This window comes from Durio zibethinus, chromosome 3, assembly GCF_047325235.1.
Source record: "Durio zibethinus cultivar Kanyao isolate XHJ-2024 chromosome 3, ASM4732523v1, whole genome shotgun sequence".
Lineage (NCBI taxonomy): Eukaryota > Viridiplantae > Streptophyta > Magnoliopsida > Malvales > Malvaceae > Durio > Durio zibethinus.
The window spans coordinates 11676489-11798384 of record NC_143164.1 but is presented as its reverse complement, the minus strand read 5'-3'; the positions used below and the strand labels follow the sequence as shown (position 1 = coordinate 11798384).

The following is a 121896-nucleotide window of genomic DNA, read 5'->3' as shown; positions in this document are numbered from 1 at the left end:
AGAAACTAAAACACTACATCTAAAACATAATGCAAGTCATGTTATAAAACAATAACAATTTTGTGCTGTGCATAGAATTCTAATTATTCATTTAAAATCAAATACCACGTACATTGACCTTCTAAAAATGTATAGAATACTGATATTAAAAATATTAATTTGAAATCAAATGCTAATTAAAAAAATCAAAGAAAAAAAAAAACTATAACAAATCTTAAATTCTAAATAAATAAAATTAAATAGCGCAATTCTATAAAAGGTAATTCCCACTGTAGCAGCCATTAATAGATTAATGACTCTTAAGGAATGGGGTAATCCATAATAGAAACAACACCATGCTTAACTTACACAACACTTAGACATCTAATCTGCTACAAAGTTTTGCAGCCTGGAAATGTATCACAACTTCATCTCCAATATTTTTTATGGCTACGATAAGATAGAAATAAGGGTGGTTCTTGCTAGATTTGTTTATAAAAAATATATGTAAGTGCATTGTCTAAAATAATTAGTAAAGAAATATAGTGAAGTGATATAAAAAGATAAACAATAAATCTGAATCATGTAAAAATGTGACAACATGTTAACGTTTTTCATTCTATGAGAATTATAATTACTCAAAAAAATTTTAAAAAATACAAATACAAATACAAAAAAAAAAAACTCTAAATGCTAGAAAAACTATAACATATTCTGAAAATTATTGAGGGTTGAGTTATTTATTTATAACAGTGATTAATAAAGGACATAATAATAAGTTTTAAAATATGAATATTTAACGTATTTATCTTAAAAGGAAAAGAAAGATTTATAATATAAATTGTATAATAATTTTTGATTGACAATTAAATGAAATATTTGTATAACCCTATCTATTTGAATTATTGTTAGTTATTATTTTCTATTTGAATTATATTTACTTTTAAAATTTGAATTTATATGGTTCCAATGTAAAAGATAGTTTCAAAAGTAAAAGATAAGTAAAATAAAGTCTTCCCTAATATATTTAGTCTTTCAATGCGAAGTTAAATAATTTATATTAATTTACAGATATATAATTTAAATATAAAAAGATTACCTTAAAACATAGTTTCGAGAGTAATTCTTACTTGTAAAAGTATAATATACACATATACACATAAATATATATATATATATAAGGTAAGTAATTAAATATAATTTATTATATAAAACATTTCAAAATTTATAAAAAATCAAATAAAACAAATTAAATATAAGACATGTGACGATTGTTTAAGATTATTTAAATGTTAAAGGAATAGACCATATATCTTGGATTTTTTCTTTTTTTATCAAAGTTTTTAACTTTTATATATTTATATAAGATTTTAATTAATTAAAATAATAGGTTTACAAAAATAAGTAGTAAAATTTAAAATTTAATTTAATTGATTAATTTAATCATTTTATAAGTGATATATTTATAAATTTAAGTTTCGAATTTTAATGAATGTATTTTTATTTTCAAGCTATAAAAGAAAATAGAAGAAGAAAATAGTGTGAAAAAAATGGAAATTGCCGTTTCTTTTCTCTCTTTTGCCCAAAAAAATAATATTTGTGTCCTTTTTTTAGAATAAAAAAGACAGTGCAGAAAAACAAAGAAGAAAGAAGGGAAAAGGAGTTTCTTTCCCATCATTTTCCAAATGTATCGAGTAAATCCATATCTACAGTACTATTAAAGCACCCAAAAAAATTTAGAAAAAAATGAATTGAAGGGTGTAATAATAATCAAGATTTTGTTTTAAAAAAAAAAAAACTTAAATCAAACCAAAACCTAAAATTTGCCGTTAATTTTACCGCCATGTCAATGCGAAGACGAACATTGCTCAAGGTCATTGTTCTCGGCGATAGTGGGTACGTTCGTCTCAATTTCAATTTCTAGGGCTGTTTCTTTTTACAACTAAATTATGAATTTTTTGGAAAATTTTAATTATTTGCATAATTAATGGGTTATTGTCGATGTCAGGGTGGGCAAGACGTCGTTGATGAATCAGTATCCTTTCAACAGTAATTGAATTTTAATCTTCTTATCATTCTATTTTTGTGTAAAATTTCTGCTCTTTTTTGGGGTATAATTTTTAGATCTTAAATTTTGTATTATGGGTTACGTTGATTTTAGGGTTGTTAATTTTTGTCTGAATAATCTCAAAATTTTTTTGTTTATTTATTTAAAGGTCGATTTTATAAGTTACATTGTTGTCAGAATTAACTGGTTGAATTTAGATATGTTCATAAGAAGTTTAGTCAGCAATATAAGGCTACAATTGGTGCAGATTTTGTCACTAAGGAACTCCTGATTGATGATCGCCTTGTCACTCTGCAAGTAGGGTTTTAATTTTATTTTCAAATTTTTGGGTATTTAGATTTTCTTTTTAGCTTAATTTTGAAGTTGTCATGGAGGGTATGTTTATGCATATTTTCTCTCTGGGCATTGCATTGGATAGATATGGGATACTGCGGGTCAGGAGAGGTTTCAGAGTCTCGGAGTTGCCTTTTATAGGGGTGCAGATTGCTGTGTGCTAGTTTACGACGTTAATGTGATGAAATCATTTGATAGCCTTGATAATTGGCATGAGGAATTTCTTAAACAGGTTTGTTTTTGCTTCAATCTCTATTCTTTCATTTTACTTGTTGGTTTTAGTTCCTCAGCGAATTAGGTTCTGCATGTCGAAATGAATGGCATTTTTACTTTAAGTTGTGTTATGCATCTATAATATCAATGTTGGTTATAAGAGTGTTGAGAAGAATGTGCAGTGTTTTAGGTTTATTGGCTTGTACTGCTTTTATTACCCCTGACATGATAAACCTGGTACTAGGGATATATTTTTTTAGTCAAGGGATGTTGGCTAGCAATGCATTATGTATTTTGGCTTTGTCTACAATTAAAAGTTAACTTTTCCAAACTTGCTGAATGTGGAATACAATTAAAAGTTAACTTTTCCAACCTTGCTGAATGTGGAATTTGTCCTGCATCGCTGCAAGTTATTTATAAGTTATCAAAAACTTTGTTTCTTTATTTGTTAATTTCTTGTAGGGCTTCTCTCCATTTCTCTGTCTCCCTGGCATACACGTGCAACATTCACACCGATGCACACACACATCACTGTCTACTAAATTTTTGTTTATTTGAAACTCTAATAATGTTTGAGTTGATTTTGAGTTTTAATTCATTCATTTTCTTTATGGGCATAACCGCATAACTTCTTTAATTTTATGTGCTAACATTATCTGTAGCCTACTTAATTTATTTACTCTAGACTAGTGGAAGGCTGAAGTCTGAGATAATTGCTGCTGTTTAGTCATATATATCTTGAGAGTCAAGGAAAAATGAGAATCCAAGAAATTTCTCCTTATTTTCACCTATATTTTCTTTACATCTTTAAGCTTGTGCAGAGGCATGGCTTGTTAATACGCTTAAAGGTCGAAGCTGCTCTAGTAAACTTTCCCAATGACATTTTTGCTAACCAATATGTTACAAAGAAGGAAATTTTTTTTGATAAATTGTTTCCGAGAAAAAATAGTGGTTACTTTTTTGAAGCACACCTGACAAGAAGTAAATTTTTTTGCAAGTTGGTGTTTTGTTGATTGACCTTTGATCAAAAGCTTTTTCCTTTCTGTGCCAAATGGAAGAAGAAACACATGGGATGCTTCTTTTTAGGAGTGTGTGCTTTCAAATTCTTGCTTATATTGACTTTGGAATTACTAACTGTTGCATAAGTTCAAATACATTATTCAACCCTGTTTTGTCGGACTTTGGTTTGGGCTCATAAATTTTTTGGATCACTCTCTTTTTTCTATGTTTTGGTCTCACTCATCATGTCATAACTGGTTTTATCTTTTGCCTGGTCGATTCGTCTGCATTACGGTTTATTTCAAGTTTATTAATTTTTACACTTTGTGAACAGAAAAATATAGAATTTCTAAATTTCTTACCCAATCTTTTGTTGGAGAATTGCCTCTGGCCACTGGAGTGAGTGATATAAACTGAAACGTGCATACTGATTTTCTGATTTGATCTTGTTTGTTGCCATTATACTGTTCTTTTGGCCATCAATGCCTATTTTCCCAACATTCCTTTGCTTAGTCAACTAGTCAGCAGGTTTTTAAAAGCAGTATAGGTTTAAATAAACATATCAAAAAGATTATGTAGGTAAACATGTAACAACACCTTCAATGAATGCTGATTCTCATGGGAATATGAAATTTCTCTTTTTGATTCCTAGTTGTATCATGTTAAAGCCCAGCTAGTTAGAAATTGGATAAAACATTTGTTGCTGACCCCACAGTTCAGTGCTTAACTTGACCTACTGACCTTGCAACGTGCATGATCTTTCCTAGCAGCCAATTTAATTTCTGAGGTTGATTACTCTTTTTATGTTTATGTTTTTCATTCATCTAAACTATATATTAATTTATTTGAGAAAGTGATTACCATCTGTTTCAAATGTCGATATGGTTTGCATTTTCTTTCCATGCCAGGCAAATCCCACTGACCCCAGGACGTTTCCGTTTATATTGCTTGGAAACAAGATAGATATAGATGGTGGTAATAGTCGAGTGGTAAGGATATGTTGTTGCTATACGTCCTAATTTTCTTTTATCCTCAGACCTCAGCCTCATAGGTGCTGTCTTGAGCCATGTAGGTCTCCGAGAAGAAAGCAAAAGATTGGTGTGCTTCAAAAGGAAACATACCTTACTTTGAAACATCAGCAAAAGAAGATATCAATGTTGATGCTGCCTTCCTATGTATTGCCAAAACTGCTTTAGCAAAAGAGCGCGAGCAGGACATGTAAGCTTATCTTAAAGCCTATTCCCTGTTTGGAGTGAATTTTGGCAAATATATATTATTATTGTTCCAGCATGGTGTTGTTGGCCCATAAAGGAGCATGGTTTTGTCAAGTACTGCAAATTTAGGTAGTGTTTGGTATTATTTTCAAGATCACTATGGTAATGTAATCACCGAGGTAATCTTATTAGGAAGGTGATCTTATTACTCGTGATTTGGAATCATTTTGTTTGGTTAACAATAATTTATTCATAGGAATTAAATATTATTATATTTGGCATTACTAAAAATTAAATTTTATTTTATTTAAAAGTACGAAAATAACCATACCTATTGTAATAGTTACACAAGTTAATGATTTTAATATTGATAAAAAGAATAATTTGTAAAATATAATAATATTTTGTTTATTTTATAATAAAATATGATTAAATTATTAAATTAATAAGTATATTTATTTATTAGGTAAACAAATTTTTATAATATAAATTATGTAAAAAACATTTGAATTAGAAAATAAAAATAATCTATTAAAGCCATAATTAAAAAAATTATATTAGATATAAAACATTAAAAAAAGTAAAAAAAATATTTTTTAACTTGTTATGAACATTAATTTGAAAATATAAAAATTATAATATAAAATAATTACAATTTAAAAAAGAAACAAGTTTTTAATTAACATATTAAATGGGTAATATTGATTATTGTTAATTTTTTATATCACTTCACTTTGATGATAAAAGTTTTCTATATTTTTGGATGGGAATTAGATCATCTTCCAAGTTAGTGATCTAATCACTCGGTGATCCAAAATCATTGCCACGTAAGATCACTAACTGCTTACCAACTCATCATGTTTAGATCACCATGGTTTTTGGAGTGATCTCCCCATATTAAACACTACCTTAGAGATTATCATTATCTCTTGCATTTTTATTCCGCAGCTGTGATCTTTAGCATATGTTTTTGGGACATTATATAGTTAATAGATGGGAAAACAGAGGTTTTCTCCAACATTCCATTGTGACCTGTTAGAGTATAGTTGGACTACATTAAGGGTGTCTGTCACCTTTAAATTCTCTTTGGAATGCTAATTGATCTGCCCTGTCATATCAAATTCATTGTGTGGAAGTGACAAATTTATATATTTCTTAATGAAAACAATATAAAAGGTATAATATACCTCAGGTAGACCTATATTTACTAACTTTACTGAGTTGCTCATTTGGACATTGGTTCAATAATATATAGTGGAAATATGCTACCATAATCCTAGCTCTTAAGTAGATCAATCATACTTTTGTGCTTAGGAAAGATGTAGTAGACTATGTAATAAATGGTAAGGTCCATCTAGACAGATCAATGGGTGTGCTGACCTGAAACAATTCTAAGTGACCACTGGAAATTACAAGAAATAAAATTTGGAAGCAAATAGTTTCATAAGAATCATGATAAGGTGTACTTTCTTAGTCAAGGTTAAAACTTATGATGTTGGTTCAAAGAATATGTCTTTTATCATATGGCCGATTTCTTTATTACCAAAAAGTTCTCCTTATTCAATTAGAAATGGCTTATTGTTACAGCCGTCTAGATCTTATAATTATGATCATAGTTCTTACTTCTTACTCACAACCTATTTCTTCTGTTATAGTTTTCTTTATTATTTGATTGTGTGTGTGGATGTGCGTATGCTTGCATTCCATGGTGCTCTTCTACCATGCTTAATATGGGCTGCAATGTTTCTTTTCTGAGTTTTAGATGCTGTCATTGCTTTCTTTTGCTTTTGCTTTTTTTTTTTTTCTTTTTTCTACATATTTGATAACTCATTGGTATGTTCTTGTGTAATTGATATAGAAGAAAATTTACTAATTTAGCATTCAGTAGGTAATAGATTTTCATATTTCTGTTGTTGATAGATAATCATTATATTTAAAATTCGATCATGGGATTCTTTTCTGTCACTCTCTCTCAGGGCAATTTTGTTTCACTTGTAATTACATTAAAACTGTTTCTTCTTCCACTTTCGCCTTTAAAAATATTCAGTGTCTGTGTACTTTTTCTGTGCATAGATGTTTTAAATTTTTTAAGATTGTTGACCAGGCTATGCAGTTCATAATTTGTTTTCTTCAACTGATATCCATGCGTATGATTGCAGATATTTCCAGGGCATCCCAGAGTCTGTGACTGAGACTGAGCAAAAAGGTGGTTGTGCATGTTGATTACAAGGCAAACTCTCTTTATTCTTGGTTGCCCTATGCTTCCATTTTTTCTGGTTCCTATCATTGATTTCCATTTTTTGTATACATTGTATTCTAAACTCCCTTGATCTAAGCATTATTTGCTGTTGGTTTTTTTTTTTTTTGGGGGGGGGGGTGGAGTAGAGATGAACTTTAAGAGTCAAAATTTGTAGAATTGCTACTTTGCTTTGAGTTTTAAATGAGGGATGTATGTTGTAATGATAATATTTGGATTAGCTTGCGCCCAAGAGATGATTATTCATGTTTTAATGGATATTTGATTCATGAAGATGGTTCTTATCATACCTTTGCCTTTGCCATGCTTCTTCTGTCTCTCCTTTTTCCTTTTCCTTCATTGGCTGATATATTACTTTGGTTTGAATGGATGTTTTCTACTTTGCTTAGCTTTTTTGATTCATAAAACGAAGGTTCATTTACACCAGAGGTTTGGATTAAAGCAAGGTGTAAGTAATGGATATATATATATATATATATATATATATATATCTATATATATATCTTAGCTTTTTTGATTCATAAAACCAAGGTTCATTTACACTAGAGGTTTGGATTAAAGCAAGGTGTAAGTAATGGATATATATATATATATATATATATATATATATATTTGCTTTTCACCCAAACAAAAGAAGAAGGGTTTCCACATACTAAGTAGCAGTAGTTATAATATTATTGTTATATTTTTGCAATACCAGATATGAGGATTTTTTTCACAATCAGATTTAGGATATCAATTCGTAGTAACCTCTATTATATATAACATGAAATGCATATTAAGAAAAAAGAGTCTATGGATGTATTTGGTACATCAACTTATGATAAGATAAAATGATATTACAAATAGAATTAAATTAAATAATATTATCTTATTTTATGTTCGATCTGTGCAAAGATTATAATAAAATAATTTATTTATTGGTCAAAATTAAATTTTTTCAAATTTTATATAATTTAAATTATTAATATAATTTTTGAAGGCATAATAAAAAATGTAAGTTTATGAATTAAAAATAATTTTTTTTCATTTCAAGAGAATTGAATAATTTTATATTAAGAGAATAATTAATTTTTTTTATAATTTTATCTTTTTCTTGATATATAAATCAAATATAATATAAAATAATTATAATTTTATTTTATTCATTATCTTATGCATTAAATATAATCAATATATCATTATCAGCATTGAAATAACAAGATAAAGGATTTGACAATTTGGAAGACCTAAAAAACTGAACGTACATCAATTGCTTCTATTAATAACTATGATTGAATTTAGAGTTTAAACCATGTAGTTCATGTAATTGAGGAAGTGGCATTCAATTAGTTCAAGATTTAAAATTTATTTTATCTTCCCCAATTGCGGTTTATATATACATAAAACAATGTATCTTTTAATAATTTTGGTTCATTCATATCTACGATTTCCTTTATGCTTTTTATAACTTGTAAATCACAAAACTTGAAAAGATTATTTGTATCCTTACTCTTTTCCAATTTTTTTTTTTTAATTTTACGGAATTTAATTTTAGAAATTTTTTTTTTTATAACGTGAATACAATATTTTATTTTATATTTTTTTTACGAATGTAATGTTTCATAATTTTTGGCAATATATATCTAAATGATATCGTACAACTCAAACACTCAACTATGACCTATCAAATTATAGTAACATAATAATAGGTGATCAGTTAAGCAACTAATACCGATATGGCATGCAATGATGAACAAATAAATAAAAAATATTATTTTATATTTTAAAAGTAGATAAGAAAATTATTAAAAAAATTTGTTTTAATCCTTATGTTATTGGAATTTTTAAGATTTCACAATTTATGTATATAAGTCATATTTATTTTATGTCAAATACACATAAAATTTAAAAATTATCATATCATAATTTATATTGATATGTTAAATATGAACACATTTTTTTATTTTTCTAAATTTACATATATTTTCACTAAAATTTTAAATTATATATGTTTGTGTCTTTTTTGTTCTTTTTTATTTTTTATTATATTTAAAATTATCAAATTTTAAAAAATAAAAAATCAAATTTATCTAAAGTAAAATCTTGAAAAAAAAGTTTATGTTTGATAGATTAATAATATATAAATTCTATATACTATCATTGAATTTTATGTTGTTATATAATCAATAAATAAACTAGCAAGTTAAAAAGGCCTTAAAATAAAATTAATTTTTATTATTTATATCTTAGTACTTTCAGTTTTTCTTTTTAAAATTTATTCATTAATGATAATAACAATATGTAATTTAAATGACAATTTATACATCAAATATAATTCAAAAAATCAGTAAACAAAACTCAAGGTTAAATATAAAATTTACCCATATATTATATATTTTTTATCAATTTAATATTTTAAAAAATATATTTCATAATTAAATATCTAAACTTTCATTCTCTAATACACTTTATGTTTAAGATTAATATCATTAGTTAAATTATTGATGTGACATCAATACTTACTAAAATCTTAATCCTGTGTTAAAAACGTTTAGTAATTGTAGTGTTATCATTGCAATGTTAGTTTAAAAAATTTTTTAAAAATCTAAAGTTTTTTAAAAAAATTAAAAGAAAATTAAAAATTTTAAAAAAATTCAAAACAATTTAAAGAAAAATAAAAAAATTTAAAAATCTCAAAAAATTGAAAAATTAAAATAAAATTTCAAAAGATTTTTAAAAAATCTAAATTTTTTTAAAAAATAAAAAAAAAAAAAAATTTTTTAATGATGATGTGACAATAATGATATAGTAATAGCTTGGTATTTTTGACATGTATAATGATTTTTTGAATATTTATATCATATCAATAACTTGATTAATAATATTAATCTAAGTATAAAAAACAAAATAAAACTTTCGTATCAGATCGTAAATTTCATTTTTTTAACTACTGAACTGCCGGTACATGGCCATTTTTGTATTTAACCCTCAAATAAGTTAGATGGCGGTTTGTTGGCTGGCCCAAAGTCGTTGATGACGTGCTCTCATCCTCGCCATATTTTATCCTCCTATTTTCATTTGATTCCTCTCAACATTACTTGTAAAACAATTTGATGAGAAAGGAAATAGCAATGGTGGGTTCTCTGTTAGTGAATGGCTTACGAGCTCTTTTCTTAGTATTATGCTGTTTGATGGTAGCCACTCTCATTTACACCATCTCCATTGATGGCCTCCCTTTCCGCATGGAACTTCTTACACCGTACTCTCTTTCTTTCTTGGTTGCTTCCTTTTTTTTTTTCTTTTTTTTTTTTGAACTTTGTATTGTTTTTATACACTTGAGGATTTCTGGGTTTTGATTATCACGAAAGATTACTGGGTTCCTTTTTTATGCATTAATGATCTCTAGGTGGATGATTGCAACTTTGGTTGATTTCTACATCAATATTGTGCCTTTGGCGGTATGTTCACTATCTACTTCAACTTTTCAATAACTTAGAACAGTTCTTGAGTGTTGAATTGAAATTTCTTAAATTAAGTAAGCATTTAACATCAACTTTGGGGCGTGTGTGTGTGTGTATATATATATATATATATATATATATATATATATATATATATATATATAAAGACACACACACGCACACATTCCTTGGAAACTTTTTTTTTTCTTTTTAACTGCAAAGAAAATCAATGGTTAATAGTTGGCTTTTGTCTTTTTGGTGTGGGAATGATCAATTGTAAGATACGGGTAGTTAACATTGTGTTCATTGGTGAAACTTTGATAACTTTGAGGGAGAAATTCAAATAGGTACTATTTTTTCATATTATCATCAACCTAGTACCCTATTGTATGTGTCCGAGGATTTTGCAAGTCAAATGTTTTTAAGGGATGATTTCCTATGTATGTAAAAACTTTGTTGCTTCTGCATTTGTATATTTTAACTGTATGGTTTATATTAACAGTAAGTTAGTAAACCGTTTTGTTGGTAGAGAAAGAAAATTGATTATAGTTCTGTTCTTGAAAAAAAAAAAAAAAAGGGAGAAAATTGGTTTTAATTTTCTATTGAAGAGAAAAAAATTTGTTTTTCTTTATGGAGTTTTATAATCCATCAGGTTTGGGTTTCCTACAAAGAATCAAGTTGGATTAGTGCAACACTTTGGGTAATTCTGCTTATATGTTTTGGCAGGTATGTCTCTGTCTTTCTATCTAAATGTTAAACTGCAGTATAGTTCATATGTTGTTTAACAAGGAGCATATTGTTGGGAAAAACAACACCCACGCGCAGCAATCACACATAAAATAAAATAACAAGCTCAAATCAAGAATAAAAACACACAAATATATTTGGTTCGGCCCAACTCAAAATGGCCTACTCCAAACCTAATCCACTATCAAATAAATCTTTACAATTGTGAGACTTTTAGAATGAGAAAAATCTCCTAAAACTACTTACTCAAAACTTAACCCAAAACCCAATTACACCCTTTAATAGCCTACTCACTTAGCTATTCTCTTGGTGTCTGACTCTCTGGGATTACCAAATTAAAACCAAAACATCTTATTTATAAGGGCGAAACCCTTTATACCTTTACTAAACTCCTAATGTGGAATACAAGACAAACTCAAACTCACTTAACTTTCGATGTGGGATTCTGAGATTCAAGGCAAATCCCAACAAATCCTCCCTTGACTTGAATCTCCAAACACTTCAACAGTATCTGCAAAGCTAACACGCTTACCTTTCTTCTTTTCTTTCATCACAGGCATCTAGCAACTGAGCCTCCATCAAACATATACAAATGATTATTGACCCTATTCCCTTGTAGAATCACACTACCATTCTTGTACACTTTTAACCAATCATTACTATCATAATATGTGTACCCCCGAGAAGCTAACTCACCCAAAGCAATCAAATTGTAGTGACAACTTGATACATACCTTACATGACGAAGTATCCTAATAACACCATCGTGAGATCTAAGGCGAACATTCCCCCTACTTTATTAATGGGTTTTGCTGGCAAAGTTTGAGACAGGCTGGTTTGGTGATCATTACATCATTATTCATTTCTGCCCTTGCTTTATTGAGTATTGATCTGCATATTATATTTCTCTACCATTCCCATAATTTATGATTTACAATTCGATTTTTAAACCTTTCTCTTTCCCCAGCATTACGACATCTGGCTACCTTTTTATACAATTTCTCAAGTTGTCTCCTCAAGAATCTTTGCAAGATCCCATTTATCAGGTTTTATTGCGCCATACAAACATGTAAGTATCCAAATCTCTAGGTATAATATTAGAAAATTATCTTTCAAGTCTCCAATAACATGTTAATGTGCCCTTTGCATTTAGTCTAAATTAACCTTTTCAAATTATTGATTGTACTAGGTTAGACAGGATTTTTTTTTTATTTCTGGATGAACATATTTGGCATGGGTGGGCCAATATGAGGTTTTATGCTTTTAAAATTACATAAATGTCGCACCATTCGTCATCTCATTATGTTCACATAATGAGAATCTTCATATAATGGCATCTAGTTTGATGAATAGGAATGGCACACCAGTTCTATTTTCCATTGAATCTCTATCTTAATAATGACACTTTTCAGTTAGCGTATACAGAATTCATGAATTAAAGGAGGGAATATGTGACCACTGCAAATATTTCTGGCTGTTGGCTAAAAATAGAAGTTTAAGTATCTATCTACTTTTCATATATTAATTTATCATTTATAAATTGAAAATTCTCTTCGTCCAGGGATGCTACAAAGCCAAAGAGGAAGCATTCCCCTGTTGTGATTGCAAGAATCCTCTTCAGTGTTTTGGGCTTCTTGATGCTGGGAACTTTGATCTACACTCTCTTAACTGATGGTTCACCTTTCCGAAAAGAGCTCCTAACTCCGTAAGTTTTTTTTTCTTTCTTTTTTTCTGATGAGCAATTTTGCTCCTTGAAGTTTGGAGTAATGTATCAAAAAAAAATTATCATTTTTTGAAGAAAATCCAATCATATACGTTGCACAGACTAGACAGTGAGGTCCTTATGCTTTCTTTGAGTGGATGCTATATTCTTTGTAGCTCTTGCAACCCCATCTTTTAAGATTGATTCCTTGAATGATATGAATATTTGAGACATGTAAGGGCTAATCAGTGCTTTTTTCCTTTGCATTAGCTTCTTTTTTATTTTACTCTGCTTTTCATTTCTATATATGAACATCCTCTCCACAGAGTGAAGGTCTTGTATGTAAAAACCATAGTCATGATGAAACATGGTAGGCCAGGTTGAGCGAGTAGCAATTTCAACACTCTAGCTTACAAATCAATTGGCAATTTATGGAGAAACTCAGTGTGAATATATCGTGTAATACTGGATGCTTCAGATATTTTATCAGTCAACTCCAACCTAGCCTATGGTGTTCCACTGTGATCACCGTGCATCCAATCACTGCAATATTTCCTACCTTGAATGTTAAGGGAAATATTAAACTATGTATCCCACAATGTAGACATAGGCCTCACCTGCAGCTTTTGCTGCCTTCAATTCTCTCCACATATTGCCAATTAGTTTGATGTTGGATGTATTGACACTGAAAACTTAAAAAGGCATTCTACTGAACTCTACCCTTCGCATGCTTGCCCTCCTATCATGGCTTGGAAAACACTGTTTGTGTATTAGCCTGGTGCTGTTTGAAGCATTCAAAGCTAAGTTACATTCTTTGAATTAGGTGTCACTTTTCTCTACATTGCCATAAGTTGAAACCACATTTTTTTAGAGATATAAATGCTGTTCATAGATTTCGAATATTAACCTTAAAAGCTGATCTTTGTAGCGAACATGGACGAGATAGCCAAATTATGTTTCCTCATTCAATGGTTTCAATAGGAAGGCTTCTCTTTTTCAGTTAATGAAATCAAATAAAAGAATTTATTAATCTAGAGGTGATTCTAGTCTTCTTCTTGTCTTTTTTAGGAGACCACTGGGGAGGGGGGCGGGGAGTGGTGGCAGTAGACTAGGCATCCTATTTGTTTAGAATAAATGCTGTTCGATCATTTCTCAGCCATGTTTCTGCAAACAAAGAAATAAATAAATAAATAATGGTTTTAAATTCATGTTATTGGCTAATTAGTACCGTGAAACTGAATGCATACGTAAGATAAATAGTAATTGTAACTATTTGTGACATGATTCCATCGATTATTATATCTCCAAGGTTTGTAAAAATCACTGGAGACTGTAGGGGAACAATATGTAAAAAGGCTTGACAATCCTTATTATTTAAAGTTTTAAACACTTAAACTGGAGAACACATGCATTTTTATTTTCTCACTGTTGCTATATCATGTATCTATCCTGTTTATGGTTTCTTCTTCATCATGGAAGCCTTAATAATTCTTTCCGGTCATTGATGGTGCAATTCTAAACAGATGGAGAAATTCCTTATTGCTGACACTGAAGCACACAATGTGTGTGCAATGTCTGCTTTGTGCAGGATCACTTTGCACATCTGTGCATTGCAGTCGCTTTTCCCTTTACATGGGTTGCTTATCTGTTAGCAAAGTCTAACAAATTACTAAATTATTTGCAGGTGGATGACAGCTACATTGATTGACTTCTATATAAATGTTGTGGCTCTGTCGGTATGTTTTAAATGATAACATATGAAGTTAAGTCTTTGTTGTTGACTAGTTATTGGTGCTAGATTAAATTTTAGAATGCGATCATTTCTAGAATACATAATGAACAAACTTGTTTTTCATGATAGCTTGAGATCATAAAATTTAACTTATGCAAAGTATGTATCTGAAGTGTTAAAAAGACTATATTGTTGTCCACATTTGAGTTTCGCTTTTGCTTTTCTGAGATAGAAAAAGGAATCCAACTGAGGATTTTTATTTATAACTTGTAGTCTTGGACCATGTCTCCACTTCATTTCACACGAAAATTAGGTACTTGAAGTATCACATCATACAACTAAAAAGGTCAAAAAATTATATTTATAGAATTTCCTTTTATGATCCTTTGAGATACTAAATTTTACAATAATTCTGGTTGTCATCACATTCCTTAATAGAAGTTGGGAAATACTGTTTCAGTTAATTATTTTTGTCCTTCATTTTGACTTGTTGATAATATTAATGTTTCCCTTGGTAAATACATTCCAGGTCTGGGTTGCCTACAAAGAATCAAATTGGGTTAGTGCATTCTTTTGGATAGCCCTACTGATATGTTTTGGCAGGTGTGCTTTCCTCTCTTTCCCACCTTTTAGTACAAGCTAAAACTGAATTAAGGCTTTAATGTCCTATAATTGAAGCAATGTTTCACTTTATTTTAAATGGGAAATTTAAAAAGTAAAAAAAAAAGATAAGGAACATATCAAGATTTTTGGCATATAGTATTCAACTGTATTTATTTTTCTTTGATTCTATTTGTGCAATATGTTTTCCTTCTGTTATAAACATATTTCATTTCAATATTTAACTTTTGGTTGAAACTCCTTATCTCATTTTTCAAATACAGTTCCACTTTTCAAGATGATAACTTCTGAGAATGGGTGGAGGGTCATTCTTTCAAGAGTCGCAACTAATTTATGTCAAAACTTTAAAACTAAAATGAGGTTCAATATAATGGAAAGACAAAAATTTAAAGATAAAAAAGGGAAACCAAACACATGCTTTTCCATTGGCAATGACAAATTCCTAGCTGGTTTGTAAATTTTGAAAGACAACAGATGTTTGGTGCTATAGAATCATGCTTAATATCCTTTTCATGAAGATTTGATGGAGTAAGGGATCATTTGTTGTAATGAAAATACAAGAGGGTAGCAATCATATAAGAAAGTAAAGATTATATTACGATCAAGTTTTGAGAGAAAATCTTTATTTCTGTGCATGCTTTCATCTTAACAGCTTAGAGTGCAAGCTAGATATTTTGCACCATCATCTTCCAAATTTGTACTGATATTTCTCTTTTGGTTTTTGGCCAAAGGTATTAATATTTTCTTTCTCCAACTTTTCAGCATTACTACATGTGCCTACATTGTCAAAGAGCTCTTGCAGCTCACTTGGCAAGATCCACTCTACCTCATTTTGGTAACACAACACAACAGGCAAGTATACAAAGCTACTTGTTCAGAGCTTTATTATATCTACCTGTAAGTAATTTCAGGTTTCTGAGAAAGAAATTTCCGTTTTCCTGTTACCTTGTAATGTCTTTGATCGATCTAGTAATTCACTGCATTTAATATGGAGGAAACTAGATCTTCAGTCCTGCTTTATGCTGGTGTGTCTGGTTAAAGTTGGCACAAGATCATTTTTAGCACGTAGCATGATAGATTGCATTTCTTTTCAACTTGTTAGAGGTTGAAATGGTTATTGGATTTTATTTTATTTATGGAGGGCCTTCTTAAGGGTAAAAAAATAAAAGAAAGGAAAGGGAAATTTAGGCCTAAAGGTTTGTTTTGGACTGAAACTGGAATAAGTAGATTGTACTAGCAGCTGAACCTGAACGATTTTAGTGCTCTGTTTTGTCACAATGGTGATCTAGTTTTAAAATCTTTAGATTTCCTCTATTTCCTGATGCACCTTGAATCAATATTTTGGCAGCAACCTCACCCACTAAATAGGCCAATGAAAGCATGTCAGATAACATATTAAATTTCAAACTTTTTGGTACCATGGAACTTCATACCAAGGGGCAAGTAAACTCCAGGAAACCATGTTATCACTAACCGGTACCATATGAGTCTGTTAATTTGAAACTGAAACTAGTCCCATTGGGAACACACCTGACATGATCATCTTTTTGTCTGATCTGTGGGACAATATCTCAAAGACTTAAAATATGCTTAAGAGCGTAGAGTTAAGGCTAAACCCCAGCTTTTTAAAATTCGTGGTCCATTGTGACTGGATAACAATGGATTCAAGTAGTTGAAACAGCCTCTCTGCAAAGGAGGGGTTACATCAGATCATGCAATATGGGAGTCTTGTATGCTGAGTCACCCTTTTATTCATATGACCTAGAATCAAGATGGAATTGTGTAAAAAACCTCAGCAGTATGAGAAGTAACATGTTAAATTGGGTAAGGTGAGATTTTTTTTTCTGCAGTGAAGTCTTTACTGACATCTGAAGATGCAAAAGAGTGGCCCTTCCTGTCTGCAATCTGCTGCTTAAAACTATAAAATGCACAATGAAATAGCCAAATAGGAAAAGAAAACTTGGGAAAGAAAGCAGAAATCCTACTTCAGGACTTCAAATTCTTCTTAGCAGCAGATTTCTTTGTAGGCACTGGCAAGTTCTTTGCTTCAGAAACTTTAATCATGCCTAGAAACGCAGCTTTACATGAATATTCATTTGATAACTATTGATAAATTGTTAGATATAATGGATGGTATGTGTTTGTATGACTGTGCCAACGTACCAGAGGAGTTAACTCGAACATCTTAAACTTGACCTACAATCAAGATGCAGAGGTTGAACAAGTCATCTGTGTAGTTGATTGTAATCTAGTCGATGTACCCTGAAATTAGTTTATTTTTTTCATTATTTATTTACATTTTTGTTAATTTGGTTGTTTGTTTATGCATGAGAACATAAGAATTGTGTTACTATTTTTGATAGGGCAGAAAGCAGGTATGAGAGCACATTGTGGTCAACAGGATAACAAGAAGTTGATATGCGGAAGATTTCTCACTGGTTTAATATGATTTTCTAGCAACAACATGGCACGGTAACTTACTTTTCTTTTAGTTGAATATATGTTGACATCAATCAACCCAAGATTTGATGATATGAACAATTCAAACTCCGCATTGCCAAATCTCCTGTATTTTATTGCAAACAATTTGGATGCTAAACATTGTCTACCAATCATCATAATGTGAAACTTCACTTCTGGAAAAGAGCATGATAGTTATGGGTGGGTAGTTTTTATTTGTTAATATTCATCCTAACTATTTCAGTCATATTTGTGAGCATGACTGAACTTGGTCAGAGCCACTAGTTTCAGAGGAAATTGAAACTGTAAGTCTGGAACAAATAATATTATCCTACTATTGAGAGCGCGGAAAGAGTGGTAAGAACTTAATATTCTATGTTACTTTTAGTAGATTTGATAATTCGTATATCTATATTTTTATTTTGTATTTAATACGTGTAAAATATTAATATTATCGTGTGTACACATCAAACACGAAATATATATAATTTAAACCACCTTTGAAAATCTCTGCCACATCAAGAGATTTGGTTTCTCCCCAGCAATTTACACAGAAAACACCAGTATGAAGTGAGAAAATCTTTAAAGAGAAACACCTAAAAGGAAATTCCAGTGAGAAACAAAAGAAGCAGATGAAATGACGAGACAATCACGTTTCTTTGAAGGAAAAACGACAGATTATTGTTCTTGGTCATGTATTAACCATCTCAACTATCTAAATTTTGTTTGAATTATTGTTTGTATAAGATCATTCATCGTTGCGATAACATAATATTGCAAGAACAGTTTCCAAATTATAGTACTATTATGCCAATGACAAAGACGATTGAAGTGAGAAATGGGAGATGCAGAGTCGATGGTTTCATTGTTTCCTTGAGCATGTGGGGCTTTTGAGGTGCGTGTAATATCCAATGAACATTATGGCAACTTGGTCCACCTTCAATGCGATCTTGTAATAAGAGAACCGGGAAATTTCAAAAAATTTATTTGGCATTCCTGTATTGCAACTAAACGTTGATTCTATAAAGATCAGAAGCAGCAATATATATATATATATATATATATATATGTATATTGGGAGTTAATTACAGTTTTAGTATTCAAACTTTAAGAAAATGCATAAATCAAAATTTGAACAAATAAAATCTACAAATCCTCCTCAAATTTTCAAAATGTATAATCTTTTGATTTAGACATTACGTGAGATCTAACTAATATAATTTTATTTTCATGTAAACCTTATATTAATTAAAAATATAAATGTCATGTGTTAATTGGAAAGTTTGACTTATCGAGGAAATTGTCATTCTTTGAATCTCTCGGGAGCATTTAATTCATGAAATCTAAGATTTTATCTAAGGATCTTAGTTTTTATAAAGTGATTCTTTTGTTTGGTTTGCAAAATGTGATTTCTAAGATTTTCTAAGATTCTGAACAATATCAATAAGGATAAAATATCCTAGAATCAAAAACCCTTTTTTTAGGGTTTTTTGAGACTCTTGGTGGATTGCAACATTTATCCTGCTTTTGCCCTAAATATTTGGTAATTAAGGTCCATTATACTCTTTAGTATTATAAAAATTATATCATAATCCAATACTCAATCTTACAAGTTTAGAGACATTTGAAATCCCAATGTTTGACATCTAGCATCATGCATTAAAAAATATCATTTTATATAAAGTAGAAATTAATTTAGTTAATTTAGTTTATTTTTAATTGAGTTTTTTACAAATAATTTTATTTTATTTAATGTATGTATATTGTTTTAATAATATTGTAATTATTTACAAACTTTGATATAATACTTATTTTCAATTGATAAATTATTTTTAGTTTAGTAAACAACATTTCGTATGTTTAAATGTTGTGTAGTTATAAAATAGATGATGTTTGATAAATGAAACATCATCTAGTATCAAATGAATGACATTTACAATGTATAAACGCAATCTATTATATTAATAGACGACACTTGTTATAATAACCATGATCATATTGTATTCATTAATATATATATATATATATATATTATGTTTTCTTGTTTTAATATAGTATCATAATAGACGACGAACTTTATAACAACCATAATCATATTGTATTCATATATATATATATATGATGTTTTTGTGTTTTAGGATTGTTTCTTTATTCTCTAAGCCAAATTGAGATCTAACCCAAACTTTTTTTGTTTCATCCTAATTCGAGGCATTCAGTCATTGTTTGAAAGTCTAACTATGTTATTCTCTAATTGCAGAATTACTATTTGTAAGAATCATTGATCTTTTTTTATTTTTTGATATGTTGGTTCAGTATTTTAGGTTAAATTTGTGAATAATTACACTTGTGTTGGGTTTTTTAATTGCTTGGTTAGATTTTGATATGCTTTTATGTTTGTTTTGTTTCTTCAATGAAGTGATGTTATTAGACTTATTTGACCATACCAAAATCTTTGTTAAAACAGTAATGGTTCATTTATCAATAAGAAAAAAGATGCAATTGGCAAATATCCTTATTTCGCAATTGAAGTAAATTAAAAGTATGTCCTAAATGCTATTGTTTGTGGTTGTTGCATTAGTTGTTAGGAAACTGAAAGTAGATGTAGAATAACTTATGCTCATGAAACACTTGATAAGCACCATATTAGGTCACTAAACTTAGAGAAAATCGTTTATGAGAGTGATGCATAAGGTGTGGATAATTGTAGAAAGAATAGGAGAGTTTTTCATTAATTATGTCATTTGCTAAAAACTTAATGGGATTGAAAGAATCTAAAATATGTCTTTAAAGAAATGATTGTAAGCATCTTTCATATCATTGCCTACCATAAAAAAAAATAGAGTTTTTAAACATCAAGTAGTTAGGTTTGGTGCGATTGTTAATAGGCAATTTCATACTATGTTGAAATCTATTTTATGAATGCATTTCTTATTGTTTAAAAAAAATCAAAACTGATCCTAGAAAATTTAACAAATAGTATATGAAAATGGTTTAAGGTACTACTTTAAATCTTTACAATGATAATAAAAAATAATTTCAAAATCTGTAACATATATATAGATACTATAGTCATTTAATTTTATCCGAAATAATTCAAATTTGTTCGATTTGAACATTGCAATTTGGGTTTATTTAAGTATTTTAATTGGATTTATTTCCTTGGACTCCTTTCATTTTATTTTAGATTAAATATTTTAAGTCATTTTGCATGGATCAGGTTCAATCCAATTTAATTTAGATTGATTCAAAGTTGGATCATGTGGGCTTAAAGGTCTAAAGTTCAATATGAGTTCAAATTCAATTATAAAGGCTTAAAGTCGTTTTTAATTTTAAAGTTAATAAAGATTAAAAACATGAAAAAAAAAAAAAAAGAGCCTCATTTTCTCATGTCCCAAAGCCATCATTTCTTCTCCTAACTTATCTTTACCATTTTCAATTTTTCATTTTTCCCCTCTTATATTACCTTACTTAACTTAATCCCTTAGTCAACTTAATAAAAGACTCGTAACTCTAAAAAATATCATACTAGCATTTTTCTCTACTTTCACCTTGCATGCCACTTGAGTTCACCATAGAAACACCAATCATCTTTTCAAATCCAATTCACTTTTCTAAATCCTAATGGCAGCATGAAGTAGGGATTTTGTCAACTATGCTCTTAACAAAATCTTAGAAAACACAAACCAATTCAAAGGAGACACATAGCTGTAAAGGGAATTTTTCACAAGCAAACAAATCATTCCTAGCTACCTGAGACCATTTTCACTTAATTTCTAGCTTTTTTATTTCACTTGGAAACAAAGTTCACAAAACCAAAATCTCTTAACTCTCTTGGCTCCATCCAAACCCACCATTACTAACATAACATTTACTACCTCATTCCAGTTGAAACCTAAAATCTTTAGTCCTTTCACCCAAATAAGAATCAACTGTCACTTTTGAACTATGAAAGCAATCACATATCATCCATACTTACCCAAAGCTTATAGCCACCACCAATAAACAAAAAAAAAAACTAACCAAGACCACATCAGCATCAACGGACACAACAACAAACCATCATCACAATTTTGGCCACCATCCATTATAATCATCTCTAACCTAAAATGCAAACCCAAACCCGAACCACTTTCTAATGGCCCTATCAGTTACCCACATCTACATTTTAAAACTGAAGCTCAGAAAACCCACCATACCTAAAAAAAATATAAATCCAAAAAGCCAAAAAATCCTTTTTCTACTTATTTTTTCTTGTTCAAAAAAAAAAAAACCCACAGTCTCATTGTAGTGAGAAACCCAATCAAGTAAAATGTTAAAAAAAAAAAAAAGCAATCCAAATTAAATTTTTGGTTGGTTTAGAAAGGTAGGAAAAATGTTGCATTCTTAAAAAAAAAAAAAAAGAAAAAGAAAGGGGAATGAGCGGTAGAGAGGAGTTTTTTTACCTTTTAACTCAGATCTAGGTTGTTAAAAAAAGTATTAGGGAGAACTAAGGCTAAAAACAAAAAGAGGAAAGAAATAGGAAATGGAACAATTGTTTTAAAAGGTTTTCGATGTTGGTGAACAACAAAGGCGTTAGCCTGATTGGATCTAGAAACAAAGGTGGTTATTGAATTTTCTTTAGAAAGAAAGATTTTAGAGAGAAATTGAATGTTTCTGAAAGAAAAGATGAAAATGAGCCAAACACTTGTTATGTGTAGTGATGGAAAATGCACTATGCAAGAAAAAGAGAAGAGAAGAAAATGATGCAGTTGGGTGACCTGACCTAATTTGTGACCTACAACTCTTAATCCACAACCTAGATCGATCATGCCCAACCTAATTGCCTTGAAACCCATTCCAAGTTGAGCCGTTGATTTCTTGGTTTTAGGTTGGAATTCAAGTAAGGTATATTTTAATTTCATTTATATTTTTGTTTATTAATTTATTTATTATCTATTTGTCTATTTTCACATGCAATTTTAGTCTTGAAAATCAATTTGTTTATGGATGATTGAGGTTGATAAAAAAATTGTATAAATTTTTAAATAAAAATAATTAAAAATAATTTTTGACTTTAAAATGATTCTTAAAAAAGGATTTTAGAAATAAAAAAACATAGGATAATATTTCTAAGTAGAAAATAATTTTGGAGATCCTACTTAGATATTAGCATTATGTCATTTTTATGTCACCATTTATATTACATCGTATGGATAATACTAGTTGGTAATGAATGTTAAGTGGTAAAATATAATTTTAAAAAATAAAAAGCTAATATTCTTTAAAAAAAGATAATTTTTAGGATTTTGCCTAGATATTGGAGGATTTTTCAATAATTATTTTTTATAAAAGAATATTATGCAAGATTTTAAAAGTTATGATGAGAATTCTAAATGGAGAAATATTTTTTGAAAGTTTGCCTAAATATTGGGAAAGTTAGAAAAAATTTTTGAAATTAAAGATTTTCATTTTATACCTAAACAAAATCTTTCAAGAGGATTTTGCAAAAAAAAAAAAATAAGGAAATTAATTTCAATATCAAAATTAAAACCTTTTTCATCAAAGCAAAAGAGTAACACATGATTAATTTGTACTACTTTTAAAATAGATTCTATGAGATGCTAATCTTTCCTCACGTATAACTATACTCTCAAATCTAACCTTGTTTTTTGTGGGCCCAAACATCATATCTTTTTAAATAAGTTTTGATTAATTTTAAAATCTTATTAAAAAGATAAATTTTCTTACGTGATTAATCATACCTAACTAAAAAAGATTAGTAGTGACTGTTTTGTTTTTATTTTAAAATTTTATCTAAGCGATTAGGTTTTTAGATCCTACATTATAACAGATACTTATATTGTTTTTGGATTTAGGGTTTTTTTGATGTCTTAGATGGACCACACATAAGTAAATGTCAACTTTGTTGATAGTCTTAAGTACGAATCTAGAAAAAATGAAATCGCTACAAATGTGCTTGGTGTTTGCTCACCAGACATACAATTTATTTATGTTTTATCTGAATGGAAAAGGTTTTGTAGCATATGATGGAATACTTAAGAATGTCATTATTGGAAGAAATGGTTTAAGGATCCTACAATATATTAATGTTCATATATTAGTTCATATTATGTGTGAGAACTCATAAACAATGTTTATTAATGTGTTATGTTAATTGAAATATGATATTATTATTTGTGTGATGCTAAGTACACAAATGGTGAACTTTTTTGGCACCATTTAAAAGCTAAATATACTATTTGAATGATGGGAGGCTAGGATACCAACTTACAATACCCAAGAATACTTTAACATGAAATATTATCAAGCAAGAAATGGAAATAAAAAATATTTAAGCATAATGAAAGCTAGATGGATAATTTTAATGGAGAAATCGTTTTATCCAATGAAAACACAATGTAAAATCATTTCTACTTGGTATCTTCTTTATAATTTTATTAGGTTTGATATAACAAATGACTTTATTAAAATTGAAGTTGGCGATGTAGATAGTAGCCAAATAGAAATGAGTGATGAACAAGAATTATTTAGGTATGTTAAGCTAAGTGATGTTTGAACTAAATGGAGATACAAGCTGACAGATGAGATATTCACTAGTTGATTGTAATATAATCTTTAAAGACAAGTCATTTTAGGTTAATTGATGTTTGATTTGATTTGTCAATATACTTTTATGAATGAATTTTTTATATATTTGATTTGTTGGGTATATGTTATGAATGGATTTGTTTAGAATATGTGTTATAAATATGTCTTTTTATTACCTTATCTATTTAATGTTTTAGAGTTTAAAAATTTCTTCATTAATATGAATTTAGGGAACCAAAATAAAAAAATGAAAATAAGTACAAAGAGGAGGCTTAGTAGAAGTGGTAATCACACATGGACAAAAATTGAAGATGTTATGCTAGTGCAATGCTTACATATATTGGCAGAAGATCTAAGATGGAAAAGTGACAATGAGACCTTTAGAGTATGGTACTTAATAAATTAGTTGGAGAAGATATTGGAGGCTAAACTTTCAATTTCACAACTTAAGGCCAACCCATATATTTAATCAAGTGTGAGGATATTAAAAAGGCAATATAATGCAATATGTGATATGATAGCCATAGGAAATGGTTTTGGGTGAAATGATTAGGATAAATGTTTAATTGTTTCTAAGGATGCTTTCAATCAATGGGTTCCAGTAAGCGATTTACATTTCAATTAATTTAGTTGCTTATTTTTTTTCTATATATGTTTTAAGTTATTATGAACTAATTTGTGAACATTTGTTTAGATGCACCCATATGCAAAACGATTAAGAAACACACACTTTTCGCTACTTAGATAATTTTATCATTATATTTGGGAAAGATATATTTACTATAGTTGGTACTAAAATTGAAGTTAATGCAATAGAAGTTGATAATGGTGATGATGAATATGAATGTGAAAATGGTAACGATAATAAAATCATAGAGATATGTCTTATTTTGCTCATTTAATTGCATGTAAAGGAGATTGTAATAAAAGTAAAATGAAGTACTAAGTATTGAAAGGACAATAAAATAAATATGAATGAATAAATGAAATTGTTAACTTTAAGTTAATGATGATTTCTGAAATGCCTATTTCATTTAGAGTAGCAAATTGATTAATTTCTTCTTTACCTATAAATCCCATAGTTGAAAAAAAAATTTTCATCTAGTGTCAAAACTATGATGTCTTCAATCAATCATGTCTTATTGGTATATTGTACAAGATAATCCATATGATTCAATTGTGCCACTATTACATTATCATCCATTGATTTGGATGAATAAACCTATTTCGTTGATTAAATTTAATTAATACTTGTTTAACTAATTCAATGACAAGTAAAATGATGTAAAAACAATAGCATGAATACTCAATTTAAGTACATGTGAAAAGTGTATTACTTGAATAGCATAAGTATCATGTAAATGTGCTTTTTTCATATTCTCATTCATTGCTTGAACCACATTATCACTAGTGGGAGTAAGTCTTTTATTAATTGACTGTGCCAACAATTATGTCGCCAATGCTCTGATATGTTCCTTTAACAACATTTATTTCTCCTCTAAATGCCTTCGATGCTTCTTTGATTGCTTTTAAATTTATTCTAATTTTTTCTTCCAAATAGCATCATTAGATGTAGAAGATTGTTGTTGTGCATTAAAGTATCACATAGGAGAAACAAAGTTTCCAATGCCTCTAACACAATTAGGTTTGTTTTTATTACCAAACCCAATGTTATAGCATTAATACCAACTTGAGTGACAATTTCTCTTAATGCCAATTTTATGGCATTTCAACCTTTAACATAAAAAAACTTAATTTATAATTTGAAAAAATATAGATTACCTCCAATTAGCAAAATAGTGTATATAGGAATTTATAATCTTATGAAACATTTTTTTAGTTGTATCATTCTTATAGATTTCACTTTTTTATGCATATGTTATTTTTCACACATTGAATCTTGTTATCTTCTAAAGTGTTTCATTTTTTTTGTTGTAATCATATACAACATTAAATGTAAATGGCAATGTAAATAAAGTTAAAATTATTTGAAGCAAGCTTATACTCTAAAATAACAAAAAATATTTATAAGTTCACGCTTCACATTTGCATAATTCTTTCTTGTTATTCTATGGTTATATATCTTTTATACCTCTCTATTATTTTGTTTTTCACTTAATTCCTACAAGAAAAATGATTAAATACTATATATTAGCAACTTTAAAATGATTTAAGTAACAAATGCTTTTCAATAAATTTTTTCGATAACAAAAGTATCTTTGCATACCTCAAATGCTTATAATAATTGAGACATAATAAATACATCATAATTCTTTTTGAGAAATTATGTTTTCATATAATGATGGGGCCTAAGTCAAAATGTCTGGATTATCGCTATTAGGGCATATATAGTTATTTGTTAATTTTTATTTAAAGTTTTTATATATTTTTGATTAATTGATTACAAAACAACATACTTATGACTTACGTTTACCTTAAAGTGCTCTTATCAAGAAGAAATAGATTACAAAGTTTGTATTACTAATCAATATTATTATGTAAGTAAATATAACTTATTAACATCGATTCCTAAATCTTTTACTTTCGCTCATAAAAAAATTAGACCAATGCTTAATGAAAATAGGTATTGATTATGGACAACACTACTAATTTGGTTTTCAATCTTGGCACCAGTACTTTATAAAAATTAACCTAATTAGTTGAACTCAACTTTCAATTTCTTCTTAGAGGATGTATACAACTCAACCAAATTTGTACGTCTTCTTAATTTCTTTTTTTTCGATGCATTTTAATTTGGTTTATCAACATTCATTCCATCTTCAAACATTGTATATGTATTGTTAACATTATACACATTTAACAACAACAAATTATATATCTTTTATAATATCTTAATAACCCACAAAACTCCCAACAACAAATTAATGGTTCTCTATAATGTTTTATAGCTTTGGATTTTAATATTGCAAATAAATGAAGTTAATTCCTACTTGAAAAAAAAATGATGAAGAAAATGATGGTGAAAGAGATAAACAAAACTCACAAAACACTCGATGGCTAGCAAAGGAGAAAATGTAGAGTAAGACGATCAATTAACGAGCAGAGGAGAAAATGAAAAAAAAAAAAGATAGTGATTTTTCGCGAGGAAGCTAAAGTAAACAAATAACTTTTGAAATACCAAACATTTAATTTTAGGGCTATGATAATATAAGATAACAGTTATTAGAAAACCCATTATCTATTATTAATATAGATGACGATTATAAAAACAACCATCATTTTTTACTAATTAGGTCATGTTTGAAATAAAAAATAGTTGTGTTTTATGCTTTAACACTACATTTGATACTTTCAATTGTCATGTTTTTGGATGTTAAATAAAAGAAATTTAAAATTTACATGAAATAAAAAAAAATATAATAATTACACATTTGAAGTTATATTTATATATAAAAATAATTAACAAGTAAATAAAGTATGTTACACTAAATATATAAGTTAATTTAATTACACTGCTTAATGTTAAATAAATAAGTTATTTATATGATTTTATAAATATCATGTGTTATTTATGTGACATCAAAAGCAATATAGTAAAAGAATTCGTTTCGTATTCTTAGATTTTGCAAACAAAATGCCAAAATCTTACATTTTTTTATGTTGAATCAATTATCAAAATCTATCAAATAAAGTAATTTGAGAGAATCACTTTCCTAAGTAGAATCTTAGATTTTGCAAACCAAACACTCCCTCATAAGTTACATTAGAAGAGTGAAAATAGTAAAAGTAAAATTTTAAGATAAAAAAAGTTCTTTTTATTTATTTCATCATCTTTTATTGCCTTTCCAAGTTTGAAAAACTCAAATATGAAAAAAATAAAAAAGCGAAAAAAATAAGGTGTTAGCTTGGTGGTAAATAAGAGTACCTAAAACCTTGAAGTCCTAGATTCAAATCTAATTGTGTGTGAGTTTGATTTAACTTTTTATTGAATTTGTCTAATCATGTTATAGTTTCTTGATTAGTTTGTTTATTTGATTATTTAGTGATTTTTTTACATATGGATGTAATACTTGATTATGATTGTAACTACTAAAAATTTAAAAAAAAATAAGAAAAATGGGAATATTGGAAGATATCCACCATTAAGGAAAAATTCTATATTCCAATTATGTCACATCTTCATTACTCTTCTTAACATACATATTTCTAAAATAATCTCCCACATTTTATACCACATAAAAGTTGGTATACATGTTACATCAAGATCATCGATTGATTTTTTTTTTTGTTCTGTAAGGATATTAACCTTATTAAATGATGAGTGCTTTTAAAGTAATAGAAAGTTTTAGTCATGGGGAAGAAAAAGAAATGTTGAAAAGCACAAGTATGAAAGATTCGTAAATATTGAATCATGCTTCCCCGAAGATGGTGAAAAGTAAATGCAATTGATTAAGTGATTATAGCTATACTAATAATAAAATTTTTTATTAAATTTAAGGTTACAAGTTAAGTGACACTGATTTAATCAAAAAATTGATACAAAACTTAGTTAAATCATAATGAATATATAGCATGAAAATACCAAATATATATAAAGGACATGAATGATATAATATAAGAATTTAAAAAATTTTAGTTAATTTATTTTTTAAAATTTATTCACATGTTTAATAGTGAATAACTATCTAGAAGTATCTTTAGGCTTTGTTTGGACCTAATCTTTTCCCTAATGATCTTAAGGTTGACTTCCCACATTGATTTTGTACATTTAAGATTTTATTTTCAAAATAGTCTTTGTAAAAATTAAACTTGAATTAAGAAGGAAAGGAAACTCTTTCCTTTACTAACTGAGCTAACTCAACTTCTAAGTTTTATTTTTTTATTTTTCACCCACATTATTTGTAAGTCAAAGTCTAATGAATATAATTGTCTTACATTGTGATGCTAAGAAAACCCTTATCATTGTTTGGGGAAGGCAAGGATAAATTTTCAATTACTTGATGATTTCTTAAAATCGTTTCAAATTATAAATATTTAAAAAATATATAAAAATAGTTGTATAAAATAAAGGAGAGAAAATGTGAAAAATCATAGTACTATAAATTTCATATTTATCGTCACTTTTTTTCTTCTCTTATTTTTCATTCTTTCATTTTCTTATCTTTTTTATACTAAAGAGTGATTGCTCGCTTTACACTATATAAGCCCATAGCCTAGCAATTTGATTAATATTGTCATGTAAAAATTAAGTAAACCATTTAGAGGAGAATAAAAAAGTTAAACTCCAAACTCATTTTTTTTAGCCATGTTAGCTAAAAAATTTACACAGAAATTGGCTTCTTATACACATGTTTAAGAGAACAAATTATTGGTAGTTGCCCTTAAGCCAAATCATATTTAGCTAAGACATTGTCATATTTATAGTATTATGATATTTAATATCCTATAAAGATTTATTTCTTTGTCATTAAGCTTGTATACATATATTTCAATGTTGATACTTATATGATAAAGTCCTTGAAATATAAATAAAGTTTTATAAGAGAGTTACAATGAGATTGTAAGTATGAAAACATCATTGCATGAAGCTATATGTTTCAAAATTATTCCTAGTTGATGCTTTATCTATAAGAGGATATTGTATACTCTTATTTATGAAGCAAGTAACCAATCTCATAAGTTAAAATTTCAGTAAACTTGAACTAAATGTGGGTGCTTATTATAAAAACAAGTTCATTAAACATGATCATATATGAAAATACTATATGGTAGTATAGCTACATTCTCATGTGACGGTTGTATAAGTAATCCTTTGACTTACGATTACTTATAATCTTATATGAGAAATATTGTACTTTGACCTTACTTTATTTATGGTTCTAATCAATAATGTTTCTTCTATAAAAAGAATATCAAGCCCCATTATATGAAGTAAGAGTAAAAAAAAAAAGCATTAAAAGAGATATTCAAGAAAATACAAGAGGTTTTGTTATCCAATTCTTGAAATTCAAAAGGATAAAATCCTATTCTAAGCAAAAATCTTCAAGGCTAAGCAAAAAAATTTGTGTTGCATTTCAAATTCTTCTTGGCTGAATGTACTTATTCTTTATTGTGATGAAAATTGCATGAAGGCTTTGATAAAGTGTTGGTTGAATAGGATAATGTTTTGAAAAGTCCATGATCTTGTAAATTAATTTTTCCCTTTGCATGGCAGAATGGATATAGTTCTTTTTTAGATCAAACTCTTTTGACCGATCATGCTAAGGTCCATACTAGCTTGAAACTTTTCAAATATTACATGTGTAATTGATTCCCTATTGAAAGTGGTCTAGCTAAATGTAGTCCTTATGCAAACATAACTTCTTCATGGCTAAGAAAAGTAATCATGCTTGGATTAAGCTTCTCTTTGGCCAAACATGATGGAATCCAAGTGAGCTTGGATTAACATGCAATATTTCTTAGAATATAGGTGGCCGAATGCATCATGGGTGAGGCTTTGTGCAATTGAAACTCTATTGGATCAAGGTAGTTTGGCTATGAGCTCCAAGATTGGGCCAAAATTAGTCGTTGTATGCTTGTACGGAAATGATATCCATGAGCTTGAAAATTTAAAATCATGAAAACAATATGAAAAGCACAAAAAATCATCTAAAATTTAAAATTTAGTACCATTTTTAACATGTAAAAACATTATATAATTAGGTGCTATCAGTGACATAAATTGCATAAAAGATTTGTTTGAGATTTATTAGATATTACTTGATTGAAAAGAAGACTTGTAAAAGAAGAATTCAGAAAGAAAATAAATTATTGATAGGTAAGTTAGTATGTTTATAAATAGTAAAAATCTCAACAAGATTAGGTATGAGAGAAAGATGTAAAGAAAGTTATAGATTTTTATAGGATAATCACCTTATTGAATTAGAAAATATTGAAAAGGTCCATATGAGTGTGTATATTTGATTTTTGGTGTGTGAATATTCCATAAGACTAGAGGTGAACGTCTATAAGTATTGTTTGTAAGTGGATTATACAAGAATGAGAAGGTTCTCATTGATATGTGTGTGAATGTTTGAATTGGGATCATTAAAGATTGGATTAGGATCGTTAAAGATCATTTTAGGATTGTTAGAGATCAATTTAAGATTGTTATAGATCATATTGGGGACGTTAGAGATCAGTTTAAGAATGAGATTGTATGTTTATAATCTTTAAACCTAATAGACCTTTTTCCTCTTATGTGAAGATAGGCAAGTTGAGTACCGAACCATTTTAAATTGTTGTCTCTTGTGTGAATGATTTATGGTTTGATTTTTCTTTTTGCTTGCATAAATATTCAATTTGTTTGCTTGATTGGTACTTTTGACCAACAATTGGTATCAAAGTGATGTTTGATATGTGAAAAGAAGCAAGCTCGAAGAAACTCAATTCAAGGGAGGAGTTCAAGTTTATATTTTGAAAGATTGATTTACTTAAAACAATGAAGACACATAAAAAAAATGATTGTAAGACTTCCATTATTGTTAGAGCCAAGCATGTCTATTATAAAGACTTATGATTTGATGGAATTTGAGTCAATTTAAATATTGTTAGGAATAGTAACTCAAATTTCATAAAAGATTTATTTGAGATTGGTTATATATTACTTGATAGATAATAAAACTTATAATAAAAAAATTTTAAAGGAAAAAAGATTCTTGATTGGCAAAAGCTAGTATGCTTATAAATAATGAGAGTCTAATAAGGCTAGGTATGAAAGAAAGATATAAAAGGAGTTGTAGTTTTAACAGGAAAAACATAAATTAAAATTAGAGGAGATTAAAAAGGTCTATATGAGTGTATATGTTTGATGTTTGATGCGTGAATACTTTATATGATTGGAGGAGAATATCCATGAGCATTATTTATGAGTGGTCTATAGGAGAATAAGAGAGTCCATATGAGTATTTGTGTGAATGTTTAAATTGGGATTGTTAGATACTAGATTGGGATCATTAGAGATCAATTTGAGATCGTTAAAAATTTGTTTAAGATCATTAGAGATCAGATTAAAATATTTAGAGATTAGTTTGGGATTATTAAAGATCAGTTTGAGATTGACATTATATGTTTGTAATTCTTAGACCTAGCAATTTGTGTTACCGTGTCATGTAAAATATTATATTCGTGTTGTGTTTTACACAAAAATTACATGTCACAATTCGTATTGATATAAAAATATAAAATACAATTTTTTTGTTTTCTTAAACATATCTATGGTTTTTTTAAAAATTTTAAGTCGAGTTATCTCCGTGTCCTTTATTCTTATCATTTTTATATAGTGTCACCATATCATGTTTTAAATTTTCAGGTCTATTACTCTACAACTAATAAATTTTTTCTTTTATCAATAGAAATAAGTAAATCAAGTATCAAATCATATTAAATTGTTATATTTTTATGTGGATGATTTATGATTTTATTTTATTTCCACTTATTTAAATACTTAATTAATTTGCTTGATTGGAGGCTTTTGACCTAATGCTTGATAAGATCCAACTCGACTCAACATTATCTAACTTAATTCATAAAAATCTCTAATTATAGCCTGAGCACTATTATTGAAGACTCAATAATAAAAGTATAACTATATCTCAAAAAGTTATATTCAAATATATTTTTTTCAAAAAAAAAAAAATCAAACCACCTATATATTTCACAAATGTTAGTCCTACATAGTAATACATGGTTTAGTAATGAAATGTAAGAACTAAAAAGGAAAAAAAAAAAGATACACACTTTTTTAATCCATGAAAATTTAAATCATTAATATATTATCAACAAAACCTCATTATCCTTAAAAAGACACCTTTAATGGTTACTTGAAATTTCAATTTAGAAATCTCAAATTGGAATATTTATTATATAGCTTGAATTCATATATACAAAAAAAGCAACAAAAAACTTTTTTATTCACATTTGACTTTAGTATCAACATTTTTTTTAAAAAAATAACAATTTAGTTAATTAGGTTTCAATTGGTCGTTTCTTTTTACCATCTACATTTTACTTGTTAAAAAATAGAGTAAATACTTGAAAAAATAATTAATTTAAATGAACAAATTGCTCAGATATAGTTAAATTGTAATACAATTGTTTAGAATAGATTTAAAATTATACATTTTTTAATGTATATTTTTTATTTTAAAAATATCTTTTATTTTTATATTAAAAATATTCTTTTATTTTCAAAATTGAAAAATAAATGATATAAAATAATAATCAAACACATATAAAATTTTGCACTTTGCTTATGTTTCTTTTCATTTTTATCTCTTATATATACCAAATATGAAAGGAGGAAAATAATCATTTTTATTTCTATTTTTTGTTTCCCAATTTTTGTCCTCTTTTTTTATAAAAAAAAAGATTTATTTTTCACCTGACAAAGAAGAAAATTTCGTATGTTACTAAACATCGCCTTTTTTGCTAAGGTTGAACGATTCCGACTCGCTCACTTCACCTGAGCGAAAAAGACACGGCAAAAAAGCACGTGCCAAAAAGCACCGGTCAAAAACACAGCATTAAAAAGGCGTTTAAAAACACCCAGAAAACAAAGTCAGAAGGGACACGTCTCTTCTTCCTTGATTGCCACGTCAGGAAGACTTCTCTGAAATTCTCGCTCTTTTTTGTTGTTCTTCTCGGAGTACGCTAAAAAGAACAAACAAGCAACAGCAAAACGACATAAAAAAGACAAAACGTGGGCCCCCACATTCTAAAATGCCACGTCATTCCCCACACTTACAAACGCACCGCTTCGCTCACTGTAAAAGGCTGTTCCTCGCGCCCGTCTTTCTTCTTCCTCTCTGCGCTCCCAAGATCCAAAAAAAAAAAAAAAAATCGAAATTAAAAAATAAAAAGAAAAAAAAGGAAAAATGCCATTAATGATAAAAACATTCCATTTATAGATTACGTGAGAGAAAAAAAACCTAGTATTTATATTGATTTATAAACTTTGATTCTGCTGTCCTTTTTGTTTTCAAAATTTAGAGGAATTTTCGACTTTCTCTTTGTTGACAGATAGACAGAAATGGCGACGACGACAACGGCGGCGATGGCTGTTGCTACTTCTGCGGCGCCATCAACGGGGAGTGTAGCGGTGGGAGGTGGCTATGTAAATGTGTCGCTTTACGTGGGGGATCTGGAGGAGAACGTGGTGGAAGGGCAATTGTATGATCTGTTTAACCAAGTTGGAACGGTGGTTTCCATTAAGGTTTGTAGGGATCAGAATAAGCGATCTTCTCTCGGTTACGCTTATGTCAATTACAGCAATCACCAAGAAGGTAAAAAATTTTAGAAAGAAGGAAAATTTGAACCGTTATCTCTCTCTCTGTTTTTTCTGGATGATGATCGGAGTGATTATCATGAGTTTTATATTGTTCTCAATGGGGTAGTGGAAACTTTCAAGTATTTTCTTGGTTTTTTTTTTTTTTTAATGTGTTTGGTTTCTGTTGTTGTTATTGTTATTTTTTGGTGTTGATCAGTGTAATCTTTTTTTTTTTTTTTGGGATAACTGGACTTTGAATTTTTGTGTTGCTTTTTCTTGTTAATGTGATCGTTGATAATTTATGAATAAAAAGGGAAATTCTAGTTATTAAAAAAAAAGAGAGAGATCCGAAAATATTTTTGATGATAACTCTCTGAAAGAGAGTCTATCCTGTTTAATTTTTCATGTTTTGCTGGATGTTTCATTAGAACTGTTGGTGTGTTTATGTTTAGATAATTAGATGTTGAAGGCCCTTTTCACTTTAAAGCTTTAATTCATTTCGGAACGTAATCTATGATCATAGAGATGGACGCCTTGAAGTGGGGAAGAAGTACTCTTTGTCTTTCAAAGTTATAGAGACTGCTGCCTTAGCCATTGTTCTCTGAGTGGTTTCTTTAACTAGGAATTATCAAACTTCTTATTTTAGTCTTGAGTCTTAACCACATTCACCGTATTTAAACCGCAGCTGCTCATGCCAAGGAGGTTTTGAACTTCACTCCTATCAATGGGAAACCTATCAGGATTATGTTTTCTCAACGCGATCCTAGCATTCGTAAGACTGGATATGCTAATGTTTTTATCAAGAACCTGGACCCAGCTATTGATAACAAAGCATTGTACGACACTTTTGCTGCCTTTGGGCCTGTACTTTCTTGCAAGGTGGCTACTGATAGAAATGGACAATCGAAAGGGTTTGGGTATGTGCAGTTTGAAAATGAGGAAGCTGCACAGAATGCAATCAAAAGGTTAAATGGTATGCTGATAAATGATAAACAAGTTTATGTAGGACAACATGTTCGACGCCGAGATCGGGTGCCAGCCAATGTGTCACCAAAGTTCACTAATGTCTATGTCAAAAATTTGTCTGAAACAACAAGTGATGAGGACCTTAAGAAAGCTTTTGAAAGTTATGGTACCATCACCAGTGCTGTTGTCATGATGGACCAGAATGGTAAGTCCAGATGTTTCGGTTTTGTGAACTTCCAGAGCCCAGATTCAGCTGCTGTCGCTGTTGAGAAGTTAAATGGGACCAAAACTGATAGCAAGTTGTGGTATGTGGGAAGGGCACAAAGAAAGGCAGAAAGGGAGGCAGAGTTGAAAGCCAAATTTGAACAGGAAAGAATTAGTAGATATGAAAAACTACAAGCTGCAAATTTGTATCTGAAAAATCTTGATGACAGCATGGATAGTGAAAATTTGAAGGAGTTATTTTCTGAGTTTGGAACTATTACCTCATGCAAGGTAGGGCTTTGTGATTTGGTAGTCTTTTACTTCCTTCTTAGTCATTTCATTAAGCTTTAGTTTCATATCTCTTTCTTTTTCTTCAATGTTGATTATAATATTTTTTGAATTTTTAAACTATTGTTTAAGATTATGCTTGATCCACAAGGAGTGAGCAAGGGCTCTGGTTTTGTTGCTTTTTCTACTCCTGAAGAAGCTTCAAAAGCAGTATGTTTCAGTTGTTCAATTCATAATTTATACAGATCTGCTTGTTGTTGTTGTAAGCCTCCTGCATTCATTAATTGTTGTTTTTTTTTTTCTCTTTGTCCAGTTGAATGGAATGAATGGAATGATGATTGGTAAGAAGCCTCTATATGTTGCTTTCGCGCAACGCAAAGAAGAAAGGAAAGCTCGACTACAGGTATTTATTTCATATTTTCTATTAAACAGGAACATTTGAGATTTTTTTTTTTTTTTTTTGTTTTAGGTGTGCCACTTATTTGTGGATGAAGGTACTCAAATATACTAGTAAAGCATTGTTCAGGTTAGAAGCAGTCATCTTATTGGATGATTTTCTTACTACCAAAATATTTGTCTCTTATTTCTAATTATGTTAGCACCTGTGCAGCAGTTTTAGGTTGTTCCGCAAGGGCTTATAAGTAGTTTTAAAAACTGTAAAAACTCACTATCACTCAATGTATACTCTCTGAGACTTGCAATTGCCAAAAGGTTTTTATCTTGTCAAACAAGCAGTTTATGTAGAGAATAGATAGTTGAGCTTTGTGATATAGGTTTAGCATCTTAAACAGGGTTTTCAGTTAAATCTGGATCATGGCATTGTGTCTAGCAGCATCTTTTTGGATTAGCGTGATCCCAGATTTTGTATGCTATGCCTGAAATGTGAAAAGTTCCTCCCCTCTGCTTTCATGTGTCCCCTTCTCCTTTGGCTTGCCAGAATACGGATGAGTTAGTTGAAGTTTAATTTCTTGTTATTTGCATGGTAATTTTTTATGTAACCTTCCATACTATAATCTCTCTTTTTTTTTTTTTTTTTTTATTTCCAGTCGTATTTTGCTCAACTTCGTACACATGGTGCAATGTCACCTTTGGCATCAGGGATTCCCGGATTTCACCCTGCAGCACATAGGCTTGGTCCTCAGCAGCTATATTATGGTCAAGGTGGTCCGGGTCTGATAAACCCTCAGCCTGCAGGATATAGTTTCCAGCAGCCGCTCTTACCTGGAATACGTCCTGGTGTCACCCCAAATTATATTATGCCATACAACCTTCAAAGACAAGGACAATCAGGTCAGAGGATTGGTGTTCGTCGAGGTGGAAACTCCCAACAGATGCAGCAGCAACAGGTAGCATTTTTTCCCCATTCTAGTCCTTGACTATGTTAAATAATTATTGTTACTTATCATTTACATTTTATGTAGAATAATTCTTGCGTTTCAAGAGTGTTTACATGAACTTTTAAATGTACAAATTTCTAAAGTATTCTAAATAAAACTGTTGAACTGCGTTATGGAGCTTGTTTTGAAAGTCATCCAATTTTTACACTTGAATTTTTAGTTGATATTTGATACACTTGAATTTTTAGTTTGAAGTTTGTAGTTGGTGTAACATTTTTTTCTCATAAAAGGGGTTTGTTGGCTTTTTTTTTTTTTTTTTGTTTTTCCCACTAATCCTGAATTTCATTACTCTCTCTAGTGATTGTGGTTATGCAAAGTGTACTGGAAGTAGAATGCTTCTTGTGAGAAACTTGCTACTTGAAGTTACATAATCTATATGTTATATTAACTGTCAACCTTAAATATATATATTTCTACCATTTTCAGATGGTGCACCATAATACCAATCAAGGGTTCAGATACATGGGTAATGCAAGAGATGTTGTGGACCCATCTACAGTTCCTCAAAGCATTGTAGGCCCTATCATGCCATTGCCATTGCCATTTGAGGTTTCAAGGATGCCTGTAAATCCTATTGAAGTCCAACGACCTAACACAGTGCCTATATCAACACTCATATCTGCTTTAGCTTCTGCTTCACCAAAAGAACGTAATGAGGCATGTAATATCCCTCCTATTTATGATGATTGTGAGATCTGAAAATTTTAAATTGAGTGATCTTGCAGCTTAATCGTCCGTTACATTGTGCTAATAGCCTAATATTTAATTCTTTTTATTCTTTTGTTTTACTTTTTTTTTTTATGTATCTAAAAATGCAGATGTTGGGAGAACAGCTTTATCCCCTGGTGCAGCGTTTTGAGCCTGAACATGCAAACAAGGTGACTGGGATGTTGCTGGAGATGGACCAAACAGAGGTTCTCCATCTCCTTGAGTCTCCAGATGCTCTGAAGGAGAAGGTGGCTGAGGCAATGGCAGTCCTTCAGGATTCTGTGGCAGGGGATCAGTCTGATGACATTAAGGACTTGGGGGTCATTGGAAATGACTGAATGAAGTTCACCTGTTTTTAATTGGTAAACACATTCCTTTATAGGTGCGGTGATCAGCCATATTTTAGACGTTCCAATAAGTCTGTCTTCAACGGGTTTTCTCTGAAACTACTCTTTTAGGAATTGATTTCTTTGGTTGGTAGGCTTTTGAGATGTTTTAAGAGATTTCAGACTTTTAGACGTATTCACTACTCTTTATTTAGACCATTATCTTCATTTATTGACTGGTTTTAGTATTATTTGCTTTGGGATTTTTAGTATTATTTACTTGTTTTTCTTTTGAGATGGTTTCTGCTTGTTTATGCATATTCATGCTGCTCTTTCTGCCTGCTTTAAGTTATCTTGCTTTTGTTCTAGGTTATTGGTTGGCTTGACTGCAGCATGTTTCCAAAATCCAAACCTTGCTCGAATAATGCTTTAAGTTATATACTAATATGTTATTTATAAGGTTTTGTTGGCTTGCAGTATTGATTCTATTTTAAAATTTTCATTTGTGTTGTTATCTGTTCTACTTTCAGATTTCACTACAGTGTAGAAAATGTCAAATGCTAAAAGCAAATTTAGAGTATGTGTGATCAAGAATGATACTTTGTTCTCAATAACAATCACACTTTTTATTTTTATTTTTTTTAAATAACTTTTTTGCCTTCAACCAAATATTTTGCTACTCACCCAAAAAAAAAAAAAAAAATCATTAGAAATCATCTAATGAAGAAGAAAAGTTTTTGTCCAAGTTGGACTATCTTGCTACTGATTTGGGTTGAGAATACGTCTCAGCACTCGCACTTGTATTTTGTTTATCAAATGTAGGAAATTGTCATAAATCAAGTACTTATTGCTTGAATTCAAAATTTAATTCAATAGATTCAAGCAATTACTTTTAAATTTGAAATTTACTGATTAAGGAACGTAATTACTCCTAATTACTATCAACTAGAAAACTGGTAGTGTAGCCTACCTATACCAATAAGCCCATCTATTTGTGCTAACAATAAAAGGACTTAAAATCTGCAGCAAAGTGCACTAAATCAGGGTGGATATCATATTCTACCATTTGATATTTTGAATCAGTCTCCAAAACAACATCACCTCATTTGTTCATATGATCTGCAAAGTTTTTAGACGGCAAAGTCCGAAATTGTCACCATTATCATCTTCAGTTATGTAATCCTTCCACTTTGAATTCCCTTTAGCTGTTGCTTGCTTGCTGCTGTCTCATTGGCTTCTCATCTAGGAAAACTCCTGCATCCTGTCTATAATCTTAAGAGTTGCATATTATTGTATATGATAGAAAGTATATAAGAGTATTAAATACCAATGATCTTTGGAAAGTACATAAAGAGTATTAAATAGTAATGATTTTGTGTTCACAACATAAGAAAGCATGTTCTAACGTCTCAAATACTAGCTGCTGCTTTTCATTATCGTTATCTTTCAAAAACAACCCACCCTATAACCCTAACAAATAGGAGAGTCATCATCTCCAACATGTCTCTAGACTCTCACAAAGAGAAGGTCCTTTGGACCCAAGACCAGATCATGGACCAACTGGCCCAGATTGCTTCTCAAATTAACCATGATTTCAAGCCAGCTTCCGACCCTCCCCTCATCGTAGGAGTCGCCACCGGCGCTTTTTTGTTCTCGGCCGATCTTGTCAGGAGAATCCAACTCCCCATCCCCATCTCGGTTGACTTGGTTCGACCTCAACCGTATGGCTCTGGTACTCTCACTAATGGAGCTCCAAGCATTTCCCTTGACTTGAAGCTCCATGTTTAGGGCAAACCCGTTGTTTTGGTAAACTCCCATTATCCTTTTGGGAAATCATACATGCATAACAGTTTTTGCTTTTTATAAATATATATATATATATATATATATATACATATATATATATATATATATATATATATTTGGGAGTTTCTATTTACGCTTGATTTTTTTCTTTACATTTTTTTTTTCAAAATGATTCATAATTATCTTTTTCAATTCCCTTCTCATTTTTAAATTTTCATTTATAAGTTCAAAAATTTTTTGAAAGGTTTTGAATTGATATATCTAAAAATTTTTAAAATTTTTATCCCAATTCTTTTAAATTAAGTAAAAAAATTAAAGACTCACATGTATAATTTTTATCTATAATTTGTAAATCAGTTTATAATTATTTGAAATAAGTCATGCTTTTTCTTTATAATGTTTTGAAAAATTTTCAAGATATGTAATTTTTGTTTCTCAATTGATCTTTTTTTTAAATTCTAAATATAACTTACCGGATATACATATTTGGTTAACATATTTGGTAAGTTATAAAATTTATTAAATATATATATTTAAAAACTTTAAAATTAAGATAAAAAAGGTTAAATAATTTTATTTAAAGATAATTAAAAAAAAAGAATAGATGTAAAAAGAAAAAAATAAAATTGCTTTTACAATCGTTTTATTGATATTTTAAGGATAAAAAAAGGTTTTTTTATTTCATTGTCAAGATAGATAGATAGATATATATATATATATATATATTATTTTATGATTAGATTAAAAACTACAAAAAAAGTTTATATTTTAGAGATCATTCGTATAAAGAATTATTGATAATGAAATTAGAATTTAAATCTCACAAACAAAATATTCAAACTTTATTAATGTAAATCGCAATTAATTTACATATATATATATAATGATATTTTTATGTATTTTTTTCATTCAAAACGTAATTAATAATTATGAAAAAAATGACATAAATAGTTTGAGGACATGAAAATCATCTAAAAATTACATTTATTAAATTACTTAGATTTTGCATGTAAGAATGGTAGATATGTGAAAAGATGTTAACATTACATACACAATGTGGAAGATTATATATCTCACCTTTATTGTTTACTTAAATTGATTGATAATATTTTTAATAATAAATTTTTTTAACCGACGTAGTTCAATGAACCCTTGTGGCTTATAAATTGATTGCCTTTGCCACGGGAACGCTTGTTCTCCAAGTCAAATTCTCTCACGCCCAACTCTCCAATCTCCGGATCTTAAACCTCTCTCCCAACCTTAACCCTAAAAGAAATCGTAAGAATTCATTAATGGTGTCGGTGTATTACAAGTTCAAGAGCTCCAAAGATTTCCATTCTATTCCCATTGATGGTCCTTTCATTTCAGTTTCTGCTTTCAAAGACAAAATCTTTGCCTCCAAACGTTACGGCAACGGCAATGATTTTGATTTGTTAATCAGCGATGTTCAAACCGATCAACAATATAATGATGGCTCCATCTTAATCGCCGCAAACTCTTCTCTTTTAATTCGTCGCACTCCTGGAATACCTCAATTACCGATTGTTATTGGTGGAGAAAAACCGAAGACTGAAAAGAACCCATCATCTGTTGTGAAAGACCTGCAAGAAGAAGAAGGCTTTGATTCCCATGATTTTGGACTTGATTTTAATTCCATTCCCAAAAACTCAACTCTGAATCCAAGCAATATCCATTGTAAGGAAGAGAAAATTGATTATGGGTTTAGATTTCTACCTGTCAAAGGGTTTGGAAAAGGCCAAATTCCACCACAGGGCTACGTTTGCCATCGGTGTAAGGTGGCTGGGCATTATATTCAGCATTGCCCTACTAATGGTGATCCCAGATTTGATTTTAAAAGGGGTAATCCTACAACTGGCATTTCAAATGCTTTTGCTTCTGCTTCTGCTTCTGCTTCAACTAATTCAAGTTGTTCTGTTGGTAATAATATACCACTCGAACTTTACTGTCCATTGTGTAAGAAAGTAATGAAAGATGCTGTTTTGACAAAGTGCTGCTTTGCTAGCTTTTGTGATAAGTGTATAAGGGATCTTATTGTTTCCATGTCAGTTTGTGTATGCCAAAGAAAAATAGTGGCTGATGATATTCTGCCTAATAAGACTGTTAGAGATACTATTAGTCGAATTCTGAATCAATCTGGAGATACAAGTTCTGAAGCCAACACTGAAGAGAAAGAAATACAACAGAAGAAGGCAGATTCGGGTGAGGCAGAACAGAAGAGGAAGAGGAAGGTCTATAACATGCCAAATGACTCACAATGGAAAATCTCCCAACATGTTGGAGTAGACAGCTATACGACCCGTAATCCATACCAGGCTGGTATATGTCCTGAATTTATGTCGCCAGAGAGGAACCTTTCTATGCTTGGGATGGATGCAAATTTTGCCCAACTCCAGAAGAAATTGAGAGTTTAAATTCGTGTAAAGTTTGGCTTGTGGAGAGAGATTTGTAAAAGGCAGTAAGGACAAAGCAGTTTTTTTGAAAGAGATTTTGTAGTTGTAGTTGTTTATTTTTTTTCTGCAATGAAAAGTATTCATTTTCTATATTATTCCTTTGCAGTTTCTTTTTCAAGTGTCTATAAATTTGTTTTTCTAGAAGGGCACAGCCCTTTGTAAATATGGTTCATAGCAAACATTGTTTGGATTATAAAGGAATCAATCAATTTATTCCAAAAAAAAAAAAAAAAAAAAAAGGAAAGAAAACTCATTAAACCATTCAGCTAGTTCTTCGAGGGCATTATTTCATCAAATTCAGCAAATAAAAGCTCCCTGTTTATCAATTTGTTGGAAGGCTTGCTATTATTTGTCAATGAAATAGCCACATCCTTGTTATTTCTAGATTGTTATTACAACAATTTAGACCCAATTTTATTTTACTAAAATTATCAAATTCTACTTGCCCTTGTTAGCTTCCTTGACTATCATATTTCCTTTTGGTGTTCCCAAAAGGTTATCCGGACATAGTCTCATCTACCAACATCGACATATTCATTATCAGATCCTGCCTTATTCCATCTATTTCATTCATTATATTAGAAATTTAATTTCTAGAGGTTTGTGCTACTGGACTTTTTAATTAAGCTATATCTGAAATTCTTGTGTTTAAGGGGTTTGAGTTTTTTTAACTGTAATCAGGTAGTTATTATGTCATATGTGTAGGCTTCTGTTATAACAATGTGATTTTTTTTTTCTTTTCATTTCTTTATTTTTTTGATAATGTAACAGTGTGGCTTACAAAATTTGGGCTTTCAAATTTCTAATCCTCCTCCATTTTTTTTTTTTTTTTTTTTTTTGCATAAGAGTGGAATACCACTTACTAATCCTCCTCTAGCTTTTGCAGTGGTTTAAGGCGTCCTAAATTGCATCTGATGCATTTGCAAGAACACAAACAAGTGCCGAGGGACTTCAAAAGTTTGATGTTTTTTTTTTTTTTTTTTTTTTTTTTTTAACGTCGCATTATGAAGATATTTAATAAATTAGACCTATTCAAAAATCGAATTATCATTTTGAAAGTTCATCCAATATTTAAGAAAGCTTGGAAAAAATATTAAGAGGATTGTGCAAAAATATGGGATCCATTATAAAAAGAGTAGGTCTTGGCTCCAACATTCAAAGCTCCAACCTAGTTCAATCCTACAATTATATAATCTTTATTATTTTTACATGGGTAAGGATCTATTTATATCATTATAAGTTTTGCATTTTTTTTTTTAACTTTTGAATCAAAATTAAATCAAATTAATACTTTTAATCTTAGCCACTTTTAATCCAAAAGTTAAAAAAAATATAAATCTTACGGGGATCCTTTCTCTTTTTATATTTACATATTATATAATATTACAATATAAATATTAAAAAATATGTTAAATTATTATGTTTTAAAACTTAATAGAAAACAAAAGTACTAAAACTTAAATTAAAAAAATCATTTTTTTATTTTTTTATTTAAAAAAATTATCTAAACAGGGTTAAGTTGTACCATTAACTAATGGTTAGGCTTTAAACATAATTTGAGATGCAAATTATCTGATTGAATTTAAGCAAATACATAAAATATAGGTATCATGTCTAAATTTGATCCAAATCTAATCCAACTCATAACCATCCCCACTAAAAAATATAATGAAAATTTTAGGGTTAAATATAAAAATGGCTTTAGTATTATACACTTTCTATCAATTTGATACTTGAACAAAATAAAATTTATATTAAGATATCAAAGCTTTCGTTTCGTCGAATATTTTGATACTTTAAATTAATATTGTTAATCAAATTACTAACATGATATTAATACTTAATAAAATTATGATATATATAGCATAAATATCCAGTTATTACCACATCAGCATTTAAATAAAAAACTTAAAATATTTTTTAAATATTTTTAATTCAAAATTTAAAAAAGAAAGAAAAAGAATCGAGAAGAAAGAAAGGAGAAAAGAAGAAGGTGGAGAAGAGAAAGGGTGAAAGAGGAATGTAAGAACAATGTCATTCGCCAGCTTAAGGTCAGTCTGCCTTGAACTTGGTGGATCGGCTTCGACCCAGCTCGTTTGATCTAGATTGATGCTGATTCACCAAGTCCGAGACAGACCAACCCCGATCCGACTCTAAGCTAGTCGGTGTTTTCAGCTTTTTTTAAGATTGAAATAAAAATAAAAAAAATCAAAAAATCAATCTGAATTTTAGAATTCGATCGATTTAATTCGGATTTTAAATTATTTGATTTAAATTTAAATAAATGATGTCATCAAAATTACATTCATTTAGATCGATTTATTTTGATTAAATTTAAAAAAACTCAAATCAATCTAAATTAAAAAAAAATCTCAAAAAATTAAATATTAAATTATTTGATATATAAAACTTAAATTCAAATATATCATTCAATTCTAAATGCTTTAAACTCACTACCCAACTCACTTGCACTCCATTATCCAATACCCACTTGCTATCTTTTTAAAATTAAAAAAATAACAACTTATTTTTGACATTTTTACTTTTTAATTTGTCGACATTGCACTCTTTGACTTTAAAATTTAGAACCCTGACAGGCTAACATTTTTCATCTTCTTTTCCTCTTTCAATATGAACATAAAAACAAAGCAGTCACTGTCGCCGATGCTAGCCTTACCACCACATGACGTCGCCAACCACCTTATGCTAGTGTCGATTTTGAAAGCCGAAACCACCAAATTATTCTTCGTTTTCTTCCTCTACTTCTTTTATGGTGTAGATTTTTCAAAAAAAAAAAAACGAAAAACAAAAACCCCATTAACAAGCTAGATCTAGATTTCAACGTCAAGAATTTTCCCACCTATTCCTCTGGTTGCTAACAACCCAAAAGCTATCCAGAACTCCTTTTCTTCTCTTTTAACTAAACTCCGATTCAAAAGTCCAAACATTTTCCTCAAATATCCCTCGAATGAGAACCAAAATGTCATTGCCTAACTTTTTTTACTTGTTGCAAATGAATTTGTTATGTTGACTTTCGAAATTATATTCGGTATTTGTTGTGATTTCTTTTGTTAGGTTCTTGTTTCAGAGCTTTAGATTTAAGTTCTTTTATGAGGTTGTGTAATTGATGAATAGTTTGGGTAAAATAGCTTAAATTTAAAAATTTGAATAATTGATTCGAATCAAATCAAATATATGTAGATTGATTTTATTCAGATATTTTATTTATGTAAATTGGATATAAATTAAACAATAAAAAATTTGTATAAGTCGGATTAGATAAAAAAAATTGAAAATTTAAATCGATTTGATTCGATATCATCTTTATCCTTTTTTTTTTTTTCTTTTATCTCTCATTTTTTTTGTCCTTTTGCTTTCTTTCTCCTTAATTCTTTCTTTATTTCTTAAGTTTATTTGTTTTTTTAAATTAATTTTTTTATTTTTAAATTTTTACTAAAATAACAATAATTGACATAATGATAATTAGATATTTATAACACATGATATGATTTTATTAAATATTTATATTATATCTATTACTTAATTGACGATAATAATATGAAGTACTACAATACTTGATATGAATGTTAAAATACTTACGATTTTATTTTTATATTAAACTGATAGAACATATTTAGTACATGGGTCATTTTAGATATTAACCCAAAGTTTTATCATTGTTAATTTATATAGTATACCCCACGTTCAGCTTTAAGCATCCCAAAAAAATATAGGAGTGAAGTAGCTCCAAACCCATTTTGTAATCAACTTGTCTTCCTGTATGGGCTTAAAGCTTGATTAATTTGGACTTCCTCATCCTTCAAATTCTTACACCAACCGAAAAGGATAAACCAACATCATCATCGTGCCGCTGTTTGTTATGCTTCTCAAAAGCTAATGCTTTAAACAAATCTGAATTCCTGATAAAACCCCAAAAATTAAAGCAAAACCCACAGAAACCAATTGCCCAGAGGACGTGATGCAGAAAGCTATGATGGGAGGAACATCAAGAACTCTCCTTTCTATCTCTTTTCTCTCTTCAACCAAACATTTCTGTCACTACCCATTTCTCAAACTACCTAAGCCCTCTAGGGTTTTTCCAGGGTTTAAGCCTTTTTGCACTGCTACAACCCCAATCCCAATCCCCGCCTCCATTGAACCTGACGAGTTGAAACACTCCATGCTACTTGAAAGGCTTAGAATGAGACACCTTAAAGAGTCCACTAAAACCCCACCACCCTCTAGACCTCGAGAAAAGCTGGCTGCTTCTGATAAAGAGAGCGAGGCTTCTGATAAGGGGAAGAGGAAGAAAAAGGGCATGGTTGATAGTTTTGAGGAGTTGGGTCTCAGTGAAGAAGTGATGGGTGCTGTTCGAGAGATGGGCATTAAAGTTCCTACCGAGATTCAGTGTATTGGGATTCCTTCTGTTTTGGAAGAGAAAAGTGTGGTTTTAGGTTCTCATACTGGCTCTGGCAAGACTCTTGCTTACATGTTGCCACTTGTTCAGGTCTCCTTTTCTCTTCTTTTTATTTTTGGTCGATTATTGTTTTCTGGAATAAATTTTGGATTTTTTTTAACAGAGGTTTTCTGGTTCCTTGTGCCTTTTCTGTTCAATTGCTTTGATTTCATTCCTTTTTTCTTTAATTATTGTGTGTGTTGATTGAAAGTTTCATTTTTCTGATATTTTCCCCCTTTTGATGATTGGTTGATTGGATTAGGTTTAGGATTTTTATCTCATTATGCCTTGTGGATGAATTGAAACTTTGATGTGGTTTTTGTTTTTGGTATCTTTATTGAGTTTGGGCCACTAAGTATTCATTTGTATCCACAGCACTGGAATTGTGATTTTGGTTACTGAGCTGTCTCTGTCTTACTTCTATCTGTTCAAATTTATCGTTTTTTGGGGTAGATTGGAAATTTTCAACTTATGACCTGTAAAGATTGATTTTTCTTATAGTTTCTTACATGCTCAGAAGCACTGAAACAAATATAATGTGGATTATGTTGGTACTGGAAATTCTTAGAATTTAAAGGCATTATGTGCTTGTCTTGCAGTTGCTGAGGCGGGATGAGGCAATGCTAGGAATGCTAACAAAACCCAGGCGTCCTCGAGCAGTTGTTCTATGCCCCACTAGAGAGCTATCTGAGCAGGTTTGATTACTTCCTCTTTTATTTGGACCTCAGAATTTAGTCAATCTGTATAGACTTTGACTTTATAGATTAACATTAGTGGAATTTTTAGGTTTTTCGTGTGGCAAAGTCTATCAGCCATCATGCAAGATTTAGGTCTACTATGGTCAGTGGTGGAGGCCGGTTGAGACCACAAGAGGATTCTTTGAATAACCCAATTGACATGGTAGTCGGGACCCCTGGCAGGGTTCTTCAACATATTGAAGACGGCAACATGGTTTATGGTGACATCAAATACTTGGTAAGTGTGCTAACGTATACATTTGAATTTACTTATTTTAAAGAGCAATGTCCAGTGTCCTTCTACACTGAATAAGCACATTTTCTCCTTGGTGTCTGGAAGCTTGTGAAGAACTTTTATGATCTATGCACTTGTTGATGTTTCTAATTTTTTTGTAGGTTTTGGATGAGGCAGACACCATGTTTGACCGTGGCTTTGGTCCTGACATTCGCAAATTTCTTGGTCCGTTGAAAAATCGTGCACTAAAACCCAATGGTCAAGGATTTCAAACAGTTTTAGTGACTGCAACAATGACAAAGGTTTGCTGGCTCATCTTACTCTTGTGCTGGACATTCACGTTATACCATGTTCTCCTGTTAAAATTAAACTTTTGTTTTTTCTCACTAAATTTCATCATATACCTTTATATGATTTACGGTTAGTCCGTTTACTTTTACTGGGATCTAGAGATTGGGTGATATTCGGATGTTGAACAAAGAAGAAATTCCTTATTTATTACTTGGGTAATTTATTAGAGATGTGATTTTTATGATTCCTGTCTATTCAGCATATTAGATATTAGAGATAGGTAAATCTGCAATATTGCTTCTTGACATTTAGCAACCTGTATCGAATTCAATGTCAGTGCCATATATTGAAGGCAGATTACTAGTAAGAAAATTTCCAGAGATCTGGATCTGGAACCTTTGACTTGATTATGTTTTGGGTGGTTTAAAAAGGGATATGCCAAAGATCTATCTACAGGCTGTTAAATAATAAAATTTAAGGGTTTACTTGTCATCTTTCTACTTTCTTATGAACATTTGAGAGAAAATTTAGGTGTATAGTTACTTCTCAGGTATTTATGTCCATAGTGACTTGCTTTTTTAGCAGTTTGCTTTGGTTTAATGAGAATTTCGGATATTAATATCTGTGAGATTTTTCAGGCTGTGCAGAAACTGATTGATGAGGAATTTCAAGGAATAGAACATCTTCGAACATCAACACTGCACAAGAAAATAGCATCTGCTCGGCATGATTTCATCAAACTTTCAGGTTCTGAAAACAAGCTTGAAGCATTACTGCAGGTCTACTTCTGTGGTTCTTTCTCATTCACTTTTAGTTTGTCATTTTTGAGGAATAAAAATAGTAGTCTTGTCATCAATGTTTCAAAATTTCATGTTGAAAATCTCAAGAAGAGTATATTATAGTATTATTTAAAATAAGAGGACTATATTATAGCACTTTCAAAAATCTATATTTAATACACATATGAAACTATTTCACATAAGGCTTCTCCTAGGTAATATGGTGCATCCAGTAGAATTTCAATTTTTCTTTTTTAAGTGATGATCCCTAAAGAAAATGGAACAGTTCCTGGTCAATTCTTTTAACAAATTTACAGTTTTGTTTCAACAAAACTATTTTAATTTTATCCTAGTTTAATGTAGTTTTGACATTAAGGAGGATTCGTCTAGGTTATCGACTAAAGTAAACTCCTTTAATAGGAGTGTCAAGTGGTGTTATATCCCACATCAGTTATGTTTGTAGTTTGTTGTGGCCTTAGATTCAAGTAGGGGCTTTCCAATATTGCAGTTGGTTTTAAGTTGGACATCCAAGCATTGGTTTTGTCAATCACATGGTAGCTTGTTTTACTAGTTTTCACCTACATGTTAGCCGTGTTAAATAGTGCTATCTTATATTATTTAGGTTTATACATTTTAGTGGCCTTACATTTGCTTGGACCTCTTGACCTATTGCCTATTGATTTTAGATTGGATGACAGTGCTTTGGGAAAAGGATCTTCATCGTAGAAGGGGTAAAGTGTAATTTTCCGTAACATAATGTGATGTAGATAGTTTAGACAAGATTTGGGTAGAAGAGGAAAATGCCACTGCGGAGGATTTGTTCTCTGAGATTGCCAGACATCTAACTGTAATACCCTAGGCTTTTGAAATCTGTTACCTAGAATTTGCTTCCTGACTCTAGCTGTCTGCCATTTGTTTTTATTCTAAATCTTTGGCCAACCTATACATTCTGGTTGTTAAAATGTATGAGGGCTTCTTTTTCTTTCCTTGGCCAGGATCTTGGGAAATGATGTTAGCAAGTCAGCTGCATGTTCTCTGTAAATTAGTTTGATTAAGCATTTTTACAAAATTAGTGAAGTATTTTCTTCAGCAAACATTAAATTTATAAGGAAAATTTGAGATGTCAAAATGATTTAAGTTTAACAATTAAATTGTTCTAGTTCTGTAACACGAGCATTCTAAGTACAGTAACTTGCATAAGTTTAATTGTGATGCCATGACAGGTTCTTGAGCCAAGTTTAGCTAAGGGGAACAGGGTGATGGTGTTCTGTAATACATTAAACTCTAGCCGTGCTGTGGACCATTTCCTTGGCGAAAATCAGATCTTGACTGTTAATTACCATGGTGAGGTGCCCGCAGAACAAAGGTGAGATTTTACAAGATGTACATAGTAGATCTAATAAACCTAAGCATTTATGTTTGTCCAAAGTAAATAATCTATCTGTTTTTCTTGTAAAAACAGGGTTGAAAACCTGAATAAGTTCAAGAGTGATGATGGGGACTGTCCCACACTGGTCTGCACAGACTTGGCTGCTAGGGGACTGGACTTGGATGTTGATCATGTTATCATGTTTGATTTCCCCTTAAACTCTGTAAGCCTGATATCTTTGGTCAAATTGTCAAAGTATTATCTTGCTGTTTTTTGTAACCTGAACTCCTTTGCTTCTAATCATCCTTTCTAATTCTCTTTGGTCTAACTTTTCCTTGGCATTGTAGATCGACTACCTTCATCGCACTGGGAGAACGGCACGTATGGGTGCAAAAGGTCAGTGACCATTTCATTTCAAGTCTATGCATCACTTGTTTTATTTTCTATTCACTTAAATAAAGAAATTGATATTTTTCCTTTATTTTTTATAAAGAATGCACCAGGATGTGGGTTCCAAATGCTGCACATTGAAATCCTTAATCATATATGCTCTATCAACTTCATAAATCTTAATATTCTTCTTTCAACCAAAAGGCAAGCTGTACTATGTGGAAATTTGCCGAAGAAATTTTTGGTTATATAATATTCCCGAACAAACATTGTATTGTTATCAATAGATTGGTTCCACTTTCCTCTTGAAGATCTATTTGTTCCTTGACCTCATCCCTAAAAAAAAAAAAGAAAAAAGTTAAGGAAAAACCAACTTGTAAATCACTTCTGTTAGTGCATCTTTAAGTGAAAAAAACTAATCAGTTTGGCAACATAAATCCTACCATGACATTTTTGCATCTAATATCATATCTTTTTTGTCTCCACTTAGATGCAAAGGGCATTTTTTTCAGGCTTAGAAATTGTTTAAGATTTGTGTCAATTTTGATTTTTGGATTTTGAAGTGTAGAGGACTATATTTCTTGGTAAATTAAATCGCAAAATCTTCTTTCCAGGGAAAGTAACAAGTTTGGCGGCTAAAAAGGACTTACTGTTGGCGGAAAGGATCCAGGAGGCAATAAGAAAGAATGAGAGTTTGGAATCTGTTACAGCTGATAATGTTCGAAGGGATATATCAAGGGCTAGGATAACTGAGCAGAAGGGGAAGACTGCTAAACTGTTCAAGGTGTCAAATCAGAAAAACAAGATTAAAGCTGTCTCTGCCCACACATCAGCGAAAAAACCCTCAATTGCAAAATCAGTAAAATCACCAACTCCAGCAAAATCTTCACCAAAAATAGGCAAGGTCACCAAAAATTTGAAGACTGCAAAAGCTTCTTCAGTAGGAAAGAAAAACAGGCCCACTGGTAGTTCTACAGCCAGGAAACTGCGTGTTGTTGGGTTTAGGGGGCGAGCTTCCTCAAGTAAGAGAGAATTATTTCGGCCTAGTTGATTGTGTTCAAATTTCTGGATTTTGCAAATGGCTTTTAACATTTAAGCATCATTAATGAGAAAAAAAAAAGATTTCCCTTATATGTAGGTCTCTCTCATATTACTGGCTAGAGCTGGTTGTAATGCATCTAGATTGTCTTTCCACTATGCACCCTTCAAGGGCTAGCTGAGGATGCCATATCGCCTTGTGGCAAGTGGGAGTTATATTAGCTTGCTGTGCAGAAAATTCATACATGGGGATGGAGATGTAATCATTTTTTGGTTTGTCCTGATATAGTTACATCTAAAGAGAACAAACGTTGTAAAGCTAGCTTGGAAATAAGACCAAAACTTTAATGTTCAATCTTCATAAGCCTCAACTACTAGTTACTTCCAGGTGAGGAGTTTTGGAAGGGGTAACAATGATGCCTTCAGAATCATATATTATGAGCCCAGAAAAATCTGGTGGCTGACATTTCTCTCCCATGAGAATGTTCTTCTGCCAAACTGGTTGTTCACGGGAGAACATGAACGCTTGCGTCAATATCTCCAGGTTGATAATCATTGACTGACGCTGTCATGACTACATGGTTTATTTCAATGGCACGATCTTCATCTAAAAATTCATGGCAAGCTCCCCATTGACGACGCAGTTTGCGCGAGTGGGAAGCGCACTTGATCAACGCAAAAGCGCATAGAAGATGTATAACTGCTGCCTGCGAGGCCAGATTGAGACGAGTTAAGTGGTGGTGCTGGTGTGAAGATAAATTGGCGAGCCGTGAGCAGTGGGTGAAGAAATTTATAGGCTTCTGGGTTTCGGTGAACATTGACCTTCACTGGTTTTCAGCATGCAATGCAAAACTTGATTAGTTTGCATTTTTGCTTTCAACCTGAATCGACTTGGTGGTTTGGTTTTAGGTAACCGACTTCTCTCGATAATAGTTGAACCTATCCCAGACGGAGTGGCATTGAGAACCAAGCGAGGGTGGTCAATGCTCGTAAGCACAAAAGTTTCTGCGTCTGACCACAAGTTATCAATTTTGTTTTTATACAAATTACATTCCTTCTTTTTTAACTATTTTTTCCTGTTCAATTACTCTTTCTCATGTCATGAGGCTGTGGCTTATGACAAATAAAAAGATTATAAAATTGTTAGTAAAATACATAGGATTTATAAGATTTAAAATCGTTGGAGTATTTTGAAATTTAATGTAATACCATTTACCCTGATCTTAACGTAAGAAAACCTCCTAATTTTCTAATAAAAAAAATTTACTAAACAAAATTGTAGAGTCCAAACCCTCGTTTCGTTCTCCCTAACCCTAACATTTTAACACTCAAATAAAGAGCTTTTCCATTTAAAAATTAAAATAATTGTTCCTCACCTTTGAAAACAGTCTTCTTTCTTCTTCTTCACCTCTGTTGAATTAAAATTGAAAAAATTTTCCAGAAATGCCTAATCGTTCACAAATTTCCCTATACAAATTCCTTTTGAGACATCCTTTTCAATCATTTCCACAGACCACATCGACATTTCCCATTAACTCGCTTTTACCTTTTCCAGCTCAACTCGTTGCCAACTCAGTCCCATCACCGAAACCTACTTTTTCCCACTCAAAACCCTACCTTTTTCTCTACCCAATCTCCCAAACCTCACAAACTCAACACCCAATTCACCAAAACCTGAGGAAGTACAGTACTGAGTCAGCATCTGTGTTGGATGTGAACAAGGAGGTTGACTCGATCAACCTCAAGTTTGCAGAGGCAAGAGAAGAGATAGAGATGGCAATGGAGTCTAAAGAGACTGTTTATTTCAACGAAGAAGCAGAATGTGCTCGTGCTGCTGTTAAAGAGGTTTTGGACATGTTTGAAGGGCTTTTGGGGAAGCTACCCGAATCCGAAAAGGCGGCTTTGCAACGTTCAATGGGACTCAAGATTGAGCAATTGAAGGCTGAGCTTCAACAGTTGGATGATTGATGAGGTTGGTTCAGATGGGTTTACCTCAAAATCTTTTTCTTGCTTTGTTTTGCTTCATCTGTCATACTTGATAGAGCTGAGGGATTAGTGATTTTGGCTCACATTTAATTGGGTTGAAAAAGATATGATTTTTTAATAACGGGTTAGTGTGTTTTACGTTCTATAATTATGATTTTGATGGTGATGATTAAGGAAAGTAGTATTTAGAGAGAACAATTTAGAATTTTTATAAACTTGTATTATCTATAATTAGATGATAATAACACCCTTACTGTTTATCTGATGTTTTTGTTGCTATTGACGGCTTCTTTGGCAGTAGTGCTCAAGATAGCCAGATTCTTGATTTTGTTACTTCCAAGAAGTATCAACAAATTTAGAAATAGTTTAAAGTAAAATAATATCAATTGACAATATGAATGCAGAAAAATTGGATTGTTAAACACTGAGGTAAAATCCACGGGAAATTTGGAAAAAGTTGGTGAATTATCTGGAGAGCAAATGCTGATACACCTGGTTCAGGTGGGCAAGTTTCTCTTTTAAAACTGGACTATTCTCATTGCTTTATCCACTTTTGGTTCCATTGTTCAATGTTTGAAGGATAATATAGTCCCTGGTCCAACAGGATGCATCTCTCCGTCTAATAAATTTTCTGGCACTTAATCATAGCAAGCCTGTTCAAACCACAATCCTGCATTACTTAAAGTGACATCAAATGTTGCAATTAGTTTAAATTGTTAATAGAGAACTAATAGTTAGGCAGCTAAGTAGGCAGGGGGCATTCCAGAGCTGCCATACACCTTAAGAAACTCTAAAATCACAAACTATGATTTACTTAACCAGCCATGCTTTGTACACTAGCAAAAGCTGCCATACACCTTAAGAAACTCTAAAATCATTAAGCGGCTTGTTATCCATGTTGGAGATGTTAGTGCTAACATGTTTAGCTGTCTTTTCCTGCAATATCAGTAGATATCTTGGCTCGATGAACTAGTTCAGAGCTTCAGGTGCACAATTGGTGAATTTGTTATCTTCAAAAGTAATATTTGAGTGATGAAATCAAACACTATTTTATGTTGTTGAAAATTAGCCATTTTTTTTATAGCTCTCCTCAAGTTCAATGTTGGAGCATCAGAATTGTGTTGCTCCTTATTAATGGTCCAATTTCATCATTTTTTATTTTTATTTGTTCAATCAATATATATATCATGTATGTGTAGATTTGTGGAAAGGGGACTAAGCATCAGTTTTGTGCATAACATATCTTGATATGTTAGGTAAGGATATCCTTTTTGATGGATAACATGATAATGGTGTTTGAAGAAAGAACTCAAGGAGGAAGAACTCTGATTTTTTTTTTTTTCAGAAAAAGAAAAAGAAGAAAAAGGTATTTGAAGAAAGAAAACCATATTGTCAATAACAGTTGAATAATTTGGTTTTGAGGTTATGACCCTTTTTTCTGAAGTTTGTTGTACTTTTAAAGCCATTTTTAATAAAAGCAAATGACTCTATGCTTTTAATGATTTTTAAACTTGAAAGTATGCTATACAAATATGTTTAACAGATACAAAGTTGACTTCTTTCTCTTTCGTATATCTTATCTTGAGTTATTTGATTTTATTTGCAAGAACATACATTCTTTGAATCCTTGCTAAACATAGTTTAATATTCATATATTCTGAACTGTCAGGAAGACCTTCATTACTCTGGGGTTTTATACTATCAAGTAGCCATCTACCTTTATTTTAAGGTGCTTCAGAAAAAGGACCTTTGCTTTTTCTTTGCCCTAGTTTCTGAACATTCAAGTTTAATCATACTTTAATACATACTTCAAATATTCTATGGTAAAAGAATTTGTGCCGGATGTTGAAATGTCTGAAGAATCTTCCTTTTTGCTCAATTAATGATTTTTCTGCTTGCTGTTTGTACCCAAGTATCATGCAGCTTTGACTCTTCATTTTCCATGAAGTACTGGAGTCTGACACATATCTGAAATGCATGGTGTGGAGGTCACCGTCAGGAAAACCATAGGAGGAATTGAACGTACCTGTGTCCGACTCTTACCTGTATCTGACACTAAAGTCCAAGTCCAAGTAACATAGCCTGTGCATTCTATGCTCCTCTCTTCTATTTTTCTGTAAACCAGAAAATTGATACGTTTTCTGATGGTTTGAGAAATAAATTGCTGTTGTCTGTAAACAAATCTGTTGTTATGAGGACATTTCCTTAATGTGAGTGAAGCTTTGCTTATGAACTACTTTGAATACTTGCTCATGTGTCAATATAATCACTTGGAATTTTTAGTTCTGGTATAGGTTCTTGGAATAGAAGCTAATGTATGTTAAATTGCCCTAATATAGCAACATCCAAGCTGGCACTTGTAACTTGTTGATGTCTTGTTGAGAAGTTTCAAAACTAGAGCCCTTGATAGCCACTGGTATTACCGTGTAGAAGTATATAATTTTTTTACCTTCAATCATTAGTTGGAACTTGTGTTATAAAAGGTTTCTGATACCTTAAAACATCACTGAGAGTTTGTGTAATGGAAAGGTTTACCGGGGACTTCAGATTTAGACTCTCCTCTTGCTCTCACTTCAATGATTCTGTCAGTAGAGTGGAGTTAGGTGAAAAATGACCTGTATTAAACTTTGTAACGCTTTTTGTTAGCAATATTTTTAAATCTGTTTAATAAACAATGGTTAAACTTGGGTGGCAGGAGGAGATTATGGAATGGAAGCGTATTGTCAAGGCAGCAATCTATTTTTGTTGTAGAATTTGAAAATCCAGGATTTTGAGCTTGCCCTGTTGTTGCATATGCTATACCACAACGATTTCTTCAATGAATTAATTCAATTCACCTGTGGAATTTTGATCAATCACTCTGAGGCTAACCGGTGCTTTGTAATAGAAACAATTCCATGTTTAAAAATTTTCACTTTCAGCCGTATTAGAAGCTATTTTGAGGAATCATACTGGCTTTAAGGACATATCTTTCATTCGGAAAGATGATCTGAGACAATAACTAGAAAGGGAGGGTCCAGGGGAAGAAAGAGGAGACTGGTGAGTCCTCTTGGTGATCCCCTGGTACCTTCAACGCAGGATTTGTTGTCACTTCATACAAGTTTATGGTATAGATTTCTTAGTTGACCAGAGATAGTGTACTAGTCTATTTGGACTTCACTCTGAAACCCGTCTCTCATCGTTCTACCATCGAATTACTCTGCGACACGATTCTCCGACTGTTTTTATTCATGGGTGCTACATCTGTCTACCATGTCTTGTACCTTACAGCTACTTTGCTGATGTTGCATCTCATCTGTTTTACTCGGCTTTTCCAAGTGTTATCCGGGTAGAATTCAGCATTGACTAAAAAACCAAGTAGCACATGTTATAACTCCCAACTGTTAGTAAGCCAGTTACAATAGTAAATGTCATTCTTGCGTTGTCAACATGCATTTGCTTTTATTGTTCTCTGGTTGTCTTTCTTTTGGTTGATATTAGAAATTAAGTATCATAGAGGCTTGATTTGGATCTTTTACAAACTCATGAAAATGATCTTGGTTTATGTTGAGGAGTGATTAATATTCAGCATCTCGTTGATAAAATGTACTAGGCTCTGTAGCTGGACATGCATTGCAATTGTTTCTGTTTCTGCCAAACAGCATAAATATCTAAAGCTCTCTTCAGCTGCCAATAAATTTATTTTATCTTTCACAATTGTGGATGCTTTTCACGATCATGGAATGTAAAAAATGATGTTTTGCCGACGTATCCTGTAGACTTATCTAAACACGCACATCGAAACAACTATGTGGGTGATTTCAAGCCGAAAACCATAATAGACAATAAAGCGTTTGATTGCTGAGAGAACGTGGGAAACGAGATTGCTTTAAGCCTTTTCCATTACCAAATGTTGGTTCCTCCTATTTGTAGTAAAATGCGAAATGTTGTTCCAAAACCATGTTGGTCTGCTGATAAGTATATTATCAGAATCGGGTTTAAAAAGAAAGAAGTGGGGGATGAAAGTCCATGAGGGGAAACACTGGAAAGAGGGTCGTCTGGCTTTCATGAACAACTTGGGTTGATAAAAAGAAAAAGCTGCATGTTACTAACATGGATGTCCTGGGTACACATATCCAGTTTAAAAGATGATGCCTTTGGTCATTTTGCTTGAGGATGTCCTTAAGTGAACCCCACGGCAATTAGGGCAACTCGGCTAGTAGCTGCATTGCACGTTTTGATCCTTGTATCGAAAGAGAAAACCCGACATTGTCTTTAACAAGAAATTGACTGAACAAGACTGGAAAAAGACACTGGTTTGAAGAGATTTTGAAGGAGAGGTTTTTTGACAACAGGCCACGGTTTCTCATGTGGTAGGGACCGAACCAACATTGAAAGGCACCAAAACCAGGATGAATTTCCTCACCTTCTTCCATGATCCATCTCTTGTTTGGACTTTTATGGAAAATGTCATCAAATCTCAATTGACCTCTACACAAAGAAACAGAAAAAAAAAAAAAAAAAGAAGCTTGTTGAACTCATCATAGATGCTTACATATTGTATCGTCAGTGTCAGGCTTCTTCTAGACAGCACTTGAACTGTTGAACTGCTTTGTTTTTTTATTAAAAAGGGAATGCATAGAGAAAAGGAAGAGCATGCTTGTGAGGATGGTTATAATGAGCTGATTATTAGTATCTTATTAGCAGATCTTTCTTTTTTGACCAAAAGCACTAAAAATTTAAAAAGATTGATAGACCAAAGTGAAGACCAAGATTACAAGGAAGGAGACAAATGTATTGTCTGCTTAAGAATGTGACATAGAGGGAGGAAGCATGGCCTATTTCTGCCTGTCTGCTTTTCTGCTGCATCATTGGGCCTAATTCCAATATCTGCATGGAGATGGAGGGATTGCTTTCTGATTCTTTCTTCTAGCCTCTTTAATATTAAAGGCTATTCATAACTACATCACTTGCCCCACGTTTTCAGGTCTATACTCTTTTTTTTTTTTTTTTGTCAGGAAAGGGATATTTAAACCCTATTCTTCGAACCATTGAATTAAATGCTCAGTGCATTTTCCAGGTGAAGGGTTGTTCAAACGTGGATGCTTATTTTCTTTTCATTTCAAACACTTTTAGACAAATCCATATCTCCACATTATCTCACAAGATTTAGGTATGACTTGAATCTAAGAGATTGGGATTTGATGAACTTGAGATTTGCATAGTTATGCTTCAATATTCTTACATTTTTCTTGTAAACTTGTCCTGATACTGTGCTAATACTGTTAAATATAGCAATAACAAAACTGAAAGTAAATTTTCCTTGAATCAGACACTGATGGTACAGAGTTTAAAATCTTTTACATTTCTCTTGTTATAATTTTCTTTTATATTCAAATACTGACAAGTGAGCCCAAACTCTGACAGAAATTTGGGAACCTTGCAATGGATGTTGAACTGTTCATGTGGAAGGTTGTAAATTTGGCTCAAAGATATGCTGACTGTCGGATATAAGAAAACGTGTGACATGATCCATTAGGAAATGAAACGAAAAAACCAAAAAAGAAGATCAGTAATAGAGCAAATCAACAACATTCATTCTTGTGAAACTGTACATCAGAACCAAGAGTCATCATCCAAATCAAACAATATCTTTTTTTTTTGTTTGTTTTTGTTTTCATAAGAGCCACAGCCTGGGAATAAGATTAAGAAAAGTGTAATATCCAAGCCCAAATTATTATAGCCTAATCAGTAATCCAACCTATAAGTACTATTAGTGTTAAAAAAAAACCTAAAAGAAAAGAAAAAAAGAAAACTTTAAAAAACGCTTGAAGAGAAGAAGAAGAAGAAGGGAAGAGATATAGTAAATAAATCCTAGAAATTACTACTTAAGGTAAGATTTTGCTTAAAACTTTAAAAAACGATTGAAGAGAAGAAGAAGAAGGGAAGAGGTATAGTAAATAAATCCTAGAAATTACTACTTAAGGTAAGATTTTGCTTAAAACTCTTGAAATTTTTATGTTTTATGTAATTTTTTACAAATCCCAACCTATATTTTTGTATCATTTTATTAAAATATTCCAATGACTTTTCGGTGACAATCTAGCAAAATGATATGTGTGGTACTTTATTTGGTTAAGTAATTTAAGAAAAATGAATGTTTAAAGTTTTTGATTTTTGGGATTTTGACAATTTTAAACGTCCAATTTCGAGTCGCTGGAACTTCCTACTCTGGTGGTTGATTTGGTTGAAATTTAGGTGATTTTATAGTATGAACTTTCTGATAGTATAATTGGTTTGTTTAGATGATTTATAAGGTAAGGGAATCGAAACCCTAAAGTAAGCTTTATGAATTTGAAACCTAGAAAAATCTAGGTTGTTTGTGATAATTTACAAAGTTTTGGCCTTTGAAACTTAGGCTTCTAGAAATCATTTTTGCCAAAACGAAATTTTAAGTTGTAGTATTACATTCCTACTTTAAATTAATGCTTTCCTTTGTCACTAAAAACTGTAGGATATTAGACAATTTGTGGCTTAAATTAAGTCAGATGATCACAAAATATAAAAATTTCAGAACTTAGAAAATTCTATTTTTAATTATTTTAAAAACTATTTTCAGCCAATATTTGATATATTTAGTTATAAATTACTTGAATTTTAGTTATATTATTTTTAATAAATTTTTACTTATTTAATATATTTTATTGTGTTAATTCCATGTTATTAGTATTATTAAAGGGCTATTAAATTATATTCAAATTTACAAAAAACATGATCACTATTAAATGTTAAAAATTAAATATTTATAAAAATTTATATTGCTACTGATTTTTATGTTTTAATCCTTAATTACATATTTATACTCAATTTTAGGCATTTTGCTATATTAAAAGAAAATTTGTTTTATATGTTAAAAGAAAATATTTTCAAATAATTTTGAATTGTTGAAAAGGTTGTCAACAACCCAATTAGCTTAGGATGACCTGTGGAAGATTTGCCTTGTAAAGTTTATGTTTTCAAGATAAATTCTATTTTTTGAATATTTCTTGAATTATTAGGATATTAAGAGAATTAAGTGATTCATTGCTTAAGTTTCGATCTAGCACATTAGATAAGTGACTCGATATTCCTTCGGTTTTTATGTTCCTAAAAATTAGCCTCAATATATTTAAAGCTGAAATATATGATATATATTGTTTTGTCTATTTGTTTTGCAAATCAGGTTAAGCATGCAAAATGTATATATGATTTCTTTGTTATGAGTTTGGAATATGGTTTGATATTATTTTGATTTTCGAATATGATTTCGTAATGGTATATTTATATATGCATCATTTGTTGGAATATGAAAATTTACTTTGGAATGATTATGAAATTTACTTTGTATAGATTATGTTTTAAAAAAAATTTATAAATATTAAATTTGTATACGCTGGGTAATCTGAAAATATATTTTGGTTTTTGTTTCCTATTATGACTATGTTCTCACCCTGCTAATGGGGGTTAATTGTTAGCCATGTTGACATGTATTTTGTGATATCAATACCAATTTCGAACCGTGCCATCAATTGAGAGTAATGGTTTTTGTTCATCATAATATCAGTGATATACTTCTATCCCATTGCATTAAAAGGGTTATTGTGATATTTGTTCTGTCCCATTGTATTAACGGGTTAATTATGACTATTCAGTGCAACCATCCAATTGTTTTTGATATATTTTTGTCCCATTGAATTGAATGAAAAATTTGAGTTTTAATCGTATCATAGGGGTTAAGTATGGTCGTAGTATGTTACGGGAGATTAATAAATTTATAATTTTGTGATATTTGATTCCATTTTTTGATTTGAGAATCTGATTTTGAGAATATGTTTTGTGAAAATATGTTTGTGAATACAAGATTATCCAAAATATTTCAAATATTTAGTTAATGTTTTGGCCTAAATGTTTTATGGCTTGCTTAATCCAACTGAAGGGATGCCAGTTACTTATTGAGTTATCGTATTCATTCCTTTAATTTTTCTTACCTTTCAGATTTCGATATTTGCATTTTCAAGGCTTAGTTTTAACAAAAGATTATGCTGTAAGACTTCATCTATCCTTTGTTGTCATATAGTTCGTAATGTGAGTATATATAATAAAATTAGAATATTGTTGTTTTTTCGATAAAGTGTAATATATGAATTTTAGAGGCTTAGGTTTGTAGACTATAAATTTCGAATACCTTTTGGAGTTTGATTTTGATTTAGTATGGTATTTTGGAGTTTGATTAGTATGATATCTATTGCCTTACATATTTATGGGATTCGTTTCATGAGTATGTGGCATTGTTATGCCCGAAATGTTTAGGTTTTGGGCGTGATATATTAGTGGTATTAGAGCTAGGTTGGTGATTCTTGGAGATTTTAGATAACTTTGTTTGATTAATATGGAGGTATTATTTTTTAAAATTTTTAAAATTTGTACTAAGGAAAAATTTTAGATTAGCTTGATAAGGACTATCAATGGTTGTAAGTGAAATGATTCTATTGTGATTTAGGTGAAATGGGTGGCTTTGATCTTTCAAAAATTTATGACTTTGAGACAGATTAGATTTTCAATCCATGGAGATTTTGGTGTTTCGTGATTTTATGGATATTAGATTTCTAATCCAATTATTTTTAGACATCAATTTTGGAATTGTGATGAGGAGAAAGTTTGATAAATTTGATTATGAGTAATGATAAGCTGTAAGTGATTTTTGTGTGAAGATTTGATAAGCTGTAAGTGGAGAATATATATATATATATATATATTTTTATCTTTGGAGATCTTATAAAATTGAGGTTGAAATTTTCACTTTTTGGTGGTTTGTTTTGTGTTTGCTTATGGATTTTGATGAATTTTTAATCATGATATTTATTGTACCATTTAGAGCTAAAGTATGAAACATTAGAAAAGCGATGAAGTGATATGTCTTTAAATGAAGTGACTTTGGTGGGATTTTTATATAAATTGGATATTTTAAGCTTAAGAGTTATTGTATAGAATGATTTGGAACTTTTGAGGTGTTATGATATTGAAGTTAGATTTTTTATCAATTAAGATTTTAGAGTTTTGTAATAGATTTTTATTGAATTCTTTTTTATCATGGATATGAAATATTTATGTCCATATAAACTATGAAAATTTAGATTGATAAGAATTGATATGAGGCTTTGAGATATTTATTATTATTAATTGTAAATTTTCTTTTATAGATTACAATTTTTTTAAAACTTACAGTTAGAGTCAATAGAAATTATTATGCAAATGAGGATTTTGATAATATTAGTGCGATTTTGATTTCAATGAGTAATACATAACTTGATGATAAGAATTGACTTCTCAATGATTTACCAAAATTTGATTATTATTGTCACGCCCTGAGACTAAGACGCAACATAATCATATTACCTTGAAGTATAATCTCAAAGTAATACGAAGCCTTCTTTCTTAAACTATTTTAAAATTCTTCAATAAAATAATATGCCAAGTAAAATCCATATCTTTAATCCAACTAATGATACATCTCTAAATATCTAAATACAAATCATATAAAATACAAAATCATTTCATAAGATTTCATTTGCCAACATTGTCTTCGACGACTAAGTAATCTTTTCCATTTGATCTTCTAGCTTTCATAAAACTAAGCAAACTTATCATTTACTCATCTGTAAAGAAAAAGTAAAAAGAGAATGAGTAAACCACAGCTCAGCAAGTATAGGCTCACATACCTTACCGGATTAAGTATCATTTTATACATATCATATAGATCATTCAAAACATTCGTCAAATCATAATGTCAAAACATTTCAAAGATCATCTTTCTATCAAATATTTCGTAAATTCATAAATCAATATAAAAACATATCAATTCATAAATTATTGCAAAATATGCTACCATTCAAATATCGTAATCAAACCAAATCATGGATCAATCATTAAATTTCATCATAAATCATTTTTATATACAAATCATGGATCAATATTTTAAAATCATCATTATCATTAGTTTATCATTATTTACGGTTACTGCTATAACCCGTGACATTGGCTGTATCGATAATTTCATTCTCATGATCATTGCTAACTATTATAACCCACTAGCCAGGGCCTTATGTCACGGGTCGAGACTTAATCTATGAACCCGCGCGACTCCGAGACCCGGGCATTCACCTTTTCGGTGTCCCAGATCAGCCTTCCTGCCATGGTTCATACCCTTGTGAGGTATTGTCTGCTCTGGCCTCCCTGTCCTTACGATTTTGTCCTACAAAAGGTGTCTCACAAGGCAGAGGTGGTGTAAATCCTTTTATACCCCAGTGACCCTCCTATTATGTTCGATGTGGGATTTAGGACTCCCCCTTAGGTCGTGACATTCTCCCGCACCCAACATCGTGACGCCCTCGTCACGGAGGCTGTCCACCCTGCCTACCTCCCTCGAGGTGCTTGGCGTAGATCGAATGGTATAGGACTGGCTCTGATACCACTTGTCACGGGTCGAGACTTAAGCTTAGAACCCGCGCGGCTCTGGGACCCGGGCATTCACCCTTCCGGTGTCCCAGATCAGCCTTCCTGTCACGGTTCACACCCTTGTGAGGTATTGTCCGTTCTGGCCCCCCTGATCTTATGGTTTTGTCCTACAAAAGATGCCTCACAAGGCAGAGGTGGTGTGAACCCTTTTATACCCCAGTGACCCTCCTATTATGTTCGATGTGGGATTTAGGACTCCCCCTTAGGTCCGTGACACTTACGCTAACTACTATAACTTGTTAGCAGGGCCATATGATCATGTCTATACTAACTACTATAACTTGTTAACCAAGGCCGTAGAACTAGTTCTGGTGTCGATGATCCCCCTTTCCAGGGATGTAAAAATGTAGCTATTACAAAATCGTTCTTTAAAACATAAATCATTTTCTCATTTCATTCATAAGCATAATCCATCATTTACATAGCAAAAACATAAAATAATCATGTGCTTGGTCCTATTTTCATATATAAAAAATAATGAAATAAAACATTTTCTCATTTAGAAACATATATATATATATACACATATTCGAAAACAAGCAAAATGTATGAGATTTTATTTATCTCTTTTCGATTCCACCACCTAGTTTTTCTCTCCAAATAATTAATGACCTATTCAAGATAATTTCAACATAATAGTAATTAATCAACTTATTTGAGACCACTTCTACCAAAACAATTAATTTAAATAAGAAATAACTCGAGTAATTAATTCTAACAACCTACACTGTTTTAACTAAAATGACCATATCTCAAGATATCTAATTCAGAAATAAATTTTTTTTAATGTGTTAGAAACTAGACTCGCAACCTTTCTAACCATATATGGCCCATCTCATGATTCCTTGTGGATTAATTATAACAATTTTTGCAATCTACGTCACATGCTGCTGCCAAACAGCCTGTATACCTTCTCATAAAAATTATGTATTTATTCATAAGAAACTCTAAATTCAATTCCGCTTGTTTCATTAGAAAGTAGACTCAATAAGATTTCCAAGCATATATGGTTTAATTTGTAAATCCTTGTATAAAAATTAAGAGGAATTTCGAAATTCCTCCCCACTGCTGCTACTAGGCAGCCTGCACATCTTTAGGTAAAAATTAGATAACTATTCATAAAAAACTTAGATTTGACTTCTGTTTATTTCATTAGAAAGTAGATTCAACATGCTTTCCAATGATATATAATAATCATAGCAATAATCTATCAATTAATACATAATTCTATTTTAATTCACTATTGCAGATAATATAGTATCATCGTAAAACAAAATTTTTTCTTTAATCTTTAAAACCCAAATCCCCACTTTCAACCTTTAAACTCCATTCAATAATCATCATTAAATCTTAAGAATGTGAAATAAACAAAGCCCAATGATTTACCTAAATAGATCATGAAGATTAATGAAAGATTTCATAATTTTTCTTGGTTTTTCTCTCAAAACTTCAACTTTAAATAATAGCAATCAACATGATATTTTTTTCTTAAATAAAAAGATGGCATATACTCACCTTTAGGGGATAAAATTGATTGCAAACTCTGATTCTAAATCTCCAACTTGATTTTTCTTGCTCTCTAACCTAGAGGAAGATGAGGAAGAAGAACTCCTATTTCCTTTCTGTTTCACGATGGCTAAGTTTTCTTTCATATAATACTTCAGCCCTTTGTTCTTTTACTAATTAATCTCTTAATTAACTTAATGGGCTTTAGTAATAGTCTAACCCAATTATTATTTGGGCTAGGGTATCACATTCTCTCCTTATTATAAAAGTTTCATCCTTGAAACTTGATTTACATCCACATCTTATTTCTTTATTTTTGTAATCACTTTTCTTGTCGTATGATTGTCTTATTAGACTTTGATAAAAGTAATCATTTTGCCCCAAAAACTTGTTCTTTCCAATCAATCATTCGAAAAAGATAATTTCAATATGTTAAAGCTTATATCATCTTGAATTTTTAAATACTCATATCCAACCACATAGCTTCTATCAAGATATTCTCTTAGCATAGATTCATCATGTACACTAGATATCAGAGGTGACAGTATTCTTTATTTTGAACTTTTTTCACTTTACCAAGAACTTCAAATGTCCTTACATAATGCAAACTTAACCTTTCTTACTTATAATCCTTGTGACACCTTTAATGATGATACATTTGAGTACAAATGATGAACCACTTGAAGGTACAAATCTTATATCTGAATTTCGGTATAATTCTTTTGCTTACTTGAAACCATTACTTAATTAACCAAAATTTATCAACCATTTGTTCCATAAACTTAAGAAATAAAAGTTTTTTTTCTTTGTCCTTATCACAATAAGTTTAAGACTTAGATCTACTTCCATACAAAAACCTCAAAATGAATCATTGGATATTTGTCTTATGACTATTGCTACATAAATTTTTTTTTTCTTCAAGTTACAAGATAAGCATGCTCAAAAGAATGTCTATCAATGATAAAGTTCTAAAACTAGAAGGAAAATAAAATATTCTTATCCAAAATCCATTAGTCCTTATTTATTAAAGATTCATCATTTTCTTAACTAACAATAGCATAACAATTTAGAACTTAAATCAAATCAAGCTTCCACCGTACACTTTGATATTTACTTCCAATAAAATTCAAACAAATTTACTTTCATAACATTGTTTCGTAACAAGAAAAATATATGTCCACAAATTTTTATGTAATTCACTTTACGCCGAGTATTCATAACCATATACAACCTTAAAGTTGAATACTAGTATCATCAAATCTTTTAGTCTCCAAAAAGATATCACATAGTACTTAAATTTTTGTTTCTTTTCTACTGACAATATAAAATTTTCTATCAATTAACGATTATAAAACATATGAAATCGATGTAATAGATCATATCCATAAATTTACACCATGTAAATTCAAACATAAATCTCTAGTTATCAAAGTTATCTCTAATTTCGAATATTGTTCTTTCTGATTTAATAGACCAATTATCATATAACAATTGATTCTTCATAATCCCTACAAATATCATAATGTCTCAAAATATTTTTTACCAAATATATTGCTATCATTTATGAGTCAAATTCAAAACCCATGCATCATAATCGAAAAGTAAAATTCTCTTGTAAAATTTAAACAATAAAAACTCTAAATACTTGAATTCATACTGAAAGTATAGTTATAAACAACAACTAAAAACATCACATTATTTCAAAAAAATTTCTCAAATTTCTCTAAAATCGAATACATGCTTAGCATCATCAAGTACACAAAATCATCACTTGTAAGATTTCAACTAATCTTTTGCCCTTGTAAGATTTCAACCAATCATTCTTAGCTAAAACATATATATTTTTTTGTAAGTTGATTACTCCTTCAAAACCAACTTCCTTACTAAATCATCTAGATAACCAAAATATTAATTTTTATCCACAAATTTAATTCCCTGCTAAGTACACAGCCCTATACCACAACAGGCAATGTTCTCCATAAAAATAAAATTTGAAAGAATTCAATAGTATACTTCAATTAGAAACTATAACCACAAATTATTCACTTTAGCCACTAAAAAAAAAAATCAGTACACCCTAAATAGGAATTCAATAATCAAACTTCAAATTAATTATACAAACGTCCAACTCGCATGATCAAATCTTAAATAATTTTTCAATAAAAATATAGAATCAAATTAAGTGAATATCCTTCTTTACGTGTATTAAAATATTTACCATAATTGTCACATTTTGGACTAAATCCACCAAGACAAATTCTCAAACATTATAACCCATAAATAATTACTTCAAAATTTCAAAACATTATTCCATTCAAACTCTAGTAGTCTATATTTCTAATTCCAACAATGCATACTCATATTCCAATCTTAATCCATGATTAAGGATTCACTTTACACTTATCAAATACTTCAAAATCTCATTAAGTTGAAGGTCTTTTCTCAAACCCATAAGATATCCAATGATCAATTCGTTCTCTTAAATATTCCTTTAACTCATAAAATATGTTTCATTATAAGTCGCGTCGAAAATCTCTTCAACTTATAAAATTGTATTATATCAAAGTAATTACATTTTCTCTTAACTACAAGATCCAAAAGCAATATGTAAATATCAACCAAAATAATTACACCAAGAATTCATTGAATCATTGATTCTTTAAAATTCATTGAAACTTTAACTACTCCAAAATTCATCGAATCACTTACTTATTCTCACCACTATAGTCTATGGATCAAAGTTATGTCTTTGAAAAATCATCACATTATCCAAAGGTCATCATCTAAATTCTTAAAAATTTTTACATAGTATTTGGATCATAACCATACTTATAGAATCTCTTTCAACCTAAAAATCATAAGCTACATTCTTGAAAAATCACTGTTAATCTAATTATCATAATCTAACTTCTTAGAAATATCTAAAGATCATGATTGTAGTTCTTAAAAAATCTTTAAAATCATACTATAAGCTCATTAATATCTCATATAATTTAAAGATCATTACCTGAACTCTTAAAAAATCTTCAAGAAACATAACTTAGGCTTTTAAAGAAAATCTCATCGTAATCTAACTCTTACAAATTCTCTAAAGATCATAACTTAAGCTCTAATACCACTTTATGTGTCCTAAGACCAAGATGCAACACCGTCATATTACCTTGAAGTATAACCCTAAAGTAATACGAAACTTTCTTTCTTAACTATTCTAAAATTCTTCAATATAATAATCTGTCAAGTAAAATCCATATCTTTAATCTAACTAATGATACATCTCTAAATATCCAAATACAAATCATATAAAATACAAAATTTTTTCATAAGATTTCATTAGCCAACATTGTCTCTGACGCCTAAGTAATCTTTCCCATTTGAACTTCTAGCTTTCACAAAACTAAGCAAACTTATCACTTACTCATTTGTAAAGAAAAAGTAAAAGGAGAATGAGTAAACCACAGCTCAGCAAGTATAGGCTTTCACACCTTACTGGATCAAGTATGATTTTCATACATATCATATAAATCATTCAAAATATTTTTTAAATCATAATGTCAAAACATTTCAAAGATCATCTTTCTATCAAACATTTTGTAAATTCATAAATCAATACAAAAACTTGTCAATTCATAAATCATTGTAAAATATGCTATCATTCAAATATCGTAATCAAACCAAATCATGGATCAATCTTTAAAATCATCATAAATAATCATTATCATTAGTTTATCATTAGCTACGGTCACTACTATAACCGGTGACATTGACTGTATTGATAATTTCATCATCATAATCATTGCTAATTATTATAACCCGCTAGCCAAGGCCTTACGCTAATTACTATAACCTGTTAGCAGGGTCGTATGGTCTTGTCCATGCTAACTACTATAACCTGTTAGCTAGAGTTGTAGAGTTAGTTCTGGTGTCGATGATCCTACTTTCCAGGGATGAAAAAACGTAGCTATCATAAAATCATTCTTTAAACATAAATCATTTTCTCATTTCATTCATAAACATGATCCATCATTTACATAGCAAAAACACAAAATAATCATGTGCTTGATCCTATTTTCATATATTGAAAATAATGAAATAAAACATTTCTCATTTAGAAACATATATATATACATAGGTTCAAAAACAAGCAAAGTGTATGAGATTCTACTTACCTCTTTTTGATTCCACCACTTAGTTTTTTTCCCCAAATAATTAACAGCCTATTCAAGATAATTTCAACACAATAGTAATTAATCGACCTATTTGAGACCATTAATACCAAAACAATTAATTTAAATAAGAAATAACTCGAGTAACTAATTCTGACAACCTATGCTACTTTAACTAAAATGACCATATCTCAAGATGTCTAATTCAAACTTAATTTTTTTTAATGCGTTAGAAAATAGACTCGACAAGATTTCTAATCATATATGGTCCATCTCATGATTCCATGTAGATTAATTATAATAATTTTTGCAATCCATATAATATGTTGCTGCTAAACAGCTTGTATACCTTTTTGTAAAAATTACATATTTATTCATAAGAAACTCCAAATTCAATTCTGCTTATTTCATTGGAAAGTAGACTTAATAAGCTTTCCAAAATATATGGCTTAATCTGTAGATCCTTGTATAAAAATTAAAAGGAATTTCGTAATTCCTCCCTACTGCTGCTACTAGGTAGCCTGCACATCCTTAGGTAAAAATGAGACAGCTCTTCATAGAAAACTCAGATTCAACTTCTGTTTATTTCATAAGAAAGTAGATTCAACACGTTTTCCAACGATATATAACAATCATAGCAATAATCTATCAATTAATACATAATTCTATTTTAATTCACTATTGTAGATCATAGAGTCTTATCCTAAAACAAAATTTTTTCTTTAATCTTTAAAAATTCAAATCTCCACTTTCAGCCTTTAAACTCCATTCAATAATCATCATTAAATCTTAAGAACATGAAATAAACAAAGCCCAATAATTTACCCAAATAGATCATGAAGATTAATGAAAGATTTCTTAGTTTTTCTCTCAAAACTTCAACTCCAAATAATAGCAATCAACATGATATTTTTTTCTTAAATAAAAAGAGAGCATATACTCACCTTTAGGGTATAAACTTGATCGTAGCCTCCAATTCTAAATCTTTAACTTAATTTTTCTTGCTTTCTAACCCTAAGAAAGATGAGAAGGAAGAACTCTTATTTTTTTTTTGGTTTCACGATGGCTAGGTTTTCTTTCATATAATACTTCAACCCCTTTTTTTTTTACTAATTAATCTCTTAATTAACTTAATAGGCTTTAGTAATAGTCCAGCCTAATTATTATTTGGGTTGGGGTATCACAATTATATGGGTATGGTATTACGGTTTTGAAATCTAACTTCATGGATTTTGTTTATTATATTGTACTTATGGTAAATAGCATTATATACATAAATAAGGACACTTGTCCATATTGATATATTTTATTTTATTGAAAATTATCTGTCATTGATGACAAGAGTTAGAATCTTATGTAATTAGCTTGAAGTGTGAAAAATTATATTTATACTTGGAAGGCAAAGGATTTATTAATGGTCGTGTGATAAAATAGTGATTATGATTTTTGATTAAAACATAATATGAGTTTGTTTGTTAATAGAGAATATCACTTATTATGGTATAAGACATATGTTATGATTAGTGAATGGAAACTAAGGTTGCAGTCATTGAAAAATGTCATTAAAAAAAGTGGACTTTGACTGAGTATTAAGAATTACGAAATTATATTTTGCTAAGACTAAATCGTTGTGAAATAAGTATAGAGGACATATTGGACTACAAGCAAATTTTGGAACATTATGATGCTATAAGCCTATAAGTTTGGTGAAGATTTTGATTGTTATTTGATAATTGGCCTATAGAAATCAAAAGCTATTTATATATGAATTGGAGTTATATTGGATACTCAATGGACTATGTCTGAATTTGTGTGGCAAGAAACTTAAGATATGATCTATAGCATTGTCTTGATCATCGTTACAATTTATGATGACTATATTGATAAGAAATATTTTGTCAGTCAAAAGAAAAAATTATAAGCTTGATTATGTGACTTGGTGTTCCATGAAATTGTTTAAAGTTGATCTTTTTATTTCTATTTTGGAGTGGTTGGAATTTGAAATGGTCAATATGATTAGGTTGTGATTATAATTTCAAATTAAAGGGCAATATGAGAATTGATGAATAATGTTTAATGGAAATTACACTTATCATATGCCTATGATGTATTTTGTGAATAAAGATTACATGTTATAAGTACAAAGAATGACTTTTAGAATGATAAAGTCAATTTTAACGACGATTTTATTATTTGGAAATTTTGAGTATAGATGTGATTTCGAAGAATTTAAGAAAATTACAATATAATGCAATATATTTGGGTGGTTTTACAACTATATTTTTTATATCAATTATACTCTTGAAGTATATTGATTGAAATTTTGATAAAAAGATTACTTGTTGTAAATAGATTTTTGACATTTACTTGAAGCTAATAAATAAATACTTTCTTGAAGGAAAATTTGAGATATTAGATGGTTATAAGCCTGTTGAATGGTGAAATGAATATGTGGAATCTGATCATTGAAATTAGGAAAGTAATAATATGTGAACAAGGAGTTGTATCACGAACTCAAAGTTTTATGTTTAGATTTTTGTGGTGAATTTATGGATACAATCAATTGTATTGGTTTGACATTTATCACAATCCTACAATGGTTAAGTAAAAATTTTATGATAGGAAAAAAAAAAAGAATTAGTATATGATGCCTTTGAGGTAGCTAATTAGTGACGTTGTTACTAGGATTTAAGGATATACGTGGACATATTTTTTGGAATGAATTAGAAACTTTATTGTAAGAGATAATGGATAAGTGGTATTACTGATGCAAGAAATACTATAAAGTCAAATTGATGTTTTTGAGTTATATTTAAGTAGAATACTAGAGTACACAGTGAAAGCATGATTCAATTTAAATTACAGATTTTGGGTTATTGCTAATTTAGCAAATAATGAATTCTTTTAAATTAGAGAATGATTATAGGTTAATAGTGAATAGATTATATATTTTGATACTTAAAAATTTGAGATTCTAGAAGAGTTGTGAAATTGTGGCATAATTGTTATATTTTATTTTGTTATTAAAGAATCATTTGAATAGTTGGAATTATATTAAGGTGATTTTTCCTAGCTACGATTTATGTTGTGTATTATGTACACTTCGACAATATAGAATTTGTAGGAAATTTATGCCTAGGGATTGCATCTTGGAACAAGAATTGAGATTAAATATTTAGAATATTTGTTTATTAGGCTATAATGGATATATTTATATATATTGGAGTTTATATTGATTTGGCTACGTGAGAACAATAAGGAAAAAACTTGATTGAAGCTATTAAAGTGATACACTATGAATTTTTTAGGAGGAGGATGTCTTGTGACATTAAATTGAAACAAATAAACTGAGGTACGGATTTTGAATTTGGAGGATCAAATTCTTTTAAGTAGGGAAGTATGTAAAATGCAAGCCCAAGTTATTATAGCTTAATCAGTGACCCAGTCCATAAGTATCATTAGTGTAAAAAAAAAAAAAACAACTAAAAGAGAAGAAAAAAAAACTTATCGATAGTTTTTGTCGATAGTTTTCTCTGACAATAATAAAAAAAGAAAAACTTTAATAAACACTCGATAAGAAGAAAAGAGAAAGAGACAGGGCAAATCAATCATAGAAATGACTGATTAAGGTAATATTTTGCTTAAAACTCTTAGAATTTTCATGTTTTGTGCAATTTTCTACAAATCTAAACCTATATTTTTGTATCTTTTCATTTTAAAAAATATTCCGAAAATTTTCTAATGACAATCTAATGAAATTGTGGGTACTAATGGAAAGGTCTCTTCAAGACCTTTCTATTGGTATATGTGACACTTCATTTGATTAAGTAATTTAGGAGAATTCAAAGTTTAAAATTTTCTATTTTTGAGTTTTTGACAATTTCAAACGTCCAATTTGACCTGCTGGAACTCCTTTTTTCGATGGTTGATGATAATACGAAATGTGATATTTCTAGTGATATAATTGGTTTATTTGGAAGATTTATAAGCTAAAAGAATCAAAGCCCCAAAATAGGTTTCATAAATCTTAAATCCAAAAAAATTTGGGTTGTTTTCAAAGTTTTGGCGTTTGAAACTTAGGCTTTTAGAAATCATTTTTGCTGAAATGAAATTTTAAGTTATAGTATTACATTCCTACTTTAAATTAATGCTTTCCTTTGTCACTAGAAACTATAAGATATTAGAGATTTTGTGGCTCAAAGTAAGCTAGATGATCACAAAATGCAAAAATTTTAGAACTTAGAAATTTTTATTTTTAATTATTTTAAAAACTATTTCCAGCCAATATTTGATGTATTTAGATATAAATTACTTGAATTTTAGTTATATTATTTTAATGAATTTTTATTTATTTTAATATATTTTTACTATGTTAATTCTATTTATTAATATTATTAAAGGGTTATTAAATTATATTCAAATTTACCAAAAAAATGATTATTATTAAATGTTAAAAATTAAATATTTATAAAAATTTATATTGCTATTGATTTTTATGTTTGAATCCTCAATTCCATATTTATACTCAATTTTAGGCATTTTGCTATATTAAAAGAATATTTATTTTATTTGCTAAAAGAAAATACTTTTTAAATAATTTTGAATTGTTGAAAAGGTTGCCACATAACCCAATTTGCTTAAGATGAATCACGGAAGGTTTGTCTTGTAAAGTTTATGTTTTCAGGGTAAATTTTGATTTTTGAATATTTCTTGAATTATTAGGATATTAAAAGAATTGAGTGATTTGTTGCTTAAGTTTCAATCTAGCACCTCAGGTAAGTGACTTGATATCCCTTCAGTTTTTATGTCCATAAAAATCAGCCTCTATATATTTATAGTTGAAATATATGATATATATATATATATATTATTTTATCCATTTGTTTTGCAAATCGGGTTGAGTATGCAAAATGTATATATTATTTCTTTATTATGAGTTTGGAATATGGTTTGATATTGTTTTGATTTTCAAATATGATTTCGTAATAATATATTTATATATCCATTGTTTGTCGGAACATGAAATTTTACTTTGGAATGATTATGAAATTTACTTAGTATGTATTATGTTTTGAAAAAATTTATAAATATTGAATTTCTGTTGTGTGATCTGAAAATATATTTTAGTTTTTATCTCCTACTATGATTATGTTCTGATCGTGTCAATGGGAGTTAATCGTTAGCCATGTCAACATATACTTTGTGATATCGATATCGGTTTCAAACCATGCCATTGGTTGAGAATAGTGGCTTTTGTTAACCATAATATCTGTGATATACTTTTATCTCATTACACTAATGGGGTTATTATGATATTTGTTCTGTCTCATTGCACTAATAGATTAATTATGACTGTTCAGTGCAACCACCCAATTGTTTTTGATATATTTTTGTCCTATTGCACTGAAGGGAAAATTTGAATTTTGACCAATACCATAGGGGTTACATGTGGTCGTAGTATATTACAGGAGACTAATAAATTTATAATTTTGTGATATTTGATTCCATTTTATGATAAGAGAATCTAATTTTGAGAATATATATTGTGAAAATATGTTTACGATACAAGATTATCTAAAATATTTTGAATATTTAGTCAATATTTTGCCCTAAATGTTTTATGGCATACTTAATCCAATTGAGAAGATGTTGATTACTTGCTGAGTTATTGCACTAATTCCTTTAATTTTTCTTACCTTTCAGATTTCGATACTTGCATCTTCAGAACTTAGTTTTAACAAAAGATTATGTTGCAAGACTTCATCTATCTTTTGTCGTTATATAGCTTGTAATATAAGTACCTTGATATAATAAAATTAAAATATTGTTGTTTTTTTTGATAAAGTGTAATACATGAATTTCAGAGACTTGAGTTTGTAGAGTATAAATTTTGAATACCCCTTGGAGTTTGATTTTGAATTAGTATGATATTTTGGAGTTTGATTAGTATGATATCTATTGCCTTGCATACTTGTAAGATTTATTTCATAAGTATGCGACGTTATTATGTCCTAAATCTTCGGATTTGGTATCTGACAAGAAGAATTTACAGGTCGTAAGGTTTAGACTCCAAACTAACTAGATGCAATCTCCTAAAAGTAGCTGCATAATACAACTAAGTTAAACTCCTCCGTACACTCTTTTCCCATAATGGCACCGCTCTTTCGTTATCTTGGGATAGGAAAGAAAATTAATCTATGATATTCTTGGAATTTAAAGAGAGAGAAAAAAAAAAAACAAACAAACAAAATTAACTTTGATTTGAGGACTGCTTTATTAGAGGTTGAGCAGTCTTTCCCCATTCTTCAGTTGGGCTCTTCATCTCCATTAGTAGTGCCACCACTTCCTTCATGGTTGGCCGTTCTGCAGGTGAAGAGTTCACACAAAACATTGCAATTCCAAGGGTTTGAAGCATTTCTTGAACCATTTGATCTAGCAATCCTCGAAGCTTTGTGTCTAGAATCGATGCCGCTGGTTCAAAGCTGCCCATTTTCTTTTCCACCCACTCAACAATGTGCATTCCATCACCCACCTGAGATTCAACAGCACTACGCCCACTTAATATCTCCAGCAGAACCACTCCATAACTGTAGACATCGCTTTTCTCTGTTATGTTCATTGTGTAACCATATTCTGCATTGATTATAAACATTTGTCAGGTTTGAAAGCGCATACAGGCATAAGTATGTCTGGACATACAGGCATAAGTAATCCTACTCGAACTAATCATATAAAGTTAAAAATGAAATTTAATGAATTTCTGTACAATGATGTGCAGATAACATGAAGAAGCAAACACTAAAATTTACACAATTAAGTTGGGTGAAACTAGGATGCTTGCCTGGGGCAATATAACCATAGGAGCCAGCTACTCTGGACATTGCTTGGTGGTAATTTGGAGAGTTCATCAGTTTTGCCAAACCAAAATCTGCTAAATAAGCCTCATATTTGGAGTCTAGAAGTATGTTATTGCACTTTACATCTCTGTGAAGAATTGCTGGTACACAATCATGATGAAGATAAGCTAAAGCTTGAGCTGATCCAACAGCAATCTTGTACCTGGTTTCCCAATCCAAGTTTCTATTCCCTCGCAAAAGCTGTTGCAGATTACCATTTGGAATGTAGTTGTAAAGAAGGAGTTTAATGCTTTTATTGGAACAATAACCTAAGAGCTTGACAATATTCCTATGTCGAATGTGCCCAAGAATCTTAATTTCTACCGCAAGAGTCCACTGCTGGCTCTTCACATCGTTTTGTTTTCCAGAGCTTTTTTACTGCAATCAACTCCCCACTGAGCATATCTGCTTTTTCAACCAACCCTGAACAACCTTTTCCAATCACATTATCATCCTTAAGACAGTCCAAGATGTTATCAATGGTAAAACTGAGCTTCTGAAATGGAATGAAGGTCCATGGATGAGAGAAATCTTCAGCACCTGGTGAAGAGGATGATGCTTCTGGACATTTCTCTACTCTATACCTATGATTCCTTGTAACTAGAAACCATGAAGCAAGGATGCTATAGTAACTGAGGTCAGAATCGCAGAAATCAAAGAAACAGTTTTGGCTGATCTTAATCCGCTCTTTCTTATTTCACGGGAAGAACAAGTAGAACCATCAACAGATTCACATAGATTCGGATTTTGAAGATAAGAGTTTGAAGAAAGAGTCCTAAAGAAAGGTGTTAGAGGAATGGGACCTGAGAAATTATTAAAGGAGACATTCAAAGATGTAAGACTAGTAAGGGAACCTAAAATCTTGTTTCTTCCAAGTAGCATATTATGAGACAGATCAAGTGATTGTAACTGTGTCAAACTAGACATTGATTCTGGTATTTCACCCGTAAGCATATTGGAGCTCAAGTCCAAACTAATTGTTAAGCTTGTCATGTAACCAATTTCACCAGAGAGACTGTTGTAGCTTAAATCAAGCAGAGTACGTTTCTCCAAATTTCGAAAGGATTTTGGGATAGACCCTGTTAGTAAATTCTCGTTGAGAATGAGCTTGTTCAAGTAACTAAAATGACCAAAACTCGGTGGTATTTCTCCAGTGAAGCTGTTTCGACTAAGATCAAGCTGCTCTAAATTCACAAGCTCCCCAAGCTGAGATGGGATTTCTCCAGTAATGTAGTTATTGTGAACATCCAATAGCTCAATAACTGCGATGTTGGCAATCTCAGAAGGAAGACACCGGAGAAACGATTAATGTATAACTCAAGGAAGACTAAGTTCTGCATCTGGCCTATCTCCTTAGTTATCTGGCATGAAAACTGGTTCTCTCCTAGTCTTAACCTCACCAGTGACGGACAGTTTACAACACTTCTCTCGGTAACCCTCCTGATAAAGAGTTTCGCAGAAGCAGAAGCTTGCTAAGCTTCTTCAAACTGAAAATCTCCTGTTATTGAACCGGTAAGCTCACTGAATTGCCCCACAGGAAGAAACTCTGCAAGTATTTCAAATTACCTATCTGCTATGGGATTGTGCCGGATAATTTATTCTTGTCAAGTTGAAGAGCAGTCAGAATCGAGCAGTTGCTTAACTGCCAAGGAATTAACCCGCTTAGCAAATTATCAGACAAGTGAAGCTGCTCAAGAACCCCTAGCTTTCCAATGTCTCCAGGTATTTCACCGGAAAAATCATTAGCAGAAACGTCAAACACAACAAATGATGAACAATTCGAAAGCTCAGCTGGGATTGAACCTGACAATGCATTACCCCATAAAAGCAAGCTAGTAAGCTTTTGTAGCTTACCCAATTGAATAGGAATAGTACCAGTGAGCTTGTTCATGTGCAAATACAGATTCCTCAACCCTGAGCACAGCCCCAGTTCAGGTGGTATTGAACCAAATACCTCTGTATCATAAAGTGACAGAGTTTGCAGGTTGATAAAGTTGCCAAATGTCGGTGGAATCACACCAGAAAGCCCAGTGGCGGCAGCGCCAAATGTGGTAAGATTGGCAAGTAGTCCTAACTTCGAAGGAATTTCTCCTGTTAGATAAGGATTGCCTCCTATTCTAAACTGTTGGAGAGAAACAAGCGAATCCAGTTGAGATGGCATTGAGCCATTGAGGAGATTGTCTTGCAGGCAAAGAAATTGTATTGAAGTGAGGTTAGCCACTTGTTGAGGAATTCTACCAGTCAATCTATTTGAATTCAAGAAAAGGACTGTAGTAAAGACAGTTGGCCGAGCTCGAGGAATGGCACCCGAGAGAGAGTTAGAGGAGAGGTCTAAAAGGCGTAGATGAGTTAGTCGACCAAAACAAGGAGGGATTGCTCCTGATATGTTGTTGGAAGAAAGATTGAGAAGTTGCAAGGAAGAAAGAGAGGAAAGTTGTGGGGGTAGAGAAGAGAGAATGAGGAATGTGTTAGGCAGAGAGAGGGAGATAACTCTGTCTTGTGGAGAGCAGGTTATGCCTTGCCAGGTACACGGCGTTTGGCTTTTTGGGTTCCATGAGGGAGAACCGATGAGGATGCTTTTGCAGATGGGTAAGCCGCTGATAAAAGAGGTTCTCCATCTGGTGAAAGACAGGCGACAAAAAGTGTTCTAGTCATGGCTATGCTAAAAAAGAGCAGAAAGAACAAGAAATGGGTCCTTACAAAATGGCTAGGCCTTGCCATTTGAATGGCTTGGAGGTGAAAACTAAGTACTAGCAAAAAGGGGTTGAGACTTGAAAGAAGAGAGTTTGTTGAGGTCGTCTTGGTCTTGGTGGAGGTGACGGTGATAGTAGTGAAAGTCCACTTCTTGGAGACAACATGCATGTGAGAAAGGTTTCAACGGAGGGGAGGCTTGCTTGTATTTTACACCAAACTGTTGAATCTAAATACACATTTAGTGATGAAACCTTGCATGTGAACATCAAGAAAAAGATAAGTGCCATAAATCTCTATCCCAAGCCTGCACTGATGATGGTGAAGAAAACATTACCAACAAAGAAAAAAAGTGGTCCCCGCCTCCAGGTTGTGCCACCGCAAAGACAAAGAAAATGCTATGACAGTTGGTGATGGTGAGAAGCTTTTTAAGGCTAAGGTCTGTCAGGGCATACACCGTGAGTGGTGGCGGCCATGTTGGTGTTGGCAGTGGCAGTGTTGGGTTCACACTTCACAGTTAAAGGCTGACTGAGGTTGAGCTGATAATTGGCTTTGAGTTTTTGAACGAGTGTTTCCTTGCCTTGCTTGTTACCTGGAGTATAGAATATGAAAGACTCCATTTCCTCTGCATTGAAGTTCCAATGCTTATTTTATTGCTGCGGTTTGGGCGCCACAACTACTTTTAATTGGCCGGTATTGCCCTTCCAAATATCAATTCAACAGTAATTATACGAAGCTATTGTGTATTTATGTTCCAACTAGGGGGCAGTTCTCAAGGGTTAGGGTTTACCCTCGGCTGGCAAAAAAAATCTAACATATTTGACACTTTTGCATCCCATAAACTACTTTCCACACCCCAATTCTTTTAACACCTTAAATTCAAATTCAACAAATTTAATTTTATTCTTCACATCCCTCACCCTTAAATTTACACTCCCTTTCTTACACTCATTCTCCTCATTCTCTTCACCTAAACTGATTCTCTATCTTCATTCAATTTTTAGTTGAATCGATACCAATAATCTCAAATTTTAATAGAAAGAAGTGGTTTTAACTAATTCTTTCAAACATAGAGATTTATTTTATTATTTTTTGTGCTTGAATGAGATTAAATATTGTAAATTATGTTAGTTCTTTTCGTGAAAAATATGGACTATAAAAATACATTTTTGAATGACTTTGTAAGTTTTTGGAATTACCATATTGGGAACATATAAAAGCTTCTACATATGCAAATTTAAAAAATTTTAAAAAATTTTGAATATATAAATTTAAAAACTTTTAAAAGTTTCAAAATAAAACAAATACGAAAGCTTTTAAAAGTTCTCAAAAATGTAAATATAAAAACTTTTAAAAGTGTTCAAAAATGCAAATATGAAAGCTTCAAAACTGCAAATCCAAAAACTTTTATTTCGAAAATGCAAATTCTTAGTTATTTGACGCTTTTCATCCTAATCAAAGTTTTTTTTTTTTTTTTTTTTTTTTTCGTTGGGAATATATTTTCACAATATACAAGATAACAAAAGTAGTTTTAATGGTTTTAAGATTTGTGATGGAGAGGTAGAGAAAAAAAAGAGTTAATAAAAAAACTGAAAGATAATTTATCAAAATTTTATAAAATAATTTTATTTAAATGTATTTTTGTAATAAAAAATTATTTGTACATATAAAATAAATTAGTGGTGCAAATAAAAGCTCCTTTTTACTAATCCGCCAAACTCACTTTTCTAAGCACCATGTTGAACTTTGATATTCGTTCATTTTTAGTGATAGGCTTTTGGATCTTAGACATCAGTGTATTGATAGCTATTAGTTAAAAGATTAAACCCAGAAATGATATATGAATGGCTCAATCCCTTATATTAGAGCAAAGAAGTTAGATATTTTTTACTAGTTTTCTACCTTTTGTGTTTCTTATGAGTCATATATTCAAAATTAACATGAACAATAGTTTACCATATGGTTCAAGCTTCAAATTATTTTTCGTTGAAGGTAAACAAACCCAAATGGTACATAGCAACAACCTTAAACCTTAAATTTTAAACTTCAACACACTAATTTAAATTTTTTTTAACAATTACCTTTTTTTCATATCCGTCACAAAAAATCTTTAACAAATGTAAAATGACAATAAAATTTTTTATATGAATAGAATGTAGTGGGAAAATAAAATAATAACTAATAAATATTGAGATTTAAATTTTAAATATATTAAATATTATTTTTGAAAAATAATTATATGAATTAGATTAATTTTTAAAATAAATTTAGTTTGTTGATAGTAATATTAATACGGGAAAAGAGATAGAATCAAGAGTTTCAGGATCCATATCCCCTTGAGTAGGGAGGGAGGGAACTTGGGGCAGAAAGAATGCCTAGGGAATACAAGACTCCAATGATAATAAGAGTAGATATCACAATTTCAAATTCGATACGGTAATATAATATAAAAATAATATAAAAAAATTATGTATATATTTTAAGAAATATATTTTATATTTATTTATGTCGATATTAATTTTGATACGATACAATTAATGTTGTATATGTGTTGATTTATCTAAACACATGATACGACATTAATAACATGTTAATTTAATTTTATCATATAAATATACATTTAATATGTTTAATACGTTTAATATATTTTTTATATTTATTTTAATTTAATATAAACATATAAAAATTATTTTAATTTTTAATCTTTTAATTATTATACTTAATTAAGCAATGCAAAGTTGATTTGATTACCGAGAAAGGGTGGTGGGTTTGTTTTGGGAGTGGAGCAAAAGAAAAATTTGTAAAAGGGTCACGTGAGAGAGACAAGAGGTATAGAGAAATGGGTTTCTGCTGAATAATTAGGGCATTGGTTTCTATTAAGGCTTTTGTCAGGATCATTTTGGTTAATAGAATTTTAGATTTAAAAAAAAATGATATTTTAAAAAATATAATATCAAAAGAAAGTAGTCATTTTTAGAGCATCTCATTTTCAGATTTTTTTATTTAATTAAGAGAATTTATGTTTATTAAATTATGTATTCTTATCATAATATTTTTTATAATCTTTAAAAAAAAGCTTTGATTTTGTTTTAAAAAATCTAATCACAACAAATGATACCTTTATTGTCAAATGTACATAGGATTTTATATTTTTTATAAAATTAAAATTAAACAAATTACAATATTTATATAAAAAAATACAATAATTGATATGAAATTTTAAAAAATAACTATACTCAATTATGACGTTTAATTAAAAGAAACGATGTAATTGCTTGCATATAAGAATTGAAAATATTCAATTTCGGCATTTAAAATAAAGAAAAGCTGTAATTGCTTGCATTTAAGAATTGAAAATACCCAATTATGGTGTTTAGTTGAAAGAAATACCATAATTGCTTGCATTAGAAATTGAATATACTCAATTACAACATTTAATTAACCAAAACGTCGTAATTACTTGCATTTAAAAATTTAAAATCATCAATTACGATGTTTTATTTAAATAAACGCCGTAATTAAGTCTTTTATATACCATATATCCTTTCACTTTCCATTCTATTTTTGTACACCTAAATGGCTAAAACCCTTCAACTGTAAAACCAAGCGTTTGAAACACAATACCCTTAATCATATTGTCCGACTGCCTTTATTGCTTTGTCTCTCTCGTTGTCGTCGAGCCTTAACTGTCATCACCACCGCACATTGTCTAACTTTGGTAACTAGTTTTTTTTTTTTTTTTTCTTTTTCTCCTTTATTCATAGTTAGATGCATTTTTTTTCCTTTTATATTTAGTTTGTTTTTAGTATGGTTTGAGTTTTATGGTTGGTAGATTGGTGGATTGGAAAATGAGTGTTTGATGAGTATGATTTGCATATTGCTAATTATTGTGCGGATTTGTTGAAAGAAAGTTAGGTTGAGAGCTCCATTGGCTAGTTGAATGGTTTTTTTTTTTCCCTTCTGTATTGCATGGACTTTTATGATACGAGAAATAGAGATTAAAAAACTATTATTTGTGACAAGTAATTATGCATCAATAATAATTCATTGAAATGATTATCTATGGATGAAATATCATAAGTTTTTGTTATATGAATGAAATTATTTAAAAATTTAAAATATTCAACACATTGACATTGTCGCATATGTATTCTCAACATGAAGTTTTTTTTTTTTTATGGATATATGTTTTACATGTAAAAAATTTATTTGTTGATTTCGTTTGTTTGTTTCATTTAATACAATTATGATCAAAATCACAAGGTAGTATGGTTTCAGAAGAACATATGTCTCCTTCTACTGAATATGAAGAAGAAGTCTCATTTGAGACACCCGCTTTGAAAAAAAAATCTAGGAGACATGGTAAATCATTTAAAGCTAATGGGAAAAAAATTCATGTTGAGTTCAATCAAGATGGGTAGTTTATGTTAAGTGGAGGTGCAAAGTTGGCTGGCCACATTAGAGCTACCATCCAATAGACTATATCCATTAACTACCTTAGTTGGAGAAAGGTTTAAGATGATAAGAAGGACAGTATATAGGATTCGTTTGTGGAAAGTTTTTTCAATGAAATCCAAAGTAATTCATCTTTATTGTTCATTGTTTATAGAATGCAATTATGATGTTGAGTTAATTTAATTCAATCTTTTTTCAAAAGAATTTTTGACATCCCGTCCAAGAATAAGAAGTTTGTGTTGCAATCTGTTGGGTTCAAATTCAAAGAGTTTAAGAGCAAATTGACAATCAAATATATTATACCATTTGCTGACAATTTTGAATTGTTATCTCGTCCTCCAATGACATATTCGGATGTTATCAGTGAAGCAAAGTGGTTACAGTTTGTTTGAAATCATCTATAAGCTGAATTCTCCATATTTTAGACAACAAATTTTGTTCGGAACATTTTTAATATGATTTACTAGGGCCCATTTGCGAACATAGGCCGGAATCATTAATTTTGGACCATTACATAAACCATTTAAAGACTCAATTATAAGCCTAAACAAAATCCATTTGAAACCCATAAGAAAAGCCCACTTTAAGAGTTTATAAAATGCATCAATATTTAGGCTTATAATAAATAAAGAAAAAAAAAACCTGTAGGGTTGTTGTCAAACTTTTTTGTATGGGATTTATACGGAAGCTACCTTTTCATGTGAATACATAAGAAATAAAGAATAAATGAAGCAAGTAAGGTTTAAAGTTAACTCGGGTCAAATTCGGTCAACTTGATCAAAAAAGTTAAAATTAGTCAAACAAAGTCAAAATTACACAAAACTTGGTCAAAATGGACAGAACCTGGGTCAATTCTCAAAATTCATAACCTAATTGGAATCAATGTGGTTTAAAGTTAAAATTGATGATTTTTAAAACATTAAAAATTTTTATTGCACTTGAAGAAGTACAAAAATATTAAAATGTCTTTTAAGGGGATTTTCGTAATTTGACTTTCCTGGGGTCATTTTTTTTTCATGAAAATTTTTAGATCTCAATTTCATAATATTTCATGATTTTTGATGCATTTGAAACAAAGTTGTACTTTGGGAGGTGTGAAATTATCGGAATACCCCTTAAGAGTATTTTTGTAATTTGGCCTTCCTAAGCTCAAATTTTTATGAAACCTTTCAGATCTCAATTTCATAATATTTCATGATTTTTGGTGCATTTAAAATCATAGTAGTATCCCGAAAGGTGTAAAATTACCAAAATACCTCTTAGGGTTATTTTCGTAATTTGGCCTTTTCGAGCTCGGATTTTCATGAAACTTTTCAAATCTCAATTTTATAATATTTTATGATTTTTTATGCTTTAAAATCTTAAAAAAGAGCATGGGAACATTGATTTATAAGAATATGGCCTAAATATCAAAAACTTTGTGCTAAGGGTAAAATGGTCTTTTTATTTAGTTTAGGGGCTATAAAAATCCAACCTTTGTAGTAAATAATATGGGCTAGTAGATCTCATACTGAATCTTGATCAATAGCTAAAGATTGCTCTTTGAAAAAAAAAAAAGAACTTTGGCCCTTGGATGAGATTTGATCCAAAGGCCTATGTTCAATCTTTCAAAAATATTTTAGTGGTTTTCTTCTTTACAAGAAAAAAAAAGGAGGGATACTCCAGGAAAAAAAGGAAGGTTTTTAGGAAAGAAAGTTGAGAGGAAGGAGAAGTTTTTTGAAGAGTAGCTGAAAACTAAAGGGAAAAGAGGAAGAAGGCAATCTTGTTGAAAATTGACAAAAGATAGTGACTTTACCTTTCTTAACTAGCCAATATGCATTTTCCAAGCTTGTTTGTACCTATTTGTTTCCCTTGCTTATTTAAGAAAGCTTAAAGTTTTATCGTTTACCTATATACTATTCTGTTAACAAAAACCCAAAGCTTCATACTTTCATGTTCATGGAGTTTAATACACGTAAGGATGTTATTCAAAACTTTCAAATTTCACCTTGTTGTGGCAAACATTGTTTTTTCTTTTTCTCCTTCCTACATTGTTTTGTTATGGAGGCTTTTAGTTCACTCATTTTTTGGTCTAATAATCCCTATTTATGCATGTGGGTTGTGTTGATAAATAGAAGGTTTCACATTAGAAAGTTTATCACCTATATTTTCGTACTTTACTAAGATGAAAAAGTGGCTTTCTTTTTTTGTACTAAAACAAGAAACACATAAGTAATGAAGTCCAAGACCTTAGGAATTTTAAGAATCCTACAAGGTAACAATAGGGACTAAAGCTTTGTTTAAAAGGAATAAGGGGCTGCAGGTTGCATGGTTTTTAGGATGGAAGAATAGAAAAATTATTAAAATAAGGAAACCATGGATAGGACAAAACTAAAGCTTTGTTTGAATAGCATAGGGAACTACGGTATGGTTTCTAGGATGGAAGAATAAAAAATTAAAATAACAAAGCCATAGATAAGATAAAAGTAGAGCTTTGTTTAAAATGGGTGGCAACTCCCCGTGTTTTTCACGATTTTTAAATTTTTAAGTCTAATGATCGAGTCTCTGGACCGATACATTATGACACATATGCATACCAATTTTCTTTTGTTATTATAATAAATTGTTCAATCTAATTGTGTGTTAATATATTATTGATTTTTTTCTTTTTGTAGAAAATCAAGGAACAACAAAACAACATATAAGCCTAACAAATGTATCACCATCGAATTTTAAAACAAGGTTATGCAAATATGAAGTATGATTTTGTAAGTATTCAAATGCTTTTATTATACTCATGGGTGAAGATTATGAACTTCATTTAATGAAAATTAGAAACTGATATTGATTTATAGTTTTAGGAAACATCTAACTCGGGCACCAAAATACCAAGATGGGATGTTGGAAAAAAAGACATATGTGCAAAGATGGAATGTATAAAAATGAAACAACTAAACAAATGGCTCAAAAGATTGTAAGTTTTCATTTTTATATCATAAATGCCAAATGGGCTTTTCTGTATGAATACATATTGTATTTAGTTACTCACTATCATGTTGTGTTTTAGGATGAATTTGCTACGATATATGATCTAGTGACCTATAAACCGGTTATGGCAAAGTTCTTTTATCCTTAGCTTTAGGATCAAAAGAAAGACTTGGTTATGTTTGGGGGGGGGTTAGGAGATTTGTCTCTTCAACATAGTACTTCAAGAATCAACAAAAACCTCGCGCAACAAAGAATGTTGAATATGAAATTATAATAGACAACAACAACAACGACATGATGAGTAAACAAAACGACTTAATGAGCAACAACAATGACTTACAACATTGAAGGCAATGTTGGCAGCAATGCAACCTAATATGGCTTGGGGTCAGTTTGTTACTAACATCCAGCTAAGAAATAAATTCACGAATCAAGTCTTACATCAAACCCCCTTTTCTAGTAATCAACATTTTGGTTATTAAAAGTGAATTAAGTTATTTTTTAATTTGATTTTTTTTTAAATTGTTAAAAGGAATAATATTTTATATTTGTTTGTAACGACATGTTCAGCCTCAGATCATCTCACCTGCACAATTTACCATTAATGTGCTATTCACTTATATGTGTGTAGACACCCATTTTAATCCGGACCTGATTGGCCCATTTTGGTCCAAGCCCAACTGGGCCCATTATGGTCAAGCCCAATTATAAGCCATTTGGTCAGACCCATTATGGCCCGTTTTGGTCCAATTAGATACTTTTATTATTATTATTATTATTATTATTATTATTATTATTACTATTATTGTTATTTTTTATTTTTTTTTATTTTTTTTATTTCCTTTTCTACTCAACCTACACATGAATGAAGATCAAGATCACAATATTTTTGGGTCAACACAGAATCAAATTAATACTGTTAAAATTTTGGACCTAAAATCTCGTCTAGACAAAATGCAATCCCAAGAATCAAGCCTGGGATTGATTCTGTCCATTTCTTGAATTGATCCTAGGCTGCTTATAAATTAAACATATTATACAGAATAAGAACACACAGAAAAGCAGAAGAAAAACTCATTGAAAGAAGGTTTGGAAAGTTTCAGGCAGAAAAGGTTCTAGGATTTGATCTTGAAAAATTGGAGTTGATTTGTGGTTTTAGAAGTGAATTCAGGTTTCTTGAGGTGAATTTAAAGTTTTAGAAGGTTCGAAGAAGGCTTAGAACTATCTGAAATTTTTTTTAATTTTTTGAATTTTTCTGGGTTTTTTAAGGTTTTTTTGAAGAACTTTGAATTTTTCAGTGGAATTTTTCAGCGAATGTTGAAGTTTTCAACAAGATTCAAATGAGATTTCCAGAATCTGATAGGTTTTCCAGAAATCGATGGGTTTTTTAATTTTCGATTGAATTTTTTGACGAAGTTTTCAGAAATCGGTAGGGTTTTTAGTTTTCGATTGAACTTTTTGATGGGTTTTCTAGAAAGAAGTCAGAGGTTTTCAGGGTTAGAGAAAGAAAGGCTCTGGAATTTTTTAGAAAAAACGTTGAAGGGTGCCTTATATATCGCCTCTATACGTTGAAGGATCTGCGCGTTGACCCGGAGACCTGCGTGCCGACCCGCATCCTGACCCGACCCGATCGCAGGTTTTTCCTTTTTCATTTTTATTTTATTTTATGATTTTATTTTATTTTATTTCTAACCTATTTTTTATTTTATTACTTTCTGTTTTTTTTTTAAGAGAGAATTGTTTTTGTCACTAATATTTTTTTTTGAAAATATATATAAAAAAAAGAAAAAAATCTTTTCAAAAAAAAAAATCTTTGTAAATAATGTTTTCAAATAATAAATGGATAAACAAAAATTTTTGAAAGGTTTTAGTGTTCTAATAAAATTGATAAAATATTTGGTAAAGCTAAAAAAAAAAAAAAAAATGATGATGATGATCAAGGCTTGGATAATTCGAAATCAAACTGGTACCATCCCTTGGATGGGTGTTTTGAGGTGCTATAACCTTCCCCATGCACAATCGACTTTCGAACATAACCTCTGTTTTACAGATCAACTTCAATCAGGTGGCCAATCACATCTAACCAAAAAAGATTGCCGATAACTCCCTTTCATTCCAAGTTTAGCGGTAGGTCCACGAATCTATACGTTATGACAGTTTGACGACTCCACTAGAGACATTGAGAGTCAAGCCAGTAAATGATTTCTTATTATCCAAGCCCTGGTTAATAAGTTTGAAATTATTTTATTCCCTTTTATTGCTTATATCTGCTTTATTATTTATTTTCCTTTTCATTGTGTATACCTGCTTATTTTTCATTGCTTATATTTGCTTAATTATCTATTTATTATATATATATGTCATTCATTTACATGTGCATAACATAAGCCCTCCACCCGAACTCTACCTTTAGGAGGGAGTGAAGTACCTATGCCCTCGTGAGATCTCATGTCTCTGCATGGGCCTGTGAAACACTCCCATTCAGATTGAACCTTTTCTACTGGTAGCCTATGATGGATAAGGATTGAGGTGCCTTACTAGTCTGTGATAGATCATGATATAAGGAGCAATTTGAAAACCTTTTAGAATTAACCCAAACCACATATAGTTAATTCTAAGAGCCTAACCGTAGATAGAGCCATGTTCTTCCACCTTTTATAGTTAACTCAAATCTAGGGTCATTTTGGTTTTTTGCTTGATTTATAGTGTTTGTTTTTTTTATTAAGGTGACTAACCGATTTTCTTGTCTTTTTTTATTTCTTTTCTTATGCATATTCACACATATACATGCAAGTTAAATATTATGCTTACTAACTCTTTTTCTTATTATGTATGCATGCATTCATGCATCATTACATTCATTCTCATGCATAACCTCATAGATCCATAAACATTATTCTAAATTTGCACCATAATTATGGGAAATCAAGGTTCAAGGATAATCAACACTAATATTACACTCAAGCTAGAGCCAAGAAAATGGAGCAAGATAATGTAAACCAGTTTGAAAGAATAGAAAAGGCCTAAGAGATACTTGAAGAAAATTTGAGCAAAATCTTGGAGGCTATAGAAAAAGAAAATAAAAAAAATGTAACAGAAGAAAATATCTCATAAGAAGCTACTAAATTAGCATATTCTCCAAGTTTCAGTTCACATCAGACTTAGACCACTCCATGCTTTCATCAACAATAGACCACGTTTCCCAATTTCAATTAAGGGAATGTTCAAAGCTATACTAATCATGTCTTCACTGAAAGACAGATGAGCTAATCCAAATTCCTAAAATGGATGAGACTAAAGGGAAAAAAAAGCTACAGACAGTTGTACCCCCGAAAGATTCTAAGACTGATCAAGCTATGAGCATGATTGAGGAAAGATTGTGGGCTATAAAGGGCATTGATTTCTATGGATCCATGGATGCTGCCAACCTTTGCCTAGTTCCAGATGTTGTGATTCCTCCAAAATTCAAGGTACCAAAATTTGAGAAGTATGATGGTACCAAGTACCTCATATGCATATCACAATGTACTATAATAAGATGGTAGTACATGCCAACAATGAGAAACTGTTAATGCATTTTTTTTAGGATAGCTTAATTAGGTTGCTACAAGGTGGTATGTCCAATGGGATAGGACTTGCATTAAGTCATTGAAGGATTTGACTCGATCCTTCATCAACCAATATCTCCATATCATAGACATGGCTTTTGATCACCTTTCGTTATAAGGTATAGAGAAAAAAGCATCTGAGTCTTTCAAAGAATATGCTCAAAGGTGGCAAGATGTTGTCGTTTAGGTCTAACCTCTTTTAACAGAGAAAAAAATAATAGTGCCATTTGTAAGCATTCTCAAGTCACCATATTATGAGAAGATGATAAGGAATACAACTAAAAATTTTATCGACATGGTAATTTCAGGAGAGATTATTGAAAATGCCATCAAGAGTGGCAAGCTTGAAGAGGAAAAGATTGACAGTGCCAAGAAGGGTAAGATGCCTAACGAAAAAGAAAATGAAGCCCAAGCAGTGAGTTTTGAGGGGCAGCAATCTAGAAGTTATGCCCCATATCCACTATATGTTCATCATGTTCTTTACCAGCCTTATATCCCAAACATGAACAACATCACTCTAAGTCCTCATCAATCAGCTTTTTAAGCACATGCATATGGGCCTAGTCATATTACTACACCAGTTTTAAGGCCTAACAATCAAGCGAGTGGTTTAGAAAGATCCAGGGGCAATCAAGAGAGAACTCATATTGATCATATTCTCATAACATATATTAAGCTATTTCCATAATTGGTAAAGAATGACCTAGTATCGCTAGTCTTTTTGGAATCATTAAAGCCACCCTATCCTAAATGGTACAATGTTAATGCCACATGTGACTATCATAATAGGAATACGAGTCACTCCATAAAACTTACCATGCTTTCAAGCATAAAATGCAAAGTTTGATTCAAGCAGGCTTGATGAGCTTCAATGAATCGGGAGAGCTGAATATCCATAAAGACTTTTTACCCAATCATCCAAGGGTATAACTTTGGGAGGTTGATTAGAACTACCTATCATCTTGGATTTTTTTAGAATATGGATATTCTTTTTTGTACTTGGATTTCATTTTATTTTTCATCATTTTAATAAAGTGACATGCTTGATGCATTTTCATGATATTATTTTTTTATGAATATCCATCATTTACTTTTACCATCTCATACCCTTCTTCTCTACCCATTTCTTTCCCAAATAATGAATGTTCAGACAGTCGTGATGATAATTCAAGATTTGACTTTGAAAACACCATTCATGATGTTTTGACTAATAAATTTGAGATTGTTGAGACTGCCAAATAAAAGGACAAATCTAGAGAAAAATTTCATAAGTGATACAACATATGATCCTTGTAATTATTCACAAGTTTGCTCTTAGTCCTTGAATGTTTTTCGTTGAAAGTATTCATCTTTGAAATGAGAAATGGCCATCTTTTTTTTGTCCCTAAAAAAAAAAAAAATCTTTTGCTACCCCATTTAAGCCTTTTAAAATTTTCTTTTGAGGAACCTAACTAAGGATTACCCTCATATTGGAGGCAAAGTTTGAAAATTTTTTTCATCCTTAGGGGCAAACCCTTTTGTGATCAAGTTTTCCTAACAAATGAAAAAAAGAAAAAAAAAATTGATGGGGCAAAATGCCAATGTACTCCACAAAAAAAAAAAAGAAGAAAAGAAAAAGGAAAGGAAATTGGTGGGGCAAAATGCCAATGTGCTTTACCTAAACAAAAAACAAACAAAAATAAAAAGAAAAAAATTGATGGGGCAAAAATGTCAAAATGTCCCACATGAAAAAATGATCATTTGTTTGATTATCCTTCAAATGCAATTTGGGCCTATTTTACCCCTTTTTTGGCACCCTTTACCTTAGCCTACATTACGTTCCTCAAAAGTCCATTTTAATCAAATATGAATACTTGATTTGGAGAATCATGAATTAAATTAGGGTAGGTTTGTCATTAGATTACATGAAATTTTGTTCAAAGTGTCAACAAAATAGGTGTACAAAAAAAAAGAAGAAAAAAAAGCAAAAAGTAAAAAAAAAAAGAGTAAAAAGCAAAAAATAAAGAAAAAAGAGACAAATGAGGAAAAAAGGAAGACTTAAACTAAAAACCTGAAATGATGGCTTAAGTGAAAACAAAAACTAGAAAAAAATAATTTCATGTAAAGGTCCCCAGAATATGAATGATAATTAGCTCAAAGATTGAAGATACTAATGGAATGTGTTTTTGAATAATGATCCTGAGTTTAAGTTCAAAATTATCTGAGCACTCATTATTTTGGATTAATGTCCCATTTGAATAAATCTTAGCATTTTACCTTTCTTCACCCATGAGTTGTTCTTGACCTTACCTTTTGTTCTTTCAATAATAAAGATCCATTTTTTCCTACCTTTCACTAAATGAACATTCTCTGAATGAACTAAGAAAATGCATCATCTCTGTCACTGATTTGAATGTTGGTAAATAAATGAATGACATTTCCCATAAAGAGTTTCTCATTCTTTTTGAAAGAATTTCAAGATGAGATAAATGAAAAGAAGCACAAGAAAATGATTTACAAGAGGGCAAACAAGATGACTCGATAATGAATTCAGTAATCGATTGGTTGGCACAACTTGTAAGTTATGACCAGATGAGAAGAATGACATGAATCAACTGATAAAATTTACTTTGAGACTATTAATACTGAAAAGCTAAGAATAGTTGTTAGAGTCTTGAGAACTTTGTCGCCATAATTGAAATTTCATGACATCTGCACTATATACATTGTATTTACATTTGCATCCTAGATGGGGCATGCACTTACATTATTTTATTATCACTCATCTGATCTTAGCTCAGTTCAGATCATTTCTTATGATTCATGATTTTGTCTTGATCATTTATCTTTGACTTCGACTCAGTCCTAGTTGTTTCATCTTTTGACTCATGGTTTCATCTTGTTCACTCAATCTTGGTTCAGTCCAGATCATTTTTTAACCTTTGCAAAACTTGTGATCTTGCTAATTTTTCTTTCTTTTGAATCTGAAAGTCCTTGTAAACCTTGCACATTTGCAAAACTTGAAATCTTACGAATTTGTCTTTCTTGCAAATTGAAAGTCCTTACGAACTTGGAGATTTTTTGAATCTAGAACCTTTGTGAAACTTGGAGTCTTACGAATCTTTCTATCTTACGAACCTGAAAATATTTGTGAATCTTGTATCTTTGTGAATCTGGAACCTTTGCGAAACTTGAAATCTTACGAATCTTTTTTTTTTTGTGAATCTAAAAATCTTTGCGAACCTTGCATCTTTGCGAATCTAGAATCTTAGCGAGACTTAGAATTTTATGAATCTTTCTTTCTTATGAATCTAAAAATCTTTACGAACCTTGCATCTTTGCGAATTTAGAACCTTTGTGAGACTTGGAATCTTACAAATCTGCCATTCTTGCGAATCTGAAAACCTTTACAGATCTTAAATCCTTATGATTTTATTAAACTTGGCATATTGAGATCTTTTCAACTTCTGTCCAAATTACGAATCTTTTGGATTCAGAGTGAAATCTTGAACTTTGTTTTTCAACCCATGGTATCATCTTGGTCAGCCATCTTTGATCTCGACTCGATCCTAGTCGCCTTATCTTAGACTCATGGTTTCGTCCTAGTTACCTGATCTCGGCTCAGTCTAAATCATTTTTTATGATTCGTGATTTCATCCCGATCATTTATTTTTTACCTTGACTCAATCCTGGTCATCTTATTTGACTCGTGGTTTCATCCTGATCGCTTGATCTTGGCTCAGTCCAGATCATTTCATATGATTTGTGGTTTCATCTCGATCATTCATTTTTAACCTTGACTCAGTCCTGGTCACCTCATTTGGCTCGTGGTTTCATCTCAGTTGCATGATCTTAGCTCAGTCCAAATAATTTCTTATGATTCGTGGTTTTGTCCCAATCATTTATTTTTGACCTCGATTTGGTCCTGGTCATTTTATTTTGGCTTGTGATTTCATCCAGTCACTTGATCTTGGCTCAGTCCAAATCATCTTGGTTCCGTCCTGATCATTTATTTTTTACCTTTACTCGATCCTGGTCACTTTATTTCGATTCATAGTTTAATTTGAGTCGTTCGACCTTAGTTCAGTCTAGGTTATTTTTTAAATTCGTGACCAGAGTGGGTGTTTAGGTTTTTACAACATCCTTGTCTAACAAAGATGTGCAAAGAGGGACAGCTGTAGACACCCATTTTGGTCCGGACCTGATTGGGTCCATTTTAGTTCGGGCCCAATTAGACATATTTTGGTGTAAGCCTAACTAGGCCCATTCTGGTTAGCCTAACTATACGCCATTTTGGTCAGACCCATTATGGCTCGTTTTGGTCCAATTAGATACTTTATTATTATTATTATTATTATTATTATTATTATTATTGTTTTTATTTTTTTTTTATTTTTTTTCATTTCTTTTTCTACTTAACCTACATGTGAATGAAGATCAAGATCGCAATATTTTTGGGTCAACATAGAATCAAAGTAATACTGTTGAAATTTTGGACCTAAAATCTCATCTAGATAGAATGCAATATCAGGAATCAAGCTTAGGATTGATTCTGTCCATTTTCTGAATTGATCTTAGGCTACCTATAAATTAAACCTATTCTACATAACAAGAACACAGAAAAGCAGAAAAGAAAATCACTGAAAGAAGGTTTGAGAAGTTTCAAGCAGAAAGGGTAATGGGATTTGATCTTGGGATTCTGGAGTTGATTTGTGGTTCTGAGAGTGAATTCAGGTTTCTGGAGGTGAATTTAGAGTTGTGGAAGGTTCGGGGAAGGCTTAGAACTATCTGGGAATTTTTTTGGATTTTTTTTATGTTTTTTTAGGTTTTCTAAAGAACTTTGAATTTTTCGATGGAATTTTTCGACGAAAGTTGAAGTTTTCGACAAGATTCCAGCAAGATTTCCAGAATCTGGTAGGTTGTCTAGTTTTCAATTGAATTTTTTGGTAAAGTTTTTAGAAATCGGTGGGATTTTTAGTTTTCGATTGTACTTTTCGGTGGGTTTTCTAGAAAGAGGTCAAAGGTTTTCAGGGTTAGAAAAAGAAAGGCTCTAGGGTTTTTAAGAAAAAATGCTGAAGGGTGCCTTATATACCGCCTCTACATGACGTTATTTTGGCCGTTTAGGATCCACGCATTGACCCATTAGGATCCACGCATTGACCCAAAGACCCGTCCGCCAACCTATGTGCCAACCCGATCACAGGTTTTTTTTTATTTTTATTTTATTTTTTGATTTTATTTTATTTTATTTTATTTCTAACCTATTTTTTATTTTAGTACTTTCTCGTTTTTTTTTTTAAAGAGAATTACTTTTGTCACTGATATTCTTTTTTTCTGAAAATATATTTAAAAATAAAAGAAAAAATCTTTTCAAAAAAAAATCTTTGTAAATAATGTTTTCAAATAATAAATGGATAAACAAAAATTTTTGAAAGGTTTTAATGTTCTAATAAAATTCATTAAATATTTGGTAAAGCAAAAAAAAAAAATGAAAATGATGATGATCAAGGCTTGGATAATTCGAAATCAAACTGGTACCATCCCTTGGATGGGCATTTTGAGGGTGCTACAACTTTTCCCATGCGCAATCGAATTTTGAACATAACCTCTATTTTATAGATCAGCTTCAATCAAGTAGCCAATCACACCTAAACAAAAATGATTGGTGGCCATTCATTTTCATTCCAAGTCTAGCGGTAGGTCCACGGATCTATACATTATGACAATGTGTGAGCATTTATTAGGAGGAGATTGCATAACCATGGAGGTTGAACATGGATTATTTGTGTTATAATATATAAATCCGTAAACCTATAGCTAAACACAATCTAAGGAGTCACCACCAATATTTTTTATACAAGTGCAATTGGCCACCTAGGTGAATATATCATTTTAAAGATGTCTTGAGCTTAACTAAAGGTCTCTAAAAGAATAAGTTCTGATCTACATTTTAGAACAGAGTTTGAAAGTTTGGTTAATATTGAAAAGGTTATAGCACCCCCACAATGCCCATCTTGAGATTGTACCATTCAATTTTAAATTATCGTAACAATCATCTTGGTTCTAATGATCTTTTATTTTAATCTTTAAATATTGAAAATAACTTTTAAGATTTCTCCATCAATTTGATAGAATTTTTAAAAATACTTTCTCTTCTCAAGAGTATTGAAGAATCTCATTTGTTTTCTTGAAGTGGTTCCATTGTGAGAAAAATTTAATCATTTATTTATTTTTTTTGTTAAATTTTTATTTTATTGAAAATATATCCACCATTTGGGTCAAAATTAGAAATATTTTCTCACTTAAAAATCTCTTAGATAACCATCAATTTGTAATTACTAAGAATTTATCCTCGAAATTTATTTTTTATTTTACATGTTTTATTTCTAAATTTTTTATCATTTAGGCCTAATTTAGAAATATCTTACAAGTTTCATTTCTAAATTTTTCACCATTTAGGCCAAATTTAAAAATATTTTTCTTAAAATTTAGTCGTCATTTATTCACTATTTATCCTTAAAAAAAAAACAATACGATAATTATTTTTTAAAAATCTCATCTAAATCTTTCCATAATTTAAGTTGAATTTAGAAAAAAAAAAAAAAAAAACCTTTTATCTAGAAAGCTTATGGAAATTCAATAATTTGTGATTTTTCTTAAGATTTCATTTTTAAATAATCGTCATATAATTTCGCATCAAAATTTTTTTAAGTTATATTTTTAAATTTTAATTTGGAAATGAATACAATACTTTTATTGAAATTTCATCTAAATCATTCTACAATTTGAGTTAAATTTAGAGAAATTCCTCACTTAGAAATTTCTTTGAAAAACTACCATTTGAAATTTATAAGAATCTCATCATTAGAATAATTGTTAATTCATTTCCAAGAATTTTATTTAATTTATTTAGATTTTTTATTTAAATTTAAAAATAAATATTAATTATTTTATTGAAACTTTATCCAATATCTTCCTCTATTTTGGCCAAATTTAGAAAAAAAAATTATCATCTAGAAATTTTCTAAAAATAAACTATTTGTAATTTCTAAAATTTTAACATTGGGTAATTATTATTTACTCTCAAAATCTTATTAAAATTTTATTTTATATTTATTATAATTTAAAATTAACTTCTTTAACAATTTTCCTAAAAAATGAAATATATCACAAATAAATAAATAATAATTTTAAATAAACAAAATTCATAATAAATAAATAAAATGGAGAAAAATAAAAAGAAAAGGAAAAAGAAAAAAAAAAAGATAATATCAAAATACTACAGCTCGACTTGGCTGCTGGAGTAGAGCTTGGTTGTAAGCATGAAACTAGCTAAAAAAGCTTAAGAAATGGCTCGGGTTGGATCCATACCATAAGGTAGCACACAGATCCTGAAATTTGTTAAACAAAAAAAAAAATGATCTCGCTTCTTGCCAATATATAAAGCCCCAAATATTTCTTTTTTCTTCAAAACCCTTTTGTCTTCCCTCTTTCTCTACTTTCTCTCTCTACCATATGCTTTAACCTTTCTCTTCTTTTCTAGATTTTGATAGTTGGAATCTTTTAACGTTTTCAAGAAGCTTGTTACCCATTGAAATAATTCTAGGTGAGTTGGCAGATTATGGGATTAGCTACTGGAATCTGGGTAATTACATTGGAATTTTGTCAAAAAATATGAACTAAGCCAAAAAATTCAATTGATTTTCTAAAAATTTCTAAAAATTTTGCAAAAAATTCCTCCCTTGTGAACTTTAGTCTTTTGAATCTGTTTGACCCACTATCTTCCTTGAATTAAACTCAAAACTACTCATAAAATAAAATTTCCACTCGAATCAAAACACCCAATTGCTGCCAAACTCTTGCTCTCATTTTTTCCTCTATTTTTCTTTTCGATTACTCTCTGATTGTTGTGTCCTTTGTTCTATAATTTAAAGGTCTATTATAAGGCACAATAAGGAGAATTTTATATTGATTCTAACTCTAAAATTAGGGTTATCATGAAAAAAATAAAATTTATCTTTGAAAAGTTTAACTTTAAATTTAATCATGATAAAACTATATTATCACCTACCACTTCTCTTTTATTTACAACCATTCATTCTTTTTTAGCAATTATCTTTCTTTTTTTTTCTTTTTTTTGAAATAACCAAATAAATTTAAAAAACTTAGATAAATATAAGGAAATTAAATAAATATAGTTAAAGAAAAACAACAAATAAGCAAGATAAACTAAGTACTAAAATAAAATAAAAAGGATAAATAAAAAATATATAGATAAACAAAATAAAAACATAATTTTGACAATTAGGCATGGATCAAATCTGAGCCCAATTGATTTGGGCCTTTGACCTTAAAATTAAATCGGACCTAGTTAATATAAACCTTGGACTAAATTGAGTGTCTATAATTTGATTATCCTTCCACTACGTTTATAGGCTAGTTAGAGATTGATGCATTTTGTGGGATGGATGACATATCAGCTGCTGAAATTGTTGTTTATGTAATGTTAGTTTATAATTTAATTTAAACATATTCTGTGAAAATTTTTTCTTATATTGTGTATAACGGTATGATACTTTTGATTTTCATAATGCAACTTCCTGTATAAAGGGTTGAAGGAGAGATAATTGACTAATAGATACAGATTTATTGACCTAAATTTTATCCATCATGGTTCTGGGACTCTCACTAGTCATGATCATTATGTGGATCAATCATTGCAAAAATAGTCTAAATATTATCTAGAGCCTTATAATTCCGGGTAAGTTCATTTCATAGTAATAATTGGATAATGTATGATATCAAGTTTCTATTGTTTTAATAGTAATACATTTTAACATTGTCATGCATATTATTTTGCAAGGGTCATTGGCAGCTTGTTGTGATTGATATGGATATATTTACTCCTTACTTATTAAACTCCGAAGAAGAAAGGTTTATGCCTAAACCCAAGCTTGCTAATATAATAAAAAGGTATTACATTTACATATAAAGTATCACTTTATTAAAATGTGTTTTTGTGTAATTACTAGTATTTATGTTTACAAGTTCGTTTGTGTTGATTCAAAGGAATGGATAAAGTTCATAAAAATAAAAAATTCAAATGGGTGACATTATCGATAAGTGTATAATATATTCTTTTTTGTTGAATTTGTTTAAAAAGATGTTTGACTATTGACTTAATTTCATTTTCAGATTCCTCGTCAATCAGGACTTGTAAACTATGAATATTATGTTCTCCGTTTCAAAAGGGAGATTGTTATGTGTGATCCAATGAAAACACCATATAAGGTTAGTGTAAAATACTATCTACTAACTAATAAGTTTCTATTAAACATATATATATATATATAATGCAAATTGATTGACATTGAGTCCTTCTATTTTGTTAATAGTGGGCGAACAAAGGAAACTTCATGTAAATAGAAATTGGTGAAGTCTGGAAAGAATGGTGTGACTATGTGTAGAGATTTGCACATTAAGGATTGAGGACAATATATATTGTGTAAATTTATACAATAGCTCCAAATTCTTTATATTTCACATGAATGTATAGTTGTTAAATTTTATAAAATCATAATTGTTTTAGTTAATACCAATCTCAATTAAACAATATCATAGCCATTTTTTTATATACAATAAAACAATTAGAAATTGTAAAATTCACACAAGTACAAATTGAAAAAAAATGAACTTATAACCTGCCAATCTATTCGTAATAAAAAACTTTTTTATACTGATTAAATGAATATCAACAATACATAATATATGAATACTGACAATATGTATTGCGTTCTACATGTGTCTAGAAAGGGGAAAGTCAAAGGATAGGCAATAGGCATTACATTCGTTTAACTATTTTTACATGTAGTCCTTTCTAAATACATGTGGTAGTGCAAAGAAAAACTTTATGATTTTCTTTCAATATATACTCATCAACGGCAAGCATCTCATCAATCGAAAAATCATCGAGTTGCATAATTTCATTGAAAAGTGACATTAATCTATCACTACTCTTGACTTCTTCCTTAAAGAAAGCTAAAATGCCCTCTATTTAGCTTATAGCCTTATCATATGCAACTTCAAGTTTGTTTATGTGCTTAACTAATTTTGCAATTAGTTCACCTTTACTCTTAAAATGATTTTTACCTGACAATGTCCTAGTGTTGCTTGGAGCAGTTGAACCAAATTCTTCTTTTTCTTCTACTCTGTTCGTATTTCTTTCATGATGGAGATCAAACTCTAAAAAAAAATAAGTATCCTTAGTAGCATTAATTGATTTAACAATGTCAATTGTTGTTTCAACTTTTTGACTTGTTACTCTATCGAATTCGAAAATCACTTTAAGATCATCAAAGAAAGGGAAAGATTTATTCCTTAACCCTTTAGCATGTGGATGAGTCTACAAAAAAGTTAAAGTAAATCTGAATCAAATAAAAAGAATAGATAAAAATATAAATAAGTAAGTTAAGTGATAGTTTAATCTTAAACAAATTATTTGAACCAATTCATAAAAAACTTCTTTTTCAGCTATGATACATTTGTCTTGATCATTCTACCCAAATCCACTTGTATTTTTCATATCACAAATAGCGTGATATTGTCTTTGGAATAGCTTAACCCTCGACTCGACGTAGGGAGTGGCTTTAAGTTGGGAAGTGGGAATGAGTTGCTCAATCATACGTTCAAGATACCTTAGATATCCAACATGAAATGTTCCATTATCTACTTTCTATCTAAGATCATCTGCCAAAGCATGTAGGCACTAAACCAGATATGAATCCTCATCTCTTGTCTAAGAATGGTTACCTTCCCTCGAGCTTCTTATTCTTCTTCTGGGTAGGCCTCGTATAGATTGAAAAGTTTTGCATAAGATGAAGATATGTTGATTTCCTAATCACACAGTTAGACATCATGCAACAATTTCAATATAGTAAATAAAAAACCAAAAAAGAGTAAAATATCTGCATTAGGGCATGAAGTAAACCAACAAATGTGAAAAAAAAATAAAGATTATTGTAAACAATTGTTATATACATTGGACACTCAATAAGAAAAGAAATATCAGATAAATATATATTCAACAGAGATATAAACTAAATTAGACACTTAACAATATGGTACATAAATCAATTAAAATGAGCAAACATTATAAGAAAAAAAAATCTATAATGTTCTTATCCCTAAGATTGCAACTAATGGGTGAACATCTCATGTGCAAGATTGTTTCTAAACTAAGTCCAAGAATCAAATAGCTCAACATGCATAATCATATCTTGATATTTTGATCCATTTGGTTGGTTACTACTTTCTTCGGCAACATCACCTTTAATAAGGTCAATTACTATCTTAGCCCTAATAAAATTATGAAGAAAACAACAAGTAGAAATGATTATATACTATGTTTTTATTGAATAAAATAATTTCTCCCTTAAAATTGTCAATCTAGCTTTCAATATAGCAAAACATTTCTCAATACAATTTCCTACTTGAGAGTGTTTCATATTAAAGTATTCCTATGGGTCATCTATTAGAGTCTTACCCTCTAATCATTAAGATGGTATCTTTGACCTCTATAAAGTGAACAACATTAATACATAAAAAAGGTGTTTCATTATAAACTAAACCAAAATATTGAAGTTAATACATTCTGGAATCCTCAACCCATTCTTGCATGTAATGGCATTCCTTAATGCTTTGCCATTTGCTGCAGAACCTTTACATTTTGGTAAACATACATGAATTACATATCTGGGATGCAAACACCAAGCATATTGATAGTAACTTCATTTTTCCTTGTCTTGTATTTAGGCCTGTCAACTGCGTATACATTAACCTTGGTGTATGTCCCATTTAAGGCATCCAAACAACCCTTGAACCATTTTCATCTATTATATGTTGAATTATTCGATATCAGTTCAAATTTTTTAAACAACAATGTATGTAGTCTCAAAATAAAATTCAACATAGAATGGAATTGCTTATTAGTTATCTTTCTAGATCTAGCTACTTGATGCTTTATAATTCTTTTTTTGTATGATGGGCAATGATGTGGACGAAGCTAATAACCAGTTCTAGATGCTTGTAATCTCCCTTTTGTTTGAAGCAAATGACATAATTTTGTAAAAGCTCTTCTATCCATTTTAGTATAATCAACACAATGTCTATCATTTTAAAAAACTATCACATTTAAGTTTAACTCTCTAATATGTAACCTATCATAAGATATCCCATAATAAGATACCTTACATCATTTTTTAAAGTTCATTGCAATTAAAGTTATAGTAACAATAAATAATACATGCAACAAAGTCTCCATTTATTTCAAATGCAATATAAGCACTGTAATCAATTGCATCTTATTTCTTAGTGATAAACAAGCCATAACTATTTAGAAGACATAATTTCGTTAATGTTGAAACATAACTGGAAAGCAAATATTTGCATATAATAGCTCAAATCTATCAAACATTCAAAAATAAAATATAAACCAACAACAAAACATTTGTTGATGAATGAGCTAAAACCAAAATAAATAACACATTTGATATGTCAACATATTTTCAATTAAGATCTAAATGAGATTTAAAAAGATGAAAAGAAAAGAAAACATTTAAATGCATCAAATAATACGGAACAAATAATTAAGTATCAAATAGTAAACACACCGTTTATTGAAAAAAAAAAAGTAGATACACTTAATAGGACGAAGATTAAATGATAGATGTTAAAAGCTAAAGTTGGTTGAAATAGAAAAGTATTTGGTTTGAGCTTTGTTATGTTGAAATAAAAATCAGAAAGTGGTCTTGGTTATTGAAACAAAATGAAGACATCAATTACGGCATTTCATATGTAGAAATGTTGTAATTGATGTATTAAAAGGATGTTCTTCTGAATTTAATTAGACATTACAATGTTCGTAATGCTAGAAACATAATTTTCATGAGGGAAAAAAAATATATGAAATGTGGCTATTATGGTTTTTTAATGAAGAAACGTTGTGATTGACTCAATTATGGCATTTCTTCATTAAAATGCCTAATAGCCACATTTCATATATAAAACGCTTCATAACCCAAATATAGTGTATGTTTAAGAAAAATACCGTAATAACCAATTATATAATATATTAGAAACCTAAAAAATGTACCAATTACAATGTTTTGTTCAAAAAAAATGCCATAATTAGCTTAAAATAAAATTTAATTTCAATTCCAAACTTTTTTTAAAAAGGGTAAAATAGATAGAAGAAATTTTTTATTTAGGTCAAATTTGAAACTCAAACAACTTTTTGTTCGAAATCTTAAAATACCATAGAGAGAGGTAGGTTTCTGATTTCAAAACTTTGGGTACTATTAGGAATCTAATATTTTTTTCAAAAATCGAATAAATTTGAACTAAGCGCGAGAATCAAATACCTATAATTAAGATTCTGAGGGAAAAGTTTTGGACTTTCCTGAACAAAACGCACTTTTAGAGTTTTTAACTGTACTCTAAAAATTTTAAGCTAGACATATTCGTGTGTTAATGTCATAAAAGATTTTGAAGTAGATAATGGGTTAATTTGGTATGTAATGATTCTTTTATACACTTAGTGAAGCTAATTTTTATGGGTGTTTTTGGAATTGTAGTTATTTTACATTTTTGTGTATTGGATGCTCAATCAATTTTTGTATTTTTGTATTTTTGGATAAATTATCAAATTTTATACTTTCACACCAAAGCCTAGTTATTGTTTTTGTTCTTGGGTCTTTAAAGTCAAAACATATAATAATTGGGCTCGAATATCCATCACAAGCCTAATTGATAACCTCAACCTTTTCGAGCTCTCCTTTATTTATTTATTTAATATTAATAAGGGATTTTTTTATTTTGTCCGAATTTAATTTTTTTCTTAACGACTCAATTCTCTCAAACTTTGTTTTTTTTTTTTTTGTCAATCCCGTGTACTCCTTACAAAAATTAAATTGATAGAGAAAAAATTCTCTTTTTACCAACTAAACTAATTCGTTATGGATCAAGCACCTACTTTATACCTGGTTCAATTAATAGTTTTGACGCATAGGGTTCACCATCTCCTGTTTTAGTCCATGATGAGTGGTTAGGTTTCTATTATGTTTAGTTTTCCTTTTTTCAAATAATTTAAAAATATATGTTTTCTCGTTAACATGATACATTTAAAAAAAATATTTTAAATATTCTTCACAAAGATAATAGAAATAGAAAGGTAATCTCTTTAACAATTCGATTAATCTTTGTAAGTGATGAGTGATTAGAGTTAATAATAAAATAACCTTAAATTAAAAGGCTGAAGATTCAAGTCTTGAAAATTAAGTATCAAATTTTATGAAACCGGATAAAATTACCTTCCTCAATCATATATACTAAAAAATGAAACGAGATGAGATTTGAATTTGATAGTAAAATGCCCCAATTGTATTTTCATTTTTGGTTCAAATCTTGCCAATTTAAATAAGTTCAATCTAATATATATATATACACACACACACACACACATACACACACACACACACACACACACACACACACACACACACATATATTATATAACAACATACATAAATAAGTTTGTCATGTAGGTGCCTATGTAGACAACTCTTTTAAATAATACATAGGATAATTTTTTTTTAAAATAAGATAATTTTTTAATTACTAATTAGATAATTTTAAATTTATTCAAATTATAATTGAAAATCAAATTAATTTAGACATATATATTCTAAAATTAAAAATATGAAATATGGATTTTATTTTTTTAATAACTAATTTTAGTTGTTTACCAAATAAGCTTATTTAAAAAATTATTTAATTATAAAAAATTTTCAAACATGTTTAAAAATTACAAAGATTAAGTTTGTCTAAATATTTCAACAATCTTTTTTATCTTGATTTAAAAATTATATTTTTAAAAAATTTACATAAGATATTAAAAATTCAAGTAATTTTATGTAAGATTTTGAAAATTCAAAAAATTTTCATTATAAATCTTTAAATAATAAGATTATCAAAATGATTATATCCATTTGAACTTAATTATTAAATTTATATTTCAAATAAATACAAAAAATTTAATATTATCATTATCACTTATTATATAAATTTTAAATTTTTAAAAAATAAATATAAAAATGATTTATTTAATCCTAATTGCCACTAAAGAAACCTTCTACAAATTTAAGACTACAAATGAAATATGTTATACATCAATTTTTTTATTTTTTTAGTAACTTTTTTTTAAGGTATATTCTATTACTATTGCAATTTGTTTTTTTCTTATAAATTTTTTCTAAGATATATTTTATTATTATTAAAGTTTCATTTTTATGAAAAATATTTTTTTTTTCAATTCATTTTTTCTTTTTCACATATTTTTTAATATTTTTAATATTTTGTATAATAATTTAGTCAAGATAATTAAAGTGAAAGTGTGTTAATATTTCTTTTATTATTTAATTTATCATTAATAATATATATTTTTATTTTTTTAAAAAGACATAATTTATTTTTATATGATATAATTTTACAGGTATATAAATATTATTATAAACAAAAATATCCAAAGGAAAGACTTAATTTTTTTCTTGCTGTTTCCATAAAGTTTATTTCTTTATGACAAGTCAATATTTATAAATTTCATATATGTTATGAGTTTTAAAAATTTGAATATAATTTTAAAAAGAAATTAATTATATATATTCATATTAAATAAATAAAATTATTTCATGTATTACACGGGTTATAATTTAATTTATCATATAAAAAGACTAAACTCGTGTAATATGATAAAAAAAATTTAGTAAATCTTCAAATAATAATAATAATTATTATTATTATTATTATTGTTATTATTATTATTATTATTATTATTGAAGTTCATCACCGAATCATTGGATTAATACTAGACAGTTTGTCCAAAATTTTTTTGTAGTTTTTAATTCCCATTTTAGGAGCTTTAAGCATAAAGTACAGGTTGTTTTCTAATTGATCTGGCTTTATATTGCTTAATGTTGATGGATAATTAATTGATGTGTTGGAATGTAAAATTTGCTTACCTAGCTAAGTGAAAGGAATTATATATCAATAATGCATATAAAAAATTGATATATGGAATTCGATACTTAGTTCAATTAATTTATATAATTATTTTTAATATATTGCATTTAACAGTTTTATAATTTAAATTTTAGTATCTGTAATTATTTTTTTTATTTTTTGTCAATTACTTTTCTATTATCAAATTATAATTTTTTATACAAAAAACTATAAATACTTTCATATATATATATATATATATCATGCGTAAATTGTGGATTTAGTAGCATGCAAAATCTGAAATTGGAATGATAAAATTATAAATTAACATAAGAATTATATTGGTATATATAAGCTATGATTATAATATATATATATATATATATATATATTGGGGGAGGTCCAGGCAGCCACTTCTCCATAAAAAGGTGAAAAATCCAAATTCTGTACTACATATGAACAAGGTTTAAAATTATTATTATTATTATGCGTTAAGCGCGGCTACACTATTTCTTATATATAACTTCTTAGAGAATTTAATTAATTAATTAATTATAGAACTATTTTTTATGGGATTATGAATAATTTTATTATGATTGGTTAAAAATATGCAGATAGTTGGCAGGCAGTAAGATACAAAAGAGCTGACTTGAGCCTACCAACATGGGAACCAGCTGCAATCTTAAACTAACTCTTATGTATCATTTCTGTTATTAATTTTATTATTATTAATTATTATATAATATATCATCATTGGCTCGTTGCTATTAGTAATTATGCCTTTAAGCACAAGCATAATTACCAATAATGTTGGCATTTTTAATGGATTTTTTATTTTTGAAAAAATATATATCCCCTTAAATAAGTGCAAGAATATCATTGCTGTTATTAATCATATAATAAATATAAAAATAAATAAATAAATAAATAGATTAATATTTGCAGCCATTGATGAAAAAGTAATACCTCTATTATCTATACTGCAGGTAAAACTGAGACTAAATTAGAGTACAAACAACCATCTTTCTGATTACAGTTTGTCTTTAAATTAAGTCATGGAGCCCCAAACCCTATCGAATAAGGGCATACCAACTACTTGCTCACTTAGAATCTACATATTTAACATTATGTTTTTTATATATAGAAGCAAACCAATGCTAAGTCACACATTATTATTAAGTAACAGAAGAAGAAGAAGAAGAAAACATGAAGACACAAAAAGGGGGTGCCTATTTCAAACAATGAAGTGGCAGCTTCATTATCAAATGTTTAAGATTCTAAGAATTAATTTTTCATTGAAATTACACCTATAGGAAAAATTACAAAATTCATAATTAACCTTAAATTTATACAAAAAATTGCTTAATTAAATTATAAGAATAAATCAACCAACGAACTAATTAGCATTTATTAAACAAATATAATATAAAATCAAATCAAACTCATAAATGATAAAATTTGAAACCTAAAACTTTAACATTTCAAGACTTATTTGTACCACTAAACCAAAAACCAAGACACGTATTTTAAGGTTATATATGGTTGATAATGTTGGGATATGGTTCACATGTGAGTAAATAATTTCACATCACTAAAAACAATTTGAATGAGATGTCCTATATATACATGGAGGACCAAAGAATCTAATAGCTTAAGCTTTTTGGCTCAAGTAGTGTCCAACATGTATGTATAGGTTTTCTGGTGTGCTCCCATATGCTCCAAGTGTGGTTTATTTCCCTAACAAGTGGTATCGAGCCAAGGTTATGGTGGGTTTGAGTCCCAGTGGTGTTGCTGGGGGAAAGATTGTTAGCAGATCAGAGGTTGGCCGCATCCATCAATTTTATATGCTCGAACATAGATATTAAAAGGTTCAACTTGGATGCAACGAGTCTATGATAATATGCAAAAGCGAAACACCCAAGTGGGCAATATGTTGAGTCAACCTAAAAGTGTAAGCTTGAGGGAGCATTGAGACAACCTAGGTGGCAAGGTTGAATGCCATGGCCCGGCCCAAAAGTGCACTAGAGATGGTAGTTGCCTGGCCTAAAAATGGTGTTGATAAGACTTACTCGCACGAAGGAGCCAAGGTAGGACCTGATCAGAACTCACAAATGAACGGGGGAGATTGTTAGGATATGGTTTACAAGTGAGTAAAGAATCCCAAATCACTAAAAAAATCTGAATGAGATGTCCTATATATACATTGAGGACCAAGAACCTAATAACTTAAGCTTTGGAGCTCAAGTAGTATCCAACATATATGTATGGGCTCTCTGGTGTACTTTCATGGGCTCCAAGTATGGTTTATCTCTTCAATAGATAAAGGGTTGATCACTTTTATTATTTGTATTAGACAAGTTTTTGGAATCCAGCTTTCATTGTAGACTTTTCCAATCTACATAAAATAAAAAGTAGTCATTTATTGGTCCGTATAAATGTATGCAATTTTAATATATGTACTATCTCATTTTTTATAGGATTTTCTATGGTTTCTTTGTCCTTAATTATGGTGTGTACCACCACACTTAGAGCCAAATGATTGGTAATTATGCATTTTCTTTTCATTTTTTATTCTATTTTTCTTATAAAAGAAATTTAGTTATAAAATTAGATTATTTAAAAAAGCAGACCAAAGTTTACAGCATAGAGAAAAAAGTATTGTCACTGTAAATGACAAATTATTTCCTTTTTATTATGCTATAGGGAATGAAGAAAAATGTGGAAGCTAATAAATGACTGCTAGTAGGCTAGTCAAGCCCAAAAAACTTTTGGTAGAATTTACCATAGTTTCCATTTTGCAATGTTATAGGCAATAGCCATGGAATATGGCTAAGGCCCTAGCTTGGTTTGCTCTAGAAGTGGCTATACAATCAGCTGTAAGGAGCATTATTTTGCCTTAACAGGAGTTTGAATGGCTTCAGTTGATAAAACTAAACATAGGAACAGACACCACACCTAGAAGTATATAACTTGGCATAAACTGATTTGGTGGGCAGGTTTTGGCTATTCAAGTTTCACAGCTTATATCATAAGCATAGTCATACTCATAGGCAAACCTTTTAGCAGTTTTTTCCTTCTACTGTAATTTTTTTTCACCCAATAAATAAACCAAAATTTGATTTATCACACCCCTAAAAAATATAGGTAAGGCCAAAATATGTTGTTAGATTTGGCCGCCCGTGGGCTTTTAAATAACTATATATTGTAGTTATAATAAAAACTGTCAATAGCAATTAAGAGTAGTGATGGCAACGGATCGAGTTGAGGCGAGTTTTTACTCACTCCGAACCCGACCCGACTTTATATATAAAACCCGAACCTGATTTGATCCGATAATTTTTTTACTTTTTTATATCTGAACCTGACCTTATCGATATTGTATAAAATCGTATCCGACCTAACTCGACCCAAAATTAATAAAATATTATTTTTAAAATATAAAATATTATTTTTTAATATAAAATATTATTTTTTAATATAAATATAAAATTAAATATATAAAAAAAATATATAAATAAATATAAAATTAAATAAATAATTAAAAAATAATTTTTGTATATATCGGGTTGGGTAGGGTCAGGTTTGCCTAAAACCTAATCCCGACCAAACCCCAAATTTTTTCTTATATTATACCTAACCCGACCCAATACCCAATTTTCAAATAAAAAAAAAAATCGACCTTAAAAGGTCGGGTCGGGTCAGAACCCATCGAATTCGGATTAAATTGCCTTCTCTAGTTAAGAGTTTGATTCTTGAATCAAACTAAAACAAAAAGGCTGCCTTTTTTCTCTAAAAAAAATGAGTATGACATTCGGCTATAGAAATTAAAATGAAGATGGCATTCGGCCATCATGAAATAAGACAAGAATAGTAATCACTTTTTCTCTTAAAAATGAAGCATGATGTTTGATAATAATGAAAAAGAATTAAAGAGTGTTCATCCAAATATGAGAAAAGTCTCATATGTGTAGATACCTAATTTAGTCCAAGGTCTAAATTAACTGGATCTTATTAAATTTCAAGGCCAAAGGCCCAAATCAATTGGGGTCAGATTTGATTCAAACCTAATTATCAAAATTGTGTTTTTACTTTATTTATCTATATTTTTTTTATTTATCATTTTTATTTTATTTTATTTTATTACTTATTTTATCTTGCTTATTGTTGTTTATCTTCAATTGTATTTCCTTATATTTATCTAATTTTTTAAAATGTATTTGGATATTTAAAAAAAAGGATAATTGAAAAAAATAAATGACCATAAATTAAAAAGAAGTGGCTAGCGATAATTTAGTTTTATCATGATTAAATTTGAAGTTAAACTTTTCAAAGATAAATTTTATTTTTCATGATAATTCTAATTTTTAAAGTTGCACTCAGTCTGAAATTCCCAATATTGTACCCTATAAATAGACCTTTAAATCACAAGATAAAGGAACAACAATCAGAGAGCAATTGGAAAGAAAAATAGAGGAAAAAGTAAAAGCAAGGGTTTGATAGCAATTGAGGGTAAAATTCTGACGTAATTACCCAAATTTCGACAGTCAATCCTAGAATCCAACAACCTACACCTAAGCCGAGTTTAGCTGCTTTCCAAGCCTTTCCAGCTAGTTTCGTGCCTGCAGTCTAGCCACACACACCAACCAAGCAGAGCCAATTCCTATTTTGGTATTTATTTATTTATTTTGTTTAATTATTTTTAAAGTATTTTTGCATGATTAAATTTTAGGAAAAGTTAGAAGAAATAATAAAAAAATAAAATTAAACATTAATAATTTGTTTTTTAGAATGAATAATAATTATCCAATGATGAAATTTTTATATATTGTAAATGGTAAATTTTTATAAAATTCTTAGGTGAGAAATTTTTTCTAAATTTGTCACAAATGGTGGAATAATTTAGATAAAGTTTCAATAATAATAATAATTAATATTTATTTTCAATTCAAAGAATAAAAAATAATAAAAATTTAGAATTAAATACTATTACCCAATGATGAGATTCTTATAAATTTAAAATGGTAAATTCTTTAAAAAATCTCTAGGTGAGAAATTTCTCTAAATTTATTCCAAATAATGAAATAATTTAGATGGAATTTTAATAAAAGTAATTGTATTTTTTTCCAAATAAAAATTTTTGGTTAAAAATATTTGACAATTATCCAAGGATGAGAATCTTAGAAATTTCAAATGGTAAAATTCCTAAGAAATCTCTATGTGATAAATTTTCTTTAAATTTATCCCAAATAGTGGAAGAATTTAAATGAAATTTCACAAAAAAAATTGTTATATTATGATCTTTCCAAAAATAACAAAAAAAAAAAAAAGAATTCTAAATAGGCCCAAATGGTGAAAAATTTAGAAATCAAAAATAAAAATAAATCTCGATGATGAAATTCTTAGTAATCGTAAATAGTTGATTATCTAAGAAATTTCTAAGTGAGAAGATATTTCTAATTTGGCCCAAATGGTGAAATAATTAGATATATTTTCAATAAAAAATCAAAATAAAAATGATTAAACCTTTGTTCGATGATGGAGCTTTTTTAAGAAAATAAATGAGATTCTTGAATACTCTTGAAGTGAAAAAGTATTTTTAAGAATTCTACCAAATTGATGGAGAAATCTTAAAAGTCATTTCCTATATTTAAACGTTAAAATAAAAGACATTAGAACCAAGACAATTGTTAGGATAATTTAAAATTAAATGGTACTATCTTAGGATGGGCGTTGTGGGGGTGCTATAACCTTTCCCACACGTAATCAAACTCCCAAACCTAGTTTTGTTCAGAAGGTTAAAACCTATTTTTTAGGGACTCGTAGTCAAGCTTAGGAGCTCCTTAAAAGGATAGATTCATTAGGTGGCCAATCACACTTAAAAAAAGGATTAGTGATGACTCATCATGTTAAGTCTAGCTATAGATTTACAAATCTATATGTTATGACAGTTTAACGACTCCATTGGGGAAGCTATAGAGAATCAGGCCATAACATTTTAAATTTATCCTATCCTTTGGTTTAATGGTTTTAAATTGTAATGATTGTGTTATCTGTTTACTAGTGTTTTTTTTTCTTTCATTTATGGGGGTTGACAATTATATGTTCCTTCACACACACTATCAGATGCATTTGCATTACAAGAGCTCTATACCCAAGCTTCGTCCCTCTTAGGAGGGAGTAAAGTACCTACGCTCTCATGAAATGATAATCTCTGCAATAGCTAGCGAAATATTTTCACTCAAATTGAATCATTTCTGTTGGTAGCCTATGATGGGCGGGAATTGGAATGCCTTACTAGTTTGTGATGGATAATGATGTAAATAACAATTTGGGTACCTTTAGTGGTCAAAGTCACTTAGTCCAGATACAATCTACACTTAAAAGGCTAGCCTTAAGATAGAGCCATTCTTACCTATTGATAGATGTAACCTAAAGTTAGGACACAAGAAGGAACAATTTGTGAGATATATTGACTTGCTAACCATTTTGTTTGTTTGTTTGATTTTGTGCATTGCATTATTTAAATTAGTGCTTGCATTTAATTCCATGAATCATTTTCATTATCATATTTAACATTGTCATTTGCATCATCTTTATATAAGGAATATCTACCACATATTAGTTATTGATAAATTAGATCCCATACATGCATCCATGAAAATGTAGTTAGTATATTACATACATGCAACATAAACCATAGCATTTCTAATGTAATTATGATACTTAAGGTTCAAAGATAATTCCACCAAGCAAGAACCCCACATAATCAACTCACCAATATAATTCAAGAGCTCGAGCCAAATAAATGGAACAAGAAAATTCAAATCATCTCAAGTAGATAGAGAAGACTCAAGAGAAACTTGAAGAGGAGTTAAGTAAGATATTGGATGCTTTGAACATGTTAAACGAAGGGAAGGGCATAGAAGAAAATACTAGCCAGTAGGACCATCAATTATAAGAGGTGGCTGACCCTCTATACCCTTATAATTATGGGTTGTAATAAGCCCAGTCCACATAGAATGCACCACCATAGCAGTTCACATACTCTATAGGGTACACATACCTCAGAATGCCATCAGCTTCAAATCTAAGGCATTACCAGAGCTACATAAGTTTTGTCTATACTGAAAAGCAATGGAACCAATCCAGGTCCCTGATTTGGATAATCCAAAAGAAAAGGAAAAATTGAAGGCAAATGTGGATGAGTTGTTAAGGGACTCAATAGCTAACAGAAAGACGCATATGCTCGAGGAAAGGTTGTGAGCAGTAGAGGGAATTGGTTTTTACGGCTTTATAGATACGTTGGGCTTTGTTTAGTCCCAAATGTCGTTATTCTTCTAAAGGATAAAGTTTCAAAGTTTGAGAAATATGATGGTACAAAGTGCCTAAAGACCCACATGACTATGTACTGTCGAAAGATGTTTGCCTATATTAATAATGAGAAGTTGTTAATGCAAGTGTTTCTAGATAGCTTTACTGGTTCTACTGCTAGATGGCATATCTAACTGGACATGACCTGTTTTAGTCATGGAGTGATATAGCCTACGACTTCATCAATCAATATCGGTATATCATAGATTTAGCTCCTGATCACTTTTCTTTGCAGAATATAGAAAATAAGGCAACTGAATCATTCAAAGAGTATGCTTAGAGGTGGAGGGACATAGCTACTCAAGTTCAATCTCTTTTAACTAAGAAAGAGACTATAGTATTGTTTGTCAACACTTTAAAATCTCTATATTATTAAAAGATGATAGGGACTACAACAAAAAATTTCACCAATATGGTGATCTCAAACAAAATCATTAAAAATGCCATTAAGAATGGCAAGTTCGAAGGAAGAGAAGCTCCCACTAAGAAAGCCCCAAGGAAAAATAAGATTGAAACCTAAGCTGTGAGCTTTGATAGATAACAGTTCAGGGGTTATCAACCTTATTCACCACAAGCTTACTTTATATTTTATCCTACTATGAATAATGCTTCACCTTAACAATACCAACCAATCCGATAGCCATTTACTATCTGACATATTAGCCCGTATTCAGATCTCAAACTACCATATGCAGCCCTAACATTCAACCTCCTGTAAGAGCCCAAACTCATTCTGCTAGCCCAACAAATGGTTCACAAGAGCTATGAACTACTCGAGAAAAACTCATATTTGATCCAATCCCCATGACTTATACAAAATTACACTAAGAGTTTTACAATAACCATTTGATTTTCCTCAGCCGTCTAAAGCCGTTCAAGTCACCCTATCCCAAGTGGTATGATCCTATAGCTCACTATGATTACCACTATAGAATTACTGATCATTCCACTAAAAATTACATTACCTTAAAGCATAAAGTGCAACGATTAATCAAGGATGGAATGATAAACTTTGATACATAAGGGATAACAACACTTAATGTTAGTGTCAATCCATTACCCAATCATAATGTCAATGCTCTGAGTGAAGATCAAGAATGAGTATGATCATAAAAGACCTTGTGAGCTTCGATGAATCGGGGGGCCAAATGTCAATAGAAGCCTTTCACCTGATTACACAAGGGCATAATTTTGATAAGGATTTTAAGGATGGTTGAGAGTTACTTGTCATTTTGAGATTTCTTTTAGAGGAATGTTAGGATTTCTTTTATGTAATGAGATTTCATTTTTTATCATTTTAATAGAAGACAAGTTGATGCATTTCATTACATTTACTCTTTCATCCATGCCATTATTGCACGTTTTGTTATTTCTCATATCTTTTTATTCCTATTCTCAAATTTCAAATGATGAATATTTAAACAATTATAACAATAATTTTAGAATGTAATTTTGAAAACTCATTTACATTGATAAAGTTCAGCCTGTAAAGACTATTTAAGTAAAAGAAGCAAGCTACTGAAAGATGTGAAATAGATATATCTTGAAGATATGCAGTCCTTTATAAAGATTCATGAGTTTGTTTTTATTCAATAGATGATTTTCAAATAAAGCATTCACGTTTGAGATGAAAAGTAGGTCGTCTTTCTTTTACCATTCATAAAACCTTCCATTGCTACCCTTTTTGAGCCTATTATGATTTTAAAAAAAAAAAAAAACTAACCAAGGATCACCTTCCATACTGGGGGTAAATTTTAGGAAAAACATGCTTGAAAAAGGAAAGAGGCAAAAGATTATAAAAGATCACAAAAATAGAGTCAAAAAAAAAAAAGAAAAGAAGAACCCATTTACAAAAAAAAAATGCAACAAATGAGTTAGAGTAAAATAATGAGAATCTTTTTATGAGAAATAAGATGAATGAAAAAAGAAAAATTAGTGAAATGATGTGGAATGGAGTAAAATATCAAGTTGCATCAAATGATGAGAAATGATCCTCTAGTTCTGAACCCTTTGAACATACGTTCTGAGCCTATTTTATCTATTTCTTTCATAACCCTTCACCATAACCTACATTATAACCTTTAAAAGTTTATTTGGATCAAATATGAATGCTCGAATTGAATGATCATATGTTGGGCTAAGGCATGGTTGTGATGGAACAATGAAATCATGCTATGTTATTTTAGAGATTGATGTATGGGAGATATCAATAATATATGCAAAAATGATTAAAGAAAAAAATTGAAAAAAATGAAGGAAAAAATAAAAAAATAAAAAAATGAGATATGAAAAAAGAAAAAAAATGAAAGAATAAAAGAATGAAAAAAATAAAAAATAAAAAAAAATGTAAAATGAGAGAAAAATAAAACTCAAATTAAAAACCTAAAAAGGCGATTTGGGTAGGAAAAACTTCTGAGCTGAGAGTTAGATAGACAATTCAAATATATGAAAAATCAAAGACATATAAAGATCTCTTAAAGCTGGGACAAAGTTCAATGAGCTTAATATAATTTTGAAAGTCAATGGAATCAGTTTTTGAAAAAGAATTCTAGATTAATGTTGAGAATTGTCTAAGTATTCATTGTTTGGACGTTTTTACACCATTCATTCATTCTAATGACATGCTTTGAATTTATTTTCTTACCCATTTATTTTTGTACCAGACTCTCTCCGCATTGATTATCTTTCTCTCAATTCACCTTGTGCTCTCTTATTTTTACATCCCAAAATAAATTGGGAAAATGTATAATTGCATTATATTTGTCATGATTTGAAATGATAGTGAATGAATGATAATATTCATAAAAGATTCCTATATTCATTTGAAAAGAAATCCAAGATGATAGAGGGTAAAAAAAAATGAAGAGATGGTAGAAACCTGAAAAGATGACTTGGAAGGATACATGGTATGACCAAGTGATGAATATGGTGGTGGATTGATCAACATAACTTGTGAGTTGTGATCAAATGATGGAAATAATGCAAATCAATAGATAAAATTTGTTCTGAAATTGCTAGTGTTGAGAAACCTGTGAGTTGTGATCAAATGACAAAAATAATGTGAATTAGTAAATAAAATTTTTCTTAAATTGCTAGTGTTGTGAAGCTTGTGAATTGTAATCAAGTGATGAAAATGTGATCAAGTAATAGAAATAATATGAAACAGTTGATGGCATTTGTTCTAAAATGGTTAATGCTAAGAAGCTAAAAAGAAAAAAATGTCAGATGGTAGAGTCTTGAGAACCATATTTTCATAATTAATTAAAATTTCTTGACATTAATGTTAGTGACATTTGTATTCCATGTATGTAATTTGGTTTGGCCATGCACTTGCATCATGCAGTAAACATTTGAATCATGATATGGCATCTATAGTATTGTGAGAATCTATACTACTACATTTGTATAATTAAGAAAGTATTTGCATTATTATCATTCTTTACAAAGTTTTGACTTTGATGAAAGATTGAGAATTTTCATGACAAGAAATGGTTAAACTTTTAAAGTAAAGTTGATTGGAAAATAAGCGATTTAGATGCTTCTACCATGACTATTGCTTGAACCCCCGCCTCTGTGTTTGGTGCTCGAGCCTTGGCCGCTAGTGCATGACCTTTTCTACTCTCTTCAAAACTTTAAAAGATCCCCTATATCTCTGGACTAGGCCCTTATGCACGTCCTTATGGTGCAAGACTAAGTGTAGCTTCACCATCACCAAGTCCCCAACTTGGTACTGCACCTATTGTCGTTTATGATTTGCCCATTTCTTACTTTTTTTTGTTGCTTTATGTAAATAGATTCTTGCAAGGTCTAATTGCTCCTACCAAGCCTTGGCAAACCTGTAAGCCACAGGATTAAGTCCACTGTTTGGCTACTTTCTCTCTCTTTTCCAACCCTTCATAATGAATATAAAGTCCAATGCAAAAGTCCCTTAACCTTTTGATCAAAGTTTATCCAAAGGCTAATATAACCTTTCCCTTTCTTTTCAAGCATAATGATCAAGCAATCTCTTTTGATCCTAAGATTTAAACCCTTGAAAAATAATGGCATAGAATGAATACAACATAAAATATGACTCTTAGTGTAACTGACTTGATGAAAAAAGATTATTTTGCTTGTATTAGTATTTTTAGCCCTTTTGCATGACATTTGCATAGCATGCATTACATTTTTTGAATGTTTAGTGCATAGCATACATTGCATTTAAGAATGTCTAGTGCATGAAGTAGGGATATTTCAAGATCTCACATGAACACGATAGATACGAAGATTTTCCCAGTGAAAGATTTTCAAATTCTCATTTTGAAAAAAGAAGACCTTTGAGGTAAGATTTTGGTCCTTGAAAAAGGATGTTTCAAGAAAAACAGTTGTAAAAGTTGTAAAGCCTTTGCTCAAATGAGCATTCTTTTATTTTAGGATTGATTTGTAAGACCTCTGGGTATAATCTCTTATAATTTCTTCTCTTGATTTATAAGATCTCTGGACATGATTGTAAAGGAACTTTATTTATTTTTTGAAGTTGTTAAACTTTATTTATTTTTTGAAGTTGTTAAACCTCTGTTTAGAGAAGCTTTATTTATTTTTGAAAGTTGTTGAACCTTTGCTTAGAGGAGCTTTATTTATTTTTTGAAGTTGTTGAGCCTCGGCTTAGAGGAGCCTTAGTTTATTTTCAAAAGTGGTTAAGCCTCTGTTTAGAGAAGCCTTATTTACTTTTCAAAGTTATTAAGCCTCTACTTAAAGGAGCTTTATTTATTTTTCAAAGTTATTGAGCTTCTACTTAGATGAGCCCTAATTTATTTTTCAAAAGTCATTAACCCTCTATTTAAAGGAGGTCTAGTTTATTTTCAAAAGTCATTGAGCCTCTGTTTATAAGAGTCTTAGTTTATTTTTCAAAAGTTGTTGAGCCTCTATTTAGAGAAATTTTTATGATGTTCATGAAATCTGACTATGCTTAAAAAAATAAAAAAAAAAAACAAAAACAAAAAAAGAAGATAAAAAATGTATCTAGTTGATTGGATTGTCTACATCTTTGCACAATTTTTGTTGCACAGAAAATGCATAAAGAGGGGCAGTTGTAAACAATCAATTTAGTTCAGGGTCTAAATTAACTGTGCTCGATTTAATTTCAAGGCCAAAGGCCCAAATCAATTGGGCTTAGATTTGATCCAAGCCTATTTGTCAAAATTATGTTTTTACTTTATTTATCTATATATTTTTTTTATTTATCCTTTTTATTTTATTTTATTTCTTATTTTATCTTGTTTATTTGTTGTTTATCTTTAATTGTATTTCCTTATATTTATCTAATTTTTTTAAATGTATCTGGATATTTTAAAAAAAATGGATAATTGAAAAAAAGAATGAATGGCCATAAATTAGAAAGGAATGGATGGTGATAATGTAGTTTTATCATGATTAAATTTAAAGTTAAACTTTTCAAAAATAAAATTTATTTTTTCCATGATAATCCTAATTTTTGAAGTTGAAATCAATCTAAAATTCTCAATATTGTACCCTATAAATAAACCTTTAAATCATAGATAAAGGGACAACAATCAAAGAGCAATTTGAAAGAAAAATGGAGGAAAAAGTAAGAGCAAGGGTTTGACAACAATTAAGGGTAAAATTCTGGCATAATTACTCAGATTCCGGCGATCAATCCCAAAATTGAACAACTTACACCTAAACCAAGTTGATCTACTTTCCAAGCCTTTTCAACTAGTTTCATGCCTACAACCTAGCCACACACACCAGCCAAGTCGAGCCGGTTCCTATTTTAGTATTTATTTATTTATTTATTCATTTATATATTTATTTATTTTGTTTATTTATTTTCAAAGTTTTTTTTCATGACTAAATTTTAGGAAAAGTTAGAAGAAATAATAAAAAATAAAATAAAACATTAATAATTTTTTTTAGAATGAATAATAATTATCCAATTATGAAATCTTTAGAAATTGTAAATAGTAAATTTTTATAAAATTCCTAGGTGAGGAAATTTTTCTAAATTTATCTCAAATTGTGGAATAATTTAGATAAAGTTTCAATAATAATAATTAATATTTATTTTCAATTCAAAGAATAAAACATAATAAAATTTTGGAATTAAAAACTAATTACCCAAGGATAAAATTCTTAAAAATTTAAAATGGTAAATTCTCTAAGAAATCTCTAGGTGAGAATTTATCTAAATTTATCCCAAATTGTGGAATAATTTAGATGGAATAATTTAGACGAAATTTCAATAAAAGTAATTGTATTTTTTTTCAAATACAAATTTTTGGTTAAAAATATTTTACAATTATTTAAGGACGAGAATTTTAAAAATTTCAAATGATAAAATTCCTAAGAAATCTCTAGGTGAGAAATTTTCTTTAAATTTATCCCAAAAATTTCATATCAAGTTCAGTTTTTGTGAAGTTTGTTGATCATACATTCAAAGAAGTTATGGTGGTGCTTTAAACACAGGGAGCAAAAAAAAAGCATTGATAGCTTTAAAAGATAGCAACTTCCTTCAATTGGGGTAAAAAAAAGATGTTTAAGGGTTTAATTGTGTGAAAATAAATGATTAAAAATTCAATTAATGTGAAATAGAAACTTTATAGTTTGATTACTTATAATAAAATGTTAAAAATTGGAATGATTATTAAACTTTTATTAGATAATTTTTTTACTGTTTTGCCTTAATTTTATATCTTTTATCATTTTTAAATTATCTTTCGACAAAGTAAAAGCAAATAATCAAATACAAAATATACTATTTGAATAACAAAGATTAAATTATTAGTTCATAATAATACTATCAATGCATTTTATTATACAAAAGAGTTAAATTTTAAAATTTTATTTCTTCAAAATGTAATCTACTTTTTGTATCAATATGCACAATTTTACTTCTTTTCTTCTTGAAATTAATTTTAAAGAAAAAAATAGTAGTAAAAATGTAAAACTAATGACCAAGAGAAAATAGAAATCTAATTTTGGTAAAACAGGAGTTCTTCAAGGCCTGGTTGATTTTCCACACACCAAAGAGATCAAGGATGGATGGTTCTTCACACATCAAAATTTTTTCTCTTTACCTTCTGCCTTTTTTTTTTTTTCAAATTATTTTTAGATAAATTACTTAATTACTTTTCTAATCTCAATTTTAAAATTATCAGATATTCATTTTTGGTAAGTTATATCCAATAAATTATATAATTTATCAAAAATATATATTCAAAGTTTTTTTAAAAAAAGTTACATTTAGGTTTGAGAAAAAAATTATTTGAGGAAAAATATGCTACAAAAATTTTTAAGCTTCTGAATATGTAAATTCAAAAACTTTTAAAAGCTTAGAGATATGCAAGTCCGAAAATTTTTAAGAGTTTTCTATTTGCAAATCTGAAAATTTGTAAAAACTTTCGGATTTGTAAACCAAAAATTCAAAAGTGAAAGGAGTGTTAAGAGAAAAGATAATTATATAATTTCATTTAAAAATGAATTAAAAAAAAAGATGTGAAGAGTAAAAAATGGGTTGCGAATAGAATTACCTATCTAGGATAAGAAAGATTCTAAATGCATCTTCGTTTTTTTTTCACAATTTTTTAAATTTTTTGTAAGTAAAA

General features: G+C 29.9%; 5 protein-coding genes and 1 pseudogene across 11 annotated transcripts; 5 read left to right on the top strand and 1 right to left on the bottom strand.

Annotated features, from left to right (window-relative positions):
* The first annotated feature begins 1522 nt into the window (after nucleotides 1-1522).
* LOC111299368 (ras-related protein Rab7-like) lies at nucleotides 1523-7352 on the top strand. The gene is made up of 7 exons (XM_022894528.2): nucleotides 1523-1875; nucleotides 1988-2014; nucleotides 2245-2344; nucleotides 2466-2612; nucleotides 4501-4581; nucleotides 4665-4810; nucleotides 6966-7352. The coding sequence occupies exons 1-7, from the start codon at nucleotides 1823-1825 to the stop codon at nucleotides 7027-7029; spliced, it is 618 nt and encodes a 205-aa protein (XP_022750263.1). The 5' UTR covers nucleotides 1523-1822; the 3' UTR covers nucleotides 7030-7352.
* A 2739-nt stretch (nucleotides 7353-10091) lies between these two features.
* On the top strand, nucleotides 10092-18015 carry LOC111302095 (uncharacterized). 4 transcript variants are annotated; one of them, XM_089758442.1, is made up of 9 exons: nucleotides 10092-10304; nucleotides 10452-10503; nucleotides 11159-11232; nucleotides 12221-12322; nucleotides 12815-12958; nucleotides 14640-14691; nucleotides 15217-15290; nucleotides 16071-16205; nucleotides 17672-18015. In XM_089758442.1, exons 1-9 carry the CDS (start codon nucleotides 10159-10161, stop codon nucleotides 17712-17714), a joined length of 822 nt encoding a protein of 273 aa, XP_089614568.1. In that variant the 5' UTR covers nucleotides 10092-10158; the 3' UTR covers nucleotides 17715-18015. The 4 variants fall into 4 exon arrangements, with proteins under 4 accessions (XP_089614568.1, XP_089614569.1, XP_022753771.2 ...); XM_089758443.1 differs by having other exon boundaries at nucleotides 10093-10304; nucleotides 17677-18015; XM_022898036.2 differs by having other exon boundaries at nucleotides 10099-10304; nucleotides 16071-16160; nucleotides 17677-18015.
* Nucleotides 18016-34132: 16117 nt separating this feature from the next.
* Nucleotides 34133-38807, top strand: LOC111299352 (polyadenylate-binding protein 3). Of its 2 annotated transcripts, XM_022894498.2 has the most exons (7): nucleotides 34133-34639; nucleotides 35309-36084; nucleotides 36214-36291; nucleotides 36395-36484; nucleotides 37128-37427; nucleotides 37905-38135; nucleotides 38297-38807. In XM_022894498.2, exons 1-7 carry the CDS (start codon nucleotides 34387-34389, stop codon nucleotides 38522-38524), a joined length of 1956 nt encoding a protein of 651 aa, XP_022750233.1. In that variant the 5' UTR covers nucleotides 34133-34386; the 3' UTR covers nucleotides 38525-38807. The 2 variants fall into 2 exon arrangements, with proteins under 2 accessions (XP_022750233.1, XP_022750242.1); XM_022894507.2 differs by lacking the exon at nucleotides 36214-36291 and having other exon boundaries at nucleotides 34243-34639.
* Nucleotides 38808-46401: 7594 nt separating this feature from the next.
* On the top strand, nucleotides 46402-52439 carry RH39. The gene is made up of 9 exons (XM_022894476.2): nucleotides 46402-47296; nucleotides 47845-47940; nucleotides 48032-48220; nucleotides 48379-48519; nucleotides 49147-49287; nucleotides 50511-50653; nucleotides 50750-50879; nucleotides 51004-51052; nucleotides 51661-52439. Exons 1-9 carry the CDS (start codon nucleotides 46769-46771, stop codon nucleotides 52095-52097), a joined length of 1854 nt encoding a protein of 617 aa, XP_022750211.1. The 5' UTR covers nucleotides 46402-46768; the 3' UTR covers nucleotides 52098-52439.
* A 212-nt stretch (nucleotides 52440-52651) lies between these two features.
* On the top strand, nucleotides 52652-57472 carry LOC111299344 (embryogenesis-like protein). Of its 3 annotated transcripts, XR_016340944.1 has the most exons (3): nucleotides 52652-54056; nucleotides 54475-54571; nucleotides 55984-56304. XR_016340944.1 is itself a non-coding variant. In XM_022894489.2 (2 exons), the coding sequence occupies exon 1, from the start codon at nucleotides 53528-53530 to the stop codon at nucleotides 54050-54052; it is 525 nt and encodes a 174-aa protein (XP_022750224.1). In that variant the 5' UTR covers nucleotides 52652-53527; the 3' UTR covers nucleotides 54053-54056; nucleotides 56766-57472. The 3 variants fall into 3 exon arrangements, 2 of the variants coding, with proteins under 2 accessions (XP_022750224.1, XP_089614567.1); XM_022894489.2 differs by lacking the exons at nucleotides 54475-54571; nucleotides 55984-56304 and adding an exon at nucleotides 56766-57472; XM_089758441.1 differs by lacking the exon at nucleotides 54475-54571 and having other exon boundaries at nucleotides 52655-54056.
* An 18811-nt stretch (nucleotides 57473-76283) lies between these two features.
* Nucleotides 76284-79823, bottom strand: LOC111302084 (uncharacterized; annotated as a pseudogene).
* Nucleotides 79824-121896: the final 42073 nt, after the last annotated feature.

Excerpts from the sequence above, each read along its gene's own strand:
- RH39 (XM_022894476.2), top strand. The coding sequence starts at position 46,769 with ATGCAGAAAGCTATGATGGGAGGAACATCAAGAACTCTCCTTTCTATC. Across the intron at positions 48,520-49,146 it reads TGACTGCAACAATGACAAAG|GCTGTGCAGAAACTGATTGA; the intron begins GTTTGCTGGCTC and ends GAGATTTTTCAG. Across the intron at positions 49,288-50,510 it reads AGCTTGAAGCATTACTGCAG|GTTCTTGAGCCAAGTTTAGC; the intron begins GTCTACTTCTGT and ends ATGCCATGACAG.
- LOC111299368 (XM_022894528.2), top strand. The coding sequence starts at position 1,823 with ATGTCAATGCGAAGACGAACATTGCTCAAGGTCATTGTTCTCGGCGAT. Across the intron at positions 2,345-2,465 it reads ATCGCCTTGTCACTCTGCAA|ATATGGGATACTGCGGGTCA; the intron begins GTAGGGTTTTAA and ends TGCATTGGATAG. Across the intron at positions 4,811-6,965 it reads AAAGAGCGCGAGCAGGACAT|ATATTTCCAGGGCATCCCAG; the intron begins GTAAGCTTATCT and ends GTATGATTGCAG.
- LOC111299344 (XM_022894489.2), top strand. The coding sequence starts at position 53,528 with ATGCCTAATCGTTCACAAATTTCCCTATACAAATTCCTTTTGAGACAT.
- LOC111302095 (XM_089758442.1), top strand. The coding sequence starts at position 10,159 with ATGAGAAAGGAAATAGCAATGGTGGGTTCTCTGTTAGTGAATGGCTTA. Across the intron at positions 14,692-15,216 it reads TAAATGTTGTGGCTCTGTCG|GTCTGGGTTGCCTACAAAGA; the intron begins GTATGTTTTAAA and ends AATACATTCCAG. Across the intron at positions 15,291-16,070 it reads CTACTGATATGTTTTGGCAG|CATTACTACATGTGCCTACA; the intron begins GTGTGCTTTCCT and ends CCAACTTTTCAG.
- LOC111299352 (XM_022894498.2), top strand. The coding sequence starts at position 34,387 with ATGGCGACGACGACAACGGCGGCGATGGCTGTTGCTACTTCTGCGGCG. Across the intron at positions 36,085-36,213 it reads GAACTATTACCTCATGCAAG|ATTATGCTTGATCCACAAGG; the intron begins GTAGGGCTTTGT and ends CTATTGTTTAAG. Across the intron at positions 37,428-37,904 it reads AACAGATGCAGCAGCAACAG|ATGGTGCACCATAATACCAA; the intron begins GTAGCATTTTTT and ends TACCATTTTCAG.